Source organism: Jaculus jaculus, chromosome 15, assembly GCF_020740685.1.
Source record: "Jaculus jaculus isolate mJacJac1 chromosome 15, mJacJac1.mat.Y.cur, whole genome shotgun sequence".
In the NCBI taxonomy this organism is placed as follows: domain Eukaryota; kingdom Metazoa; phylum Chordata; class Mammalia; order Rodentia; family Dipodidae; genus Jaculus; species Jaculus jaculus.
In genome coordinates this window covers 34,555,133-34,678,134 of record NC_059116.1, presented here as the reverse complement: position 1 = coordinate 34,678,134, position 123,002 = coordinate 34,555,133, and the positions used below count along the sequence as shown (strand labels likewise).

Here is a 123,002-nt window from a genome sequence, read left to right as displayed (position 1 = left end):
TAGGCATTTGCCTATGGCCGCACAGCACATGAACTGCAGCTGGAAGGGTGATCCTCACTCACTGACCATGCTGTGCTGGCGCTGTGCTGGGGACCCAGTGATGTGCTGGGACTTCCCAGATGGGGAAGTGGAAGCTTCAGTTTCTCCTTGGCGTCCTTAGCCTTCCCTCAGGTGGGAAGAGCCAAGTATGGCCCTAGCCGTCTCTCCCATCTCCTCCCTATCTCTCAGGCTCCTTGCTGTCTACCCTGGCATGGTGTCTGAGACCCCAGGCTGTCTTTTTTTCTTCTTCTTCTTCCTGCCTTTGAGACAGGGCTTCCATCCAAGTCCCTGGCTGTGCCCAGGATTCAGCTCCCTGGACATCCCTTCCTCTGGGGCTGCTGGAGGGGATCACACCCATGGTGAGGAAGTGAAGCAGAAAGACCCCATCCTGCCTAGAAGTGTGTTTCTCATCTCCCGTGTCACACATCTTCCAGAAGCCCCTCCTCCATGATTTGTGGGGTTGGGGGTCTGAGTGAAGAGCAGTGTGAGCTGCCAAGTTCTTGGGGACAAGGCTCTGCGTACAGTTGCCCATCTGCAGCTGTCCCTTGATACCCTCTGGGCTGCATAATCTGTACCACCCCAATCCTGCAGTGGGGAACCTCCCAACTGCCCTGGTTGATCAGGAAATAAGCCCAGAGAAGGCAAGAAGTTCACGCAGGGTCACACAGCACAGACAACACTTAGGGAACCAGAGTCCTGGTATTCCTCTCTGAGAGCAAGAAGCACTGGGTCTCAGCACATCCATCAAAAAGCACTCAGAGGGCTGGAGAGATGGCTTAGCGGTTAAGCACTTCCCTGCGAAGCCTAAGAACCCTGGTTCGAGGCTCAATTCCCCAGGACCCATGTTAGCCAGATGCACAAGGGGGTGCACGCATCTGGAGTTTGTTTACAGTGGTTGGAGGCCCTGGCACACCCATTCTTTCTATCTGCCTCTTTCTCTCTCTGTCGGTCGCTCTCAAATAAATAAATAAAAATAAACCTGAAGCCGAGCATGGTGGCCATGCCTTTAATCCCAGCACTTGGGAGGCAGAGGTAGGAGGATCGCCATGAGTTCGAGGCCACCCTGAGACTACATAGTGAATTCCAGGTCAGCCTGGGCCAGAGTGAGACCCTATCTCAAAAAAACAATCAATCAATCAATCAATCAATAAATAAATAAATAAAAATAAATAAGCAAAAAAAAAAAAAAAAAAAGCACTCAGAGCCGGGTGTGGTGGTGCACGCCTTTAATCCCAGCACTCACTCAGGAGGCAGAGGTAGGAGTAGGAGGATCACCATGAGTTTGAAGCCACCCTAAGGACTACATAGTGAATCCAGGTCAGCCTGAGCTAGAGTGAGACCTTACTTTGAAAATTAAAAAAAAAAAAAAAAAAGATCCTGGTTTGATTCTGCAGGACCTATGTAAGCCAGATGCAAGGGGGTGCATGCATCTGGAATTTGCTTGCAGGATCTCGCTCTAGCCCAGGCTGACCTGGAATTCACTATGTAATCTCAGAGTCCTGGCGAACCCATTCTCTTTCTCTCTCTCTCAAAAATAAATAAATAGGGCTGGAGAGATGGCTTAGCAGTTAAGCGCTTGCCTGTGAAGCCTAAGGACCCCAGTTTGAGGCTCGGTTCCCCAGGACCCACGTTAGCCAGATGCACAAGGGGACACACATGTCTAGAGTTCGTTTGCAGTGGCTAGAAGCCTGGCGTGCCCATTCTCTCTCTCCCTGTCTCTGCATCTTTCTCTCTGTGTCACTCTCAAATAAATAAATAAAATTAAAAATTTTAAAAATAAATAAATAAATTAGTAAGATTCCCCACTACTCATGTAAGCCAAGTGGTGTAGTCCTCTGGAATTCACTTGCAGTAGATGATGCCCTGGCATGCCCATTCTCTGTCTTTGTGGCCCCCTTTCTCTCTTCTCTATCTCTCTGCCCCCTCACTTTCTATTACTTTCAAATTTAAAAAAAAATAAAGTTTTAAAAAATGTTTTAGGGCTGGAGAGATGGCTTAGCGGTTAAGCGCTTGCCTATGAAGCCTAAGGACCCCAGTTCGAGGCTTGATTCCCCAGGACCCATGTTAGCCAGATGCACAAGGGGGCGCATGCGTCTGGAGTTCATTTGCGGTGGCTGGAAGCCCTGGCGTGCATCATTCTCTCTATCTTTCTCTTTCTCTCCCTCTGTCACTCTCAAATAAATAAATAAAAATGAACAAAAAATCTTTTAAAAAATGTTTTAAAGCACTCAGGTCAAGCATGGTGGCTGACACCCAACTCTCAGTACTGGGCAGGTTAAGGTAGAAGGAGCATCATGAGCTTGTGACCAACTGGTCAACCTACTTGTGTGCTCCCCTACTTCCTGCAGTAGCTTGAGCAGCTCCAGCTATCTGCTTAGATTTCCTTGACACTGACAACAACACCTGGCAAGCTCAGGAACTGTGAGCAGAACTGGGATAGAGGTGGTTGGGTTCAGGGAAGGAAACAGCAAGACTGGGTACTCATTGTTCCAATGGGTATGGTCAGCAGTAGAGTGACAGACTAGAACCCACAGTGAAGGCTGGGGCATGGTCAGAAGTAGAGTGACAGCCTAGAACCCACAGTGAGGGCTGGGGGCGTGGTCAGAAGTAGAGTGGCAGCCTAGAACCCACAGTGAGGGCTGGGGGCGTGGTCAGAAGTAGAGTGGCAGCCTAGAACCCACAGTGAGGGCTGGGGGCGTGGTCAGAAGTAGAGTGGCAGCCTAGAACCCACAGTGAGGGCTGGGGGCGTGGTCAGTAGAGTGACAGCCTAGAACCCACAGTGCAGGCTGTGAGTGTGGTCAGAGGTAGAGTGGCAGCCTAGAACCCACAGTGAGGGCTGCGGGTGTGTAGAGCTCCTACTTAGAATCCCCTAAGGAAGAGTTTATCCTTCCCTGTGGTGGAGTAACAGATGTGGCCTGGTGTTTCTAGCAGCATCGCTGACACCAGTGGTTAGTAAAAAGTGCCCTTTTGTAAGCAAAGAACTGGATTCCTGACTCCCTACCCCTGGGCTTGGTTTACCTCCAAGTCCTCACAAGGTGTCCAACACCCCAGTTCACAGAGCCTTGCTTCCACAAGTAGATGATGTGGGCTGGGCAAGCAGGAAAGGTTGTACAGGTTGGGGACCTTCATGGTGGAGGATTTTACAGCACAAGCCCAAAACCACGTTCCCTCCCTCTGCCCGCCCTGGCCAAAAGCTCCTGCAGTATACGGCCCTGAAGCTCCTGGAAGCCCAGGTCACTAGTGCAGGTGGTGTTTTAGGGCCAAGATCCTTTAAATCTGCTACGTGCTGACATCTGCCAAGTACACCAGGGTCCCCTGTGGGCCATTTACTCTGCATTTCATTCTGCCCAGCTGCATGCTGGGCTGTGGACCTCAATCTCCTAAAGCCCCAGTAGCATGATGCATGGCATAAGTACTGCTTTGGGGGCCCAGGCTGTGCCATGAGGTACATGGCCCAGGTACCACTGGGGTACACTGCAGTTGCTGTGGACTGACCCCAAGTAAGAAAGGTGAGAGTGGGCAGTCCTCCCCAGCAGAGCACACAGGGATAGCTCCTCCCTGGTTAATCTGGGGGAGGCTCAAGGTGCCCCCAGGACTGGTGACTGAGCTGGCCAGTGCCTCCTGACAACACAAACCCCCTTGCCAAGCAAGTCTCCCCACTTCTAAAAGTAAGTCACTGGCTAGGTTGAGGCAAGAAGGTAGCAAGTTCAAGGCCAGAGGCTGGGGTTGGGTGGTCAGAGCATTCTCCTGGCATGCACAAGACCCTGGGTTCATGCCCAGAACTGTGCCAACTAGGACAGGTGGTGCTCAGCTGTCATCCCAGCACTCGGGAGAAAGATAGAAGGAGCATGATGTACAAGGCCATAGTCAGGTACAGAACAAGTTCAAGGCTAGCCTGGGTTACAAGAGACCTTACTTTTTTCTGATTTATTTTTCTTTCTTTCTTTCTTTCTTTCTTTCTTTCTTTCTTTCTTTCTTTCTTTCTTTCTTTTTGTTTGTTTTTGTTTGTTTGTTTTCTGAGGTAGGGTCTCACTCTAGCTCAGGCTGATCTGGAATTCACTATGTCATCTCAGGGTGGCCTCAAACTCTCGGCGATCCTCGTAACTCTGCCTCCCAGGTGCTAGGATTAAAGATGTACGCCACCACACCAGGCATTTTTTCTGATTTTCCAAGGTAGAGTCTCCCTCTAGCCCAGGCTGATCTGGAATTCACTCTGTAATCTCAGGGTGGCCTTGAACTAAGAGCAATCCTGCCTCCCGAGTGCTGGAACTAAAGGCATGCACCACCATACACAGCTAAATATTTTATTTTATTATTTTCAAGGTAGGATCTTGCTCTAGCCTAGGCTGACCTGGAATTCACTCGGTAGTCTCAGGGTGGCCTTGATCTAAGGGCAATCCTCCTACCTCTGCCTCCCGAGTACTGGAACTAAAGGCATGAGCTACCATGGTTGGATTGTTTGTTTATTTATTTATTTAAGAGACAGAAGAGGCAGCAGATAAACACAGAGAGAGAATGAGAATGGGCATGCCAGGGCCTCTAGCCACTGCAAACTTCAGACACGTGTGCCACCTTGTGCATCATCTGGGTTATGTGGGTACTGGGGAATCAAACCTGGGCCCTAGGCCCGTAGACTTCACAGGCAAGCACATTAATCACTAAGTCATTTCTCCAACCCAGACCTTTTTTTTTTTTGGTTTTTCAAAGTAGGGTTTCACGCTAGCCTAGGCTGACCTGGAATTCACTCTGTATTCCCAGGCTGGCCTCAAACTCACAGTGATCCTCCTACCTCTGCTTCCTGAGTGCTGGGATTAAAGGCATGTGCTACCATGCCCGGCTCCAGACGCTGTCATTAAGAAAGGGCCTTTAGATGGCTGGGCGTGGTGGCGCACGCCTTTAATCCCAGCACTCGGGAGGCAGAGGTAGGAGGATTGCCATGAGTTCAAGGCCACCCTGAGATGACAAAGTTAATTCCAGGTCAGCCTGGACCAGAGTGAGACCCTACCTCAAAAAACTAAAAAAAAAAAAAAAAAAAAAAGAAAGGGCCTTTAGAGACATAAAGGGAAGAGAAAGGAAGGGAGGATGATACTTAATAGGTTGATATTGTATATATGTAAGTACAATGATTGTAATGGGGTGGTAATGTGATGGAGAATGTAATTTCAAAGGGGAAAGTGTGGGGGTGGGGAGGGAGGGAATTACCATGGGATTTTTTTTATAATCATGGAAAATGTTAATAAAAATTTAAAAATTAAAAAAAAAGAGTAGCAAAAAAAAAAAAGAAAGAAAGAAAGGGCCTTTAGGGGCTGGAGAGATGGCTTTATGGTTGAGCGCTTGCTTGTGAAGTCTAAGGACCCCAGTTCGAGGCTTGATTCCCCAGGACCCACGTTAGCTAGATGCACCAGGGGGCGCACGCATCTGGAGTTCGTTTGCAGTGGCTGGAGGCCCTGCACGCCCATTCTCTCTCTCTCTCTCTCTGCCTGTCATTCTCAAATAAATAAACAAAAAATAATAAATCAATAAAATAAAAAGGGGAGACTGGAGAAATGGCTTAGTGGTGAAGGTGCTTGCCTGCAAAGCCATGTTTGACCCATGTTCAACTCTCCAGGTCCCACATAAGCTAGATGCACAAGGTGCACACATCTGGAGTTTGACTGCAGTTGCTGGAGGCCCTGGGTACTAATTTTCTCTCATAAAAAGAAAAAAGGGCTGGAGGGATCACTTAGCAGTTTAGGCATTTGCCTGCAAAGCCAAAGCACCCAGGTTCTATTCCCCAGGACCCACGTTAAACATAGCCATATGCACAAGGGGGCACATATGTCTGCAGTTCATTTACGGAGGCTGGAAACCCTGGTGTGCCCATTCTCTCTCCCCCTCTTTCTCTGTCAAATAAAAAAATAATTTATTTTTTTATTAACAACTTCCATAATTGGAAACAATATCCCATGGTAATGCATTCTTCCCTACCCCCACTTTCCCCTTTGAAACTCTATTCTCTATCATAACTCCTCCCCCTCACAATCAGTCTCTCTTTTATTTTGATGTCATCATCTTTTCCTATTATGATGGTCTTATGTAGACAATGTCAGGCACTGTGAGGTCATGGATATCCAGGCCACTTTGTGTCTGGAGGAGCACGTTGTAAGGAGGCCTACCCTTCCTTTGGCTCTTACATTCTTTTCACCAACTCTTCCACATTAGACCCTGAGCCTTGGAAGGTGTGATAGATATTGCAGCGCTGAGCACTCCTGTCACTTCTTTCCAGCACCATGGTGCCTTCTGAGTTATCCCAAGGTCACTGCCATCTGAGAAGAGAAGGTTCTCTACCAAAATTGAGTATCATTGATATAAGGGTATGAACACTAAGAGAAGTGCTTACTGGGCAGTTTGATAAGCATAGTATATATATTTAGCTAGACAGCATGAGACATTACACCTTTAAGGCTCATGACTACCACTATTATAGTTTTCAGTATCCAGGATGTATCTCTCCCATGGAGCAAGGCCCCAGTCAAATTAGAGGACAGTTGGTTTACACCATGACAGACCTGCCATTTTTGCACCCTTTGGCTCATTTGGCCTGGCTGGCCAAATATAAGACTTGCAGTGTCCACTGTTGAGTATCTTCAATGGTGATTTCTCTTTCTCCCACTGAACTCCATGCAGAATGGCTTCTTCCAGCTTTCTGTCAGCTGGTCTACATGGAGGAGGTTTTCAGCTCAGTTCCAGCAGGATTTCTCAGTGGCCTTGCAGCCCAAGAATGTGGAGTCTTCAGCAATGGGGTCTTACCATCTATTCCTGGTGGGAAACCAAGGGCCTCGGCAATGGCCTATAATGTTTTGGGGGCATCAGGGACCTCCCTGGCCAACAACTCACTGGAAGGTATCCCATCCCTGGCACTGAAAATTTTCTTGCAACAATCTGTGTTGCACTGTCCAAAAAAGTAGGATTCCATATGAGTTATTTATATCCTCTTAGATGTTGATTAGCCCTCCCTCCACCTTTCCTTTACTCAATCTCTTCCTCTGACTTCACTTGGGCTTTTTTACCCTCATTAATCTATTCTTCTACTTATATATATACAATACCATCCTATTGAGTCCCACTCCCCTTCCTTTCTATTCACTTTATATCTCCTTTCTAGTTTACTGGCCTTTGCTACTGAGTTTTCTTTGTACTCACACAGAAGTCCACTCATTTGTAGCTAGGATCCACATATGAGAGAGAACATGCAACCCATGGCTTTCTGGGCCTGGGTTACCTCACTTAGTATAATCCTTTCCACATCCATCCATTTTCCTGCAAATTTCATAACTTCATTTTTCTTTACTGCTGAATAGAGCTCCATTGTATAAATGTGCCATATCTTCATTATCCACTCATCAGTTGAGGAACATCTAGGCTGGTTCCATCTCCCAGCTATTGTGAATTGAGTGGCAGTAGACATGGTTGAGCAAGTATCTCTAAGGTAATTAGATGAGTCCTTAGGATATATGCCTAGGAGTGCTATAGCTGAGTCATATGGTAGATCTATTTTAAGCTGTCTTGGGAACCTCCACACTGATTCCCATAATGGCTGGACCAGATTACATTCCCACCAACAGTGTAGAAGGGTTCCTCTTTTTCCATTTTTCCACATCCTCGCCAGCATGTATGGTCATTTTTGTTTTTCATTATGGTAGCCAATCTGACAAGAAATGGAATCTCAGTGTAGTTATAATATGCATTTTGCTGATGACTAGGGATGTAGAACATTGTTTTAGATGCTTATGTGACATCTATATTTCTTCTTTTGAGAACTATTTAGTTCCATAGTCCATTTTTGAATTGGGTTGTTTGATTTTTTTATTATTTAATTTTTTGAGTTCTTTATATATCCTAGATATTAATCCTCTATCAGATGTATAGCTGGCAAAGATTTTTTTCCCTCTTTGCTTTATTCAGTGTCCTTTGCCGTACAAAATCTTTGTAATTTCATGAGGTCCCAGCGGTTAATCTGTGGTTTTATTGCCTGAGCAATTGGGGTTATATTCAGAGTCTTTGCCAAGACCATTATGTTAAAGGGTTTCCCCTACTTTTTCCTTTAGCAGTTTCAGAGTTTCAGGTCTGATGTTAAGGTCTTTAATCCATTTGGACTTAATTCTTGTGCATGGAGAGAGAGAGGAGTCTATTTTCATCCTCTCTCTCCCTCTTTTTCTGTCAAATAAATAATTTTTTTTAAAAAAAAGAAATTACAAAAAAAAAAAGGCCAGTTGTGATGTTGCACGCCTGTAATCCCAGCACTCAGGAGGAAAAGGTAGGAGGATTACTGTGAGTTCAAGGCCAGCTTGGGACAGAGTGAGTTCCAGGTTTAGGCTAGAGTGAGACCCTGGGGGGGGGGAGGGGGGAGAGCAGGAGGTAGGACACCTGCTTGTCTGGGGACTGCAGTGTCATGTAGTCCTTCCAGTGACAGGGCCTACAGTGCCCCCACGTGCCCATGATGTCACTCAGGAGTGTGCAAGGTCGTCCTGTTGAGAATGGCCTGGAGCTCTCACAAACAAGGGGCTGGCGGGTCCCCAGAGGCCTCAACCTAACCCTTCTTTGCAGCTCCCACCCAGCCACCTCTGCACAAGGAACCTTACTACATCTAGGTCTTAGGATCTAACGCCTGGGCTACGGCTTCCTCTTAGCAGAGGCCCCTGGTCCCTTCCTTGTCCCACCATGCTACTGATAGGGCAAGGACGCTGTTAGGACTGGACTGGGACCATGGCTCGGTGTGAATAGGTGATTGCCATACCTGCATGAGGACCAGAGTGGGGTCAGGAGATGGACAAGAGGAGGGAAAGGGTTAACCAAAATTAAAGCTGAGGTGGTATATATGCCTTTAATCCCAGCACTTAGGAGGCAGAGGTAGGAGGATTGCTGTGAGCTTGAGGCCAGCTTGAGACTCTTTTAGAGTGAATTCCAGGTCAACCTGGGCCAGAGCAAGACCCTTCCTCACAAAAAATAAATATAAAAAGTTGAACAGGGAATCATGGCACACACCTTTAATCCCAGCACTCAGAAGGCACAGGTAAATCACTGTGAGTTCAAGGCCAGCCTGGGAATACAGAATGAATTTCAGGTTAGCCTGGGCTACAGCAAGACCCTACCCCAAAAAGTAAAATGGTTTGGGCAGAAGTAACCTATAGGGTGGGTAATGATGTGCCCAGAAGCCACATTGTTACCAGGAAATTTTAGTGTGGATTTCAGGGTGGATCTTTCAGTGGCCAGGGCAGTCCCTGATGCCCCAAAACATTACAGGCTATTGTCAAGGCTCTAGGTTGCCCACCAAAAGAATATGGTAAGACCCTACTGCTAAAAACTCTACATGCCTGGGCTACATGTGACTGAGAAATCAAGCAGGAAGTGAGCTGAAAACCTCCATGTTGACTAGCTGTCAGGATTCTGAAGAAAGTTATGCAGCCTGATGGGGAGAAAAATCATTTTTTTAAATTGTATTTATTTATTTGAGAGTGACAGAAAGAGGCAGATAGAGAATGGGCACACCAGGGCCTCCAGCATGTGGCCCCTTGTGCATCTGGCTAACATGATACCTGGGGAGTCTAGCCTTGAACCGGGGTCCTTAAGCTTCACAGGCAAGCGCTTAACTGCTAAGCCATCTCTCCAGCCCTCATCAAAAGTTTTAAACCAATATACCCTACAAACTTTACTGCTGGGCAGCCAGGCCAAATGTGCCAACTGATGCAATGGTGACATGTCTGTATGGAGGAAACCATCTGCTCTTGGACTGGACTTAAAGTGTGTTCCAAGGGAGGAAATTCATGCCTGGTACTGAAAACCTAGTCAAAAACCTATGGTTGGGGGCTGGAGAGATGGCTTAGCGGTTAAGTGCTTGCCTGTGAAGCCTAAGGATCCTGGTTCAAGGCTCGATTCCCCAGGACCCACGTTAGCCAGATGCACAAGGGGGCGCACACGTCTGCAGTTCGTTTGCAGTGGCTGGAGGCCCTGACACGCCCACTCTCTTCTCTATCTCTCTGCCTTTTTCTCTGTCACTCTCAAGTAATAATAATAAAAACTATGGTTGGGGAGGTTGTAAATGGATATATTATGCTCCCCAAACTGCCCTCTAAATTCTGAGGTCTATACCCATGTATTAACAATACGCTCACTTTTGGTTAGAGAAGCTTCTCTTCACATGGTAATGACAACTGGAAGACTGAGAAGTGACAGTGAAGTGTTCAGCACTGAGGGACATCTCTATCACATCTCCAGGGCTCAAGGACCATTGCAAAAGAGGTGGCAGAAAGCCACAGGAGTGCTTTGCAATGCTGTCTACATCACAGAATGGCCATGGCACTCATGACTTCACAGTGGCTGACACTACCTACACAAAACCTGTGTAATGGGGGGGGGGGGAATGTGACATCAAACCAGAGGCAAGTTGAAAGGGGATTTAGTGGAAGGGGGACCAGGAAAGGATATAGGACAGTTTATGATCACAGTATATTGTATGTATACAGTAAAAAAGGTTATTTTTTATTTATTTATTATTATTATTTTTTTTTTTGCTTTTCAAGGGAGGGTCTTGATCTAGGCCAGGCTGACCTGGAATTCACAATGTAGTCTCAGGGTGGCCTTGAACTCACGGAGATCTTCCTACCTCTGCCTTCTGTGGGCTGGGATTAAATGCGTGCACCACCACGCCTGGTGACACACCCAGCTAATTTTGAGAAAGAGGCAGATAAAGAGAACAGCAAACATGCCACCTTGTACATTTGGCTTATGTGGGTTCTAAGGAATTGAGCCTAGGTTCTTTAGCACTGCTTTCAAGCACTTTAACCACTAAGCTATCCCTTCCAACTCTCAAAGTATTTAAGGTGGGGCTGGAGGAATGGCTTACTGGTTAAGGCGTTTGTCTGCAAAGCCGAAGGACCCAAGTTCGACTCCCCAGGACCCATGTTAGCCAGATGCACAAGGGGGCGCACACATCCGGAGTTCGTTTGCAGTGGCTGGAAACCCTGGCACACCCATTCTCTTCCTTTATCAAACAAAATAATATAATTTTTTAAAAAGAGGGGCTGGAGAGATGACTTGGTGGTTAAGGTGCATGCCTGCTAAACCAAAGGACCCAAGTTTGATTCTCCATGTCCCACGTAAGTCAGATGCACATGGCAGCACATGCATCTGGAGTTCATTTGCAGCGGCTAGAGGCCCTAGTGTGCCATTCTCAAAAAAAAAAAAAAAAGCTTTAAGGAGGCTGGAGAGATGGCTCAGTGGTTAAGGCACTTGCCTGCGATGCCTAAGGGCCTAGGTTAAATTCTCCAGTATACACATAAGCCAAATGCACAAGGTGGTGCATACATCTGGAGTTCCTTTGCAGTGGCTGCAGGCCCTGATGTGCCCAATCTCTAGATACTTTAGCGGTTAAGGCCTGTGAAGCCTAAGGACCCAGGTTCAATTCTACAGGTCCCACCTTAGACAGACGCACAGTGACATGTGGAGTTCATTTGCAGTGGCTAGAGGCCCTGCTAGCATGCCTATTATTTTTCTATTAAGTAAAAATATACCAAAAAGTTTTTAAGGAGCCAGCATTCCGGTAGCAGAGGTGAATTCAATGCCAGCCTGAGACTACATAGTAAATTTTAGGTCACCTAGGCTAACAAAGAAAAAAAAAAGTTCAAATCCTCAGCACATAGGTAACAATGCAGATACGGTAGTAAGCACCTGCAATGCTGCCTCTTCTTACTCTTACCAGTGTGCCTCTCAAACAAGGTGCAGTGACTGAGGACATCAGTGAACCTCCAGCATAAGGCAGGCAGGATTATGGAACCAGACTTTTTTCACTCTAGTCTCAGGGTGGCCTCGAACTCACAGTGTGATCCTCCTACCACCATGCCTGGCTAGAACCAAACTTCTCTGGAAAGTCACTTCTAGGTTCCATGACGCCCCTACCAGGCCACACCTCCAACCACCCTGTAACTGAGGATGCCACACCAGAGGTAAGATGGGTTCTCACTGGCTTTAACACCTCCCATGGCTTCCAGAGAACAAGGCTGTCCACACTATATTCCCCAACTTAAGAGGCCTTCTGAGGCTAGGCCTATATAGTTTCTTCCACGTGTCACATGCTCCAGCTGTCCAAATGGACTTCCACTTGCTTCCAACTGGCCAGGGTTCCCCAACAATGCTTTCCCCAAGTTCCCCATTTGAGTTCCTCTCCAGCCTGCCTCCTCCATGTGACCAACAGGGAACTCATAGTCCTATCAGACAAGAGGAAGTGGGCAGGGCAGGTCCCAAAATGGGGCTGCAAGGACAGCCCTACCACCCCATCTTCCCAGCTTGAGGGATTTGGGGATCAGGAGCCCAGTTGCACTGGAGTGAAAGTGTTATCAAGTCCTCCCTGGGACCCACAAAGAATCCCAGGCACCTGACCCATTGACAATACTGCAAAGTGACAGATGGATCCAGTCCCAGGGTGGCAGGGACACTGGACAGGAGACGCAGTGGAGGGAGCACTTTCATTGCCGGTTGAGACTAAGAGGGGGACTAAGAGAGGAGCTCCCCCCTCTCCAGGGAGAACTAGACTTGAGGCTCCTCTAGGTAGTCACCTGAACCACCGTAAACCAGCGGTAGAAAAGTAAAATAGAAACCTTTATTTAGAATTAAAGCAACACTTCCGTCTCTCAAACACAACATTAACTAACAGGAAATATACCGCGAATTTGGAGTGAGCGTTTATTTGCACAACTATGACATGCGGACAAACCCAGGAGAGGGGACGGGCGGTGACTAATGGCCTCTAGTCCTCCTGGCCCTCGCTCTCCCTCTCCAGCGTGTAGACCATGAAGCAAGCATCGGGTCTCTGGGGGACGAGGGGATGCCCGGGTCTCACAATCTCAAAGCCCAGAAAGCTGAAGGTCCGGAGCAGGGCGGCTGCAGGAAGAACTGTGTCAAGGGCCAGGCAGAGCCCGTCCTGTCCCCTCCCATCTTGTCCCCGTATGCAGCCCTACAAACCTCTGTCGTCGCGGCTCTTGTGGAAACAGATGAAGACGTGCTGGGCATGGAGCTGCTCCTCGGCGAACTCCAGCAGCGCCACCAGGCTGGGGAGAGGGGCAGGGTCAGCACCTTCTTGGTCTCTGCCCCCCCGGTGGCCGCACCCTATCTATCCAGGACCCCACTCACCTGTCCTTGCTGCCCTCAGGAAGGGCGCCGCCCGGGAGCTCCACATAGAGGCCACCACCGCTCCACACCGCCCTCCAGGTGACGCGCTTGGCCTCCGACAGCCGTGACTGGAGGACCAGGACTCGCGCCTTGTCGCTGGATGTGGGCTCTTCCGTCACCGTCAGCCGCTCATCCTGGATGGCAGACCCCAGTCAGATCGCAGAGCCCCCCACGACCACCCGCACGTCTGCGATGACCAGCAGCCCCCAGCCAGGTTCCTGACTGTACTCACGGAGTGGAGGACAGTGGCTGAAAGACTGCGATCCCGCTGACCATCCCCTCGCCCACCTGGGATCTTCAGGGGTGGGTGAGGGACATCAGGAGCACCACAGAGGCCCCGGACCCGGGTGACTACAGCAGCGGACGGCGAGCCTGGGGCTGCAAACGGGATCACGACAGGACCCCCATGACAGGGCCACCGAGAAGAGTCACCCAGCAGGCAACGCTTCCGCCTGACTCGGATGGCTGTGAACTGCCCAAACCCCTCGCCCGGCCCCAGCCGCGATCCTGACTCAAACCGAAGCCCTCCAGTAGCCTTCAGAGCCCACTCCCCCCTTCCCCAAGGAAATCCCCTCACATGCCCACGCATCCCCTCTACAGCCAGACACAACCCAAGCCCCCCTCCCACGCGGACCCTACAGTCCACTCTGGCATCGCAAATCCGACCACTGCCATCATCCACTTCTCACTCGACCTTGAACCTGACCCTCACCCCTCCCCCACCAGCCCGTCACCCCCTCAATCCGGACACCACCCCTTCCCCACCGGACCCAAATCCCAGTCCTCAACCCGCGAACCCCGAATCCATCATCCCAAGCCCTCCCTGGCCGCCCATCAAGTCCTGGGAGTGAGGCCCCGCCCCCTCCGCGAGGCTCCGCCCCCGGCGATTGTAGCCGCCACAAAGGGGCGGATCTCGCGCTCCCCGAGCCTCATCGGAAGCCAGGAAGCCGACCCTCGGCTCTTCTCCCTCGGCCCGCCGGCCCTTCTGGAAGCTTCGGGCGGAGGCGGGGCCTCACCTCTCGCTGCTGCGGCCGCCGCGGCTGTGCAGACTGAGGAGCGGCATGGTGCGGGTGTCGTGGACGGTGGCGCTGGGTTTATCCCCTTCCTTCTCTCTGGCGAAGCAGTGGCTGTTGAGGATCCGCTGCAGGGAGGATTTCACCATCCGGCCGCTGGGGTCCGAAACCAGGAAAACCTCCGCTGCGCCTCTCCGCGCCGCCGCCGCTGCTCGCCGTTCGCAAAATGGCGTCGCCGCTGACGCCCTCTTTTATAGACGCCCTGCTCAGGCCACGCCCACCCACGACGTCGTGTAGCTGCCGCATGAGGGGCGGGGCCATGACGGCCACCGGAAGAACGAGTAGGACCCCCGCCCCTCCAGGCCTCTGATTGGTAAATGGTGCATAACGGGAGAAAATTCCCTCCTTCGGATTGGCTAGCAGGACGCTGGCGTCACTCTACTGGTTGTGGGGCGTGGCCGCAGTGACGTAGAGTGCGCGCCACGCACGCTCCACCCCGCCCCGCCCCGCCCCCACAGGCAGGTCTTAGGGAAGGGCGCCACGCTGGGCCAGTTTTCAAGCCTCCTCATCTCTCCCATCCCCCATAGGACAAAATTATTTTCAGAAATGATCGTGTAATAATTATGGTGTTTTAGCCTTGGTCTCTCAGTTTAAAACAATTTACCATTTAAAAATTTGGGAGTAAGTGGCTCCACGCCTAAAACCCTGGAGAGTCAAAGGCAAAAAGATGGGCCCAGAGTTCAAGACCAGCATAAACGGGGCGTGGTGGTGCACACCTTTGATCCCAGCAGTGGGGAGCCCTAAATAGGAGGATTGCCGTGAGTTCGAGGTCAGCCTGAGACTACAGCAAGACCCTACCACAAAACACAAACAGGGAAAAGATGATGAAATCAAAATAAAAGAGAGACGGATTGATAGGGGGAAAGGGTATGATGGAGAGTGGAGTTTCAAAGGGGAAAGCGGCAGGAGGGAGGGAATTACGGATTATTGTCTACAATTATGGAAGTTGTCAATTAAAAAAAAATAATCTTTCACTAAAATCAAAACGAGAACGACAATGCACACAAGAACTGGGCAATGCAATGGCTTGGCTAACCTGCTTGCAGGGATCAACTCCCCAACCCTCACATAAAGCAAGACATATCCATCATCCCCCTAAATGCCCAAGGCAGTGGAGGGGGAAGGTGGAGCCAGGGGAATTCCGAAGCTGGCCAGCTGCAGCAGTATATTCTTTTCCAGGCTGGGTCTCACTCCAGCCCAGGCTGGTCTGGAACTCACCGTGATCCTCTTGCCTCAGCCTCCTCAAGCATGGATCACCAAACCAGGCCACCACAGCCTAGTTGGAGGCCACCCTGGGGCTACAGTGAGTTTCAGGATAACTAAGTGCTAAAGTGAGATCCTGCCTGAGGGAAACAAAACAAAACAAGATAGACTCCAGCAGTCCAGAAACACTGTTGGTATATGAACTAAAACTTGCATCTACTAATAACAAATACATTCTACCTTACAATTAAATTCAGGTTCATGGTTCATATCTATGTATGATTTTTTTTTTTTCAAGGCAGGGTCTCAATGTAGCCCAGGCTGACTTGGAACTCACTCTGTATCCTAGGTTGGACTCCAATTTAAGGCAATCCTCTCAACTCAGCCTCTTAAGTGTTGGGACCAAAGGCGAGCACCACACCCAGCTTTATGTATAAACTTAATTTTTTTTTTAAATTTAAATTTTATTTATTTAAGATAGAGCGAGAGGAAGAGGCACAGAGAAATGGAAGGGACATTCAAGAGCATCCAGCCACTGCAAATGAATTCCAGATGCATGCAGCTGGCTTACGTGCATCCTGGAGAATCGAACCTGGTCCTAAGGTTTTGAAGGCAAGTGCCTTAACCACTAAGCCCTCTCTCCAGCCAATTTTAAAAAACATTTTCATTTAACCCCCCCCCAAAAAAAATGTTGGGTGTGGTGACACATGCCTTTAATCCTACCGCTTGGGAGAGAGAGGTAGGAGGATCTCTGTGAGTTTAAGGCCACCCTAAGACTACATGGTGAATTCCAGGCCAGCCTGGACTAGACTGAGACTCTTACCTCGAAAAACCAAAAAAGAAAGAAAATTACATATATTTAAATTTATTTGCAAGCAGAGATAGAGAAAAAAAAAAGAGAGAGAGAGAGAGAGAAAGATTGGGTAAGAATGGGTGCACCAGGGCCTATAACTGCTGCAAAAAAGTGGGTAGTGGGAAATCAAACTGCAGTCATGCCAGGCCTAATGGTGCACATGTTTAATCCCAGCATTTGGGAAGCACAGGATTATTGTGAGTAGTTCAAGGCCACCCTGAGAGGACATTGTAAATTCCAGGTCAGCATGGCTAGAGTGAAACTCTACCTTGAAAAGCCAAACTAAACCAAACCAAACTCTGGTCATTAGGCTTTGTAGACAAACACCTTAGCTGCTGAGCCATCTCTCCAGCCCCTGAACTTCATTTGGAGTGTGACAAAAATAACTGTTGCAGGTCCCACCAGGTTGGGTTGCTTAGTTCCATTTATGTCACTTTGTTCTGGGCTTAAACACAGGTTCCCCTGAGCCACACCCTTACCATGATTGTAACAGGGCTTTCTTCAAATCTAGCTTTTGAAGGCTGCTATGGTGGTGCAAGCTCATCATATCAGCACTCAGGAGGCTGAGGCAGGGGGATTGAAAATTCAAGGGCAAAGCCTAGTTTTGTGGCTCACACCTTTAATCTCAGCACTTACACTTAGAAGGATGGGGGAGGAGGATCACTGATTGAAGTCTGGACTACAGGGGGAGTGTCAGGTCAGCCTGTGCTAGAGTGAGACCCTAGCCCCCCCCCCAAAAAAAATCACAAAAGAAAAAAAATTTAATGTTTTTTTTTTTTTTTTTTGGTTTGTTTTGTTTTGTTTTGTTTTTTCATGGTAGGGTCTCACTGTAGCTCTGGCTGATCTAGAATTCACTCTGTAGTCTCAGGATGGCCTCAAATTTACAGCAATCCTCCTACCTCTGCGTCGCGAGTGCTGGGATTAAAGGCATGTGCCACCATGCCCGGCTGAATTTTTTGTTTTGTTTTGTTTTGTTTTTTTGAGTTAGGGTTTCACTCTAGCTCAGGCTGTCCTGGAATTCACTCTGTAGTCTCAGGGTGGCCTCAAACTCACGGCAATTCTCCTACCTCTGCCTCCTGAGTGCTAAAAAAATTTTTTAAGAAGTTCAGGTACAAGCCAGGCATGGTTGGTGCCTTTAATTCCAGCACTCAGGACGCAGAGGTAGGAGAATTGCCGTGAGTTTGAGGCCACCCTGAGACTACAGAGTGAATTCCAGGACAGCCTGAGCTAGAGTGAAACCCTAACTCAAAAAAAAAAAAAAAAAAAAGTTCAGGGGTTGGAGAAATGGCTTAGCAGTTAAGGCACTTGCTTGCAAAGCCAAAGGACTCAGGTTTGATTTCCCAGGACCCATGTAAGCCAGATGCACAAGGTGGCACATACATTGGAGTTCATTTGCAGCGTCTGGAGGCCCTGGAGTGCCCATTCTATCATTAAAAAAAGAAAGGAAGGAAAGAAGGAAGGGAGGGAGAGAGGGAGGAAGGAAGAAATATGTATATATATTTTAAGATTTGTTTTTTATTTATTAGAGACAGAGGGAGAGAAAGGCAGATAGAAGGGAAGAGAGAATGGGCCTGCCAGGGCCTCTCGTAGGGTGGTCTCACTCTAGTCCAGGCTGACCTGGAATTCACTATGTAGTCTCAGGGTGGCCTTGAACTCATGGTGATCCTCCTACCTCTGCCTCCCAAGTGCTGGGATTAAAGGCATGCCTCACCATATACAGCTGTTTTTTGGGTTTTCAAGGTGGAGTCTTGCTTTAGCCCAGGTTAACCTGGAGTTCACTATGTAGTCTCAGGGTGGCCTCAAACTCACAGAGATTCTCATGCCTCTGCCTCCCAAGTACTGAGATTAAAGGCATGTGTTACTACGCCCAGGGAACTGGGGAAATGGCTTAGCGGTTAAGGCATTTGCCTGAGCAGCCTAAGGACCTGGGTTTGATTCCCCAGCACCCATGTAAACCAGATGCACAAGGGGGGCCATGTGTCTGGAGCTTCTATTCAGTGGCTAGAGGCCCTGGCGTGTCCTTTCTTTCTCTCTATCTCTCTCATAAATAAATAAAATATTTTAAATATATATATTTTAGAAGCCGGCCGTGGTGGTGCATGCCATTAATCCCAGCACTCGGAAGGCAGAGGTAGGATTGCTGTGACTTTGAGGCCACCCTGAGACTACATAGTGAATTCCAGGTCAGCTTGAGCTAGAGTAAGACCATGCCTTGGAAAAACAATTTTTTTTTTAGGGCTGGAGGGATTGCTTAGCGGTTAAGGCGTTTGCCTGCAAAGCCAAAGGACTCAGGTTCAATTCCCCAGGACCCATGTTAGCCAGATGCACAAGGTAGCGCATGTATCTGGGGTTTGTTTGCAGTGGTTGGAGGCCCTGGCATGCCTATTCTCTCCCCCTCTGTCCCTCTTTCTGTCAAATAAATAAAAAATTAAATATTTTAAGGGGCTAGAGAGATGGCTTAATGGTTATGGCACTTGCCTGCAAAGACTAGGACCCAAGTTTGATTCCCCAGCACCCATGTAAAGCCAGATGCACAAAGTGGTGCATGGAGCTCATTTGTAGTGGCGGGAGAGCCTGGAAAACCCATTCTCTCTCTCTCTCTCCCTTCCTCTCTTTCTCTCTCTTATAAATAAACAAATAACTTATATATACATATATTTTTTTAATTTTATGTTTAATTTATTTTTTTCTTTTGTTTTTTTCCAGTAGGGTCTCACTCTAGCTCAGGCTGACCTGGAATTCACTCTGTAGTCTCAGGGTGGCCTCGAACTCTTGATGATCCTCCTACCTCTGCCTCCCTTTAATCCCAGCACTTGGGAGGCAGAGGTAGGAGGATCGCCATGAGTTCGAGGTCAGCCTGGGGTAGAGTGAGATGCTATCTCAGGGAGAAAAAAAAAAAAAGCCAGGTGACACCTTTGGTCCCAAAACTCAGGAGACTGAGGTAAGAAGATCACAGTGAATTCGAGGTCAGCCTGGGCTAGAGTGAGACCCTACCTTGAAAAAAAACACACATCAAGATTCTGTCACTCAGCATAAGAAAGTATATATTTCATGAGGGTCTCTGCTAATATTGGGAACAGAAATACAAGAAAGGACGAAGCGCATGGGGAGAAATTCTCCGGCTCCATTTACTGTCTCGTGTGTGTGTGTGTGTGTGTGTGTGTGTGTGTGTGTGTGTGTGTCACAGTTTTTAGGGTTAGTCACATAGGACCTCATTCTGTAGTCCAGGCTGGCCTCAAATTCACAGCAATTCTCTGGCCTCAGCCTACCAAAAGCTGGAGTGATAGATGGGGAACCACCATGCTAAACTTCAAAACTTTGTTTTAATTTTTTTTTATTTATTTGAGAGAGATAGAGAGAGAGAGAGAGAGAGAGAGAGAGAGAGAATGGGTACACCAAGGCCTCCAGCTGCTGCAAACACCTTATAAATCTGGCTAACCTGGGTCCTAGGGAATCAAATCTTTGACTTTGCAAGCAAGTGCCTTAACCACTAAACCACTAACCCACTAAACTATCTCTCTAGCCCTTTTTTTTGTTTGTTTTGTTTTGTTTGTTTCTTCAAGGTAGGATCTTACTCCTGCTCAGGCTGACCTGGAATTCACTATGTAGTCTCAGGATGGCCTCAAACTCACAGCGATCCTCCTACCTCTGCCTCCCAAGTGCTGGGATTAAAGGCATGTACTACCATAGCTGGCCCCTAATTTTTTAAATTTAAAATATTTTTTATCCTGAAGCCACGGTGTCTTGTGATTATTTAATAAGATGGTACTGTGTATATGTAAGTAGAAGAATAGATTAATGGGGAAAAGGCCTAAGTGAGGTGAAGGGAAGAGATTGAGTAATGGAAAGGTGGAGGGACGGCTAATCAAAATCTAAGAGGAAGGCTGGTGGTATCACCATACCTGATTTTAACCTATACTACAGAGCCATAGTAACAAAAACAGTGTGGTACTGGCACAAAAACAGACATGTAGATCAGTGGAACAGAATAGAGGACCCAGATATAAGTCAAGGTAGCTATAGCCACCTGATATGCGATAAAAATGCCAAAAATACTCATTGGAGAAAAGACAGCCTCTTCAGCAAATGGTGTTGGGAAAACTGGATATATATCTGCAGAAGGATGAAAATAGATTCTTCTCTCTCGCCATACACAAGAATTAAGTCCAAATGGATTAAAGACCTTAACATCAGACCTGAAACTCTGAAACTGCTAGAGGAAAAAGTAGGGGAAACCCTCCAACATATTGGTCTTGGCAAAGACTTTCTGAATACAACCCCAATTGCTCAGGCAATAAAACCACAGATTAATCACTGGGACCTCATGAAATTACAAAGATTTTGCACTGCAAAGGACACAGTGAAAAAAGCAAAGAGGCAACCTACAGAATGGGAAAAAATCTTCGCCAGCTATATATCTGATCGAGGATTAATATCTGGGATATACAAAGAACTCAAAAAGTTAAATAATAAGGAATCAAACAAGCCAATCAAAAAATGGGCTATGGAGCTAAATAGAGCATTCTCAAGGAAGAAATACAAATGGCATATAAGCATCTAAAAAAATGTTCTACATCACTAGTCATCAGGGAAATGCAGATTAAAACTACATTGAGATTCCATCTCACTCCTGTCAGATTGGCCACCATCTTGAAAACAAATGATCATAAATGTTGGCAGGGATGTGGAAAAAGAGGAACCCTTCTACACTGCTGGTGGGAATGCAATCTGGTCCAGCCATTGTGGAAATCAGTGTGGCGGTTCCTAAAACAGCTAAAGATTGACCTACCATATGACCCAGCTATAGCACTCCTAGGCATATATCCGAAGGAATCATCTCATTTCCTTAGAAGTACATGCTCAACCATGTTTATTGCTGCTCAATTTATAAGAGCTGGGAAATGGAACCAGCCTAGATGTCCCTCAACTGATGATAATAACTGGATAATGAAGATGTGGCACATTTATACAATGGAGTTCTACTCAGCGGTAAAGAAAAATGAAGTTATGAAATTTGCAGAAAAATGGATGGACCTGGAAAGGATTATACTAAGTGAGGTAACCCAGGCCCAGAAAGCCAAGCGCCACATGTTCTCTCTCATATGTGGATCCTACCTAGATGATTGGGCTTCTGCGTGAGAAGGAAAATACTTAGTAGCAGAGGCCAGTAAGTTAAAAAGGAGATATAAAGGGAAGAGAAAGGAAGGGAGGAGGGTACTTAATAGGTTGATATTGTATATATGTAAGTACAATGATTGAGATGGGGAGGTAATACGATGGAGAATGGAATTTCAAAGGGGAAAGTGTGGGGGGGGGAGGGAATTACCATGGAATATTTTTTTATAATCATGGAAAATGTTAATAAAAATTAAAAACTAGGGCTGGAGAGATGGCTTAGTGGTTAAGTGCTTGCCTGTGAAGCCTAAGGACCCCGGTTTCACGGCTCAATTCTCCAGGACCCACGTTAGCCAGATGCAGAAGGGGGCACACGCATCTGGAGTTCGGTTTGCAGTGGCTGGAGGCCCTGGCGCGCCCATTCTCTCTATCTGCCTCTTTCTCTCTCTCTCTCTCTGTCGCTCTCAAATAAGTAAAAATAAACAAAAAAAAATTTTTTTTAATTAAAAAATAAATAAATAAAAAGAAAAAAAAAAGAACAGACAATTCTCATCTCTCAACAGATTCACATCAGCAAACATTAAGCAACTCACTGCCCTCAAGGAGACCCAACGCTAACGGAGGAGCTAAGACAAACCAACAAGTCACTGTGGTACAATGCAGAGCAAGTTGATGAGTGCTCGGAGAGTTTCCAAGCTCCATGGAAACCTGACAAAGAGACTACATACTTCCTGCAGGGGCAAGGGGAGCAAGATGGCAATTATGGGAATGCTTTTGGGCTGGGTATAAACAAAATGATCACAAATTAAGATTTATTTACTCGCCAGGCTGAAGTAATAAAACTATGTTTAATAAGAAAAAAAAATCTAAGAGGATATAAATAAATCATATGGAAGCCTACCTTTTTGGACAATGGAACACTCAGGAGCCATAGATTGTTAATAGAAAATTTTCAGTGCCAGGGACGGGATACCTTCCAGTGAGTTGTTGGCCAGGGAGGTCCCTGATGCTCCCAAAACATTACAGGCCATTGCCGAGGTCCTCGGTTTACCACCAGGAATAGATGGTAAGACCCTATTGCCGAAGACCCTACATACTTGGACTGCAAGTCCACTGAGAAATCCTGCTGGAGCTGAGCTCCTCCATGTAGACCAGCTGACAGAAAGCTGGAAAAAGCCACACCGCATGCAACTCAATGGGAGAGAGAGAAATCACCAGTGAAGATACTCAACAGTGGACAATGCAAACCTTATATTTGGACAAACAGGCCAAATGAACCAACAGGTGCAATAGTGACATGTCTGTCATGGTAGAAACCAGATGCCCTCTAATTGGGCTGGAGTCCTGCTCCATGGGAGGGAATACATCCCTGATACTGAAAATCTACAAAGGTAGTCATGAGCCCTAGGGGTGTAACATCTGCTACTGTCTGGCTAAATGTATATACTATGCTCATCAAACTGCCCAGTAAGCATTTCTCTTAACGTTCATACCCATATATTAATGCTACTTTCACTTTTTTATTAGAGAACTTTCTCTTTTCAGATGGTAGTGAACTTGGGATCACTCAGAAGCCACATGGTGCTGAGAAGAAGTGACAGAGGAGTGCTCAGCACTTCAATATCTTTATCACAACTTCCAAGGCTCAGAGTCTAACACGGAAGAGGTGGCGGAAAGAATATAAGAGCCAAAGGAAAGGTAGGACTCCTTACAACGTGCTCCCCCCAGACACAAAATGGCCTGGATATCCATGACCTCACAGTGCCTAACACTACCTACACAAGACCATCATAATAGGAGGAAAAGATGATGACATCAAAATAAAAAAGAGACTGGTTGAGAAAGGAAGCAGATATAATAGAGAGTGGAGTTTCAAAAGGGAAGGTGGGGGAGGGAGGAAATTACCATGGGATATTGTTTACAATCATGGAAGTTGTTAGTTATAAAAAATTTAAAAATTAAAAAGTTTTTTTTTGTTGGGCATGGTGATGCACACCTTTTCCCAGCACTTAGGAGGCGGAAGTAAAAAGGATCATGATCAGTTCCAGGCCACCATGAGACTCCATAGTGAATTCCAGGTCAGTCTGGGCTAGAGTGAGACCCTGCCTCAAAAAACTAAAAAATAAATGTAAATATAAATGTTATTTTGTTGTTGTTATTATTGTTTTTATTTTTTTGGTTTTTTGAGATAAGGTCTCACTGTAGCCCAGGCTGACCTGAAATTCACTATGGAGCCTCAGGGTGGCCTCAAACTCATAGCAATCCTCCTACCTCTGCCTCCCAAGGGCTGGGATTAAAGGCATGCACCACCTCACCCGGCTTTAAGTGTTATTTTTGTTTATTTATTTGAGAGCGAGAAAGAGGCAGAGAATGAGAGAAAGAGAATGGGCATGCCAGGACTTCCAGCTGCTGCAAACAAACTCCAGATACACATGCCACTTTGTGCATCTGCCTTACATGGGACCTGGGTCTTTTGGCTTTATAGGTAAGTACCTTAACCACTAAGCAATCTCTCCAGCTCCTAACTTTTTGTTTGTTTGTTTGTTTATTTCTTCAAGGTAGGGTCTTGCTCTAGCTCAGGCTGACCTGGAATTCACTATGGAGCTTGTGGCGATCCTCCTACCTTTGCCTCCGAGTGCTGAGATTAAAGGTGTACACCACCATGCCTAGCTACATTTTTTCTTTGTATGTTGCCCTAGCTAGCCTTGAACTTGTGATCCTTCTGCCTCAGCCTCCCAATGAGTGTCATTGCTGAGTGAATGCTTGTGTTATTCAAGGAGATCCAGGTCCACCCAGTCTCATGGCAACCTCAAAGATGGCCACCTTTGTGGCTGTGTAGGCCTTTACCATTCTTGGACACACCTGTGGATTTTATCTTTTTGTTTATTTATTTATTTGGTTTTTCTAGGTAAGGTCTCACTGTAGCTCAGGCTGATCTAGAATTCACTATGGAGTCTCAGGGTAGCCTCAAACTCATGGTGATCCTCCTACCTCTGCCTCCCAAGTGCTGGGATTAAAGGCATGCACCACCACACCCAGCTATTTTGTTTTATTTTATTTTGTTTTGTTTTGTTTTATTTCATTTTATTATTTTATTTTATTTTTTATTTTATTCTATTTTTGAGGTAGGATCTCACTCTAGCACAAGGTGACCTGGAATTCACTCTGTATTCTAAGGGTGGCCTTGAATTCACTGCGATCCTCCTACCTCTGCTTCCCAAGTGCTAGGATTAAAGGTATGCGTCACCATGCCCGGCTCTATCTTTTTGTTGTTGTTGTTGTTTGTTTGTTTGTTTTTTTTCAGGATGAACAATTTATTTATTTATTTATAAGACAGAGAGAGAGAGGACTAGAGAGATGGCCTAGTGGGATTAAGGTGCTTGCCTGCGAAGCCTAAGGACTCAAGTGCCTTTCCCCAGGACCCACATTAGCCAGATGCACAAGATGGCCCATGCATCTGGAGGCCCTGGTACACCCATTTCTCTATCTCTCTCTCTTTCATTTTTATTTATTTGAGAGAGAAAGAAAGAAAGTGGCAGAGAGAGAGAGAGAGAGAGAGAGAGAGAGAGGATGGCCACACCAAGGCCTCTAGCTGCTGCCAACAAACACCAGATGCTTTTGCATCTGGATTTACCTGGGTAATGGGGTATTCGAACCTGGACAGGCAGACTTTGAAAGCAGGTGCTTTTATTAGTCTTTTTAAAAAAATATATTTCATTTATTTATTTATTTGAGACAGAAAAAGATGAGAGAGAGAGAATAGGCATGTCAGAGCCTCCAGCCACGGCAAACAAGCTCCAGACACATGCACCCCCTTGTGCATCTGGCTTATGTGGGTCCTGGAGAATCGAACCAGGATCCCTTGGCTTTGCAGGCAAAGGCCTTAACTGCTAAACCATCTCTCCAGCCCTGGAAGCAAGTGCTTTTAATCTGAACTATCTCAGCACCTAGAATGCATGATTTTTAAAAAATTTATTTGCAAGCCGAGAGAAAGACAGGAGAAAATGGGCATGCCAGAGCCTCTTGCCACTGCAAAGAAACTCCAGATGCTTGTGCCACTTTGTGTATTTGACTTTATATGGGTACTGGGGAATCAAACCCGAGACATTAAACTTTGCAGGCAAGTGTTTTATGGGCTGAGCCGTCACTCCAGTCATTCATTCATTTATTTATTTAGTTATTTTTGAGGTAAGGTCTCACTCTAGCCCAGGTTGACCTGGAATTCACTATGTAATCTCAGGGTGGCCTTGAACTCACTGCAGTCCTCCTACCTAGGCCTCCAGGGAGCTGGGATTAAAGGAGTACACCAACACATATGATCTTTAATATACTAAACTGTCATTCTACCATTGACTACACTCCCAGACTTCACTGTGGGTTCTAAGCTGTCATTCTAATTCTGACCACGCCCCCAGCCCTCACTGTGAGTTTCAATATTTTTTGGAAAAAAATTTTATTTTTATTTATTTATTTATTTATTTTTATTTATTTTATTTTATTTTTTTGGTTTTTCAAGGTATGGTCTCACTCTGGTCCAGGCTGACCTGGAATTAACTATGTAGTCTCAGGGTGGCCTCAAACTCACAGAGATTCTCCCTACCTCAGCTTCCCAGGTGCTGGGATTAAAGGCCACCATGCCCGGCTATTTACTTTATTTGACAGAAAGAAAGAGAGAGGGAGGGAGGGAGAGAGACCGGTTAGGGCCTACAACCACTGCAAATGAACTCCAGACACATATGCCACCTTGTGCATCTGGCTAACATGGGTCCTGGGGAATTGAACTTGGTCCTTTGGCTTCGTAGGCAAACACCTTAACTGTTAAACCATCCCTCTAGTCCATCAATATTTTTTTTAAATATTTTATTTATTTATTTGAGAACGACAGACAGAGAAAGAGACAGAAAGAGAATAGACACACCAGGGCCTCTAGCCACTGCAAATGAACTCCAGATGCATGCAACCCCTTGTGCATCTGGCTTACATGGGTCCTGGGGAATCTAACTGGGGTCCTTAGGCTTTGCAGACAAACGCCTTAAACTGCTAAGCCATTTCCCCAGCCCTAAAATATTTTTTTAAGTATTTATTTCAGAGAGAGAGAAAGAGGCGGATATAAAGAGAGAATGGGCACACCAGGGCCTCCAGCCATTGCAAACGAAGTTCACGCATGTGCTACCTTGTTCACCAGGCTCATGCGGGTACTGGGGATTAGAACCTGGGTCCTTAGGCTTCGCAGGTAAATGCCTTAACTGCTAAAGAATCCTTCCAGCCCCTCTAAAATATTAAAAAATAAAAAGGTTGGGGAGAGTTTGAGTTGCCGCTGCCAGGCCAAGCAAGACACCAACGGCAGGGACTTGGCCTCAGTTCCCCACCCACGGCTGCTGCTTTGTGATAAAACGCAGGGCCTCAAATCCTGCCCACAGCCTGGCGACAAAGCTATGACAACAGGATACAGGCCAGACAAGGTGGACTGAAAACTGAGTGAACTCAGACCAGGATGAGTGGATTTTCCACCTTATACTATTTATTCTTTTTTTAAGTGCAAAACCATTTATTTTATGGAAAAGGTATTTGTTTGTGAAATTTAGAGAGATTTAATTAACTTAAGAGAAGGAAGCCGGGCATGGTGGTGCACACCTTTAATCCCAGCACTTGGGAAACAGAGGTATGAGGATCATTGTGTGTTCAAGGCCAGCCTGGAACTATATAGTGAATTCTAGGTCAGGCTGGGCTAGAATAAGACCTTTACCTCAAAAAAAAAAAAAAAAGTGTATCTGACTAATGTGGGTCCTGGGGAATCGAACCTGGGTCCTTTGGCTTTGCAGGCAAACACCTTATCCTTTAAGCCATCCCTCCAGCCCGTTTTCCTTTTTTTTAAAAAAACAAAAACAAAAACTTTTTATTGACAGCTTCCGTAACTATAGACAATAAACCATAATAACTCTCCCAGTCAATCCCCCTCTTTTTTTTTTTTTTTTTTTTTTTGGTTTTTCGAGGTAGGGTTTCACTCTAGCCCAGCCCAGGCTGACCTGGAATTCACTATGTAGTCTCAGGGTGGCCTCGAACTCATGGCAATCCTCCTACCTCTGCCTCAGACCCAGCTCCCCCTCTTTCTCTTTTGTATTTATTCATTTGACAGAGAAAGAGGGAGAGAGAGAGAGAATGAGCGCACCAGGGCCTCCAGCCACTGCAAACGAACTCCAGATGCATGGCTTACGTGTGTACTGGGGAATCGAGCCTCGAACCAAGGTCCTTAGGCAAGCACTTAACCACTAAGCCATCTCTCCAGCCCCTAAAAAAGTATTTTTATTTATTATTAATTTATGAGCAGAGAGAGAGAGAGATACTGAGAGTGCTAGGACCTCCTGCCTGGGCAAATGAACTTTAGACTCATGTGCCACTTTGCACTTAGCTTTACATGGGTACCAGGGAATCAAACCCTGGCTGGAAAGCTTTGCAAGCAAGCACCTTAACTGCTGAGACATCTCTCTAGCCTTTTTTTCTTTCTCAAGGTAGGGTCTTACTCTAGCCCAGGCTGACCTGGAACTCACTCTATAGTCCCAATCTCAAACTCACAGCAATCTTCCTACCTCTGCCTCCAGAGTGCTGGGATTAAACGTGTGTGCTGTCATGCCCGGTATGCCTGGGTTTTCTACCAGTGCATCCACCTGGGTCACCCACATTTCCATATGGAGCCCCAATATACTCACTGGTTTACTAGCTGGTTGAATGGAATTATTTGTTTGTCCTTGTCCTCCAACTCAGGGGTGAATATATTAATGTCCCCAACACCTGGCTTCCCAGCATGGGACGTTTTGTCACCTCTGCTTATAGGATCCTCAGAGTCCTGCCAAGGATCCTTGCTGAGAACATAGGAAGAGCTTGGTGTCCATTAAGGGGCCATCATAGTTATTGGTGCGGAGACCTGGGGGTGTCCCAGGAGAGGGGCTTCTTGCAGCTGTGTGGAGGAGGGGACAGGGCACCCCTGGGAAGAAACTGGGGGTAAAAAGCACTTTTCCCAGGGGTTACCACCTGCTGGATTCTGCCCTCGGATGCTTTGGGGACATGTTTGGCTGTCCTGATGGGGAAGCTTCTGACCTGGAGTAGACACTGCTCAGCACCCTGCAGCCCAGGAGCCAGGGACACTGCTCAGGACCCTGCAGGGCCTGGGACAGGATGCCACAGCGAGAAACCTGGTCCTGTGTCACAGCATCTGGGAGGAGATCCTGACCCAACACAGATAAAGACTGGTGCTATGTCCACAGCATCCAGGGGACACGCCCTGATACAATCAGTTGGCAGAAAGGACACCCTCACTTGGCACAGGTATGTGTCTGCATGGAACGGCCTGGCTGAGAGGAGGTGGGTCTTGGGTGCCATGCGTGTCGGGCTTGAAGTGTAGGGCAGATTCATGAAGCTCATGGCTGAGGGTGACAGCAGGTGGGTGAGAAGCCTCAGTTTCCCCCTCTGTAAAGTGGAGTTGCCAGTTGCACCCGTGGGAGGACTCAAATTATGGTCATGATTCTTTTGATTGTGGTTTTCTTTCTTTTGTTCTTTCTTTCTTTCATTCTTTCTTCCTTTCTTTCTTTCCTTCTTCCTTCCTTTCTTTATTGCTTTTCTTTGGTTTGTTTTTGATTTTTCTTTTTTTTTAATGTTAAATAAAAGGTTTATTTGTAAATATAATTTGTTATAATAGTGGTGAAGCTCAACATGGAGAATAAATGTCAAAGTCATACACTTAACAATTTTTTAGTAATCTTTTTTTGGAGCATGCTGTTTTTGATTTTTCAAGGTAGGGTCTCACTCTAGCCCAGACTGACCTGGAATTCACTCTGTAGTCCCAGGCTGGCCTGGAACTCACAGTGATCTTCCTACCTCTGCCTCCTGAGTGCTGAGATTAAAGAAGTATGCGGACTGGAGAGATGGCTTAGTAGTTAAGGGTTTTGCCTGCAAAGCCAAAGTACCCAGGTTCCATTCTCCAGGACCCACATAAGCCAGATGCACAAGGGGCACATGTCTGGAGTGCATTTGCAGTGGCTAGAGGCCCTGGCATGCCCATTCTCTCTCTGTCTGTCTCTCTTCTCTCTTGCTCTGCTTGCAAATAAATAAATAAGAATAGGCTGAGCATGGTGGCTCATGCCTTTAATCTCAGCATTCGGGAGGCAGAGGTAGGAGTATCGCCATGAGTTCGAGGCCACCCTGAGACTACATAGTGAATTCCAGGTCAGCCTGGACCAGAGTGAGACCCTACTTTGAAAAACCAAAATAATAATAATTTTTCAGTTTGCCACCATGTCTGGCTTTTTTTCAAATTATTTTTTATTTTTTTATTATTTTGGTTTTTCAAGGTAGGGTTTCACTCTAGCCCAGGCTGAACTGGAACTCACTCTGTACTCTCAGGGTGGCCTCGAACTCTTGGCAATCCTCCTACCTCTGCCTCCCGAGTGCTGGGATTAAAGACATTTGCCACCATGCCCAGCTTTGGCTTTTTTTTTTTAAATATATATATGAACTACATTAAAAAAATGATTTTTGTTTTTGTTTTTTCGAGGTAGAGTCTCACTTTAGCTCAGGCTAACCTGGAATCCACTGTGTAGTCTCAGGGTGGCCTCAAACTCACTGTGATCCTCCTACCTCTACCTCTCAAGTGCTGGGATTAAAGGTGTGTGCCACCATGCCTGGTTTAAGATTTATTTTTTATTTATAAGAGAAAGAGAGAGAGGATGAATGGGTGCTCCAGGGCCTCTAGCCACTGCAAAAGAACTCCAGATGCATGTGCCACCATGTGCATCTGGCTTACATGGGACCTGGAGAATCAAGCTTGGATCCTTAGTATTCACAGTCAAGTGCCTTAACCTCTAAGCTATCTCTCCAGCCCTGGATCTTATTTTTAATAGTTTTATTTATTTACTTGACTGAAAGAGAAAGGGAGAGAGTGTGGCCATTGCAAATGAACTCCAGACACATATGCCACTTTGTGTGTCCAGCTTTACGTGGGTACTGGGAAATAGAATCCAGGCCATCAGGCTTTTCTAGCATCTTTAACCATTGAGCCATGTCTCCATCCCCAACCTCAAACTCCTGATCCTCCTGCCTCCATCTCCTAGTGCAAGGATGACAGGTGTGTGCTGTCATACCTGATTTATGCAGTGCTGGGATTTGAACTTTTTTGGGGTTAGGGTTGAGATAGTATCTAACTCTAGCCCAGACCTAAAATTCACTGTGTGTTTTGGTTAGAGAACCTTCTCTTTTCAGATGGCAGTGACCTTGGGATGACTCAGAAGGCACCATGGAGCTGAGAAGTGTCAGGAGTGCTCAGCACTGAAATATCTCAACAATCACAACTTCCGTGGCTCAGGGTCCATTGCAGAAGAGGTGGTGGAAAGAATGTAAGAGCCAAAGGAAGGGTAAGACTCCTTACAACGTGCTCCTCCAGACACAAAATGGCCTGGATATCCATGACCTCACAGTACCTGACACTACCTACACAAGACCATCATAAGAGGAAGAAAGTCCATGACATCAAAATAAAAGAGAGACTGATTGTGGGGGGGATATGATGGAAAGTGGGGTTTCAAAAGGGAGGGAATTGCCATGGGGTATTGTTTACAATTATGGAAGCTGTCAATAAAAAAAATTAAAAGAAAGAAAAAAGAAAAACAAATAAAAATAATAACAATAATTCACTGTGGTCTCAGTCTGACCTCAGAGCGATCCTTCTATCTCTGCCTCCTGAATGCTGAGATTAAAAATGTGCATCACAATGCCAGGCAATCAGTGCTGGGATTTGAATTTATTAGGTAGGCCCTGTACCCTCTGAGCCACATACCTATCTCAGGCTGGCCTAGAACTCATAGTGATTTTCCTGCCTCAACCTCCAGAGGGCAGGAATGACAAGCATACCCCATCATCTGGAGGTAGAACCCAGACAAGGTCCAATTCCTGCCAGTGTCTGTGGGCAGGATGCCATGTGCAGTGCTGGCCACAGGGGGGCAAGAGAGCACTGTTGCTCTGGTTCAGGTGATTGACAGGTCCGGAATACAGTTTGGGCTGGAGAGATGGCTCAGCCTTTAAGGCACTTGCCTGCAGAGCCTAAAGGCCCTGGTTCAATTCCCTAGTACCCACATAAAACCAGATGCACAAAGTGGAACATGCATCTGGAGTTCGTTTGCAGCGAACAGGAGGCCCTGGCATGTCTATTATTTCTAAATAAACAGTGGAGGTCAGGCATTATGCGCGTGCCTTTAATCCCAGCACTCTGAGACTACATAGTGAATTCCAGGTCAGCCTGGGCTAGAGTGAAACCCTACCTCAAAAAATAAATAAATAAATAAATAAATAAATAAAAGAGAGGGCTGGAGAAATGGCTTAGCAATTAAGGGGCTTGCCTGTGAAGCTTAAGGACCCATGTTCCACTCCTTAGATCCCACATAAGCCAGACGCACAAGGTGAAGCATATGCAAAGTTGTACATGCGCACAAGGTGGCACACGTGTCTGAGGTTCCATTACAGTGGCTGGAGGCCCTGGCGTGCCACTTTTCCCTCTCTCTCCCTCTCTCTCCCTTGCCCTCGCCGTCACTCTCTCATTTAAAAAAGAAGAAGAAAAAAGGCCACCTGGGAGTGGTAGCACATGTCTTTAATCCCAGCACTTGGGAGGCAGAGGTAGGAAGACCACTGAGTTCGAGGCCAACCTGAGACTACATAGTGAATTCCAGGTCAGCCTGGGCTAGAGGAAGACCCTACCTCAAACAGAACAACAACAAAAGGGAGGGCAGTCTGTTGGGCTCGCCTCAAAAAAAAAAAAAAAAAAAAAAAAAAGATGAAAGATAAAAGAGGGGGCTAGAGAGATGGCTTAGCGGTTAAGCGCTTGCCTGTGAAGCCTAAGGACCCCGGTTCGAGGCTCAGTTCCCCAGGCCCCACGTTAGCCAGATGTACAAGGGGGCACACGCATCTGGAGTTCGTTTGCAGAGGCTGGAAGCCCTGGTGCGCCCATTCTCTCTCTCTCCCTCCATCTGTCTTTCTCTCTATGTCTGTCACTCTCAAATAAATAAATAAAAAATGAACAAAAAAAATTTTTTTTAAAAAAGATAAAAGAGGGCTGGAAGCATGGCCAGTGGTAGCGTGACAGCCTAGAACCCACAGTGAGGGGCCGGGGGTGATCAGTGGTAGGGTACCCAGCTTTCAATCCACTAGAGTACTATAAAGAATTTAAAAAAAAAAGAATAACTCCCCCCCCCCCAAAAAAGTCAGTCTTGGTGCTGCATACCTTTAATTCCAGCACTTGGGAGGCAGAGGTAGGAGGATTGCCATGAGTTCGAGGCCACCGTGAGACTACGTAGTGAATTCGAGGTCACCCTGAGCTAGAGTGAAACCCTATCACAAAACAAACAAACAAACAACAGCAACAACAACAACAAAAAGAATAACCAAAAACAAAAAAATACAGAGACCATAACCATGAAGGACACTTCAGATTTGAACCCTGGCCAGTGGGTGCCACACACAGTTAGTTCCACAGGGCTGGCTGGTCACATGATCTGAGCCTGCATCCAAGAGATTTTTTGTTTGTTTGTTTTAGCCCAGGCTGACCTGGAATTCACTAGTCTCAAATTAGTCTTGAACTCACAGCGATCCACCTGCCTCCTGAGGGCTACGATTAAAGGCGTGTGCCACCACACACAACTCATCCAGCCCTTTTTCAAAAAAATATTTTTTAATTTTTTTTTTTATTTATTTGAGAGAGACAGAGAGGGACAGAAAGAGGCAAATAGAGAGAGGGGGAGAGAATGGGCACGCCAGGGCCTCCAGCCACTGCAAACGAACTCCAGACACATGAGCCCCCTTGTGCATCTGGCTAACGTGGGTCCTGGGGAGTCGAGCCTCGAACCGGGGTCCTTAGGCTTCACAGGCAAGCGCTTAACCGCTAAGCTATCTCTCCAGCCCTTTTTCACATATTTTAAATTTTTATTTGCAAGCAGAAAGATAGAGAGAGAGAGAGAGAGAATGGGCACGGTAGGGCCTCTAGCCACAAATGAACTCTAGATGCATGCACCACTTTGTGCATCTGGCTTTATGCGGGTACTGGGGAATTGAAACTAAGTTGTTAGGATTTGCAGGCAAGAGCCTTAAGTGCATTTCTCCATCCCCCTTAATAAATATTTGCTGGAACAAGACCTTAGACTCAGAGTAGCCCATGCAACCCCAGTGACTCTTGTTCAGTGCTTGAGGGGGCTGTGGCTAAGGTAGGAGTGGGTCATCTCTGAGCTAGCTCCTAGCTCCCTCCTGCCTTGTGCCAGTGTTGGGGGTGGGTGCCAGTGACCTCCTGCAGGCACATCCCTATGGCTCCTGGCTATCTCTGATTGGTCCCCCCAGCTGTCCACTGACCACCTGTCACTGTCTGTCTCTGGCCACTCTCTGATACTCCATCCTGTTTTCCAGTCCTAACTCGGAGATTGTAGGGTAAGAGGGGCTGGGGGGAGACCTGGGCAGAAGTGTGGGACTTTGATACCTCAGGATGGGTGTTTCTGAGGACCACAGGGGTCCGCAGTTCCTGTGGCCACCACCGACACCCCACTAGGGGCCTGCATGTCCCATCTTCCCCGCTCTTGTGCCCCTCCCCCTCTAGCCCTGTGTGGCTTCAGAGGTCTCCTGGATAGTCCTTCTGTCTGAGGACTGGGGTGCACCAATTCTGGAAAGTGAAGGTAGAGGAGGCCCCCAAAAGCCAGGCTCTGGGTCTTCAAGCTCTGTTCTATTTTCATCTCTTATATGGGAGCAGGAGTGCGCAAGAGAAGGCAAGATCTTCACCTGATCAAAACACTTCTAGGGTCTTCTTCCTGTCTTCAATTGTCATAGCGAAGACCCAGCAGGCTTTGGCTACTGGCGTTTGAGCCCCTAGAATCCTGGGGTTACATGGGAGAATTCTTGGGGGAATGTGTCCCCTTGGGAACAAAGGCCTGGGAGGGGCTGTGCCCGCCAGACTGACTTGTCCTGCTGGCCTCGGACACTAGATAAAAATAGTTTATGAACTCAGAGAACTTGATCTGGCCCTACTGTGCAGGATTCTGGTGTGGACTCTGACTCGTTATTGCTCTGTGACTTTTGGTGGGCTCAAGGCACTGAGCCCCAGTAGATTCCACAGATGCACACAAGCGGCCTGGAGTGGCTGACCTAAGGGGAGGTGATCACTCACAGGAGAGTTCAGAGGCAGAGAGGGGGATAAGATATAGAAGTGGGGGGAAAGTGTCAGTAAAGGCCACACCCCCTTTCCATCCATCCTCTTTCAGCCTGACTATAGACCCCTGCTGTTCTGGTCTCCATGACAACCAGAGCCTTGGAGGACCTAGATGGGGGCCTGGGCAGCTGCTTGCCCAGCGATGACCTCTCACTGCTGGAGGAGCCTTGCCCAGGCCGGCGGCCAGAGAACAAGGCACGAGGTAGCCTGATCATTCTGTCCCATGCAGCCTGTCTGCTCCCCTTCAAGAGACTGGAGCTTGTGGACTGGATCAAACTGGGTTAAACACTCCCACTCCCTGTGCCTGGCCCCTGGTTCCCATTTCTCCCATTTCCAGGGTCTGTTCTGGAAATCCCAGAACACAATGGCCATAGCTACACAGATCTGGGTTTGAATCCCAGGTCCCCCTCCCCATGGAAGTACTGTGAGGGCATGGGAAATGGAAATCTTGGCTACCTGTTGCCCAGCAAAGTGGGGGTGGAGGGTTGGGTGGAACTGGTGTCCCAATGGTTTGATGCTTCCTATGTTCCCACAACAGGGACACCCAGGATGGTGGAGTCCAGCAGCTGGCCCCTCGTGAGTAGCTGGGTCCCTCTGGTCAGTGATAGGCTGTATGTTTGTGTCTCCTGCAGCCTGTCTGTGTAGCAAGAGGGTATCCTCCAACTCCTCATCTCCTCTTGAGATGACAAGCAGGCCCTGTTCTTGAGGGTTTTGTTGTTGATACATTTATTTATTTATTTGAGAGAGGGAAGGGGCAGATGCATAGAGCACATAAGTGCTGGGATTAAAGGCGTGCACCACCATGCCTGGCTCTGTTGTTTATTGGACAGAGAGAGAGAGAGCATGAATACACCAGGGCCTCTAGCCACTAAAAATGAACTCCAGATGCATGTGCCATCTTGTTCATCTGGATTTACATGGATACTGGGGAATAGAACCTGGGTCCTTAGGTTTCACAGGCAAGCACTTTAACTCCTAAGTCATCTCTCCTGTCCTGTGGTGGATGTTTTGTTTTTCGAGGTAGTGTCTCACTCTAGTCCAGGCTGACCTGAAATTCACTATGCAGTCTCAGGGTGGCCTTGAACTCATGGCAATCCTCCTACCTCTGCCTCCCAAATTCTGGGATTAAAGGTGTGCACTACCGCGACCTTTTTTTTTTTTTTTTTTTTTGAGGTAAGGTCTCTAGGCTGACCTGAACTTACTCTATAGCCCAGGCTGGCCTTGAACTCACAGGGATCCTCCTATCTCAGCCTCCTGAGTGCTGGGATTAAAGGTGTGCACCACCATGCCTGGCTTATTGCTTTTACTTTTTGGAGACCGTCTCACTATGGAGCCCCAGGTTGGTCTCAAACTCCATCTGTGGTCCAGGCTGGCTTTGAATTTAGAGCCATTCTCTGCCTCCGCCTCCTGAGTGCTGCGATGGCTGGCCTGTGCATGGTTTATACATTTCTGGGGATGGAACACAGGACTTCGTGCATGCTAGCCATATCCCCAGAGCACAGCGCAGGCTGGCCTCCAACTCTCCACAATCCTCCTGCCTCAACCTCCTGAGAACTGGGATTACAAGAGCGCATCACGACCAGCTATGCTATAGCTCACGGAGATGTCTCCTGATCCCACAGGACTCAGTGACAGCTGCTGCAGCAGATGCTAGACCCAGTAAGATGGAAAAGGATCCTGTAGCCAAAGGGGCCCCAGGACCAGGCAAGGAGAAGCTGAAAGCTGGAGCGAGTGAGTTTGAAGCAGGCGTGGGAGGGTGGGGGACTCTGGGAGGATAGGGTAGAGCGTGGATCTGAGTGGCCCCAGGTGTGATTGGCATGGGCTGATAGCCTCAGCTCAGCTCATGGTGACTTATACCAGTGAAGGCGGCATGAACAGTGACAACACTATCTGGGCGCCGCTCCTAGCACCCTACCCTTGCCGGGTCTGCGCTGTTTGCATGGCAGTGAATGAATGTGCGGTCCACACTTGCCCGCAGGTCCCCGGAGCGCCCCGGTGCGCAAGAAGTCTCAGGCCATGCCTCCCATGCAGCCGCCACCACCTCCGCCCCAGGCTCTGAACGAGGACCTGCCCTGGGGAGACGTGACCCTTAATAAGTGCCTGGTGCTGGCCTCTCTGGTGGCGCTGCTGGGCTCTGCTTTTCAACTGTGCCGCGGTGAGTCCCCCCCCTCCCCCATATCCCAACCCCCCCCCAGCCCCGGCCCAATAATCACGCATGCGCAAAGGATGGGAGCTGGGCAGGTTCTGTCCAAAGGGGTAGGTCTTGGGGGCCTCCAATCATGGCCAGGTCTGCTCAGTCCACTGACCCTTGAGAGGCCCTGTCTTCTTTTAATCTCTGTGCGCAAACCGTCACTTCCCCACTCCGTGAGCAGGCTTGGGCGTGTGGCCCCGCCAGGGTCCGGCTTTTTTTTTTTTTTTTCTGACCCGGAATCACTATGTAGTCTCAGGGTGGCCTCGAACTCGCGGCGATCCTTCTACCTCTGCCTCCCGAGTGCTGGGATTAAAGACATGCGCCACTACGCCCGGCTCAGGGTCCGGCCCTTTAGGAAACGATCTCATGTAGTCCAAGTTAGATTCGAACCTACTGTGATCCTCCAGCCTCCTGGAGATGAGCTACCACGCCCGGCGTTGGAGACAAGAGTTTCACCCTGTGACCCAAAGTGGTCTTTAACTCTTGGCAATCCCCCTGCCTCAGCCACCCTGCGTGCTGGGGTGACAGGCCTACACTGCACCCTGGGCATCCTTGGGAATCAGCCTTTGAAAACCACCGTCAGCGGCCCTCAGAGAAACAATAACCACTCCTTTCAGGGCATCAAAAAGGGAGGTCCCAGGGAAGGGGATGTCCCGATCCTCTGAGGGACCCCAAGCGAATCCCCCTGTCTCAGGAAAGGGGAGCTCTAGGGACTGAAGGGGGCAGAGGAGGTGGCATGTACCCAGGCTCAGTTTGACCCACCTTTCCACCCTGTCCTCCAGACGTGGTGGCTGGGGAGGCACCCGTCTCTGCCCCTGCCCCTCAGCCGTGGGTCCCACCCAAGAGGCCAGTATCGCCCCCGGTAAGCTTTTTCTTTCAGTCACTTCTGGCAGTGGGCTGTGTAGAGTGGAAGGCTGGGCCGATGGGGAGGTGGGTGCTGATCCCAGAATCCCACCCCGTTGTCACTCTGCAGACTAAGCCGGTGGGCTTGGCGCCCCCACCAGGGCCACCTGTGCCCCCAGCCAAGACAGAGGACAGACCTGAGCCTCCCCAGACGTCAGCAACAGAAAACTTGCCGGAGGCAGCAGAGGAGAAGTCTCCCCCAAAGGGTTCTGGAGAGGAGGAGACTGTGCCTCGAGGGGACCGAGGTTCTCCGGAGAGGCCGCGGAAGAAAGAGAAGCTGAGAAAAGAGAGGTCACGGAAGGAGGAGAAGCCGAGAAAGGAGAGGCCATGGGCCACCAAGGAGCCCCGGGAGGCCCTGCCCCGCTCCCCGCGCTCGGAGGCACGCGAAGGGAGGCATCGGCCGGGTGCGCGGGACCCCGAGCACAGGAAGCACCAAGTCTGGGCCTCCCCTGGGCGCCGCGACGAGGATGCCTGGCCTCCTGGGCGACGGAAGCACCGCGGAGTCAAAGGACGCGACTAACCCCGGCTTCTGGCAGGTGGATCCCTGATCGCGCCTTCAAGGCCTGTGGCTCCAGCAAAATAAAGGGATAGCTGCAGCCGCTGTGTTATCGTCTGGTCCTTCTGTACCACAAGGTCAAAATGATAGGGTGGATGGAGAGCTTGCAGCGAGCCACTCACTGGTCGGGCTCCCGGGAAGCCTCCACAAACACCCATGCACCCACCCACGGACAGCCAAACTGGGTGTTTTGTTGTTTTTCATATTATTTCTTTATTTGTAAGCAGAGAGGGGGGGGGATGAGAATGGGTTCAGTAGGGCCCCGAACCCCTGCAAAAGAACTCCAGATGCATGCGCCACTTTGTGCATCTGGCATCATGTGGGTACTGGGGAACTGAACTCGGGTCCTTAGGTTTTGCAAGCAAGCGCCTTTACCGCTGGGCCATCTCATCTCTCCAGCCCTTGCTGGTCTTTATTGAAGGGTCTGAATAAATATGAGAAGGGGCGCTGGCTGGGGACGGGGAGGAATGGTTGGCTTTGGGTGGCACGCGTGGGTCACCTGCAGCCGCATTCAGTGGCCACCATGTTGGGCACGTGGTGCGCGCTGATGCGCTCCTCGGACAAGCTGATGAGCAGCTTGCCGGTGTAGGCGGTGGGCACGCAGCAGGGCGGGCGCGCCAGGGCGGCCCCACGCGCCTGCATCTTCAGTAGCAGCACCACGTGGTTTCCGTAGCGCGGGTTGCGGTCAGACTGCGGCCACCCGCACGAGCCCTGGCAGTTGTTGGCCTGGTAGGTCTCGGGGATGAGCACAGAGCGCTCGGCGCGCAGATCCACGCTCAGCTCGCGCAGCGAGCACGGGCCGTCCGCGGTGCTCCGCTGCGCGCGCGGCGCCGGCCCGCGCTCCTCCCGCGCGCGCCACTCGGTGCGCAGAGCCTGCAGCGCTTTCAGCAGCAGCAGCGCGCGCAGTGGGTCCCCAGGGCTGCGCGAGTCACCCGGGCACAGCGACAGCAGGCGCACCAACAGTGGGTGCGCAGCGGGTGGCAGGCCCGGGAGCCCACGCAACTCAGTGGCCGCCGCTTGAAGCTCTACGGCCACCCTGTGTGCCAGGCCCGAGACCCAAGACGCCGCCGGGGAGGGTTCCTGCAGCAGTACAGGGTCACCCGCGGTGGCAATGGCCGAAGCAGGAGACAGCAGCAGCAGTGGCTCCTCCCCGTGGAGCAGGTTCTCCAGCGCCGAGGGGTCTGACAGATTGACAAGGCCCTGCGGGAAGCTGTGTAGCGCGCCCGGGTCCAGGGCCAGGCGCGTGGAAGAGGCCCGAGCCCTGGGGTCTCGTAGCGCACGCGCCAAGCGCGTGAGGGTCTCCAGGAAGGGGTCAGCACTGTGTGGCATTCCTTCGGGCTCTGGGGACAGCCTGGAATGCAAGCGCAGCGGTCTAGGAGTGAGCGTGAGAGACTGCGCCGTCCCCAAGTCCCTGCTTCCCCGACCGGTGCGCACCTGGACGGAGGAAAGGGCACTGTGTCCAGCCGGCCATGCGAGGGCTGCGGTGCAGGTCCCTTTGGTGGCAGCAACAGCAAGGCTGGGGTCATCCGCGTGAAGCAGCGGGGGTCCGAGCCGAACAGCAAAGTCTGCAGCTGGGCGGTGCTCAGGGCAGCACCTGTGGGACATGTGTTGGGCTGAGAGGCCGGCTGCGACCCCGTCCCCCTTCCCCTCCAATTCCTCCAGGTCTTACGGTCTTCCAGGGACTGTAGAGTTAGGGTGAGCCCGGGTCTGCTCCAGGCTTCCTCGGGGTGGTCCACAACCATTGCCAGAAAGCGGGTGTCCCGGATGGGGCAGAGGCTCTGAGGAGATGAGGAACTCAATAGGGCTGGAGGAGGTGAGGCACACTTCCCTCCTCAGTTGCCCTTTCCCAGTTCTGGGGTCTCAGGCGCCTTTCCCTCGGGCACACCTTGAAAATTTTCCTCCCCTGCGACTAGCGGGGCTTTTGGCTGCGCAGGGGCCTCCCCATGCAACCTCCAGGTACCTGGACACCCCGCAGCCCAGCCCCAGTGACAGCGACCGCCGGACCTGGCCCTGGGTACACCACCAGCAGCGCCTGGGCCCCAGGGCTGGCTCCTCCAGGCGAGGGCTCCTGGAACCTCAGCAAGAGTGTGGGCTCCCATGTCACTGTGGTTAAGACAAGGGGGACACCTGAGCTTTTGGGGTCTATTCTGTAGAAAGCCCCGCCCCACCCCAACTGAAACCTCCATAACTCTCCTGGGGTCAGGCAGGCCTGAAAGAACCCTGAGTCAGGTGTAGTCTTTGCCTGGAGGGACATAGTGACCCCTCTTGACTAATTCCCTGTGGCCAGGAAGCAATGACCACTGGGGTGGGCAGTGGGGATATCTGAATGTGGGTGGGGGCTGCCTGGTCCAGTCCTACCTGCTTCAGCTTCCCTTTGGGTAGGGAGGTGTGGGAGGAGCCCCCCCTGGAGCTGGTCATAGGGATTGCTAACTTCCAAAAGTGCCATTGCCACCTCACAGGGGGACCCACAACCTCCTCCATGGCCTGGGGGACGAGGAGAGAGACCTGTAGCATCAGCTGAGGTGGGAGTTGTGCATCACCTCATTTTATCTGGCAAGACCTGGGCACCCACCAATGGTAACAGAATTGTGCACAGCCCCCACCCCTCACAGACGTACATACCTTCATCCAGGGGCAGGACCAGCAGTCCCTGCCCCCCAGGTTCCCTCAGCCATGCCCCCAGGTGTCGCAAAATGGGAAGGGCAGACTGTGAGTCAGGACTGCAAATCCCAAAGGTGGCCAGGTCTTGGGGACCCCAGTGGGATTCCCGCAGGGCTTCCAGGAAGGCATGCTCATAGTTGCCCAGACCTCCCACCACCCGCAGAGTGGCTGTGCTCCTGTTGCTTGCCCCTCTCAATGTCACCAAGCAAAAGGGTTCTGGGGGGCTGCCTGAAGGCCAGGCCCAATCTTCAAGGAAGACGAGGCCAGTGTTGTTGGCTGGCTCTTCTGTGGGTGTCTTGGTCCCCAACACAGCCCCTGTGGTCACCAGTAGCAGAGCCAGGCGAGTGAGAGATGGCCCCTGCATGTTGTTTTAAGGGGCTGGGTGGGTGGCCTGCTTTATATGTGTGGCCAAGGATGAATGCTCGGGAGGGAGGCCCCCATCAACTCGGTGGAGGCGACCTTGGGGGACAGTGCTTAGCAAGTGGGAGGTGGCCTTCTCAAAGGGCTTTCTGTCCCAGGCCACCTGCCTGGCCTTAGCAGCAGAAGCTAAGCAGGGACCAAGCTGTCCTTGAACACCACCGTCTTGTCTGTCCTCCAGGTGGGGCGCACTGCCCTGCTGAAGGAGCCTGTTGCCCAACTCATGTTTGCTCACCCACCTCTGGGCACCCCAGGAGAGAACAGGTCTATAAGTTATTAACTACCCACCAGAACCCCACAATGCCCAGGTGGGCCACAGCACCCTTCCTCCATAATTACAATGCTCCAGGAAGAACTGTGGGGCCCCACCCATGGCCACAACAGCAGCACACTGCAGACATGGGGGAGGCTGTTTAATGGACTCTGGACAGGACAAAATACAAAACCTTCCAAGGACTCCCAGTGGGAAAAGACAGACCAGACGAAAGGGCAGTGGCTTCAATTGGTGGGGGGAGGGGGTGGAATGTTTCCTGGCCCTTCGGAGGGGAGTGGAGGTCTCAGCATGGGAGGCATGGGAGTTGGGTGCACCCCTGGAGGCTGAGGGTGGACTCCAGGAGGCTGGGGGTGGACCCCAGGAGCAGGATGGACCCCAGGAGGCTGGGGATGTACCCCTGGAGCCTGTGGGTGGATCCCGGGGGCTGGTGGGTGCACCCCTGGGGCTGGTGGGTGCACCCCCGGGGCCTGGGGGTGGACTGCAGGAGCAGGTGGGTGCACTCCTGGGGCCTGAGGGTGAACCCCAGCTGCTGGGGGAGGGTGTACACCTGGGGCTGGTGGGTGCACCCCAGGAGCAGGTGGATGTACCCCAGGAGCAGGTGGGTGTACCCCAGGGGCTGGTGGGTGTACCCCTGGAGCAGGTGGGTGGACCCCAGAAGTTGGTGGGTGGACTACTGGTGTCGGAGGGTGGACTCCAGGAGCTGGGGGATGGACCCCAGGAGCTGGAGGATGGACTCCAGATGTAGGTGGGTGGACCACTGGGGCTGGGGGATGGACCCCAGGAGCTGGTGGGGGTAGCTGGGGAGGCCCAGGGGGGCCAGAGGGAGCAGGCCCAGTGGGGGGCATGGGAGGTAGAGGCAGGCCACCAGGTGGGGGTGGGGGCAAGGCCTCAGGCAGAGGTGGTCTAGGGGGCAGGCCATTCATCAGTGGGGGAGGGGGCCGCTTCACACCGGGAGGTCCTGCAGGGAGGGTGGGTGGGGCTGGGGGTTTCTCCATCTTAAAGTGGAACTGGAGGAAAAACTGCAAAGGAAAAGAGGGACAGAGAGAGGGCAAAATTAGCTGGCATGGCTCACAGAGGAAAATGAGACTCACAGCGCCCCCTACCACAACCCAGGCCCTGGCCCACCTGCTTAGTCTCCCGGTTCCAGTGGGTCCAGAACTTGCCCTCAGCCTTGTCAATCTCTCGGCTGGGCACCTGGGAGAACGAGAGAGACATTGGGGCCCCAGGGCTGGTGCTTGGGCAAGGAGTTTAGAGGAGACCCCAGGCTGGGGTAACAGGCAGGCCCAGTTGTTACTCTGACCTTGAAGGCAATGGTCTCATAGGGCTCCGCTGCCATGAGGAGGTATTGCCAGCGACGGTCTGGGGGTTCGATCCTCTGCTCATAGGCCGACATGAAGCGGTGGCGGGGCATGATACCCTCAGCGATCTCAGGGTAGTCGATCTGGGGACATGTACATGGCAGCACTGTCTTCATAGGTTCCTGGGACTATTCTGCACCCCCAAGGCCCAAACCCCAACCTCACCTGGAACAAGAGGCTCTGCTGACCCATCTCTGTGTCCCTCTGCTTGGTTACTGCAACACAGAAGGGGTGCTCAGGAGGCCTGTTCACACAGCTGGGGTCACTAAGGAGGGTGGTCCTGATGAAGCCTCTGTGTGGCTAGGGAGACCACTAGGATCTGCCAGGACTTGTGGAGAGCAACAGCACATGGGCCAAGTGTCTGAATGTATCACTCACATGGGTGTCAGGTGTACATCTCAAAGCTAGGGTATTATTGGTATACCAGTGAGGCCAGCCCTCAGGACTGTGTCTGGGACAGTGAGAGGAAGGCCTCTGGCCATAACTGTTGGAGGCAGTGGGTGAATCCAATCCACCATAAACTTTAACAGCAGAGCCACCCAGTGGTAGCCTTCCCTTATAGATCTGGCCACTGCAGATGGCTGCAGGCTGTTCGAAGGTCACCTGCTAGGCATGCTGTAGTGAATCAGAGAAGCGGTTTCCTACAGGTATGGGTAACTAACCAGGCCACGCCACTCCTCTGCTAAGGGAACCAGCAAATGCTGCTTCCAGGACAACCTGTCTCCTTTCCTTCCTTCTTTTACCAAGGTCTCCAGGACTCAGCACCCATGGGGGAGGCCAGTGCTTATCGGCTACCTGATGACTCTCAACAGCAGGGGCTGTGTGTGAGAGGTGGGGGCTGCTGTGTAAAGGCCAGATGACAGTGACAGGCTGTGTGTGGCCTAGAACAGGTGTCTCCTGCATCCATTCATGCTGCCTCCAACCTACAGCCCCACCTTTGTAGCCAGGACGGCCAATCTTCACAAATTTCTTCACCTCCACCTTGACCTTTTCAGGAGCTGGCTGGGCGGGAGCTTCCTTGGCCTCCTTGGCTGCTCGCCGGGCTCTGTGGGCAGTAAGCACTAGAGTGGTGGCCCCTCCACCCAGGCCAAGGCCACAAACCCAGAGGGCTCCAGAGCAGCAGCAGTGGGGACAGCAAAGGATGCCACACTCCCAATGTCCCTTGTTCTCTCTCTCTCTCTTTTTTTTTCCCAGCCATTTTTATTTCCCCTTGTTCTCTTTAGAGAACCACCCCCATATGGATTCTTCTACCTCAACCTCCTGAGTGCTGGGATGAATCAGTTGGTCACAAGCCCCAAAACCAGGGCAGTCTTGCCCCCCCCCCCCAAAAAAAAGTGACCTCCCAACCCCAAGTCATAACCTGGGCCACTGGGACTCACAAGTTGGTCTGGTGTTTCTTCCCTTGGGTGTGAGCCAGGTAACTCCCCTGCAGAGGAAAGAGGACCATTCAAGGACTGGGGAACTGGGTCATCTCGCCCAGGCTAGGCAGACATCTGCCTGAGGGGAAGAAAACAGCTCTGGTTGGGTGACCCTGCTCCAAGTCCCAGACCTGGGAACTGCATAGCCTGCAGGACTGTGCACATGTGGATGTGGCTGAGTTTGAGACAGCTGTGTGACACTTTTCCTCATGACAACCTGGGAAGCCTCCTCCATTGCTGAGACCAACATGCCAACCAATAGTCTCTAGTGACAATCATGCCCCAGGGTATACTGGACAGTGTGTGGGCACATATCTGACACTGGGGAGCTCCTGGCATGGAATGGGTGGAGGTCAAGGACACAGCTCAGCACCACAGGCAACAAGCTGCTCCACGAGCAACAGCCTGTTGAGGGTCCACAAGTCACACACGCTGGTGAACAGAGGGGGACAGACCAATGGGACCTCTCCTCAGGAAGCACTGGCAGGCAAATGTTACTGTGGCAACATTTATGAATCCTGCTGATGCCCACACATCCTGTGCTGGGACACCAACAGCCAAAGGAAAAAGAAGAGAAGGGCCCAGGAGAGCCACAGCTCCGTGGCCAGGGCCTGTGATCCCTGAGGTTCTCGGCCAGTAGGGCTGCAGAGAGCCTGTCTCCAAGAGAAGGAACAAAGTGGGTGGTGTGAAGTGAGGGTGAGCATGTACATCCTGGGTTCCATCCCCAGCACCGAAAGAGAAGAAAAATAAAAAACAAACTGACTCTGGATCAGTGAGCATGACTGTTACTCTGAGCAACAGTTCTCTTGTCACAATGAACAGGGCAACAGCCCCAGAGGCAACAGTGGAGGCAGCGGAGGCCAGGGCATACCTCATTGTTGTGCAGTGTCAGGCAGAGCTTGCATTCATAGGATCCCAGATGATTTTTCATGAAATAGGGGTCCTGAAAGAGAACAAATCGCTGGGGTTAGATGGCAAAGACCATGGCCTTCTGGGACCCCAGGGAATGCTCTTGGTAGGGTAAGTACAGCTTTGCCCAATGGTGCTGGGGGCAGGTGGCCTCTGTGAGTATAGGGACACTGTTTGGTGTGAGGGAAGAAGGGACCCATGATGCCCCTGGATGTAGGCAGCCCACCTTGTTGATGTCAATTGTTTCAAGGGCCAGCTGTCGCAGGCGCTCACGGCGGTCTCGGTTGCTCTCTGAAGAGGATGCAACGCCCCCGCTCCCAGTCTTGCCGCCAGGTCGATGCTGGAAGTCCATGATGAAGGTCTTGGAGTGTTAGGAGACAGGAAGAAACCTGGGGACACAAAGGAGAGACTGTTGCCCAGATAGCCATGGGCATCCAGGTCAACCTGGCCTTCAGTCACAGCCCAGAAGCTACCCAGTCACCAGAGCCACTGGCCTGGTCCTAAAGAACTACTAGGACACCACCACCAAGTGACTGGGGGAGGCGGGGCACTTCAGCCATAGTGCACCCAGGCAAGGCATATCCAGGAAGCTTTCCCCAGACTGAACAAACCTTTAGACCTCTCAGTTTTGTTCTGGTTGAGGCAAGGTCTCATAGCCAAAGGTGACACCTTGAACTCCTGATCTTCCTACCTTCACCTGTGAAAAGCCAGAATGACCCATGTATATCCCGTGGCCAGTTCAGTTCCCCCTGCCTCGAGGTAGGGTCTTTATCTAAAATTAACCTAGAACTCTGTACCCCATGCTGGCCCTGAACTCCAAATGTGTGTGCCTTCTTGTGCACATGTGCGACATTGCAGGCTTGCATCACTATGCATTTGGCTATGTGGGACTTGGAGATTGGAACATGAGTTCTTAGGGTTCACAGGAAAGCGCCTTAACCACTAAGCCATCTCTCCAGCCCCCAGCTTCTTTCTTTCTTTATTATTATTTTTGTTTTTCAAGGGAGGTTCTCATACTAGCCCATGCTCTGGCTTCTTCTTTTCTTTTCTTTTTTTTGGTTTTTTGAGGTAGGGTCTCGCTCTAGCTCAGGCTGACCTGGAATTCACTATGTAGTCTCAGGGTGGCCTCAAAAATCACAGCACTCCTTCTACCTCTACCTCCTGAGTGCTGGGATTAAAGGTGTATGCCACCACACCTGGCTTTTTTAAACTTTTTATTAACAGCTTTAATTATTTTTATGCAAGTAGAGATAGAATGGGTGCACCAGGACCTCCAGCCACTGCAAATGAATTCCAGATGCATGAGCCACTTTGGACCTTGAGTTCTATGTGGATACTGGAAAACAGAAGCAAGGTTGTTAGGCTTTGCAGGCAAGTGCTTTAACTGCCAGCCATCTCTCCAGCACCATGCCTGACTTTGTGCCTCTCCATGCCTGACTTAAAAAAAAAAAAATTATTATTTGGGCTGGAGAGGTGGCTTAGAGGTTAAGGCATTTGCCTGCAAAGCTTAAGGGCCCATGTTCTACTTTCCAGTTCCCATACAAGGCAGATGCACAAGGTGACACAAGGGCAAGGTCACGCATATGCACAAGGTGGTGCATGAGTCTGGAGATCAACCTCAGTGGCTGGAAGCCCTGGCACACCAATTCTCTCTCTCATAAAAAAAAGTAAAATTATTTTCCTTATTAGCAAGCAGAGTGTGGTGGTAGGGAACAGGCATGCCAGAGTTTTTGCCACTGTAACTGAATTCCAGATACATTTGCCACTTCTTAAAAAAATAAATATTTGGGCTGGGCGTGGTGGCGCACGCCTTTGCCTTTAATCCCAGCACTCGGGAGGCAGAGGTAGGAGGATCGCTGAGAGTTTGAGGCCACCCTGAGACTACATAGTGAATTCCAGGTCAGCCTGAGCCAGAGTGAGACCCTAACTCGAAAAACCAAAAAAATAAAATAAAATAAATAAATAAATATTTGGGCTGGAGAGGTGGCTTAGCGGTTAAGTGCTTGTGAAACCTAAGGACCCCAGTTTGAGGCTCGATTCCCCAGGACTCACGTTAGCCAGATGCACAAGGGGTGCACGCGTCTGGAGTTTGTTTGCAGTGGCTGGAGGTTCTGGCCAGCCCATTCTCTCTCTCTCCCTCTTTCTTTCTGTCACTCTCAAATAAAATAATAAACAAAAAAATTAAAAGAAAAAAATAAATATTTTTAAATTTTTGATTTTTAAAAATTTATAGTGAGGGAGGGAGAGAGAGTGGGCTTGGCAGGGCCTCTAGCCTCTGCAAATGAACTCCAGACACATATGCCATCATGTGAATCTGGTTTATGTGGGACCTAAAGAATCTAAACTGGGTCTTTAGGCTTCGCAGGCAAGAGCTTTAACCACTAAGCCATCTCTCAAGCCCTATTTTATACTATTTTTTATTTGCAAGCAGAGAGAGGGAAGGGGATAGGAGGAAGGAAGGAAGGGAGGGAGGGGACAGAGAGAATGGGCGTGCCAGGGCCCCTAGCCACTGCAAACTCCAGATGCATGTGCCCCCTAGTGCATTTGGCTTATGTGGGTACTGGGGAACCGAACCTGGGTCTTTTGGCTTTGCAAGCAAACACCTTAACTGTTAAGCCATCTCTCCAGCCCAACATTTGCATCTGGCTTTATATGGGTACTAGGAATGGAACCCAGACCATCAGGCTTTGCAAGCAAGTGCCTTTAACCACTGAACTATCTCTCCAGCAATCCCAACGCAGATCATTTTTTCCAGACAGGATTCCATGTAGCTCAGGCTGGCCTTGAGCCTATGTATTCAAGGATGATCTTAAACTCCTGATCCTTCTGCCTCAACCTTGAGTGCTGAGATGACAGCTATCCAGCCAAACTTCTATGTTGTGTGTGTAAGTGCCACAGCACATATGTAGAGGCCAAAGGACAACTTTGGGTGTCAGTCCTCACTGTCCACCTTGTTTAAGGTAGGGTCTCTCATTGTTCCCTGTGCTGAGGGTGACAGTCTGGCTGGTGAGCTACTAGGAGATTGTCTCTACCCTTTCTGGTCCTAGCTAGGCTCCAGAGGATCACAGACCCTAGTGCTACAGCACCTGGCTTGACGTGGGTGCTGGGGATCTGAACTCAGGTCCTCATGCTTGTGGAGGAAGCCTCTATCCAAGGAGATGTCTCCCCAGGCAAACTACTAACATTGAGGGTAACCGCAGGTAGCTCCACACTCAACCAGGAGCCAGACCTAGAGAGCATGCTGGAACAGGTGGGAGGGGCAGCAATATCTGAGCATAACACAAAAGAATATAAGAGATGGAGGCTGGATGCAACTCAGTGGGGGACCCTTGTCTAGTCCATCTTTTGCACCAAAACAATTAATGTAATCAGCTTATGAGAAAAAAAAAAAAAACGGGACAAAAGAAGCCAGGATGAACACATACTTTCAATAAGGAACGCTCTTTTCGTTTTCCAGGCAATGTCTCTCTGTAGGCCAGGCTGACCTGGATCTCAAGGAAATCCTTCTGCCTCAGCTTCACGGGTGGTGGAACTAAAGGCAGCGCCAACTCACTCTGGACGTTTTCTTTCTCTTTTAGTGGGGATGAGGTGGAAGCCAAAGTCATGTCGGGATATTTTAGAAAACAAAAAGCGCAGGGCGTAGCAGCTGGCGCCTGTCATCCCAGCAAGCACCTGGGAGGCCAAGAGTTCGAGGCCAGCCTGGGGTACAGTGAGTGGATGGGAGAGATGAATCCCATGGGGCATTGACAGGAAATCCACAAAGTATGCCCAAGAATAGGTAAGCGCACAGAGAGATGTGATTTGTGAAAGGAGTGGTTAAGAAGCGGGGGGGGGGGGGGTCGTCCCCAAGGACAGACAAACAGTTCTGGGTGGAGACACCGCTATTCTTGATCCCAGGATTCCAGGCGGCTCTATAGCAAGGCGCGCACTACTCGCGCCCTGGATTTGCCCAGATCCTCGATTTACAAGGAGAGAAAATGAGGCAGTCACCGGGATCAGAGAGCCCGCCACAACCCCAGGCAAACAACCCCCACACAGCGGCCCATGAAGGCTCTACGATTCCCGCTCAGAGAACACAAGTATCGCGAGAACGCGCTCCCGTTGGCGTCTCGCCCGGGCACGTGTCCCCAGCCGCGTAACTCGCCGCCGGCCCCGCGTCCCCGCATACCCAGGCCCTCCCAGCGTGCCCCCGAGCAGCGGCCGGCGCCACGCTCAGTCCACGCAGCTCCTCACCAGCGCCAGAGGCCGGACCGTCCGGGCCCGTCTCCTCAAAGGCCACGACTTCACTTTGCGCACGCGCACGGCGGACTAAGCAACCACTTCCGGTTGCAAACGGGGCGGAATTTCCCCTACGCGCATGCTCCAACCATCCGGGAACCCCTGGCAGCCGCTCAAAGGACGTGAAGAAAAAGAGGCGGGGTTGAAAAAAATGTAGGCTGGACACTTAGGTGAACGTGGACGTAACGTTTTCAACAAGCTCTCGGCCCGCTCCAAGTCTCGCGATACTAACTTTCGCGAGAGAGGGTTTTCTCCGTTATGGTGGGCTCACCTTTTAGGGCTGTTGGCCCCAGAGTGAGCTTCGCTTGTGGGGACGTGCTGAGAATCTAACGACACCCGGTGTTTAGTGTATTTCACGGTTACGTAAGGACAGCCGGTCTCCCTCACGAGCGCGGGGGTAGTTCCCACTCGAAACTCGCACGCCAGCGCCACGCACAGGCGGGTGATGGGATGGCCGACCCTGCGGTGCGCAGGCGCACTAGCCCAGGTGGTTCCCTGAGACATTTGTGGCGCCAGCCGGGGCTCGCGGGAGACAGAGGGCCGCCGTAAAGGCGGACGGGCCCGGCCCTGGCTCCGGTCCTAGTTCGGGATGCGGTACAACGAGAAGGAGCTGCGGGCGCTGTCCAGGCAGCCGGCTGAGATGGCAGCCGAGCTGAGCATGCGGGGTCCTAAGAAGGGGAGCGGTGAGCGGGGTCACTGCCGGGTCCCGGGTTTGGGAATCCGGGTAGGCGGGGATCCCGAGGCCGTGCTGAGCCCGCCCTCTGCCTGCCCGCAGTGCCCAAGCGGCGGCTGGTGAAGTTGGTGGTCAACTTCCTGTTCTACTTCCGCACGGACGAGGCCGAGGTAGGATGGAGGGGTGGGGGCTCAAAAGGGTCCGCGCGGGCCGAGGCTCACGGCAGTGTCTCGCGCAGCCCCTTGGAGCCCTGTTGCTGGAGCGGTGCAAAGTGGTCCAAGAAGAGCTCTGCGTCTTCTCCATCAGTAAGTGGACGGACCCCGGTCCCCAGAGCCCCTTGATTGTCCTCTGTTGTTCTCTGCGCCCCCAGCCCTGCACCAGCTGTCACCAAAAACGACACTGGGACCTGGTCTAGCTGGGTGCGTCGTTTGCTCCACCCTTCAGTCATGTCGAGAGAACGCTGTCCTTCAGGGTACCACGGACTTGGTGCTTTTGGACAGCACAAAGTGTCGGTTACCAAGGTCGTGTGGGGAAGACCTCTCCTGGAGAATTTTAGGGTTCTCTGGCTTACCTGTGTCTGCCCAAGTTTCTTACAAGATCCTCCTCCTTTTGAGGCGGGGGTCTCACTGTTGCCCAAGCTGACCTCAAACTCCCAGCGATCGTCCCAAATCCTGGGACTAAAAGTGTCAGCCACCATACTTGACTTTGCTCCCCTTTATGACACCAGCCCTTGAATTTAGGATTCATTGACTCCCTCAACCGTTCACATCTGCAAAGACTTCATTTCCCAATAGGTTCCCATTCACAGATTCAGGGTTAGGACTAATCCGGGACAGGCAGATGGACTGGGACAGAGGACAGGCAGTCTGAAACCCTAGTGAGAGGAAGCTGGGCTTGAGTCCAGGTGGGGACCCACGGCTGGTGGCTCCCTTCTCCCTCCCCCAGGCTTCCTGGAGGACCCTGAGAGGAAGTATCACTTCGAGTGCTGGAGCCAAGAGCAGTGCCAGGAGTGGACGGAGGCTTTGCGCAGGGCCAGGTGGGGTCTTGGGGACCACCGGGAGGCAAGGGACAGCTGGGAGCTAGGTAGAAATGGGGAATATGACCAACGACTTGGCCTCTTCCTTAGCTATGAGTACATGCGAAGGAGCCTCATCTTCTACCGGCATGAGATCCAGAAGATGACAGGCAAGGTGTGTGGGCCTGGAGGGGCGGGGTAGCCCTCCCTGGCCCCCTCCCCTCACAGCCACTGTGCACTTTACAGGACCCGCTGGAGCAGTTTGGGATCTCCGAGGAGGCCAGATTCCAGCTGAAGAGCCTTCCTAGGGATGGGTGGACAGCTTGCCTAGACTCCCAGCCAGACACGCTGAACTGACCCTTACCTGGTCTCCAAGCCACCCTGGGTTTTCCTATGGGGAGTTGTTCAGGCTTAGACACCCCGAACCCAAGTCCTGGAATACACAGGTCTGCCATCTCCGTGCTACTGCCCACACCCTGGGACTGAACCTGGTGCGGCTCTTCAGTACCAGCTGAATGTACAAAGCTAGGCGAAGCTGTGAATGATGAGGGGTCCCCCTCAGCCAGCCATGAACCCCACTGATGGGGCAGGCTACTGCACCAAGCCTGCCCTGTAATAAAGGTACCTCTTTTCCAAAGCATTTGGTTTACTGAGTCGGGAGAGGGAACCAGGTAGCCAGACATCTCTTAGGGAGGGGAAGAGGCTGGGCAGTTACATTATGGGGGTGCTGTCACCCAGAACAGACACTGGGAGTTCTGGAAGACAAGACCAGGAGTCTCCCACTGTGGTGGGGACTGAAACATTGTCCTTAGCTCAGTCTAAAGTCTTAAGCATGGCCATCCCCAGGAAGGGGTCCTCTCTGCCACTGTCAACACTTACAGGCCTGCTGACAGGAGGCTGTTAAACCCAGGAGGCAAGCCCACCCCTCAGTGACAATGCATATAAAGACCATTCAGTCCAAGTGAAAACAGCTTTTATTATAGTGCCTGGAGGTGCAACAATGCAGCGGGTTGCTATGGAAGGGGCAGGACAGGGCAAGGGATGAAACAGAACAGTGCATCCATTAAGAACAGACCATTGGGAGATGGGAGACAAGTAAGGTGGCACAGGGTTTCAGATGAAGGTGGGGCTGGGTGGGAAGCTGCGCTAGGTGAGGTTGGGAACTGGTGGATATTCCTATGGCTGGATATTGGGTGTCAGGTGAAGCTTAAATAGTTCCCTTGTGTGGATGAGCATGAAGGATGAGGGAGAGTTTGGGGAGCGGGTCCGAGTCCGCAGAGCTTCCTGTCATTCCTGAGCTAGAACCTGGCTACAGCAGTGCAGCCTGCAGTCTGTTCAGTGTGGGGATCTGGGAGTGCAGGGAACAGAGCCACTAGTGTCTCATCTCCTAACACTCAAGTACGGTGGATGTGGTGGCAGAGCAGGCAGGCGTCCACACATTACCAAGGCCTGTCCTGTGCTGCCTGAGCAGCGGCTGCCTGGGGAGGCAGGTGGCATACAGTGTTTGCTTAGGAGTGTTTGTTCCAGGCCAGCGTCTACTGTGCATGCCCTACATCCCTGTGGTGCCCTAGGGGGCTGTGTAATGCGCAGTGGCCCCCAGCCCCAGGGGTCCACAGGAATGAGGCAGGGCACTTACAAGGCCCAGCCAAGAGCACCAACAAGGAGGGAAGGGGAGGGTCACCAGCACCATCTTCAGGACTAGTGGCTGGGGTGGGGCAGGGTCCAACAAGTCCTACTTTCCAGCCCAGCCACATCCCCAACCTAAGTCAGGCTCAGCAAGCCCAAAGGGCCCTGCCCCAGCCCTGGCTCCTCTGCTGCCACACCCAGAGCAGTGGTCCCCAGCAGCTTTGGGAACCTGCGTGGATGTAGTGATGCAGGTCTGGGCTGTGCTTCTGCAGGGTCCCTGGGGCCTGAGTCATTTTTGTGCATTTGAATAAATAAAAGGATTTTTCCTCCTCACTTTTCTTTTTTTTTTTTTTTAAAGTTCACTGTGCATTATACAATCTAAAAATAAATGCGGTCAAGTCTATGAAATTTATAAACTTTCCTCACATCTCTATAAAATACTGTCACTCCTTAGTGTGACTCTCTTATACACAGATGCCAGGGGACCCGCAGTGGCCAGCCCCACGTCACCTGGCTAGCAAAGGGATACAAGAGTAAATGCACTTGTCACACGAGCCAACTGAACCCTGGAGTCACAGACCAAGCCTGTCAGCACCACTCAGAGCCAGACCGGGGTCCGTCCTGCCAGCCCAGCCTGTGCCCGCCGCACTCCCATGCCAAGGCAGGGCAGAGCCGCAGGGCCAACTACTGGCCGTTCACAGTGACGGCCGGAGCCCCGAGTCGGGCGCACCTTTGGTACAGGAGCAAGCGGCGGGCACTTCTGAGAATCTTTTGGCGTTGGTCAACATCCGGGACAGCACCGAAGCGCAGGTGGAGGCAGGCGCAGGCCTGGAGGCGAGATAGCACCGGGATGAAGGTGGCGTCCTCGTGGCGGCCAGCCCATGCGTGGGCTAAGTCTTTATAGATTCTCTCAGACACAGACGTCTCAAGAGGTTGCCTTGGACGACTTTGATGGAATAAAGTAAGTCAGAATTGCTTATACTTTTTTTTAAAAAAAGATAAATACTTTATCTAAACTATCGACAGTACGAACTGGACCAGCCCAGCACCTCCTGTGGTGCCGCTGATTCACAGTGGGGCTCCCGGCATCTCCCTTCTGCCACGAGCAGGAGCCCATCAGGCTGCGGGCACTGGTAGCGGGCGTTGGTCCACACCGTCCTTGCATAGGTCGCGGTTGAGGTAGAAGTCCTAATTACCTGTGGGCACGTCGGAGGAAGAGCAGCCACATTAGTCCAGAGAAGGTCGGCACTTACCCAGGTAGGCAAAAGTTGCCTCGGCGCACACCCACCATGGGCTGAGCCACCCCACAGGGCATAAGAAGTCCTCCCATTGGCAAATGGAGTGTGGCAGGCCTAACCAGCACTGTGCCTGGGCTGGCTGCCATATGCCCACAGGAGGCCAGACAGCTGGTCACTGCGTCAGCCCTGGCTGCCGCCTGACTCCTCACTCAGCAGGCTCGTCCGTCCTCACAGTCAGGAGTGCAGCCCAGCAAGGTTCCACACCACCCAGGGACGTGCAGATGGTTAAGGCTAGGGGCCACCATGGACCATGAAAGCCCTTTTCTGAGCTGAGGAATGACCATGGTGCCTCAGGCAGCCCTTCCTAGCCATGGCCCAAAGCCTCACCCACCCTTATCTCTTGGCAGGTGGGCTAGAGCCTGCTGTAGGCCAGAGGCCTCATGTGGGGCTGCGCTGCCCTGGCCAACCACAGAGGTTTGTCCTCTCAGCTGCTTGCTGGGGCCATGCAGAGCCCGTGCGCACAGGGATGGAGCAGCCCTGCCTCTTCGCCTCCCCACTCCACAGCTCATGACCCTGGGCCTCTGCTGAGCCTGCTGGCTGTCTTCTGGATAAAAGGAGGGGCTCGTTTTCCCGAGTGAACCACCTCATCTGCTCTAGCCTTACCTTACAGCATAGGAACTGCTAGCTAAGCAAGGTCTTTAGCGAGGCTTAACCCCCGAAAGGTGCGCGGCATAAGGAGGCGGCATGCCAAGGGAAACCCACACAGCAGACGGCCCTGTGGAGCTGGCCTGTGGGGCGGCGGGCGCAGCTTGTGCCAGGGCCAGCCGGGGCAGGGGCTGGTGGTGCACCGTGAAGGAGGGACGGGAGACCTTGTGTGGAAGGGAGGCGAGCTTGACAGACAGAGAGGCGTTAGCAGGCTGCAGAGAGGCGGCAGAGGAGGGGGGTAAGAAAGCTTTGTTAGGCGGGAGGGAGGCAAGGCTCTGTAGAAGCACAGGCTCGGAGTTAGAGGCCAGCAGCGCAGGTGGAGGAGGCAAGGTGACGTTAGGTGGAGGTGCGTGGAGGATGGGTGGCCCCACAGGGTGCCGGCCCAGGTGCTGAGGAGGAAGCAGGGGAGGTGGAGGGGGCGGCCGAGTCTCAGCTGAGGCCGCGGCCTGCAAGGAAGAGGCAGGGGTGCTGCTAGCTGCCGCCTGCAGCGAGCTCAGGCCCAGCGTAGCGCTGCTACACACAGCCCCGCCGCCGACACCAGCTCCAAACGCGTGAGCAGAGGCGGAGGGCACCGCGTGGTTAAACACACCTGCAAACAGGAGAGAGAAGGCAGCTTTAACAGGCACGTCCAGCCGAAGCGAAGAGAAGCAGTCACCAAACAGGGAGAAGCAGAGCGTCAGTGAGCAAGTGAGCATAAGCACAAGCAGCGGGCAGCAGGCTCCACAGGGACACTTACCTGCAGGCCGAGGCCCGCCCCTCGGGCCCACCTGCCCGCCCCTGCCCAGCCAGGACTCTGCAAGCCCGCCCGGCCAGGGCTGCGTTCCACCCTGAGTCTGCACAGGTGCTTTAGGGCTCATTCTTGCCCAAGGCCAGCTTCCATGAACTGGCCACAGGGCACATGGGTGGTCACCTCAAATAGGGACACCCTGGCAGAGGAATGCCCTAGCTGCGTACACGACGGTCTTCTGGAAACAAGAGGTGCATATTATGAGGCTTGGGCCCACAGACACACTACAACAATGGCCAGCTTGAGAAAGGACAATGAGGCTGTGCATCCCTAGAGTACTTGAGAAGGAATGTGTGAAGACCTCCATTCCTGGGAGGTGGAGGAGTCTTGCCTGCAACTGGAATCCTGCCCTGGGAGGCTGGCCCACCTTTGCCTACCTCCAACAGTTCCGCCGGCCACCCCAGAGGAGAAGCTGCCCATAGTGTGTGAGTTGGTCAGTCGGGTTGCAGTGGATGACACATGCACCAGGCCCGCAGCAGCTGGCACGGAGCTGAACAAGGACTGCAGCACAGAAGAACCAGCCACGGAGCCAAGGTTGGCCTGCAGGGACATGGGGCCCAGGGTGAACTGGGGCGCAGGTGTGAAGGTTCCCAGGAATGGCCGGTGCGCCTGTGTGGCAGGTGTCGTGCTGCCTGTGGAGGATGCTGCAGTGGCAAGGCCGGGGCCACCCAGGAGGCCACCAGGAGGGACAGCTGTAGCAGAGATGAAGAGGTTGTGGCCGCCCTTGCCAGCCCTGCTGTGCTGCAGCGTGGCTTTGTCCGTGGGCCCACATAAGGGAGGGCCAAGCTCGCCTGGCTCCTTGCCTGTGCCACCCTCGCCCTTCAGGCTGCCCAGGCCTTCCAGCTGCCGCTTGCTGAGGAAGGGATTGGCCTCTGAGGCCTCCTTGCCACGCTGCGAGGGGAAGTTAAGTGGGTTGCTCAGGCCAGCCACTTCGGGGCCCTTGTGGGGAAGGGAAGCACCATCGTTGAAGCTATGTAAACTGAGGTCTGTGGATGGGCCCCCACTGAAGGCCAGGCCATTGGGAGGATTGGCACCCGGGCTAGGTCCCTCAGTAGACAGGGAGCCAGCAAAGCCTTTTCTTGGGTGAGCAGTAAGCTTGGCCTCAGTGGTGGGCTCCTCCAGGGCTGGCCGGAAGGAGAACAGGGAATTTTGGCTCAAGGCAGAGCCAGCCTGCAGTGGGCTGTCCACAGATTTAGCCAGGCCAAGGTCAGAGATAGGTGAGAAGGTGGATTTCCACTTGCTGCTGTTCACAGGCTCACTTGTGGACATCGGCTTCCTCCCCACCAATCCACCACCTAGAGGGAAGAAGGTAGGGCCTCTGAGGCTACCCTCCAAGCTGAGCAAGGAACCAGCACTAGGTGTTTTACATGCATGCAAGATATTGAGACTAGGCTGAGACAGGAGACACAGGGCTATGCAACTTGCAGCCACCATGGCACATCACACCACTGGGCTCCCTGGATTGAAGGCCACAGGTCCCAACTTTCCCAAGGAAGTGGGCAGGACGCAGCAGTCACACAGGTACCAGTACGACATCAGCCCAGCAGTCTGCCCCACACAACACTCACTCAGTGCCCGAGACAATCTTGTAGGCAAGGTTGCCTGAGCATTAAGACCTCCCAGCACCCAGTTCCAGGAGCTGTACTTGTCACTCACCATTTTCCAAGGCTTTGGGAGGAGACTTGCTTTCCAAGGAGATTGTGGCAATCCTCCTCTCAATTCTATTAAGGGAGAAAACATTAACTGAATGCAAGCACTTCCAACAGGCCATAGGACCCAGCAGTACACAGCTAAGGACGGGAAGGTGTAAAGGAGCCTGGGGCACCACGTAGAAGCCCTTTGCACAGAGCCAGGGCAAGGCTGTGTGTGTGTGTGGTAGAGGGAGAGGTGCATGAAGAAAATGGTGTGCATGTTGGGAAGTGGCCTGTGTGAACTTCCTATCCTACTCTCAGAGCATGATGGTCATAGCATGGCTCATAGGTGGCACTGTATCTAACAGTGACCCAGTCTGTGGGTCAAGGTAGCCAGGACCATGACATATTCCAGAGACAACACAGAATCCTCTGGGTGGGCATTTCCAACTGCAGTGCCAACCTCAGGGCAACACGTTAACAGAGCTCCCACGCCCTGAGGACACACAGCAAGGAAAAAGTGGGTGAGTGCTGAATGCCCCCACCCACTAAGGTTGAGGAAGAGGGTACAGGGCACCTATCTCACAAATGAAGACCATGGTGACCCAGGCAAGCAGTGAGGATACCCACACACAAACACAGGCTTGGCACCACTGTCCACCAAGGACAGCCCCAGCAAGAGCCTGTGATGGCACAGGTCCATCACTGCCCTGTAGAGGCTGAGGCGGGTAGACGGAGCTACAGCCCCCACTCCACTGGCTGCATGCACACTCACCGGGCACTGCTGGGCTCGTCCTCGGAGCCTGGTTCCTCATCTGAGGTAAGGGGAGAGTAGTGTGCCCCATTGGCCTGGCTCAGGGGCCGTTCTTTCCTGAGCACAGGAGGCTGGTCATGGTCCTGGTAAGGGAGGGGCGAGCTCTTCAGGGAGCTCTCGGGGGATGAGATGGCTGTGATCTCCAGGGGTTGGTTGATGTTGCTCACCTGCAAGATTGGGATGACAGCAGATGCACATGGACCATGGGGACTCCCATACTGAGGCTTCTACTCCCAGCCAGGGTCTCAAGACACCAGGGCATGTCTGTCCAAACCAGCAAGGCCCTCAGCCAATTCCTGTCCCCACACCACATCCCACACAGTTCATTCCTGGCTATGTCCTCTGAGCCCCAGCCCATGAGACAAGCCGCCCTGAAATCCCCAACAGCTGGTGCATGGGCAGAAGCAGCCAGACACCCACCAGCCTTGAACAAATGAGGTGTGCTCCCACCCTGTACTGAGGCAGCCTGCTCTCACCATGGAGTTAAGATTGAGGGGGGATCCAGAGGACTGTGTGAAAAGGCCGGCAACTGTTGGCAGGGCCCGGCGCTTGGGGGATACTCCTGCATTCACGTTAGGAGTTGTGGCTGATGAACGCTTCCTCCTGCTACGCTTGCGGCTGTCCTGTCCATGGCTCTGCCCACTGTCTCCACGGGTGCCAGTGGTCAGGGGACTGTGCTTGGTGGAAGGAGACTGCTTGGTGCTGCCAGCACCAGCTGCAATGGTGAAGACGATTCTCCTCTTAGCTTCGCCCTCTGGGTCTGAAAAGGCTAAATCAGAGGGCAGCTCCCCTTTGTTGGCGTCAGGCAGTGGGCCCTGGGTGACTCCACCCAGGCGGGGACTAGCAGAGAGCTGGTGAGTGGGAGAGGCAGGGCCAGAATTACGGGTCTGAGGCAGCAGAGGTGGGTGCTGAGGAGTGGTGCTGCGCGGTCCCACAGTGGCAAAGAGGCTTCCAGTGCTGGGGGACTCATCAAGTGAAGTCAACTCGGCTCCAGAGGTCAGAGGTGCTGGGCTGCTGGCCAGAGCCCCACTGATGGCCACAGAGCCAGCGTAGGAAAAACCTGCCATCAAGAAGGAGGGTTTCAGGCTTGAGAGATGGTTAGCAGGTTAAGATGCTTGCCTGCAAAGCCAAAGGACCCAGGTTCAATTCCCCAGGACCCACATAAGCCAGATGCACAGGGTGGCACATGCATCTGGAGTTCCTTTGCAGTGGTTGGAGGCCCTGGCATGTCTACTCTCTCTCTGTCAAAAAAATATGTAAAAAAAAATTTTTTTTTAAAGGGGACTGGTATTGGGTGTTGTGGCACACGCCTTTAATCCCAGCCCTGGGAAGGCAGAGGTAGGAGACTCACTATAAATTTAAGGCCACCCAGAGACTACATAGCGAATTCCAGGTCATCCTTGGCTAGAGTGAAACCCTACCTCAAAAAAAAAAAAAAAAAAAAGAGCCAGGCATGGTGGTGCACACCCTTAATCCCAGCACTTGGGAGGCAGAGGTAGGAGGACTGCCTTGAGTTCAAGGCCACCCTGAGACTACATAGGGAATTCCAGGTCAGCCTGGGCTACAGTGAGACCCTACCTCGAAAAAACAAACAAAAAAAAAAAAAGGGAGGGGGAGCCTGGATAGATGGTTTCACATTTAAGGCATTTGCCTGCAAAGCCAAAGGATCCCCATAGATTCTCCAGGACCCACATAAACCAGATACACAAGGGACACATGCATCTGGAATTCGTTTGCAGTGGCTGGAGACACTGGTGTACCCATTCTCTTCCTTTCTCTCTCTCTGCCTCTCTCTCTCTCAAATAAATAAAATATATTTTAAAAAAAAGGATGGACATGGTGGCGTACACCTTGAATCCTAGCACTCAGGAGAGGCAGAGGTAGGAGAATCACCATGAGTCTGAGGCCACCCTGAGACTCCATAGTGAATTCCAGGTCAGCCTGGTCTAGAGTGAGACCCTACCTCAGAAACCAGCACCCCCCCCCAAAAAAAAAATTTAAAAATAAAAAGTCTGAAGATCCAGGTTCAATTTCCCAGTAACCATGTAAAGGCAGATGCACAATGTGGTGCATGTGTCTGGAGTTATGTCAGCAGCAGAAGGCCCTGGCGTGCCCATTTTCTCTCTCTCTCATGAAAGCCAGGTAAGCTTGGGAAGTGGGATGGACCTGGCAGTTCCAGAGCAGCCTCATAGCAGGGGGAGGTGTGAGTGGGCTGGAGCTACAGGCAGGGTGAGGGTCTGCTCCCACTAACTACTGTTCCCAATGACTACTGTTCCCTCCTGTCCACCTCACCTGAAGATCCCAGAATGTCAGCCACAAATGCTTTGGCCCCATCTCTGATCCATCCACCCTAGGGCCATGTGCTTTTGGAATTTCTTGGAACAAGAGCCTGGAGACTAGTTTCGCGTGTGTTGGGGCAGGATACGTGAGGTAGCATGTGCAGTGAACCACCACTGGCATGCATGGTAAGGCTCAGTGGCCAGCAGTGACAGAGTCCTGTCCCTCCATTTCCCTTCACACTTGACGCCTGGGATAATACACGGTGGTGGTTTGATTCAGGTGTCCCCCATAAACTTAGGTGTTCTGAATGCTAGGTTCCTAGCTGATAGGGATTTGGCAATTAACACCTCCTGGAGGCAGTGTATTATTGGGGCAGGATTATGGGTGTTATAGCCAGTGTCCCCTTGCCAATGATTGGCACACTCTCCTGTTGTCCACCTTATGTTGGCCAGGGGGTGATGTCCACTTTCTGCTCATGCCTTTGTTTCCCCTGTCATTGTGGAGCTTCCCTTTGAGTCTGTAAGCCAAAATAAACCTTTTTTTTTTTCTCACAAGCTGCTCTTGGTCAGGTGATTTCTGCCAACAGTGCAAACCTGACTGCAACATACACCATCAGAAGACATTCCCAATCCTACTGCTACATATCCTACTGCTCACTTAGCCGCGGGGCAACTGTGTGGTGTGGATCAAAGACCTCCAGAGGCCTGCAGTGCCCCAGATATTGGGTCAGGACATCTCTAGAGGCTTTAGCCTGGCAGGAACTCCTGATAGCAGTGTCCCACACAGAGCTAGACCAGACCAAAGATGATAGCTGGGCAGATGGAGAGGCCATCTCCAGCAGCAACATGCTATCAATTATAGAGCCCCTTTCCCAGAGCCAGAAATGAAGGTGTTGGCAATGTTGTGTTGTGTCCCTGTCTATACCAGGGACATGCCACCTCTTTCTCCTCAAACAGTAACTGCCAATTTCACCTGTGTCAGCACAGGTTGGCAGACTCCAGCCATAGGGTGGCAAATACATAGCAGAAGTCCAGTCCTCACTGAGACCCACCCCACCCTCTTTAAAAAGTAGCAGGAAGAGGCTGAGTTGGGCTGGGCCAGTCACCTGTGGGCACTGGGGCGAGGCTCCTGCTCCCCACTGTGCCCCCTACACCGTGGGCAACTGCACCAGTCTGCTTTTCAAGCGTGGACGAGGAGTCTCGGGTCTGCGGCCCAGGGCTGGGAGTGCTTCTCTGTAAGAGAAAACCCACCACATCAGGGTCAGCGGGACAAGGAAGAACAGCAGGTGTCCAACAGAGATGGCGGCCAGGCATGCTGCAGACAAGGAAGGACAAGAGCAGGATTGCACTGCATTACAAGAAAAGTGCTAGGGAGGGCTGGAGAGATGGCTTAGTGGTTAAGGGCTTGCCTGTGAAGCCTAAGGACCCCGGTTCGAGGCTCGGTTCCCCAGGTCCCACGTTAGCCAGATGCACAAGGGGGTGCACACGTCTGGAGTTCGTTTGCAGAGGCTGGAAGCCCTGGCGCGCCCATTCTCTCTCCCTCTATCTGTCTTTCTCTCTGTGTCTGTCACTCTCAAATAAATAAATAAAAAGTTAAAAAAAAAAAGTGCTAGGGAGGCAGCTTGTTGAGAAAGCATTTGGGGGCTGGAGAGATGGCTTAGCGGTCAAGTGCTTGCCTGTGAAGCCTAAGGACCACAGTTCAAGACTCAATTCCCCAGGACCCACGTTAGCCAGATGCACCAGGGGGCGCACGTGTCTGGAGTTTGTTTGCAGTGGCTGGCAAGCCCTGGTGCGCCCATTCTCTCTCTATCTGCCTCTTTCTCTCTGTCATTCTCAAATACATAAATAAAAATGAGAAAGCATTCGGACCTAGAATGCCAGGCAGGCGTGGTGGCCTTCCTGCAATCCCAGCACTCAAGAGGCACAGGCGAGGTCCTCAGATCAGACCAATCAACAAGCTCTGGGTCAGGTGAAAGCACTCTTCTCAGTAAAGAAGGCAGAGGACTAGAGAAATCGGCTTTGCAGTTAGGAGTACTTCCTGTGTAAGCAAGAGGGCCTGAGAGACCAATCAAATTCAGTCTCCAAGACCCACATAAGCGGCTGTGCGTAACCACGCCCATAAGTAACCCCAGTACTGTGGTAGACAGACAGGACAATTGCTTGGGCTCACTGGTCATTTGTTCTAACCAAAACTATCATCTCCAGGTTCAGTGAGAGAGTGTACACAGAGTGACAGAGGGCATCTGACAGTCACCTCTGGGGTACACAGTACAAACATGTCTGCAAACCTGTGCACACACTATACAAACATATACCACACACACTACACATGCCAAGAAAAAGGATCTTGGAACAAGCTTGGATGATTGAGGAACAGCTGCCCAGGGCAGTTTATCTGAACATGTCAGAGGATCCCTCTCATTCATCTACAGGGCACGCCTTTAATCCCAGCACTTGGCAGGAAGAGGTAAGAGGATCACTAAGAATTTGAGGCCAGTATGAAACTACAGAGTGAATTCCAGGTCAGCCTGGGCTACAGTGAGACCCATGGGCTAGCATGGTAGTACACACCTGCCATCCAAGCACTCAGGAGGTAGAGGCAGGAGGACCAGGCCTTCAAGGTGACCCTTAAGAAAATAGAGAGTTGAGGCCAGCATGAGCTACTTAAACACTTATCTCAAAGCCAAACAGAGGGCTGGAAAGACAGCTTAGCAATTAAGGCACATGTCTGCAAAGCCTAAGGACCCAGGTTCGATTTTCCAGGTCCCATGTAAGCCCAATGCACATGGTGGCGCATACATCTAGAGTTTGTTTGCAGTGGGTAGAGGGCCTGGCACACCCATTCTCTCTCTTTTTCTCTCTCTCCCTCTCTCTGTCTCTAATAAATAAATAAAAATAAATCTTAAAAAAAGAAAAAAGAAAGCCATGGTGCCACTGGCCACTAGAAGCCACTTCTGGCACATGCCAGTCAGAACTTAAGGGGTTCTCTATACCCTGCCACCTCCTTTGACCCCCACGCACACCGGCGATCCACTCTCAGTTAGCTAGGATTAGTGTGGCTCCATTCCCGTCAGCCCTGGACCAGCAGCAATATTTAACAGGGTACCACAGAATCAAGATCAAGGTACGAGGAAAGATGGCTCAGCAGTTAAGCACACTACCTATACCAGCGGAAGGTCTGAGGGAGCCTCCAGAACTCCCAGAAATAGCAGGGAATAGCCACACAATCTGTAATTCAAGTCCTGTAGGGAGCAGACTAGAGAAATGCTGGAGCTTGCTAAAGAACAGCAAGCTCCAGAATCCATGAGACACTTGATAAGGAAAAGCAGGCAGGTGAGAGATGGAGGAGGATGGCTGATGTTTTCTTCTGGTTGCTGCAGACTAGTGATAGGCCACTGCATCAATACATACATCACTGCATATACCGCCCCCACACACAGCATCAAACAAAACTTATTAAGACCAAGGGTGCACCCAACCACTACTCTCACCCCCCCACAGTCCACGGGCACCACTCACCGCCCGCTCGGCACGGCTGGGTAGCACCACGCTGGCTAGAGGGATGCTGACGGGCAGCTTGTTGGGCTGCACGGTGCTGAGTGGGATGCTGACGGGCAGGCTGGTGATGGTCTCCCCGTGACTGCTGTAGGTACGCTCCTTCACCACCTGCCAATATACACATGTCCACCCAGGCCCAATCATGACCCAGGCCAGAAGCCATCTTCAGGGCCTCTAAGGCTGACAGTCCATATGAGGTTCTTGGTCCTACAGTGGTAGCAGCTCTCAGGCAATGGGCATTGTTAGACCCCATGCTGAGCACCCTCTGGACATTTCCCAACTCTCTTCCCCCTGCTTCCAAGGCCTGTTACCTGGGGGCAGCCAGGCCTCACAGACCTCCCCCACCCCCCCCGCCACTTTCCTCTCTATCCATGCACACCCAGAGCAGAACACACTAGACCCCTGGACAACGCTCATAGCCACCCCCAGCACCATATGTGCATCCCAGTTCATCCAGGACACAGAGCTGCCCAAGGGACTCTAACACACCTGCCTCTGCAACCACACCACACACCACAGGGCCTGCTAGTGCCTGTCCCTGGTCTCCCCAGGCTGCTCCTTCCCAGCTCCCTAGCCTCAGGTTGCTCACAAGTAAGACTGCCTATGGAGCCCCAGCCTTCAGGGCAGCTTTTCCTAACTGATGCCCTCAGTCCACCTCTGCCAGGCACCCTCACCTTCTCGCTGCTCTTCTCTGTGGCTAGAGGCAAGGCCCCAGGGGAGGCAGGCCGAGGATCCTGTGGACTCAACTTCATGCTGCTGGCCAGACCAGGGCTGTGGTACGGAAGGCTGTTCTCCTTGCTGTGCTCTGCTCTGCACCAGAAGTGCATGTGTCATTTGAGCCATGTCCATGGACCAGTAGGCATGCAATGGTGGAGGCCCAGGATCAGTATTCCCTCCACCCCTTCCAAAGGGATGTGCTTCAGCAGACAGAGGGAACCCCCAGTTGGCTTGGGAAGTGGGCAAGCATGATGCCAAGCCTCTATCTACCTGGGCACTCACCGAGGGTGTGGTGGCTCGCTGGCAGCAGCCTTGGTGGCTGTAGCATGGTCCTGACTCAGATGGCGCCTCAGCACAATTTTGGCAGGCGACAGCCGGGTATAGTCTGGCAAGGCCAGGCCAGATAGCTTTTCCAGCCGTGGTCGGCTACTGTGGTTAGGGGTGCAGGGAACTACTTCCTGGTCCAAGGGGGAGGCTAGGTACTGGGGCGTGTTCTGCTTGGACGAGGGCCGGCTGGGACCGCTGCAGAGCTCAGAGCCAGCAGCATGACCATTCATGGAGAGCTCAGGGCTCATGCTGCTGAGATGCGGCAGAGACAGCTTGGCGCAGTCCAGCTCCAGGTGCAGGCGGCCCACATCAGCCTCTGGCTCACGGCTCAGAGTGTTCTTGCCACGCAGGTGCAAGGACAGGGCATCATCAGGCGGCACACAGGACTTGAGCTGCAGGAGCTCCTGCTGCCGCTGGCTCTTCTCCAGCTCCACAATACTAATCTGAGGGGTGAGGGCACATCACAGGCCAGTCCAGGCAAGCCCAAATGCTTGGACCCAGAAGAACACCCAGGAAGACACAGGGACAGACAATGCAGGAGATGGCAGTGTGTCTGCCATAGGACAGTGGGCCTCAGGGCTCATTAGGAAGCCCATGTCCAGTGTGACCAGTTGGGTCCAAGAAAGAATTTAACTAACACAACCCCTTAGTGTCAAGGATGGACAGGACAATACACTCCAACAGGAAGAAGGCACAGAGCTCCCAGAAAATATAATGAGGGGTCACGACACTCTAATGCTTCTGTGCTCTCTTCTAGAAGGTGAGCCATCTGACTTAACGACCATCCATCCCCAATGCTATCTGCTGGCAAGTGCCCACAAAGCTAAAAATTAAAATCCAGCACTAAGGTCTCGAGGCCATGCGAGGGGTGAGTGCCAGCCAGAACCTTTCACCTGCTGGCCTGTGGACTTCAGTAACCAGGCAGGCAGTTCCTGCATAGATGCAGACTCACCTGAAGCTCCAGGCAGTGCCGCTGTTTCTCGGAGATTTGGCTCCGCAGGGCCTGTTTCTCTTTCCGTAGGTTCTCCAGGGACAGTGTAGACCAGTCCAGCTTCAGCTCCTCACACCGGGCCCTGAGCTGTGGGTACACGGGCAGGTGTCTCAGTGGTACTCAGCATAGGTGACATCAGGGAAGGCTGGGAAATGAGAGCTGTGCTCTCAGTGCACTATGCCCATGGGCCAACTCAACCTCCCATCCTAGTACCAGGAGCCAGGGCTCCACACTAAATGCTAGCTGAGAAAAGCTCCTATGACCCAGCAAGAGACACAAAGTGGTGAATGAGTAGTCCCTCTCTTAGCACCCAGCTCTGAGACAGGAATGACCTGAGGAGCCTCTGAACTTACAAGTGCAAAAGAGCTCCAGAGCCCTAAAGCAAACCAGGGGTAGGACAAGCACAACCCTAGAACCTCCTGCTGCAGGGTAAGTTGGGCCATCCCCTTCCCCCAGAAGGGACCTCCTGGTCACCCCCAGAGTCATGGAACTGAGCTGACAGGCCTGAGCCTACAGAATCCCACTCAACCCGCGCACCAGCTGCAGGCTCTGGCTCCGAAGCTCGCGGTTGTCCCTCTCCAGCTGCTCCGACTGCTCGCGCAGCTGCTGGTTGTGAGCAGAAATCTCCTTCTGGGCCTGGATCAGGTCGTTGTAGGTCAGTGCCTTCACACCCAGCTGGGGATGCAGGGGACATGGCAGAGTGAGGGGGACCCCAGTGCATAGGAGCACAGGGGTGAGCTTGCAGCTGGATAGAAGGGGCCTTTTGTTTCCCCAGAGATACAAGGCAGTGGGGGCCCACATATGGCTGAGAGGAGGAGTCAGGGGGATGATGGCACCCTGTAACCCTACCCTAAGATATAGCAGGGCCACACCCACTTCCCAGGTTCAAGGCCATTCCATCAGGACACTTTCACAAGCTGGGCAGAGATTGTGCCCTGGCCTTGGCCCACCCCAAACTCTGGTCAGACATGGTGAGGTCCTCAGGTTCTACCCCAGGGTGGCCATGGTGGCCCCAGCTCTACCTCGTCCAGCTTCTGCTGAAACAGCCTCCGGATCTCCTCCTTCTGAGCCTGGCAGTGACCAAAGAGCTGCTGTGCTGTGCCCAGTAACTGCGTATTCCTCTCCTGTGGGTAGGGCCAGGCCACACTAACTCCAGGGCCCACTGGGAAGCCCATTCCCCAAAGGCTACACTGAGCTAGGAGCCAACACTCACAGCACAGACAGACAGCACAATGTACCTTTTCCTGGTCCAGCAGCTGCTGCAGGTTTGCCTTATACTGTGGGGTCTTTGTGTATGCCAGAAACTGCAGGTACTGAATCTTGAAGGACTCTGAAGGGTCACAGAGCATGTAAGTAGGGATGACACACCAGTCTGCAGGGGCAGGAGCAACAACCAGGCATCCCAGGAGCCAAGTGGGGCTTATTATCTGGACAGCATGGGTAGCTGTAGGGTCACACCCACCTGACAGCATGGGTGGCTGAGGGATACACCCATTCTGACTATACCACCTCTCTCCTCAGCCCCATACCACAGAGCTTTCTTATTCAGCAGTGGACAATCCTACACTTCCCATCAGAGACCACCCAAGGGGGGAAGTCCTTACTGGGTCATCTTCTACACAGTGGGTCATTTTCTATGGGGTGTACTGGGCTCTGCAGGATGCTAAGCACTGTCCTAGGCCTTCACCTACTCCATTCCAAGAACTGCCCTTCCCCCATTGGGATGGCCACACAAGTCCACAGACATTGCCTAGGGTCCCTGAGGTAAGTTGGCCTTGATCACTTGCAGGGGCCAATACAAGCCACTATGGAGCCATGCAGAGAGTCTGACCCAAGCATGTCACATCCTCAGTGGCTGCTGTGAGGGCAGAGCCATGACCCACCTAGCAGCTTCTGCAGTGCAGGCGGGGTGGGTGCCACCAGCAGTGAGTTGGGGGAATGCAGCTGCGAGCTCGGAGGTAGCTGGTAGAATGGGCTGTGAGGTGCCCTATAGGAATCTGCAGGAGAAAGAGGCCCCTCGTCAACCACCACCATGCTCCCACTCCCTCTACTGCAGGCAACATCCCAGCTTGGCAAATCATAGGCCCAATTTGTCGAGACCACAGAAGCCGTTCCACAGCTCCTCTTAACACGACCAATCTTGAGAACAACCTGCCCAGGCTCCCTGTGCTGTGGCCTCAGGCTCTTATGTGAGTGGCAGGGGCTTCAGACGCCAAGGGAGAGGAGGACCAGGGCTCACCCTGGGGCGAGGAGGCCTCGGTCGGGGCAGCAGTTGGGGTGTGCAGCAGTTCCAGTGTAGTCTGGCCCTTCTTGGCCTTACGCTCGGGGTTCGCAGCACTCATCTTCTTGGGACGCCCACGCTTACGACCAGCCATTTTCCTCCCTTTTTTGTTTAGCTTCTTTTTCCGTGCTTTTGATGGAGATGGCTTCTTCATGGCAGTCACACCAGCTTTTTCTTCCTCAGCACCAGAATCCTGGCAGACAGAGGGTGGGCAGTCAAGGTGGATCATGATGGGGCTTGGGTGTGTCCATAGAACAGCATCATGCAGAGTGGGTCCCACACCCGCAGACAGCCATGCGCAGCAGGGCACCTCACCATGGGGGCCTCAGCAGCTGCCACTTTGTTCTCAGGAACCTTGGTGGGGGTGGTGGCATTACTCTTGTTCTCTCGCTGCTGCCGGCGCCTGGCTGCCTCTTGCTCCTCCTGAAAAAAAGAGGTCAATGAGTGTGCAGAAGGTGCTGGAACCCGGCACTGCCACATCACAAAGCCACCAAAGTTCACAGTTGCATGCCCAGTCAGTCAGGTCCAGACCCTCTGGGGTCTCAGCCCAGCTTTTCACCCCAGAGTCTGTTGCTTGAACGAGATCACAAGGAGCCACTAAACTAGACAAAAATGTGGGACTCGCTGCCAGCATGGCTGATTCCCACACTTCATAAGTCCTGTGTCCCCTTTGTGCCACAGCATGGACACAGTACCAGAGGGCAGAGCAGGTGAGGCCAAGGCACAGCCTACCCAATGGCAATGTTGCACATCTATGTCCTCTGGGCAGACACACCATGGCTGACAAAGTCAACATAACTGTCTGCACAAGGCCCTCATAAGTTTGGGCTAATAACCCAGTGCTACCAGAATGAGGTGGCTCACAAGGACCCCTCTTCAAAGACAGACAAGCTGCTCATGACTGCTAGGGTGAGAGAGATTCTCACAGTGGAGCAGGTACCCCACACGTTATTTAGACTCATTAGGTCACCAAGCGTAGTGAAATTATTTCTTTGATCTGTTGTTAGTGTCCTAACTGCAGTGAAGTTCAGAAAGTTCATCCCACATCCCAGCCCACCTGCCAACCTCCAATTCTCCATAAAGGTCACTAGGATAGACATGCTCACACTTCAATGGCAAGTAACCAGGCCAATGGGCTTAAGAAGTGCTTGTGACACAGCAGACTATGGCCCAGCACTCTAAAGTTGTAGGGACAGGGACTTCCCCACCTTCTCCAAAGGGGAATTTCAGGGTCTTTCTGATTATATCAGCACCCAGGCATGTGTGGGGACCACAGGGCAGTGTTATTCATCAGTGCACTCAGGAAGACACCAGGTGCTGCCACAGACTGTCACCCATGGGAGCACAGTAACCTGACTACCACCAATCAAGGGCAGCAGGGAGCCCAGCAGGACAGGATTAGGGACCACCCACCACACTTATACCCAGCTGCCGCAAACCTGAATCATAGCACATGACCAAGCAGAACATAAACACACACTTACCCTGAGTTTGGGATTTTTCAAACTAGAAAAGTAGTTTTCAAGCTAAAAAAGAGAGAGAGAAAAACTTGTTAAGCTGGGTGTGGTGGTGCATGCCTTCAATCCTAGCACTTGAGAGACAAAGGTAGGAGGATCACTGTGAGTTCAAGGCCACCCGGAGACTACCGAACAAATTCCAGGTCAGCCTGGGCTAGAGCGAGTCCCCATCTCGAAAAAAATAAAAATAAAAAACTTGTTAAGAGTGAGTCCTGGGCACAGCTGGAACGAAGCCTGATCCACAAATGACTTTAGATAGTACGTGTTGGGATGCAGAGGCAGAGCCCTGTGGGGAATACCAAGAGTGTCACCAGATCCTGAAGGAGGCACTCCATGAGTGAGGTGACAACCTGAAACTACTGTCCTCATCTTCCCAAGAGACAACCAAACACACGTCCTGGCCAGGGAGGTAATGGCCACCTTAGTCAGTTCTGGGCCAATCTGCAAAACTGAGGCCACATGTAGGAGACCCACACCTCAGCTCAGGAGTCCCATCTCATGGCCCCAGGCTGCTCCCTAATGAAGGAGCTAGATTTGGCTCTGAATGCGGGCAGGACACACTGATGAGAAGCACCAGGACCCAGAAGACCCTCTTAGGAGCCCAGAGGCCATCAGGACAGGGAGAAAGTGGAGCCCACTAAGATGGGTAGGAGCAGGGCCCTGAGCATACATGAAGGTGGGAAAGGAAGGCCGATCAATCACATGCCAGTCCAAGATACATCAGAGGACCATAGGGAAGACTCACCTCACGTAGAAGGAGCTGGGAATAGGGGCAGACATTACAGGCCATGGGGTAAGTAGGCCAGTATACTATCAGCCTATACCAGACAGAATATACCAACCAACCAGGGACTGAGAACCAGAAACTGCATGTGGTATGGCATGTGGTGTGGCCTGTGGTTTCAGCGCCTGCTGCAGGAAGGAAGGACAGGGGTACTCACTATGGTGCGGTCGATGGTGTGTAGGTAGTAAGAGACTGGCTTCCCCGTCCACGACACAGAGCCCTTCAGGGGCGATAGCTCCACAACACGCATGATGGTGCCTATGTCTGCCAGGGAAAGTGACAGTTAGGGTGCAGCTCACTCGTGGCCACCTGGACTAAGCCCCAGAAGAAATGCTGCCAGAGGCATGTTAGCATGACTACTTCAAGGCCCTGGCGGCCAAAGAGGGGTAGAACCCTATCTACTGCCATCCTCCTCCTTCCTAGGTCAGTCCCTGGGGCACTCCTCCTCATCACTCCTCAAGTCTGTGCCCCTAAAACCCAACACAACAACCAAAGAGAGCTAGGAGAGCAGCACCTGACCAGCTGGTAACTGGGACCAGTTAGGAACAAGATGGTACATCCAGCCGAGGGGAATCAGAAGGGGCAGGGCATCTAGGGAATGATTAACACAGGAACAACATAGTCTGGGGCCATGAGGTCAACAGCTGAAGGAACAGGCATCTCCTAAGCCGAGGAGCTGAGAGCTTGACCTGAGATAGTCCACACCAGGTAACACCTCCTCTCAAACTTATACGTATTACCTACTGTAGATCTATCCCCCGCCCCACAGACAATGATCTAGCCCAGAGATCCAGTGCCATCCAACTGCATACTGGCAGTATGCAGTGACCCACATGAGCATGGCTAAGAGCTTACCACTCAAGTTTCTACTGTTGATTCTGAAGTTCAGAGGTGCAAAGGGTTTTGAAGACACAATTCGGCCGCCTGAAACATAGAAGCCCATTACTGCCAGGAAGAAATTAAACCTGCATCAGGCATGGTGGTGCACGCTTTTAATCCCAGCATTTGGGAGGCAGAGGTAGGAGATCACCGTTGAGTTTGAAGACAGCCTGAGTCTATATAGTGAGTTCCAGGTCAGCCTGGGTTACAGTGAGAAAAAAGAAAAAGAAGAAATACCACATGCACAGACATAACTGGAGACCATGGAAATGTTGGGGGAAAAGGGGTATAAAGGGCTCAGTTCATGTCCTATGAGTTACCTTTCTGCAAAAAGCACTCTGAGTCCTCTCAAAACCCCACTGGTAGGCTGGCAAGATCGCTCAGCAGTCAAAAGCACTTCCTTAGGGCTGGGCATGGTGGCGCATGCCTTTAATCCCAACAAAGTCTGACAGCTGGGATGCAGCTGATTCTCAGCACCCAAGTAAACCAGAGGCAAAAAGTGGCACATTGACATGGATTTCGTTGCAGCAGCAGGAAGTTTTGATGCACTCATCCACACACTCTCTCACAATAAATGAACAAACAGTTTTTAAAAACCCGCTGATGGGACTGGAAAGATGGCTTAGCAGTTAAGGTTGTTTGCCTACAAAGCCTAAGGACCTAAGTTCAATTCCCTAGTAGCCATGTAAGACAGATGGACAGCTAGAGGCTGTGGTGCACCCATTCTCTCTCTTAAATAGATAAATAAAAACCACTAGTGCTAACTCCTGACCCTGAAGAGCAATCACCAGGCAGTGGCAACCCTGTACTCTTATTGTCTGCAAAAAGGGGTCATGGTGCAAGTAGTTAAGTTTCCCAGAACGTTTTGTTTCCAATTCCTAAAATTATTTTATGAAGAGTGATGTGGTCATGTAAAAGTCATGCAAAGTCATTTGAAAAGAAATACAGACTGTGTAAACCATAGCAAAAGAGTATCGAATTTTCAGACTCAGGTCTTTGCATCGTTTGAGGGTGGAGTGGGAAAACCTGCCAATAAATTGCTAGTAGTTCTATAAACTTGTCATTTTTGCTGATTTTTTTTTTTTTGGCTTTTTCTCCCCTAGGCTGCTTTGGTGTGGTTCCTTCCTATGCTGCCATCTTAACTGGAAGTCTCAAACTTGTCATTTTTGATGTAAATTTTATTTAACTTTCTTCCAAATAAAAAATGTTTTGAGATTTAAAAGGGGGGGGGTCATGGAGGGATCTGGGACCACCTCAGGGTATAGGAGCAAGATTGCTCTGACCAACATGTATAGAGGGCTTATGATCAAGAAGGAGCTGGGGACTGGAAAGAAGGCTCAACAGTTAAGACGTTGTCCACAAAGTCTAAGGACCACGGTTCTATTCCTCAGTACCCAAGTAAAGCCAGATGCAAAAGGTGGCACATGCATTTGGAGTTCATCTGCACAGCTGGAGGCCTGGCACACCTCCCCCACCCCTCACCTCTGCAAATACATTAATTAATAAATAGCTGGGCATGGTGGCACACGCCTTTTAAAAAAAGAAAATAAAAAATAAATTTCAGGATGAAGAGATGGCGTAGTGGTTAAGGTGCTTGCCTGCAAAGCCTAAGGACCCATGTTCAATTCTCCAGATCCCAAGTAAGCCAGATGTACAAAAGTGAGCAAGTGGCTGAGGTTCTATTGCAGTGGCTAAGGCCCTGGCATGCCACTTCTCTCTCTCTCTCCCCCCTTCCCCTCTCTCCCTTCTTCTTTCTCTTTCATTCTCTTTAAAATTAAAAGGAAAAAAAAAAAAAAAAAGACAGCCAGGTGTGGTGGCACACACCTTTAATCCCAGCACTGGGGAAGCAGAGGTGGGAGGATAGCTGTGAGTTCAAGGCCACCCTAAGACTACATAGTGAATTCCAGGTCAGCCTGGGCTAGAGAGCAAGACCCTACCTCAAAAAAAAAAAAAAAAAAAAAAGTAAATAAATACATAAGTGAATAAAAACCAGGAGGAGGACACAGGCATGGGGGCTCACAACTGTCATTTCAGAACCTGGGAAGCTAAGGCAGGAGAATTTCCATGAGTCTGAGGTCAGCCTAGGGTACATCACAAGTACCAGACCAATGACAGCTACACAAAGCAAGTCCCTGGCTCAAAAAACCCAGGGGGCTGAGGATCCACCAACCAGCTAGAGTCCTCCAGTTTGAAGAGGCAATGGCAAAGCTCAAAGCTAAGTTCTAAAAGGGGAAAAAAGCAGTCCCTAAACCACACAGACAATAGAACCTAATTCCACTCAAATGGTTATGGCCTCACAGGAAAGAAAAATACTTCAACAATTGTAAGACCTTGTATTTGGAACAACCTCTGTTAATTTCACAATTTTTGAGATTCATTCTGAGGAGGTGGGGATTGAGACATGGTCTTATGTAGCCTGAGCTAGCCTTGAATTCCTGATCGTCCTGCCTCAGCCTCTTAAGTGCTGGGATGACAAACCTACACACCCATGACTAGTGAAATTTAAACTAGGAGATTCAAAATGAGATCACAGAGCCTGGAGAGATGGTTCAGTGGTTAAAGGCGCTTGCTTGCAGAGCATACACTCTGGATTCAATGCCCCAATATCTATGTAAAGTCAGATACACTAAGTGTAGCATGCATCTGGCATTTGTTTACAGTGGTAAGAGGACCTAACACAATTATTCTCTAAAATAAAAAGAAAATATCTGGGCTGGAGACATGGCTTAGCTGTTAAGACACTTGCCTAAAGACCCAGGTTCAATTCCCTACTACCCATATAAACCAGATACACATGATGGAGCATGTGTCTAGAATTTGTTTGCAATGGCTATAGGCCCTGGCATGCCCATTCTATCTGGCTCCCCCCTCTTAAACAAATAAATAAAATAAAAAATATTTTTTAAAATCTGCTGGAAGAGCTGGAAGGCTAGCAGTTACAGGCATTTTCTCGCAAAGCCTGATGGCGTGGATTCAATTCGCCAGTACCTATGTAAAGCCAGATACGTAAGGTGGTACATGTCTGGAGTTTGTTTACCAAGGCAGAAAGCCCTGGTACACCTATACTCTTGTCTTTCCTTTTCTCTCTCTCAAATAAATATTTGTACACTGTAATCGCAGTACACATGGAGCTCTGGCACTGGAGGCAGGCAGCAGGAGGCATTGGTCCTCGAGCTCCTCTGTGTACCACAGAGCCTAGGGGAGCCCATCACTTCTAGCTCTTGGCTTGGGGCTGAAGTAACAGGAGAGGACAAGAAGATACCAGATCAGCACAGGACATGGCTCTGTACCTCACAAGGAACTTCTCCTGCCTCATCTGGGATCAGAAGTGCCTCACAGTCCAGCCATAAGGCAGGCCCCAGGAGGTGGTGTAAGGTAGCTCCTCTGCCTGTCACATTGAGGGCCTGGGAAAAGTGCCACAATGCTGTCAGGGAAGATCCCAATATGCCCAATGACCCTGGAGGGGATGCATTACCTTCCTTCATGTTTGCAAATCGCTCCTTCAGCTGGTGATCCACCTCAGGACCAAAGGCAAAATTATTCACAAATATAACACTGCAAAACAATGCTCCAATTCAGTGAAGCCGAGGCTCTGCGCACGCGCAAGAGTCCCGGTGTGGACACGGCCCATTGCCGGCCATCGCGGGGTGCCACCATGCCCACCCACCCCAGGTGTGTGCAGGATGAGCAGGAAAGCAGGACCCAGAAGAGCAGAAAGGAGACAGTAGCTGCCCCTTGGAAGAGGCCAGAAACACTGGTCTAATGGCCACAGATAGTAGCTGTGACTAGGCCAGTGAAAGGGTTCAAGGTTTGGCCTTGAAGGATAGGGCAAGCAAGGGAAGATGCCGGCAGCCAGGAGCAAGGGGCCACTGTGACAAGCTAATGAAACAGCACCATCCCCAGACCAAAGCACAGGGGGTGGGGCTAGATGGCAGCATGAAGGCACCTCCATGATTAAGACAGCAAAGGCAGTGCTCACAGGGTACCCACAGGACTGGGGTTTCAGGGTTGCCCTGCCTTATCCCAGGACTAAGCCCAGACATTCCTGGGATGTGTCCCACAAGTATATAACTTGTGCTCTCAGAAGTGCACACTCCACCCCTCTCTTCACAGGCACTGCCATCCATGTCACTGAGATCATGACATGCTGCACATAACAGACAACCCAGGTCCTGGAGGGCCACGGCCAGACAGACCAGCACAGCAAGCAGTGCAGCCACATGGCCGTACCTCGTGTTGGCAATCCGTTCTCTCCACTCCTCTGAGAGGAAGTCACCTCGTTCCAGCTGAGAAAGAAAACACAGACATGTTTATTCCTGTGGCTCTCACATGGGCTCCACAGCCCTGTACCTGCAACCATGTGTGAGAAACATGAAATGAACTGAATCACTGGGGAGGGGAGGGCTCAGAAGACAGAGAGGCATTGCCAGTCAATGGCTCTTCAGGGAGTAGGCTTGAGCCTTGGCACAGCAGTCAGCATCCTCTCTAAGACAGGTGACAGAACAGATCCAGGAGGGGAGAAATACACCAGAAGCCACAGTATTGTGCCTATGGTTGGGTGATTTATTTCCTGGGGGGAGGAGTGTGTGTGTGTGTGTGTGTGTGTGTATGTGTGTCTGTCTGTCTGTCTGTCTGTCTTTCTGTCTCTCTCTCTCAGAAGTCCATCCTTACCATCCACCTCATTGAGGCAGGGTCTCTCACTGTCCACTGAATTGTGTTCGTTCACCAGAGAGGCTGCCCTACAAGCTTCTGAGGGATTCATTCTCCTATCTCTGCCTCCTTTCCTATTATAGGCACGGCACACTGGGATTACAGATGTTCACACCACAGCATCAGGCTTTACACGGGGATAGGGGCTGGAACTCGGGTCCTCATATTTGCACAGCAGGGACTCTATCCACTGATTCTTCCAGTCTGCCCAGTTTCCTACAGCAGCTCCACGGGGCTCACCCTCGACAGGTGAGCTGTGGTGGAGCCTGCAGCACAATGAGCCTGGCCATCCCATCTGTACACTGCCTGTTCCCAAAGGAAAGCAGCATACAAGCTACCTGCAAATGTCACAGAGCTGTGACATGTGACCAAGTGGCTGGGAAACTTTTAGGCAACCCTCTTTGCTCCATGTCCTTGCCCACAAAAGGAAAGCTGCCTCTGTGCACTTGGGTTTATGCATCTGGTACACATCTGGCTAAGGGCCTGCGGCCATCAGAGTGGCACTGCTGTCACCCCCTCCTGCCTCTCTGGCAAGAGAAACAACTCTTTCCACCTAACTGCACAGAACAACATTCAGAAGTCCAAGAAATCAGGTGTGTGCCTCGGACAACCATGGCAATGTCAGGCACGAACCCCATACAAAAAAACATACCCTTTACACAGTGACCACAGCAGACAGCAAGGCACATAAAGCCCAAAAGCAGGGACCACCCAGGACCCATGGATGGAAGAACGACACACCTAACACAGTCCTCCCACATTCCAGCGATCACTCAGCCCTGTTCTCCTTTGAGGTCAGTCCACATGGTGTGGGACTTCATGACAAGAGATAATGGGTGGTGGATTGTGAGTGTAACAGCTGGGGAGGGACAAGGATGCCAACTGGATGTGTGTATGGCAGATGTTTGCAGAGCTGTGGGGCAGCAGACCCAAGGTGCTGGGATCTAACATCCTGGGCACATGGCACCCCCAGGCTCGGACCGACCCATCATGTAGTGATAGCACCAAGGTGAATGGGTATAGTCCAACTTACTCCCCAACAAGCTGGCTCCAGGGCCCTGGAGAATGGAGACTGAGGAGCAGGGTGGAGCACAGGCTAGGAAGAGTGGGACTCAAGAGTGGCCACAGGAGGGAGCTGGAGGTTGGCAGCTACAGCAAGGAACCAGGCCAGGCAGCTCTGGGCCTGGAAAAGTACACTGGGCTATTTTTAGCCTCCTCCTGGCTTTACTCTAGAGGGAGCACCACAGCCTGCCAACCAGACCACATCAAAGCCACAGAGCTGTTTGGAGGCCTATGCAAGTATCAGGGTCCAAGTTCACACCAAGACCAGCCAGGTAGGTGCTAACTCTGGAGAAGGCAAGCTGTCACTCAAGGTACTGGGGTAAGCCAGAAGAGACACCACATACTGTCCTGCAATCCTGTTCCCAGCAACAAGCCAGGAGCTACCAGTGTGAATGCTGAGCCCTTGTCAGCCTCATTGACTAAGCGAGCCCCACAGGTCAGCCACCCACTGAGGAGGGTAGTGCTCAGGACCCACTCCCTCATTCCCTCCTCCCCTCAATGCAAGTCAGCTGCATTCAACCCCATGAGGGTCTGGGGGACTCAGTGGGGTCTTCTTAGGAGTTGTGCCTCTGAGGATATGGAGCTGTCCAGTTCCTATGGAAACATGGAAGCATGAGGAATCTTTAGTTAATAATGCACACTTTAGGGGAGTTGGGGAGCCTGGACTCATTTGGGAATTTCTGTACAAGATGCAGGATCAGGGCTGGAGAGATGGCTTAGCAGTTGAGGCACTTGCCTGCAAAGTCTTATGAACTGGGTTCAATTCCCCAGGACCCATGTAAGCCAGCCAGATGCAAAAGGTGGCACATGTGTCTGAAGTTTGTTTGCAAAGGTTGGAGGACCTGAAGTGGCCATTCTCTCTCTCTCATAAATAAGTATTGTTTTAAAAAAGAAGCAGGATCATGGACATGGAAGTCAAGTGGGCCTGCTGCCATGTCAGTCCTGCTAACAAATATGCAAAGCCCTCAGATATGGAAGGGATAGGATTCCAGAAGAGACATCTCTGAGAAAGTCAAGATGGGGAGAGAAAGGTAGGTATTACCCAAGTGGATCCAGGACCCTGCTCCAGGGAATTAGAGACCAAAGTAGAAAGATTTCCCCCCCACAGAGCTGCAGGCAGCACTGCCAACACACACTACTGCCAAGCAGACAGACATGTGCAAGCACCACCACTCACAACAACAGGGCTTATCCTAACTAAATGGATGTCAGCAGCAACAGCCCTAGCCTGCTGCAAGGGTCCTGATCACTCTAACCACAAGTTAAGAGCTAGATATTCAGCTCAGTGGTAGAGTGCTTGCCTGGTATGTGAGGTTTTAGATTTCAACTCCAGCAACCACCAACCCCCCAACACACACAATACAGAATGAAAACCAGATGACCCTATGCACTCAATATCTACCGAGTGTCCACTAGGCAGGGGGCCTCATCCATCCACACAGCAGCACTCTTATAGGCAGTGTGCAACAGTCTTAAGGGGCCTCAGGTGCCTGAGTGGTGTGGTCAACCTTGACAGCTAAGAGTAGGAAAAGACCACCACCCGAGATCAACTGGCTCCTTCTCAACCAAGAGCACAAAGCCTCACAACAGGAGGATGGAAGGGCAACTGTGAGGATTTCCAGGCGATGCTGGGCTGCCCAGAGACATGCCTACTCCTCTGAACTAGGAGTCTCCTGCCAGGGCACAGTCAGCACACAATGACTGAAAGGCCAGTCCGGGAAGGCTGGGCAGGACCAAGGTGGGCCAAGATCTGCAGCCAAGCCGTGGGAAACATCATCTAGTCACACAGCAGAAAAGGACTGGGGACCAGAAGACAAGGAATGGGGACCAAGAGACAAGGAATGGACTGGGTGGGGACCGTAGGCGCGGGCATGGAGCGATGGCACTCACTGTGTATTCTGCATGCTTTTTTCCATACCATTTCATCCACTTCCTGAACTCTCGGTCCATGGTCTGAGGAAGGAGAGCACATAGCCCATTAGCAACCAGCGGCCAGGAGGGTGGAGCAGGAACCCACCACACTCAACACCTACAGCTCCCGTGGTCCCTTGGGCTCTGCACAGCTGGGACACTGGTGTCCACACACAACACAGCCCTGCAGAGGCAGAGGGGACCTTGGTGATGCCCAAAGTTTCCAATCCTCCAGCAACAGGGCACTGGCCACACTCTTTCCGGCTGGCCCCAACACCCCCCACACACAGCAAAAGCACAACCCCTCATGGGGGGACAGCCAAGGGACAGTCAAACTCCAGGCTCAGCGGAAGGGGTGGCACCAGAACTGTGGGATGTGCTCCAGTCCACAGCTCTACAAGCACCCAGCAGGGATGTAGGTAATCTGGTAAGAGGATGCTGGGTGTCAACCTTGGTTCAGCTAAACCCCAAGGGCCTACACGAGTTCTGCCAGACAGGGAAGGCCTGATGTAGCAGGTGAAAGGCATTATGCAGGCCTACTAAAGGGTTTCTGTGCTGAAAGGCGTATACACATAGCCTGCACCCAAGACCACTCACCTCTGCGTACTTGGCCGGGATATCCGCTTTCTCCACTCCATAGTGATGTTTGCAGTTGGTGGCCGCAGCAACCTGCAGGACTACCTGTCCCACACCTTCAGCCAGAGAGAGAGGTGTCAAGAACCTGGGTGGTAATATTCTACTCCAGAGAAACCCAGCAGCCACAGGACACCATCCAGGCAAGGCCACACCAGGTGGGAGTATGGCCACAATTCAATGTCCTTTAAAGTCAATGAGTGACCATATGACTCAACAGCCCACAGTACACGATGCTGAGATCACACAAGACCCAGAGCATGGCTCCCACCAGGCAGGATGTCCCTGCCACAACCTAAGACTCACAAGGCCACCTGTGGGCCCAGAAGCAGTCTGCTCCACAGGTGCCTGGGCACCCTCACAGAAGCATCAGCAGTGTCTAACAGGGCTGGAGGAAAAGATGGTTTCCCCTTGCCTCCACCTTCCACCATGTGAGAGTGCAAAAGAGGCTGATGTCCCAAGGATAGCTGGGTACAGATGGAGCCTTGGAGAGCCACATAGGCAACCCAACAGTCAAGGTGGGGCCCCTGTGGGGATCAGTGTCTGTGGGAAGGTAGGGCAAACAGAGCTGTGTGTAGCCCACAGCTACCAGACCATGGAGTGCCTCACCTGAGGAGGAGCACCACAAACCAAGGACCTGATAAGGTGGTCTCAGAGCATGAGCCAGTGGGGTTGCAGATCCCTAGGGGAGACCTAGTCGGAGAGCAGGAGCCTCACACAAAATGCCTTCAGCCAAGGCCATCCCCAGCAAACCCACCCAATAATGTGCATGCAGGTGTGGGCGGAGAAAGGAATAATGACCTGCAGGCCACTGTCCACTACTCACCACTGCCTAGGTCCACAAACAAGTCGTCTTCAGTCATCTTGATTTCATCAATCATCTGGGCCACGAGGTCGAAGGAGGTCTCCCCGTACACCTCGGGAGAGAAGGGCTCATAGTTGTTGAGCTTCTCCGGGTCTGTCACCGAATGGTTGTACACCTGCTGCAGGATGTGCCTCAAGAGCCCATTGGACGGTCGTGTGTTCAGCTTCATGGGCTGTGTGGTGCCCTTCCACTGGGACAAGAGGCAGAGCAACATGTCACTGCCCTGTCAGGTTTCTTTTCTCAATTAATAAGTAGCTGGGTACTGGAGAGACGGCTTAGCAATTAAGGCGCTTGCCTGCGAAGCCTAAGAACCCATGTTGGACTCTCCAGATCCCACATAAGCCAGATGCACATAAGTAAGGCAAGTGCAAGGTTGCATAAGCCCACTAAGTAATACAAGTGTCTACAGTTCAATTTCAGTGGCTGAGGCCATGGTGTGCCAATTTTCTCTCTCTCTCTCTCTCTAAAACATAAAAATAAAAAGTGGCTGGGCTAGTGCAAGACCATACCTCAACAACCCCCCCCAAAAAAACAAAAAAGGAATGGGCCAGGGGTAGTGGTGTGTGCCTTTAACCTTGGCACTCTGGAGGCAGAGATAGGAGGAAGAGACTGGTACTGCAGAGTGAGTTCTAATCAGCCTGGGCTACAGTGACCCTACCTCGAAAAAAAAAAAAAGAAAGAAAGAAAGAAAGGAGGGCTGGAGAGATGGCTCAGCAGTTAAAGGCAATTGCTTGCAAAGCCTGATGACCCAAGTTTGATTCCTCAGTACACATGTAAAACCAGATGCACTAAAAAGCACATGTGTTTAGAGTTCATTTGCAGTGACAGGGGGGACCCTGGAGGACCCATGTGCCCAATTCTCTCTCCTCTCTCCTTTTCTCAAGAAAATAAACATTAAGAACCAGGTATGGTGGAGCATACCTTTAATCCCAACACTTGGGAGGCTGAGATAGAAGATCGCCATGAGTTCAAGGCTAGCCTGGGACTACAGAGTGAGTTCCAAGCCAAGTGTGGTGACACATGCCTTTAATCCCAGCATTCGGGAGGCAGAAGTAGGAGGATCACTGTGAGTTTGAGATCAACCTGAGACTAGATATTCCAAGTCAGCCTGGACTAGAGTAAAACCTTACCTCGAAAAACCAAAAAAGAAAAACAAAAAACAGAGGGTTGGAGGGATGGCTTAGCGGTTAAGGCATTTGCCTGCAAAGCCAAAGAACCCAGGTTCAATTCCCCAGAACCCATGGTAGCCAGATGCACAAGGGAGCACATGCGTCTGGAGTTCATATGCAGCAGCTGAAGGCCCTCATGTGCCCATTCACTCTCTCTCTCCCTCTCTCTGTCTCTCCCTCTTACTCTGTCAAATAAGTAAATAATATTTAAACAAAAAAAAAGAGGGAGGGCTAGGTGTGGTGGCGCAAGGAAGAAGTAGGAGGGAGGATCCTGTGAATTTGAGGCCACCCTGAGGCTACATAGCAAATTCCAAGCTAGAGTGAGATTCTACCTTGAAAAACCAATAAATAAATAAATAAATAAATAAATAAATAAATAAATAAATGGGGGGCTGGAGAGATGGCTTGGTGATTAAGGCACTTGTCTGCAAAGCTAAAACCAAAGGTTCAATTCCCTAGGACCCAGCCAGATGCACAAGGTGATGCATGTAACTGGAGTTTGTTTTCAGCAGCCAAAGGTCCTGGCGTGCCCATTCCCCCTCTCTCTCTTCAAAGAGATAAATAAATATTTTTTAAAAAGAGGTATGGCTGGGCACAGTGGTGCAGGCCTGTTATCCCAGCACTAGGTAGTCTGAAGCAGGAAGATCAGTCAGTTCAAGGCCATCCTGAGATACAATAATGAGTTCCAGGCCAGCTTGAGCTAACCAGTGAGACCTTGTCTCAAAAAACCAGCAAGTGGGGCTAGAAAGATAACTTAGCAGTTAAGGTGCTTGCCTGAAAAGCCTAATAAGCAGTGTTTGATTCCCCAGTACCAACATAAAGCCAGATGCAATGGCTGGAAGCCCTGGCACACCCATATTCAAATTCTCTCTCTCTCCCCCTCTCCCTCCCTCCCTTTCTCTCTCCTATCTTTGCTTGCAAATAAATAAACAAAAATAAAAGCTGGAGCAGAGCATGGTGGCACACATCCTTTAATACCAGCACTCAGGAGACAGAGGCAGGAGGATCGCCCAGAGTTCAAGAACACCCTGAGACTACGTTGTGAATTCCAGGTCAGCCTGAGCTAAAGTGAGATCCTACCTTGGAAAGCCAAAACCATATATAAAAACAATAAGAAGAAGATAGGGCTGGGGAGCCCGGCGTGGTGGCACATGCCTTTAATCCCAGCACTCGGGAGGATCGCCGTGAGTTCAAGGCCACCCTGAGACTACAGAGTTAATTCCAGGTCAGCCTGGACCAGAGTGAGACCCTACCTCAAAAAAAAAAAAAAACAGGGCTGGGGAAACGGTTTAGCGGTTAAGATGTTTGCCTGCAAAGCCTAAGGACTCCGGTTCAATTCCCCAGGACCCTTGTAAACCAGATGCACAAGGGGGCACATGTATCTGGTGTTTGTTTGCAATGGCTAGAGGCCTTGGCATGCCCATTCTCTCTTTCTCTCTATCGGCCCCCCTCAAATAAATAAGTCATAATAAATACATAAATAATAAAAAGAGACAGGTCTGGTGGCACAGGCCTTTAATCCCAGCACTTGGGAGGCAGAGGTAAGAGGATCACTGTGAGTTCGAGGATACCCTGAGACTACATAGTGAATTCCCGGTCAGCCTCGATTAGAATGAGACCCTACCTCGAAAAACCTAAATAAATAAATAAACAAAAAGCCAGGGTGGCACATTCCTTTAATCCTAGCACCTGGGATGCAGAGGTAGGAGGATCAGCATGAGTTCAGGGCCACCCTGACACTACAAAGTAAATTCCAGGTCTGTGTGAACTACAGTGAAACCTCAAAAAAAACATAAATGAAAAATAAAAATAAAACCAACAAGTGGGTTGGAGCATGGCTCAATGGTGAGTACTTTCCTAGCATGGCTGAGGTCCATCCCCAGCACCACAAAAAAAAATACCAACAAGTATATGTCTGCATGTGTAAGTGCACACCCAGCCTTGCTAGGCTCCACTGGAGCTGGAGGCGGGTGTGCCAGAGGCTTCTTGCTGCTAGCTTCAGTACAGGGACCCAGGTAGGCCAGTTTCTGACCCTTAACTTCCTGGCATAAACTCAGGCAACATGGCCCTAGAATCCTGCCCTACCAGTGGGGCCCATGCCTGTGTGTCCGATCTGGGACCTGCCTTTTTGAAGGATACACCCACAGGCTTTCTAGCCGCAAGGCGGTGTCTTCAACCAAAGTCCACAGGGAGATGAAAGAAGCCAGAAGCCACTGCTGCTTCTGAGCCTCACTGGCAGACTGCCCGCTACAGCATACCATGGCAGACCCGTGGAGCTTGATCGGCTGCCCATGACCCCTTGAACTCATGGCCATGAATCAGGCAGTACGAGGTCATTGGGCTTAGCTGATCTGGAAGGCCCACGAGCCAGCATTGTGAACCCACCAAAGCAAATACAGGCTCCCACGATGTGAGCCACCTACCAGTTGGTGGATGCTGTCAATGGCCCGGTTGTACTTGTCACACAGCCTCTGCATGCTCTCAAAGCTGAAAGTGAAGGAGAGGGGCTGTCACTGAGCTGGGATGTGCCTGCCTCACAGACACATGGAGCTGGGCAAATTGCTGCCCCACTGGAAGCCTCCAGGCAGGGAAAGGACTACAGCACAGCTGCACCCACTAGCCACCATTCACACAAGGAACTTCATACACAGTATTAAGAAAGAGTAGGCAGGGCATGGAGAGATGGCTCAGCAGTTAAAGGTACCTGCTTGCAAAGCCTGCAGGCCTGGGTTCAAGTACCCAGAACCTACATAAAGCCAGATGCACAAAATGATGTATGCATCTGGAATTCATTTGCAAAGGCAAGAGACCTTGCTGCACCTATACATACTCTGCCTCTTTTTCTCTCCCTCTCTCTCAAATAAATAAATAAAGGGTAGAACAAGGTCTTGCTCCAAATCTGACAGAAGCCCACTCAGGACTTCCTGCATGGGAGCTCTAGGAGCTACCCCCCTTTCCACCTCAGAACTGTATGGCAGCTGTCAATTTTCAGCCCATCTGGGGTACAGAACCTGTAACTTCCAGAGAGCCCACAGAAATGGGGCCAGGCAGCCGGGCGTGGTGGCACACATCTTTAATCCCAGCACTTAGGAGGCAGAGGTAAGAGGATGGCTATGAGTTCAAAGCTACCCTGAGGCAAAAAGCAAAACAAACAAACAAAAAAAGAAATGGGGCCAGGTCCACTAGGGTGGCTTCCCAAAAGATCAGGCAATGGGCAGTTTCAGCAACAGCTGGCAGAGGCAGAAGTTCCATGGGCATGGGTGTTGCTCCATACTCTACATGCCCAAGATGGCCCCAAAAGTCCACAGTACCTAGAGGGAACCCTATGCCTATGGAAGGTGGGATGCTGGAGCTCTCCCCAACCCTGCCCTACCTACACACAGGGTATGTGAGGGTGGGAACCAGATGAAGACTTCCTCACACACTAACAGGGCATCCCAAGCAGTCCACAAACTCCACCCATATTGCTTCCTATTCTGGCCCATGTCTAGGTGCACCTGACACCTTCCACATCCAGCAGCCACAGGACAGAAACCTGGCTTACTTCAATAGCAGGCATCACAGAGTCACAGAACATCACTTGGGCCTGGAGGCCCACTTAACAGCAGTCTCAGCTACTTGGGTGGCTAATCATGTCAGCCCAGGAAATGTAGCAAGACCTACCCCCTCAAAAAATGGAGAACTTAGCCATTGCCTAGCACGTGCAAGACCCTGGGCTCCTCGGCACTGCAAAAGTAAACTCCTTTATCGTTGGGGAGCTTCTGGGCTATGAGTACATGGGGTGCTGGCAAGGTGGCCACCCCACTCCATAGGGATACCTTGGACTTTCCCCAGATCATGTCCTCAGGCCCTGATCACCTGACTGTCCATCTGAGTCCCTATCACTTTATCATATACCAGGAAGGTGTGTTTTCCTTGGCAGATCCTGGGAGATGAGTTCACCTGGCCCCCACCACTGTGTACCTAGGAGCTTACAGAACAGGATAGCACCACCCAACCCTGTGTACCTCCTTGTCCCAGGACCATGGCTCTGTCAGAAATGCGCACCTCTCCATTCCCCTTGCTCACACTCCAAGTGCTGGTTATGGGTAGAAGGGACTGAAGCTGGGTACAAGCCCATGTCACTGAGGTTGACCAATGTCATAGTCTAACAGGGAGGTCAGAGATCAGGAAAACACAGCAGTCACCAAGTCTTGAGGCACCTCAGTGCCACTCTATGCCTGATTGTAGTGAGCTGCCAAGCTGTAGCTTCAGCGGCAACCCCAGACCTGTGTGTGTCTACTACAGGCCAGAGCTGAAGTATGCAGGGAGGGCCTGGGCCAGCCTTTCTTAAAGAAAAACTAAGTCCCAGCAGACATTCCTGAGATACCATCCGTCTTTCACCCACCATCCCAGAGCAAAAGCATGGGACCCAGGATCCAATGGCCATGATTAGAGCCCAGCCAAGGTACACAGAGCAGACTTGGGGCAAACTGACTATGGTAGGCAGTGGCCGCTATAAAAAGACCACTGGCGAGGCATGGTGGCGCACACCTTTAGTCCCAGCACTAGGAAGGTAGAGATAGGAGAATCACTGTGAGTTCTAGGGTACCCTGAGACTACATAGTGAATTCCAGGTCAGTATGGGCTAAAGTGAGACCTTGACTGGGGGTTGAGGGGCCTGGAGAGATGGCTTAGCAGATAAGGCATTTGCCTGCAAAGCCAAAGGACCCAGGTTCTATTCCCCAGGACCCATGTTAGCCAGATGCACAGTGTTGCATGCATCTGGAGTTTGTCTGCAGAGGCTGGAGACCCTGGTACACCATTTTCTTTCTCTCTCCCCCCCCCACGCTTTCTGTCAAATAAATAAATAAATATTTTTTTTAAAAAACTGGGCTGGAGAGATGGCTTAGCATTTAAGCACTTGCCTGTGAAGCCTAAGGACCCTGGTTCAAGGCTCGATTCCCCAGGATCCACATAAGCCAGACACACAAGGGGGGGGATACATACATCTGGAGTTCGTTTGTAGTGGCTGGAGGCCCTGGCCCACCCATTTCCTATCTATCTGCCTCTTTCTCTGTCTGTCACTCTCAAATAAATAAAACACTACTGCTCCCTTACCCCTCATTAACTACACACACACACACACACACACACACACACACACACACACACACACACACACTGATTCAAATCTCGCCAATGTAGAGTTCTCAATGACATCATCCCAGATAGCCAGCTCTATGAACACTTCCTGCCAAGACAGCTTTACAAAGGTCACAGCCAGCTCCACAAGGAGGGGTGCTGCCAGCATGAGCCACTCAAGGAATTGGTCCTATACTGCACGTAGATCTGCTTACCTTTTGGTATCATAGTCAATCAGGACATAATTCTCCATGGCCAGCTTAAGATCCGGGATCTCCTCGCAGACCCACCTGTAAGGGAACAAGACTGCTAGTGACATTGGCTATTCGGGCCCTATCACTCTGAGTGCTCAAGTACAAACTCAATTCCAAATGTGGGTGAGCAGGCGGCCATGAATGTGAACATCCCTGCTGAGTCCAAGAGGAGGTTGCTGAAAACGAGATTTATTTACTTTTTATTTCTGAAACATATCTTATTTATTTACAGAGAGAAAGGGAGGAAGGAAAACTAGGCATACCAGGGCCTCTAGGTGCTGCTAGATACATGAACTATTTTGTGCAACTGGCTTTCTAGCTTTATGTGAGTATTAGAGATTTGAACCTGGGCCAAACCCAGGCTAGCAGATATTACAAGCAAGTGCCTTTAATGGCAGAGCCATTTCCTCACCCCTCAGATTTATTAATATATTTATTTTTGTTTTCTCGAGGTAGGATCTCACTCTATCCCAGGCTGACCTAGAATTTACTATGTGGTATTAGGGTGGCCTCAAACTTACAGCAATCTTCCTACCTCTGTCTCCCAAGTGCTGGGATTAAAGGCGTGGTGGCACATGCTTTGCTCTAGACCAGGCTGACCTAGAATTCACCATGTAGTCTCAGGGTGGCCTCAAACTCTCGGTGATCCTCCTCCCTCTACCTCCCGAGTGCAGGGATTAAAGGCGTGTGCTAACGTGTCTGGCTCAGATTTATTTATTTATTTTTTATTTTTTTTTGTTTATTTTTATTTATTTGAGAGTGACAGAGAGAGAAAGAGGCAGATAGATAGAGAGAATGGGCGTGCCAGGGCCTCCAGCCACTGCAAACGAACTCCAGACACATGCACCCCCTTGTGCATCTAGCTAATGTGGGTCCTGGAGAATCGAGCTTCGAACCAGGGTCCTTAGGCTTCACAGGCAAGCGCTTAACCGCTAAGCCATCTCTCAAACCCAGATTTTTTTTTTTAATTAATTTATTTATTTGAGAGCGACAGACATAGAGAGAAAGACAGATAGAGGGAGAGAGAGAGAATGGGCGCACCAGGGCTTCCAGACTCTGCAAACGAACTCCAGACACATGCACCCCCTTGTGCATCTGGCTAATGTGGGACCTGGGGAACCGAGCCTCGAACCGGGGTCCTTAGGCTTCTCAGGCAAGCACTTAACCGCTAAGCCATCTCTCCAGCCTTATTTATTTTTTAATATTTTATTTCTTTATTTGAGAAAGAGGCAGACACAGAGCGAATGGGCACGCCAGGGCCTCCAGCCACTGCAGACAAACTTCAGATACATGCAGCACCACCTTGTGCATTTGGCTTACATGGGTACTGGAGGATCAAACCTGGGTCCTTAGGTTTCACAGGCAAACCCCTTAACTACTAAGCCATCTCTCCAGCCCCCTCCCAACAGATTGATTGATTGGTTTTATGCAACAGAGTGAGAGATAGAGAGAATTGGCACACCAGGGCCTCAGGCCACCATAATTGCACTCCAGACGGTGGCGCACTTGCAACCTTGCATCATCTTGTGCATCTTACGTAGGACCTGGAAAGTCAAACATGGGTTCTTAGGCTTCACAAGCAAGCACCTTAACCGCTAAGCCATCTCTCCAGCCCCCAATTTCTTTTATTATTATTATTTTATTATTTTTTTGGTTATTCGAGGTAGGGTCTCACTTTAGATCAGGCTAACCTGGAACTCATTATGTATGTAGTCTCAGAGTGGCCTGCCTCCTGAATGCTGGAATTAAAGGCATGTGCCACTATACCCAGCTCCCTTGAAACTTTTTTCTTCTGGTTTTTTAGAGGTAGGGTCTCACTCTAGCCCAGGCTGACCTGGAATTCACTATGTAGTCTCAGGGTGGCCTTGAACTCATAGCAATCCTCCTAACTCTGCCTCCTAAACGCTGGAATTAAAGGCATGTGCCAGCACGCCCAACCCCCGATTTATTTTTGATTAGCTGATTTATTCATTTCCTTGTATTTGTGTGTGTGCATGTGTGTGTGTATATGTGTGCACGCATGTGCGTCTGCATGCACACTTATTCAGGCCCTCCTCAAGCCCGGTCGCCTCACTGTATAACCCTCTCTGTTTCACAGCAATGCTCTTTAATTTACCCACCAGCAGTGGCCAAACCATGCTTGTTGAGGTTCTAGAACACAGGCTCTGGCCCTGAAAACTCTGGTGATATGATTATGTCAATGCTGTGGCAACAACTGGTTCCCACCCCAGAGGGGCATTGTGACTGGGCTGAGGCCATCTGGCTCAGCATCAAGGTCATGCCATCCTTGCCTACCCTGCCCAGCACAGGGTGGAATTCTCTCAGCTGCCAGGGGTACAAAGTACAAGAGGCCTAAGGCAGAGAAGAAGGCAGAAATATCCCCATAGCCATCCCTGAGGCTAACTCCATCCTTAATCAATCAGTCTCCAAGGCCTATTCATTCTCTCCCTAGCCATCTGCAGTCCTCCCCTCCTCTCCCCTGGGAAAGGGGTGAAGGGGGTTCAGCTAAGGCCATCTGGCTCTTCTTTGCAGAAAGGGTCTCACTATGGAGCCACGGCTGGCTTGGGATTCTGCCTCCGCCTCAAGTGATGGAGTGAGAATCTGGTTCTAAGTTCTAGATTCCTGTGTAGTAGCTCTGCTCTAATCTGGCCAGAGCTTTTCTCCTGCTAGTCTATTCATGCCACTCATTTCCAGCAGCCTCAGAGATACAGGCACATGCTGCTGTGCAGCAGGGTTTTGCTACAGGTAAAGGTTCATCCCATAGGCAGATAGATGCCCTAGTGTTCTGTGCCTTGATGGGCAGCATGGCGGGGGTGGAGAAAGGGCAGGCCTCTGTACATCAGAGTCTCACAGTCCATACCAATGGGAAATCGGCAGCCTTTCTCCTGGTTCACATCTCCACCACGACTCCTCTCTGCACACCGTTCTCTGCCTAAACCCACATGGCTGCCAGGGACACCCTAGGCTGGGATGAGGCTAAAATCCAAAGAGTGGGAATAGATGGAAATGGGGGAGGAGGGGAACACTCAAGACCTCACAACTTGTGATGGAGAGATGCCTTAGCAGTTAAGGTGCTTGCCTGCGAAGCCTAAGGACCCATGTTTGACTCTCCAGATCCCATGTAAGTCAGATGCACAAGGTGACACAAGCATGCAAGTTCGCACAGGCATATAAGATGGTGTACTAGTCTGGAGTTCAACTGCTATGGATTGAGGCCCTGGCTCACTAATTCTTTCTCTCATTAAAAAAAATAAAAATAAAAACAACCTAGTCAGGTTTAAGGCATGGTGTGAGACCCCTACCTCAAAAAATAAAAAAATAGCCGGGCGTGGTGGCACACGCCTTTAATCCCAGCACTCAGGAGGCAGAGGTAGGAGGATCGCCATGAGTTTGAGGCCACCCTAAGACTACGTAGTGAATTCCAGGTCAGCCTGGGCCAGAGTGAGACCCTACCTCGAAAAACCAAAAATAAAATAAAATAAAAATAAAAATAAAACAATAAAAAAAGCTGGGCATGGTGGTACACACCTTTAATCCCAGCACTTGGGAGGCAGAGGTAGGATCACCATGAGTTTGAAGCCACCCTAAAACTATAGAGTGAATTCCAGGTCAGCATGGGCTAAAGTGAGACCCTACCTCGAAAAAGCAAAACAAATGAACAAACATGGTAGTGTACACCTTTAGTCCCAGCACTCAGGAGGAAGAGGAAGGACTGCAGAGAGTTCAAGGCCAGCGACTACATAGTGAATTCCAGGTCAGCCTGGGCTACAGCAAGACAAACAAAAAAAATGGGCTGGAGAGATGGCTTGCCTGCAAAGCCAAAGGACCCAGGACCCACATAAACCAGAAGAACAAGGTGGTGCATGTGTCTGGAGTTCATCTACAGTGGCTGGATGCCCTGGTGCACCCATTCTCTCTCTTCCTCTCTCCCAAATTAACAAATAAAATATTTTAATTTAAAAAATACCCCCCCAAAAAGAAGAAAAAGATCTCACAACTCGAGGTCTCCAACTCATAGAAAGGTGGAGCTGAGAAGCAGACACTGAGTAAAAGGCTGGGTACAGTTCAGTAGAAAGCCCATGCCTAGCAAAAGCCAGACCTGGGATTCCATCCCTGGCACAGCAGTGGACAAGAAAGAAAATAAAAACTGGGGTTTTCTCTAACAAGTCCTATAAATAGTGCATGCACAGTGGAAGGCAGAACCATTAATGAGGGATGAGCCAGTGCTTACTATACACTGTGTTTCCATCCTGTCCTGCTACCTCTTCTGTGGGCTCCCTGGGCCACAACCAAAGAGGAGCCTACACTCACACATCACTCACCGAATGGTCTCGATGATCTCATGAGCAGCATCATGATGTTTGTCCTGAAAAAGAAAGAACATCAAGTGAGTCCAGGGACCTCAGTGACATCTCCCTCTCTCATTCTGTGATGCAGTATAGACACCCACCAACAGCACCTGCTACCTCCTTGGACCCTAAAGGGGCACTGACCCAACACCTTCCTAGAAGTGGTGGTGACCCAGAGCTATAGCCTGGCTACAGCTCTGCTTCCAGCAAACAACCATCATAGCCACTGGTGAACACATGAGCATGGCCATGTATGCGACTAAACCCTGCCCCCAAATGACCACTCATACCCAGATCTCAAGTCATGAAACATAAACAGAAAATGGGCTGGACAGATGGCTTAGCTGTTAAGAAACTTTCCTGTGAACCCTAAGGACCTAAGTTCAATTCCCCAGAAACCACGTAAGCTAGATGCACAAGGTGGTGCATGCATCTGCAGTTCATTTGCAGTGGCTAGAGGCCCTGGTGCACCCATTCTCTTTCTTTCTAATAAATAAAGAAAAGGGGCTGGAGAGGGGCTAGAGAGATGGCTTAGTAGTTAAGGTACTTGCCTGTGAAGCCTAAGAACCCAAATTCACTCCCCAGTACCCACTTAAACCAGATGCACAAGGTGGCACATTCATCTAGAGTTCATTTGCAGTGGCTAGAGGTCCTGACACACCCACTCTCTATCTGGATTTCTCTCTCTCAAATAAATAAAATATTTTATTTTGAGAAAGAGAGAAAGAGGCAGAGAGAAAAAAATGGAAGCACCAGGACCTTCAGCCTGCTATGAACCAACTCCAGATGCATGCACCCCCTTGTGGTACATGTGTGACATTGCGTGCTTGCATCACTGCATCTGGCTATGTGGGACCTGGAGATTTGAACATGAATATTCAGGCTTCACAGGCAAGTACCGTAATTGCTAAGCTGTCTCTCCAGCCCTAAATAGAATAATTTTTAAAAAATAAAACACGCTCTCCCCTTTGTGAGTCCATACATAGTGCAACTATGTTTTTCTATTGTGTGTATTTGCTAATTTTTATTCTAGTTTTTCGTTAAATAAATTTGATTTTCTTTTCTGTAATTCAGGGTTTTCTCACTTTTTTGTACCTTTTAAGTTAGTGTCTTTTTGATATGCATAATTGTTTATATCAAAATTTGTGTTCGGTGCATACGTTTCCCCTTATTAATCAGTTAGAATTATTTGAATATCAGCCTTATTGTGAAGATAAGAATTCCAGAAAAGAAAGGTAACATCAGGGTAATTTGAAGCAGCTCTAAGATAGTCTTGTTCTCACTCCCTCATTTGCTTACTCTTCCATGTAAGTCATACCTTCAGGCTTGTTCTTTGAAAGGTTAGGTTAGGGAGTAAACTGATTTATATAAATACTGAACAAAAATCAACACCCCCCCTTCCTTTTAAATGTCTTGGACAAATCACATGCTTAAAATTTGTTCTTATATTTATTGGTTTTGCAAAGAAAGCATCCTTATATACAGTATTTGTAATTAAAGCAAATAATTTGTTTAAAAAGGCAGTTTGCAAAAAAAATGTTTTTGGTCTTTTATAATTCTCATTAAAAGATTATCTGGCAAATTAAAAATAAAATAAAATAAAACAAATGAGCCGGGTTTGGTGGCGAATACCTTTAATCCCAGAGCTTGGGAGGCAGAGGTAGGAGGACCACCATGAGTTTGAGGCCACCCTGAGACTATATAGTGAATTCCAGGTCAGCCTGAGCTAAAGTGAGACCCTATCTCAAAACAACAACAAAAAAAAAAAAAAAGAAAAAGAAAAAAAAAAAGAAAAGAAAAGAAAAAGGGCTGGGGAGCTGGCTCAGTAGTTAAAGCATTTGCTTACAGGGCCTAACAGCCTAGGTTTGATTTGCCAGTACCCACACAAAGCCAAATGTACACAGTGGCATATACATCTAGGACTGATCTGTAGCAGCTAGAGGCCCTGGCACACTCATTCATATATTCTCATATTCTCTCTCTCTCTCTCCCCCTCTCCCTGGCTCTTGGTATATCTCTTTGCTTGCAACTAAGAGAATTTTTTTTTAAAGAAAAAAAAAAAAAAAAAAACGGCCAGGTGTGGTGGTGCATGTCTTTAACCCTTGCAGTGAGTTTGAGGTCAGCCTGAGACTATAGTGAATTCCAGGTTCTGCCTGGGCTAGAACAAGACCCTACCTCCAAACACCAACCCCCAAATGGAAAAAATGAATAGCATGGTTAAGACTTGGCATGGGATGAGAGAGATGGCTCAATGGTCAAGGTGCTTGCCTACAAAGCCTAAAGGACGTGGGTTCAATTTCCCAGTACCCACATAAAGCCAGATGCACAAGGTAACATGCATCTGGAGTTCATTTGCAGTAGCTAGAGGCCCTGGTGTGCCTATTTTCTTTCTCTTTGTCTCTCTCAAATAAATAAACAAATAAAATAAAAGATTTGGCATGTACATACACATATAACTGTTACAACCCAACACCAGTCACATGCAGCACTTTTTTGCACCTGGCTTTATGTGGGTACTGAGGAACTGAACCCAATCAGCGGGCTTTACAAGCAAACACTTTTGACCATTGAGCCATCTCCCAGCTCTCCTGTTGTTTCTATGTTGAGGTTTCACTATGTTGTCTTCCTACCCCCTTGAAAGTTGCTGAGACTACAAGTATGTGCCTCCATGCCCAGCTAAGAGTGCAATCTATTTTTTTTTTTCCAAGTAGGGTCTTACTCTAGCCCAGGCTGACCTGGAATTCACTATGCAGTCTCAAATCAGGGTAGTCTCGAACTCACAGCAATGCTCCTACCTCTGCCTCCCTAGTGCTGGGATTAAAGGCGTGCACCACCACACGCCAGGTCAAGAGCACATTTTTAACTTGACCCTGGACTCAAAGTCTACGCAGGGCCCTGGGACCTGGCCCAGCTCCAGGTAGCTAGTTTACAGCACAGCACATACCAGATGCCCTGCTTACTGGTAGTGACCTTCCTCAGGAAGGAGTTGGATATGGAGTAGCTAGAGAGACAGGGGCAGAAAGCTGGGCAGGTTGGTCTCTAAGGTCTTCAGGAAGGAACTGTTGCTACTATCAAAGTGACACATATGACACAGTGACCCCAGGCTCACCACCAGAGCACTTCCTTACTGCCAGCCACTCCACCCTGCAGGTGTGAGCAAAGAAAGGCAAGATCAAAACACAGGTTCACACTGCCCAAGGTTCTCACACCAGGCAGTAGCATACTCCACCCTGAGTTCTGTAACACCTGGGCATACAAGGGGGCATCCACAACTCCTACCCACTTCCTACCTAAGCCACATGCTTGTCCTTAATAACTTAAGTGTTCCCCCAGTTTACTTCATGTCATCCCATCCCAGGATGAACAACAAATGCCTCAGCAGGGTCCTGAGACCCATGATCTGGTCCCACCCACATGCAAACATCACCCATCATAAACAGGAGCTAGGCTCTGACACATACACCCAGCATGGAGGAACCTGGGCGGGGGGACATTATGCTCAGTGAGAGAACCAGGCACAAAAAAGCCATACAGGCTGGGTTTGGTGGTGTATGCCTTTAATCCCAGAGGCCAAGGTGGAGGACTGCTGTGAGTTCAAGGCCAGCCTAAGATATATAGTCAATTCCCGGTCAGCCTGGGCTCATGTGAGACCCTACCTTGAAAAACAACAACAAAATACACACACACACACACACACACACACACACACACACACATATATTTCATCACTTTTATTTGAGAGAGAGAAAGAGGCAGTTAAGAAAGAATTAGAGAATGGGTGTGCCAGGGACTGTAGCCACTGCAAATGAATTCTAGGTGCATGTACCACCTTGTATGATGCACACCTTTTATTATATTTTTACTTATTTTGGTTTTTCGAGGTAGGTTCTCACTGTAGCCCAGGCTGACCTGGAATTCACTATGTAGTCTCAGGGTGGCCTCTAACTCACAGTGCTCCTACCTCTGCTTCCTGAGTGCTGGGATTAAAGGTGTGTGCCACCATGCTTGGCATTTTGTTTGTTTGTTTGTTTGTGATGTACACCTTTAATGCCAGCACTCAGGAGGCAGAAGTTAAGAGAATCATTGTGAGTTTGAGGCCACCCTGAAACTACACAGTGAATTCCAGGTCAGCCTGGGCTATACAGTGAGAACCTACCTCAAAAACAAAATTTGGGCTGGAGAGATGGCTTAGTGGTTAAGCGCTTGCCTGTGAAACCTAAGGACCCCGGTTTGAGGCTCGGTTTACCAGGACCCACGTTAGCCAGATGCACAAGGGGGGTGCACGTGTCTGGAGTTTGTTTGCAGTGGCTGGCAGCCCTGGTGCGCCCATTTTCTCTCTCTCTCTCTCTCTCTCTCTCTCTCTCTACCTCTTTCTCTGTTACTCTCAAATAAATAAAAATGAACAAAAAAATTAAAAAGGCTACATAGTGGGGGACACTATGACAGGATATGTCCAGAACAGATAATCTAGAGACAGGAAGTACGTTCATGTGTGCTGGTGAGGGAAGAGGTTATTAAGTCATTGAATCAGGACTTTCTTTGGGAAGATGAATGTTCTGAAATCAAACAGTATGTGACTTTTATCTCAAGAAAACTTTCTGGTGGTAGTGGTGGGTTTTGTGGTGCGGGAGATAAAGTCAGGCCCTTCCACATGCTAGGTAGGTGCTCACTACAGCCTAGTTCAAGTCGAAGCTATTTGAGAAAGGTAAATAAGAAGGGAAGGAAAAAGAAAGGAAGGCAGAGAGAGATTGAGAGGGAAGGGAGGCCAGCCAGCTGACTGCTGCCAGATCCTGACTCTACCCAACCTACCACCCCTTGCTCACACTGCACTGGCTGGGACTCCCACTCCCAGTCTCCTGCTGTAAGAGACCATACACCCCTGCACAGATCATCAGGACCAACAGGATGGCCCTGTGGTCACTAACTTGCCCTTCATGCCTGCAGGTTAAACCTGATGGCAGAACACAAATGTGCTCATACTTCAGCCCCACAGCTCCAACACTCTCACTGCACAACTGTCCCATGTTTGAATCAGGGGCCACAACACACCTAGCAAATGGCTCCTGCTCAGGCAGGAATCAGCACACAGAACTAGCCAAGTTTTTGACCAAGTGCTACCTGGTGGTGCCTATGGGGTTGCTCCAAAAACCAGGACAACAATCTCAAATCACAATACAAGGCAGCTACTTGTACCTCTGAATTACAAACAACAGCCCAAGGCATCTTTCTTGGCCTCCACAGCACTGACACCCAAGGTACAGTGCACTCTGTATGGGGGCAGGCAGTGCCAAACAGGTGTGTCTAGCAGCATCACTGATCTGCCCTCTCCCCAGTCATGACACCACAAAGGTCCCCAGATATCACGTATCCCCTAAGAGAACTACTGGCTACCTTTTCCAGAGAGGCAGAACAGACTGATTGATGTTTCCTGTGCACCAAGGTGCCTGTTTGAAAAGTCTGAGGGCCAGAGTTCAATTCTCCAACCACCCAGCAGTGCATACATCTGGTGTCATTTTCAATGGCAAGAGACCCTGACACACTCATACACATACATACAAATAAATAATTTTAAACTTTTTTATTTTTTGCAAGAAAGAGATTGGGAAATGGCTCAGTGGCTAAAGTGCTTGCCTGCAAAGCCTAAGGGCCCTAGTCCGATTCCCCAGTACCCATGTAAAGCCAGTAGCACATGCAACTGAAGTTCATTTGCAGAAGCCCTGGCACATGTCCATTCATTCTTTATCTGCCTCTTTCTCACTCTCTCAAATAAATAAATAAATAAATGGTATTTAAAAATCTACTTAGGGAGCATAGCGTGGTGGCACACATCTTTAATCCCAGCATTTAGGAGGCTGAAGCAGAAGGATCACTGTGAGTTCAAAGCCAGCCTGAGACTAATTCCACTTCAGCTTGGGCTAGAGCAAGATCCTACCTTGAAAAACCAAAAAAAAAAAAAAACAAAAAAACAAAACCCTACTTAGGGGTTGGAGAAATGGCTCAACGGTTAAAGGTGTTGGCTTGCAAAGCCTGATGGCCTGGGCTCAATTCCCCAGTACCCAAGAAAAGCCAGATGTACAAAGTAGCACATGCATCTGGAGTTCGTGTGTAGAGGCAGGAAGCCCTGGTATACCATACTTACTCTGTCTGTCCCTTCCTCTCTCTCAAATAAAAATTTGCTTGGTTTTTTCATGGTAGGATCTCACTCTAGCCCAGGCTAACCTGGAATTCATTATGTAGTCTCAGGTTGGCCTCGAACTCACGAAGATCCTCCTACCTCAGCCTCCTAAGTGCTGGGATTAAAGGTATGTACCACCATGCCCAGCTTAAATTGATTATGCCGGGAAAGGTAGCACATGTTTTTTTTTTAATTTTTATTAGCATTTTCCATGATTATAAAAAAATATCCCATGGAAATTCCCTCCCTCCCCCCACACACACTTTCCCCTTTGAAATTCCATTCTCCATCATATTACCTTCCCATCTCAATCATTGTACTTACATATATACAATATCAACCTATTAAGTACCCTCCTCCCTTCCTGCTCTTCCCTTTATGTCTCCTTTTTAACTTACTGGCCTCTGCTACTAAGTATTTTCCTTCTCATGCAGAAGCCCAATCATCTGTAGCTAGGATCCACATATGAGAGAGAACATATGGCGCTTGGCTTTCTGGGCCTGGGTTACCTCACTTAGTATAATCCTTTCCAGGTCCATCCATTTTTCTGCAAATTTCATAACTTCATTTTTCTTTACTGCTGAGTAGAACTCCATTGTATAAATGTGCCACATCTTCATTATCCACTCATTAGTTGAGGGACATCTAGGCTGGTTCCATTTCCCAGCTCTTATAAATTGAGCAGCAATAAACATGGTTGAGCACATACTTCTAAGGAAATGAGATGATTCCTTTGGATATATGCCTAGGAGTGCTATAGCTGGGTCATATGGTAGATCAATCTTTAGCTGTTTTAGGAACCGCCACACTGATTTCCACAATGGCTGGACCAGATTGCATTCCCCACCAGCAGTATAGAAGGGTTCCTCTTTTTCCACATCCCCACCAACATTTATGATCATTTGTTTTCATGATGGTGGCCAATCTGACGGGAGTGAGATGGAATCTCAATGTAGTTTTAATCTGCATTTCCCTGATGACTAGTGATGTAGAACATTTTTTTAGATGCTTATATGCCATTCATATTTCTTCCTTTGAGACTGCTCTATTTAGCTCCATAGCCCATTTTTTGATTGGCTTGTTTGATTCCTTATTATTTAACTTTTTGAGTTCTTTGTATATCCTAGATATTAATCCTCTATCAGATATATAGCTGGCGAAGATTTTTTCCCATTCTGTAGGTTGCCTCTTTGCTTTTTTCACTGTGTCCTTTGCAGGGTAGCACATGTCTTTAATGATGGCACTTGAGAGGCAGAGGTAGGTGGATCACCATGAGTTCAAGGGCACCCTGAGACTACATAGTGAATTCCAGGTCAGCATGGAATAAAGAAACCATACCTTGAAAAACCAAACTGGGTATGGTGACACACGCCTTTAATCCCAAGCACTTGGCAGGCAGAGGTAGGATCATTGTGAGTTTAAGGCCAGCCTGAGACTACATAGTGAATTCCATGTCAGCCTGGGCTACAGCAAGACCCTACTTTGAAAAACCAAAAAGAGGGGGAAAAAAAGAAGAGAGAGAGAGAAAAAGAGAGGTTGAAAGAGAGGGAGTATAGGTGTACCAGGGCTTCTTGCCCTTGCAAACAAACTCCAGACACATACACCACTTTGTCAATTTGGGCCAGGAAGCTTTGCAAGCAAGTGTTTTTAACCAGTAAACCATCTCCTCAGCCCCTAAATTTAAAAAAAAAAAAAAAAACACCTCTAACTTGGAGCCAGGCATGGATGGTGGCATGCACCTTTAATACCAGCACTCAGGAGGCTGAGCACTTCAGTGCTAACATTGACCCACCAGGTGTCACCCACTCCTTTCACAGAGAGCAGGTCTTCTGCCTATACAGGCAAACTAAAGGTTAATCTCCTCCTGCCCACTAGCCCTTGTGAATTCAGATTAATTGGGACACTCATGCAGAGGTCAGCAGCAGAAAATACCTCTGAATCATGCTTGGGATGGCTCACTCTGCTCCCACCACGACTCACCCGACTGCCCACAGGGCTCCCACACACACACTCATCAGAGGGTACTCAGCTGGAGGAGGCTGACTCGCCACCTCCCACAGCCAACTGAGTCACCAAGAAGGCCACACTGGCCCTCCTCAGGTCTGTTCTCCAAGCTGCCTGCCAGGCAGGAAACAAAAAATAAGCTGGGCATAATGGCAAACACCTTTAATTCCAGTACATGGGAAGCTAAGGTCAGAGGGAAAATGTGTGTGTGAGGCCAGCCTGGAGATAGAGTGAGGTCCAGATCAGCAAAAAATGGAGTTTGGGCTGGGCATGGTGGCGCATGCCTTTAATCCCAGCACTCAGGAAGCAGAGGTATGAAAATCAGAGTTTGAGGCCACCCTGAAACTACATTGTGAGTTCCAGGTCAGCCTGAGCTACAGTCAGACTCTACCTAGAAAAACCGAAGGGGTGGGGGGGAGCTTGTACCCTTCCTGCCAAAGGGGCAATTCTGCATTGGAAAGCCAGCGTGCATCCACTGCTGATAATGTGATGAAAGGTCCCAAAACCCTAACGGTGGTGCCTTCTTCCCGCTATCTGTTAGCTACACAAACCTGAGTGTGGACAGCAATGACTGTACTTCACTTTTTACAGAGGCCCCTTCTAAGACACCACCATACCTACCCCAGGGCCACACGCTGACCCTACCCATGTAGCAGTGACTTGCTGTGTGCTCAGTTCATAACCATCTGTACAAGTCTTCACAGGTATTCTAGAAGTGTTTTCCAAATGTTTTGTGAAGATAGGAATAATGGCACCCACCTGTCATCCAACACTGAAAGGAGGCAAGAGGATCCCTGAATGAAAGCTAGCAGAATACAGGCATGTCACCTATGTGGCTCCCAGGGATCCGACCCTCTGGGCAAGAAGCTTCTGGAATTGGGTCTTTTCTCAGCCCATCAAGGTGAGATAATGGGGTCACTGGGGAATCTGACTTTTCTGTTTGTTTACATATTTTTGAGATAGGGTCTCACTCTAGCTCAGGCTAACCTGGAATTCACTATGTAGTCTCAAGGTGGTCTTGAACTTACAGTGATCCTCCTACCACTGACTCCTGAGTGCTGAGATTAGAGGAGAGGCATTTGAGACAGGGTCTCCTGGAACCCAGGCTGGCCTTGAATACTGGGTCCTCCTGCCTTCATCTCTAGAGTGCTGGGATGGCATGTGTGCATGCCCAGGGGAAGGCAAGGTCTCATGAGGCACTGGACCTGGTCTCCTAAGGAAAATGATGGGCTAGAGTAGAGTAGGTGACTGCGGAGCTGTGGGGAGCTGCTGGCCAAACTCAAGCTCCCAGGGAATTTCCATGCCCTTACCTACTGGGTAGCAGTGTACCTACTGTAGCTGGGAAGTTTGCAGACTTGGGGGCAGTGCCTGGGGAGCAAGACCACCCCTGTCAATGAGGTCATGGCCAGCAAGGAAAAAGGCACTGTGGGGGGTTGGGGGGGATTCCCACCTGCTACTAGAAAGCCAGTTTCTGCCAGGCTCAACTAAAGGCCTAATTCAGAACAGGACTGGGCCACTGTAACTGGGTGAACTTTCACCTTAGTCCCAGGGGAGCAGAGCAGAACAGAAACAAACAGCACCATTCCACCAGGTCATGACACCAGGTGGCTAGGGACTGCCTAACTTTTGGGGGAAGGGGTGCATGCTACAGTGCAATGTGGGGATCACGGGTATCCTCTCTCCTCTTCCACCATGTGAGACAGGGTCTCTAGGGTTCTCCTGCTTCTCATTGTCTGGCACGCTGGGATTACAGACATATGAGCTACTTGTGTCTAGGCTTTATGTGGGCTCTGGAGAGTCGAACTCTAGTTCTCACGCTTGCATAGTGAGTCCCTTAACCACTCAGCTATCTCCCAGCCTTCATCTGTTTTCTTGAGACAGGGTCTTATGTAGCTCAGTGGGATGACAGATGTGTACCAGCACACCATTTAAAAAATAAATAAAGCCAGGCGTGGTAGCACACGCCTTTAATCCCAGCACTGGGGAGGCACAGGCAGGAGAATAGCCATGAGTTCAAGGCCACCCTGAGACTACACAGTGAATTCCAGGTCAGCCTGTGCTAGTGAGTGAGAGACCCAACCTCGAAAGACCAAAAAGAAAAAAAAAGAAAGAAAAAACAACTAAAAAGGCTCAGGGATCTGGTGAGCTACAAACTGTGACCCACAGGACACCCTCAGCAAACATGAAAACCAGAAGCCACTGTGAAACTTCAAACAAAGGACTGAGCCTTGGATGCATTATGCCCAGTGAAGGTGACAGAACCAAAGGACTACTCACTGCTGATTCATTCATCTGATTTTCTAGAAAAAGATTGCTGGCCTAACACAGAGTGGTGGTGGGGGGGCAGTACTAGGGAGCCTGGGGGTGTCTGGATGCATGCTGTACATCAACCATGATGGTGGTTATGAGACCCAACACAGTGGTCCAGGCTCACAGGCTGCTCTGTGCCAACAGGAACGGGAAGACATAAAGACCACAGGAGAAAAAAAGTCTAGGGCCTGGTGAGGGTGCAGGTAGAAGTGATAGGTGTTCCCAAGGACTCACTCAGAGCTGCCCAACAGGAAAAGCAGCTGCATACCAGCCAGCCACCTTGCTGGCACCACATTCCTATAAACTGACAGGACAGGCCAAGAAGCATGGGAGTCTGAGGGTGCTTGGACACTCCACAAGACCCCTACAGGCGGGTCCCCACTGACGGCAACACTTACCAATGCTGCCTGCTTTGACTCTACTCAAACACACATAGGGTCACCACTAACCACAATGCTGACCTCCCAGGACCCCACACACACTTGGAGAACTCTGTATATTGCTTGCTACTGCCCCTGTCATTTTCCAAAGGTCAACAGGATGGGGGACAGTATCCTGATTTCCTAGCATCCCTCTAACCTGGCCACCAACATGAGGGATGACCTCTCCAACTTCCCCGGGTCCGTACATGGAGCCATGCCCACCAACTTCAGGGACAACTTCAAGATATCTCCAAGTCTCTCTAGCCATGTCCTCAAACATGAGGATATGAGATGGGACAAAAAAAGAAATTCCCTGGCTCCCAGGGTCCCTCCAGCCCTGATGTTCAACATGAGGAGACAACCGCCCAGACTTCACCAGGATCCTTCCAACCATGTCCACCAACGGGGGGGGGGGAGGGGGGGGGCCATGAAAGGAAAACCTCCACAACTTCCAGAGTATTTCCAGACATATCCACCAACAGGAGGGGACAACTTCCCAGGATCTCCCCATGGAGCCATGCCCATGTTCATGAGAAGACACCCTGAGACACAACCTCCACTTTCCAGGGTCCCTCCATGGAGCCATGCCCACGGTCATGAGGGGACACTCTGAAACACAACTTCCCTGGGTCCCTCCACGGAGCCATGCCCACGGTCATGAGGGGACGCTCTGAAACACAACTTCCCTGGGTCCCTCCACGGAGCCATGCCCACGGTCACGAGTGACACCGAGGCACAACTTCCCAGGGTCCCCCAACCCTGCCCACTAGTCGCTACCGCACGAAGCCCGCAATTCCCAGCCAGCGTGGGCGGGGAGGCCTTGAGGCCCTTACGCGGGTGACAGCGCCGGCGCCAGGTCGGGGTCGCGTCCGTCCACCCGCCGGGACGCCGCGAGCAACGGCAGCCGCGGGCGCGGGCCACGAACGGCCGGAGGTCACCCGCGGAGCCGGGGCCACCCGTGTCCCCCACGCCACCGGAGCCCCACGGCGACACTCACGTAGACCGGCAGCGGCCACGGGTAGACGGCGGGCTCGGCGCCCACGGGCGACTTGAGCCTCAGCTCCAGCTTCTCGCCCATGTCGGCGCGCGCGGCCGCCGCAGCATGCTAGGCGGGCGGTTGGGGGAAGGGCGGCGCCGTCGGCGGGGCGGGGCGGACAACCAGGGGAGCGGACGCCGGGACGGGAGACGAGCGAGACCGTCCGGCCCGCGCCTCGGCCGCCGCCGCGCTCCCGGGAGGCCCCGGCTCCCTCTTTGTAGCTCACGGGCCCGCGGCCTTCAGCGCGGCCGCCATCTTGGCCCGGCGTGAGGCGAGCACAATGAGCCGGGGATCGGGCGGAACCACTGTTCGCGCGCGCGCGGGGGAGGCCGAGAGCTGAGAGGCGGTGCACGGACGCAGCCCCGCCCGCCGCGGCGCGGGTGCCACCCCTGCACGACCCCGCCCACGTAGGCTCGCCCGACTCCCGCGGATCCACGCACGTACACACGCAATCTGCGCACGCACGTCCTCGGATGCCCTCCTTTCGCCCCAGTAGGCCGGAAGTGGGGACCCGGGGAAACCCTGGGGATGACAGAAGCTATGTGAGTTCCTGGTTGCAATCCCACCTCCACAGTGGAAAAAGAAAAATGATGACGGGCGTTGTGTCCCACGCCTTTAATCCCTGCACTCGGGAGGCAGAGGTAGGAGGATCGCCATGAGTTCGAGGTCACCCTGAGATTACAGCGTGAATTCCATGTCATCCTAGACTAGAATGAAGCCCTACCTTGAAAAACAAACAAACAAACACAAAAAAAGCAGCCAGGTGTCATGGCACACAACATTAATCCTGGTTTTAGGGAGGCTGAGCTAGGCGGATCACTGTGAGCTCAAGACCAACCTGGGCTACAGCGAGATCCTACTTAAACAAGAAACAAATCCATGGCTTGGAGTAGTGGTAAATTAAAAGGAAAGGGTTAACTCAACAGTAGGGACAAACTATTCAGGGACAGCAGGAGAGCACCTTCTCTTATAGTAGTGGGACTTCTGGGGACAGTGGGGTCCTTGGAACTTTTTTGCTGCAGGGCATTCTGCCTCACCTCTGGAGCAATAATTAATTTGGGCCCTTTCAGGGAAATGTCTATTCATATATTGTTTTGCAGCTGAGATAGGTGGTCTGGGCCACTTCACTCTTTGTTTAAATGAGGATCCACAGTTCAAAAAATGAACCTGGGGGCCGGAGAGGTGGCCTAGTAGTTGAGGCACTTGTCTGCAAAGCCAAAGAACAATGCCCAAGGTAGTGTAAGCTCTGGAGTTCATTTGCAGTGGCTGGAGATCCTAGCACACCCATTTCTCTCCCTCTCTTTCCTCTCTCTCTCTCTCTCTCTCTCTCTCTGCCTTGTTCTCTTTCTCATAAACTCCAGCTCTTGGAAGGCTGAGGCAGGAGGGTCACCTTGACTTTGAGGTCAGCCTGGGCTACAGAACGAATTACAAATTAGGGTTAAAGTGAAACAAGGTTGCCTCAGGGGGGAAAAAAAAAAGAGCACTTACACTCAGAGGCTGGGGAGATGGCTCAGTAAATAAAGAGTATGCAGTTCCAAGTGTGAGGACTTGAATTTGGATCCCCATTACCCAGGAAAATGCCAGTGGGCATGGTGACCTGCTATAATCCCAGTGCTTGGGAGGCAGAGAGGGACCTAGAGTAAGCTACCTTCCTAGAAAAGCCCAGTTGAGTCAGGCAAGGTGACTGGGCCCTGAAAGTAAACAGCAGAAATGTCTTTGGGGCTGCCCTTGAAGTCTCCATTTTGAGAAGAATTTGGCCTCTCCTTATCTCTTGCCTAATCTGTTTTTCCATAAACAACCTGAGTCTTTTTGGGAAGAAGCTCCCCTTTCCTAAAATTAAGGTTTAAATCTGATCCTGCCTTCACCTCCTAATGGGTCCTTAGGCTTCACAGGCAAGCACATTAACCACCCTATATATACATATATATATTTTGTTGTTATTTTTGGCTTTTTGTTTTTTGAGGTAGGGTCTCAGTCTAGCCCAACTGACCTGGAATTCACTATGTAGTCTCAGGATGGCCTTGAACTCATGGCAGTCCTCCTACCTGTGCCTCCTGAGTGCTGCCTGTATATACATATATATAAATTTTTAATATTTTAGGACAGGTGGAGTGGTACACACCTTTAATCCCAGCACTTGGGAGGTAGAGGGGAATGTAAGGTTCAGGAGTGACCAAAAACCACTCTGAGGCAGATGGAAGTTTTTATGGGGACTGGTGGCGGGGAGATGAACTGTCAGGACTGACCTTCAAGAGTCAGTCAATTTGGGATTACAGATTAGTGGGTTATATCAGTTGGGGGAAGTTAAGGAAGGGGGAAGTAAAAAAAAAAAAAGTTGCTTTAGGGGAGATCTAAAATAGCCAGGGTGTGACACCAAACCAGTAACCAGGTGGCCTGGGAGATAAGGGGGGAGGAAACCTAGACCTGGGGGCATTGTTAAGCAAGAAAAGGGATAATGGTGGGTGGTTCCTTGAAGAATGTGGAATGTGAACACTCTCTGGTATGTCTTTAGTGACTCCATTTTGGGGAAGCCCATCTTGACCTAATAGTGAACTCCTTCCCAAGGAGGGACTCTGGTTGTTTATGAAAAAAACAGATCTAGGGAACTTTTTTTGGTTTTCCAAGGTAGGGTTTTGCTGACCTGGGATTCTCAGGTCATTCTCATTAACTGCCCTATATATACTTGTTGGTGTGCGCCCCCCCCCCCACACACACACGTAGGGTCTTGCTCTGGCCCAAGCTGATCTGGAATTCATTATGTACTCTCAGGGTGGCCTTGAACTCAATCCTCCTACCTCTGCCTCCCGAGTGCTGAACTAAAGGTGTGTGCCACCAAGCCTGGCCAGATATTTTATTTATTTACTTGAGAGAGAGCAAGAAAGAGGAAGCAGAGAGCCTTTAGCCACTACAAACTCCAGATGCATGCACCACCTTGTGCATCTGTCTTTACATGGGTACTGGAGAATAGAACCTTGGCGTCCCAGGCCAGCGCTATAACTACTAACCCATCTCTCCAGCCCAGCCATCTAGGAACTTCTTTAAGAAAGAGATAGGGCTGGAGAGATGGCTTAGCGGTTAAGCGCTCACCTGTGAAGCCTAAGTACCCTAGTTCGAAGCTTGATTCCCCAGGACCCACGTTAGCCAGATGCACCAGGGGTTGCATGCATCTGGAGTTCATTTGCAGTGGCTGGAAGCCCTGGCGGGCCCATTCTCTCTCTCACTCTTTCTCTCTCTGTCACTCTCAAGTAAATAAAAATAAACAAAAAAAATTTTAAAAAAAAGTAAGATAAGCAGAAGCCAGATCCTTCCCTGCCTTCCAGCAAAGTGAAGACTTCAAGGGCAGTCTTAAGCACACTCTCTGCTTTTACTGTCAGGGACCCAGTCACCCTAAGCTGCCTCATTACTTTGTAGCCCAGGATGGCTTCTAACATGTATGTGATCCTCCTACCTCAGTCTCCCAAGTGCTGGAATGAGAGGTATGAGCCACCATGCCCAGCTCAGTCATCTCCTTTATCATTTTATTTATGGATTTATTACTTTTTTCAAGACAGGTTATTGCTCTAGTCCAGGCTGACCTGGAATTCACTCTATAGTCTCAGACTGATCTGGAACACATGGTGATCCTCCTCAGCCTCCTGAGTACTAGATTAAAAAGCAAGCCTGGGGGCTCAGTGGTTAAGGCACTTGCCTACAAAGCCTAACCCGGGTTCAGTTCCCCAGTATCCATGTAAAGCTAGATGCAGAGTGGTGCATGCATCTGGAATTTATTTGTAGCGGCTAGAGGCCCTGGAGTGCCCATTCTTTCTCTCTCTTAACTTGCAAAAAAATAAATAAATAAATAAAAGAGAAAGAAAAGGAAAAAAGCAGAGCCTGGTGTTGCACACCTTAGGCAGAAGTAGGAGGATCTCTATGAGTTTCAATTTTTTTGAATTCATGAGAAGAATCCAGAGATACCCCAAATTTGCTGGTGCATTGTCATATATTGGTGCATTGGTAGAGGAACCAAGAAAGAAAATTCTGTATCACTGTGACCCTTTCTCAAAAAAAAATTAACTAAAGAGCTATGGGTATAGGACTCAGAAATTGTTTTGCCAATGTGGTGACACATGCTTTTAATCTTAGCACTCTGGAGGTATAGGTCAAAGGTTCACTGCGAATTGGAGGCCAGTCTCGGGCTAATGTGAGTGCCAGTTCAGCCTGTGCTAGAGTGAGACGCTACCTAGAAAACATAAATAAATAAACTGCTTTTGCTGGTCTGGCCATGGTGGCCCAAACTCAGCAGGCAAGATGCTGAAACAGAAGAGTCCCAAGTTAGAATCCAGTCTGGGTTACTGACTGAATCAATGCCACCCACACAACTAAGTGAAACTATGTCTCAAAATGAAAAGTGAATAGAGGGTTGGGGCATGGCTCAGTGGAAGAATTGCCTAAATACCCCAGTGAGGGCCTGGGGGCGTGGTCAGTGGTAGAGTAACAGCTTAGACTCCACAGTGAGGGCTGGGGGTGTGGTCACTGGTAGAGTGACAGCCTAGGACCCACGGTAAGGGCTGAGTTTTTGGCAGGAGCTCTGCCTCTGACCATGTTTCTAGTCCCTCACTAAGGATTCTAAGTATACACTCTCCCTCCTGTGTCATATACCCAGCCTTGAGTTTTAGAGATACGATATCACTATATATAGTCTCAGCCTCCTGGGTTCTGGAAAGACAGGCAGGGCCTTCATGCCCAGCTGCAGTTTCACCATTTTTTTCTCCTTATTTTATCTCATTGATGAGATGTTATACATGAAGACAATGTATTTTGATCACACTCATCCCCACCCATGGATTACCTTGTCTTCCTCTCATTCCTGCTCAAATCCTAACTAAACCCACCTCAAAGTTGATCAGGTTTTTGTTTTGTTTTGTTTGTTTTGTTTTCAATTTTTATTTTTTATTGACAACTTCCATAATTGTAAACAATATCCCCTGGTAATTCCCTCCCTTCTCCCACTTTCCCCTTTGAAACTCCACTCTCCATCAGTTTTGTTTTTGACTCACTGAGTTTATTTGGAGTTGCTTGCTTGATTACGGGTAGGGTTATTTACAAGATGTGGGCAACTTGGCAGTGGCTACACCACTGGAGAACATGACCTCCCTCCCCCTAGCAACCATTAACAGCCTTGTGAAACCTCCCAGCTTTTCATTTTCTTAACAGCCTCAGTCCATCAGTGGAAAGACATAAGAGAATAAACACAAACACAATCCCTTCGAAGAGGGAAGTCTACCCCCACACCATCTTTGCACTTGAGCTGCAGCCCTGACTCTTCCGTTGCGTCTCCAGGCTGCTAATTTTGGGCTTGCTGCCCACACAAAGGCATGAGTCATTTTCCTAAAATAGGCCCTCTCTATATCTGTGGCCTCTGAGCTCTATTTCTGGAACCCTGAGTAATAGCTGAGGAGCCCAGGGTTTACTCTCTCAGGGTCTCTGTGCCAACTGCACATGGTGACTCACACTTAACACTCCAAGCACTCGGAGCCTGAGAAGGAGGAGAAGGATGGAGAGTTCCACGCCAGCCTGGGCTGTGCAGGGAGAACCTGTTTCTAAAATAAAAATAGAACAAGAGGGCTAAGGAGACAACTCATTCTGTAAAAGTGCTTGCCTCACAAGCATGAGGACCTGAACTTAATGTGCAAAACCCACATTAAAAAGACATCCTCATCCCTTAGTCACCAGGGAAGTGGTGACTCAGCCTGTAGTCCCATGCTAGCCACAAACTCACTGGTAACTAAGGGATGATAGTGTCTCCTTTCCATCTGTGGTATCCCTTGGGACATGATTGGTACAGCAGGACACAAGGGACAGGTGGGGAGGCTGAGATTTGGGACCAGATGGCACTGGCACTATAGTGGCAGAGCTTAGGCACTGCCAGACCCTGTGGTTATGCCCTTCTGCTACAAGGATGCCTTTCTGGCACCCAGAATCGATATGTCCCTTCTTGTCTATTTCCACAGCTACCCACCAAGCCAGGACCAGCTCAGAGCCTAGAGGATGGACACGTGAGCAAGGTCCACATCTCAGTAGTGAAATATGTAGAGTCAGGGCAGGGGAGTCCATGATCCATCGGGGTTTCAAGCAAGACACAGCTTTTTGGGAAGAAGCAGGAGAATAGAGAGTCTTCACCCTGATTTCCCAACAAAACCAAAATTGTTTCCTGAGTATGATGGTCCCACCATGCTTGCTTGTCATCTAGTACATAGAAGGCTGAGGCAGGAGGATTGTGATGAGTTGGAGGCCCTCCCAGGACTATGACTTGATACAGGGTAAGTGAGGTAGTTTAGTTGTTAGAGCACTTGCTTAGCATGCAGGAGGCCCCTGCGCCATGTACCCTAGGTATGGTGGTCCATGCCTGTCATCTCACCGCTCTGAAGTGGAGGCAGGAAGATCAAGAGTTCAAGGTTGCTGGGCATAGTGGTGCACACCTTTAATCTCAGCACTCAGGAGACAGAGGTTGGAGGATTGCCAAGAGTTTGGAGCCACCCTGAGACTATATAGTGAATTCCAGTTTAGCTTAGGCTAGAAGGAGACCCTACCTTGGGTGAAAAAAAGAAAAGAGTTCAAGGTCTTCTTGGCTAAATAGTGCATTTGAGGCCAGCCTGGATGATAAAAGGCTTTCCCACTACCCCCAGTCTCAAAAAAATAACAATATCAGGGAAGGGCTGGAGAGATGGCTTAGTGGTTAAGGCACTTGCCTACAAAGCCATCCCCAGTACTCATGTAAGCCAGATGCACAAGGTGGCACATGCATCTGGAGTTGGTTGCAGTGGATGGAAGCCCTGGTGCACCCATTCTCTCTCTCTCCCTCTCTCTCTGAAATAATGAAATAAATAAACAGTATCAGGCTGGAGAGATAGCTTATCGGTTAAGGCACTTGCCAGCAAACCCAAAGGACCCAAGTTCAGTTCCCCAGGAATCACATAAGCCAGCTGCACAAGGTGGCTCATGCTTCTGGAGTTCATACGCAGTGGCTAGACACCCTGGCATGCCCATTCTCTCTCTCTTTCTCTGTCTGCCTTTCTCTCTCAAATAAATAAATAAAATAGGGCTGGAGAGATGGCTTAGCGGGTAAGGCACTTGCTTGTAAAGACAGAGGACCCAGGTTCGATTCCCCAGGACCCATGTAAAGCTAGATGCACAAGGCAGCACATATGTCTGGAGTTTGTTTGCAGTGGCTGGAGGCCCTGGCACACCAGTTCTCTCTATCTGCCTCTCTCTCTCCTAAATAATTAACTAATTAATTAAAAAACACAAATTAAGACAAAAAATAACAGTATGGGTAGAGAAGGTGATTGAGTGCATAAGACACATGACAAGCTTGAGAAGTACTCAAGTTTGAATCCCCAACACCCATGGAAAAAGACAGATGCTGTAGCAGGTGTCTGTAATCCCAGCATACCTAAGGGCAAGAAGGGAGGCAAAGACAAGAATCCAAAGGAGGCTGAGGATGGGGGAGGCAGCTCAACTCCTGGAAAAATAATGTTAAACAAAATGAGACCCTGCCTCAAAAGAGGTGGAAAATGAGGACTGACACCTGACAATTGTCCTCTGACCTCCACAAACACGCTGTGATACTTGTACACCCATGTTCACACACGACCACACACACACATTTCAAAAAATAATAAATATAAATTATTTATGCCAGGCATGGTGGCACATGCCTTTAATCCCAGCACTTGAGAGTCTGAGGTAGGATTGCCATGAATTGAAGGCCACCCTGAGACTGGGCTAGAGTAAAACCCTACCTCAGAAACAAACAAACAAACAAAAACATACTGATTAAGGCCAAAGTAAGCTCCTCTGACATTTTTGTTTATTGTTGTTGAGATGGGGTCTTGCTCTAACCCAGGCTAATCTGGAATTCACTGTGTTGTCTCAGGCTGGCCTTGAACTCAAGACAATCCTCCTACATTTGCTCCTGACTGCTGGGATTAAAGGTGTGCACCACCATGCCCGGCTTGCTGTTTTGTTTTTGTTTCTGCTTTTTTTTTTTTTCCTTTGGTTTTACCTGGGCAGAGTCTTGCTCTATCCCAGGCTGACCTGTCATTCACTCTGTAGTCCCAGGCTAGCCTTGAACTCATAGTGATCCTGCTACCTCTGCCTCCCAAGGGTTGGGATTAAAGGCGTGAGCCACCACTACTGGCAAGTTTATTTTTTAAAATATTTATTAAAGAGAGAAAAAATGAGTGCGGGCACACCAGGGCCTCCTGTCACTACAGACAAACTCCACACACATGCTCCACTTTGTGTATAGGAGGGTCATTGTGAGTTTGAGACCAGCCTGAGCTACAGAGTGAATTCCAGGTCACCAGGGCTGGAACTAGACCCTGCTTCAGCCCCCTGCCCCCAAAATATACCCAGTTATAGATGCATGTGTAGGAGAGTCTAGGTTAAATTCCAGTACTAGAAGCACCCCCACCACCACATACACACACCCATGCACTTGAACTATACCTGTCTCTCAGGCCCTCATGCTGTTGGAAAAAATTGACTTAGTGAAGAGACTGAGAGATTGTGAGCATCAAAAGTAAGGCAATTTCTGGGCTGGAAGGATGACTTAGCACTTAAGGTGTTTGCCTGCAAAGCCAAAGGACTCAGGTTCTATTCCCCAGGACCCACGTTAGCCAGATGCACAAGGTGGCACATGCATCTCGAGTTCATTTGTAGTGGCTGGAGGCCCTGGCATGCCCATTCTCTCTCTGTCTCTCTCTTCCTCTTTCTCTCTGTCTAATAAATAAATTAAAATTAATTTCTTTAATTTTGTTTTTTATCTTATTTTATTTTTTCTCAATTTTTAAAACATTTTCCATGATTATAAAAAATATCCCATGGTAATACCCTCCCTCCCCCCACTTTCCCCTTTGAAATTCCATCCTCCATCATATCCCCTCCCCATCTCAATAAGTCTCTCTTTTATTTTGATGTCGTGATATTTCCCTCCTCTTATGATGGTCTTGTGTAGGTAGTGTCAGGCACTATGAGGCCATGGATATCGAGGCCATTTTATTTCTGGAGGGAGCACGTTGTAAGGAGTCCAACCCTTCCTTTGGCTCTTACATTCTTTTCTAAAATTAATTTATTCTTCTTTTTGTTGTTTTTTTTTTCTTTTTGTTATTTTTTTTTTCAACGTAGGGTCTCACTCTAGCCCAGGCTGACCTGGAATTCAGTATGGAGTCTCAGGGTGGCCTCGAACTCTCGGTGATCCACCTACCTCTGCCTCCCAAGTACTGGGATTAGAGGCGTGCACCACCATGCCCAGCTTAAAATTAATTTTTATTTATTTATTTATTTGAGAGCGACAGACACAGAGAGAAAGACAGATAGAGGGAGACAGAGAGAATGGGCGCGCCAGGGCTTCCAGCCTCCGCAAACAAACTCCAGACGCATGCGCCCCCTTGTGCATCTGGCTAACGTGGGACCTAGGGAACCGAGCCTCGAACCAGGGTCCTTAGGCTTCACAGGCAAGCGCTTAACCGCTAAGCCATCTCTCCAGCCCTAAAATTAATTTTTTAAGGTGAGGCAATTTCCTTTCTACCTGCAGGACCAAGGGCATCCCAGACCAAGACATGGCAGAGTGCCCTGTGAGTACTGGAAGCAGTATTATAGTCTCTGATAATGGTGGGGGAGCAGTCTCTTTTCTCTCGTTCCCACTGCCTGGGTACTCAGGAACTTAAACAGTTGTTCCCAGACATTGTGTCAGGTCTACATTAGCAAAGCCCATCTTGTGAGTTGATCTCTCCCTAACAGAGAACACAGGTTATCTGACTGGTCAGTTAGTGGTCCTCTACTCCAAACCTTTAGTTTGGGTGAGCGAAGGAGTTCAGAGGCCCTGACAAGGCAAAAGCCAGCTTGTCTAACTGAGATTAAGCAAATTTTAAAGCAGTTTTTGTTATTTATTTATTTTGGTTTTACGAGGTAGGGTTTCATTCTACCCCAGTCTGACCTGGAATTCAATACGTAGTTGTAGGCTGGTCTTGAACTCACAACGATCCTCTTACCTCTGCCTCCCGAGTGCTGAGTGCTGGGATTAAGAGCATGCACCACCTCACCTACTAGAGCATCATATTTTTCTTTCCTCCAATGCTTACCAAGGGGTAAAAGCCCTCCATCCAATCCTTGGGTCCATTCAGCACCACGGAGAGCGCAACACAGGTCGGTACTCTGGGAAGGGCATGTAGTCTAGTTGAAGGGGAGGCCAGAGGCCCTTAAAATCCATGAACATTTCCCAGCAGGAGGGTTGTGTTCTATCCCATTATATTTCCCACCTACTTTGCATATAGACAGACTTGAGAGAAGAGTGCTCTGTCTTCTAAACAGTGCTTCCATGCCTCCTGGCCTTGGTCCTGTCTGCAGACACTGTGGGCCCTCCTGTCACCGCCCAGGTAATTGTACTGAAACCTAGGGGAGGACTCAAGTATATAGCCTAACTCAGACATTGAGCAGCTGCTTGTCACTCAGGCAAGTCACTGAAACAACTTTGGTTGTTTATTGAATGATTGAGACATTCAGGATGGATCCCCAGATCTAGCATGTGCAAGGCAAGGGTTCACCTATGACCCGCACCCCAGTTCTTCATTGGTGAATTCTAGACATCTGCCATTGACCACGTGTTTAGTCCTAACTATGGGCTCTAGGCTGTCACTCTACCGCTGACCACGGCTTCAGCCCACTAGGCAGTTATTCTTTTTTTTTTTTTTTTTTTTGTTTTTTTGAGGTAGGGTCTCACTCTGGTTCAGGCTGACCTGGAATTAACTCTGTCATCTCAGGGTGGCCTTGAACTCATGGCGATCCTCCTACCTCTGCCTCCCGAGTGCTGGGATTAAAGGCATGCGCCACCACGCCCGGCTAGGCAGTTACTCTTTTGCTCACCACACTCCCAGTCCTCACTGTGGGTTCTAGGCTGTCACACTACTGCTGACCACGCCCCCAGCCTCACTGTGGATTCCAGGCTGTCACTCTACCTCTGACCACGCCCCCAGCCTCACTGTGGATTCCAGGCTGTCACTCTACCTCTGACCACGCCCCCAGCCTCACTGTGGATTCCAGGCTGTCACTCTACCTCTGACCACGCCCCCAGCCCGCACTGTGGATTCCAGGCTGTCACTCTACCTCTGACCACACCCCCAGCCCTCACTGTGGAGTCTAGGCTGTCACTCTACCGCTGACCACGCCCCCAGCCTCACTGTGGATTCCAGGCTGTCACTCTACCGCTGACCACGCCCCCAGCCCTCTCTGTGGAGTCTAGGCTGTCACTCTACCTCTGACCACGCCCCCAGCCCTCACTGTGGAGTCTAGGCTGTCACTCTACCACTTGCCACGCCCCCAGCCCTCACTGTGGAGTCTAGCTTGTTACTGTTGGCCACACCCCAGCCCTCATTGTGCATTTGTGGATTTTCCGCAAGAAATCCCCACGGGATTTCATCCACAGTCCTCAAAAAGTTTTTTTAATTTTTTTAAGTCAGGCGTGGTGGCACATGCTTTTTTTTTTTTTTTTTTTTTTTTTGGTTTTTCAAGGCAGGATCTCCCTCTAGCACTAGCACATGCTGATCTTGAAATCACTATGTATTCTCAGAATGGCCTCAAATTTAGCAATCCTCCTACCTCTGCCTCCCAGGTCAGCATGGGGTAAAGGGAGGTCCTACCTCAGGAAAAAAATTGATGCTGAGTGTGGTGGTGCACGCCTTTAATCCCAGCCCTTGGGAGGCAGAAGTAGGAGCATTGCCATGAGTTCAAGGCCACCCTGAAAGTACATAGTGAATTCCAGGTCAGCCTGGGCTAGTGTGAGATCCTAACTTGAAAAACACACACACAAAAAGACAGAAACACCAGGTTGATGGGTTAACAGCAAAGTAAGGCCATCTTTGCTATAGGTTTCAGATGCTATCTGGTGACATTCTTAGAGAACTGTAATGGAGCTGGTATTCTTTTTATTTATTTTATTTTAAAAATTTTACCAACTAGAGTCTCATTCCAGCCCAGGCTGCACAGGAATTCACTATGTCCTCTCACTCAAGCCTCCAAGGTGCTTGGGATTAAAGCCATGTGTCACCAGGTCTGTTGTCTTTTCTTGTACCGTTTCCTTTATCCTTTTCTTCTCTTTCTCTCTCTATCTTTTTCTTTCTTTCTTTCTCTCTTTCTCTTTCTGTCTCTCTCTCTCTCTCTCTTTCTTTCTGGACCAAGTCTCATGTAGTCCAGGCTGGTGTCAAACTCACTATGTAGCTGGGGATGACCTTGAACTCCTGACTGTCTTGCGTTCACTGCCCAACTGGTACAATGACAAGCCAGTCCCAGCATGTCTGGCATGTAGGGTTGGTTTTGATATTATGTATGGAGCAAAGGGCATGCCAGGCTAGCACCTGACCACTGGGTCATGCCCCTATCTTTTGCATATGTATGGAAAACAAGATCTGTAATGGATTCAACCCAACTCAATACATTGTCATATGTCAATGGGGGAGTTTGAGTGCAGTGGCTGGAGGTCATGGAGTGCCTATTCTCTCTCTCATAAAAAATATTTTGGGGCTGGAGGGATGGCTTAGCGGTTAAGGTGTTTGCCTGCAGAAAGCCAAAGGACCCAGATTTGATTCCCCAGGACCCACATTAGCCAGATGCACAAGGGTGGAGGGGGTTGCATGCATCTGGAGTTTGTTTGCAGTGGTTGAAGGCCCGGGCACACCCATTCTCTCTTTCCCTCTTTCTCTGTCGAATAAATAAATTAATTAATTAAATCTTTTTATTTATTTTTATTTTTTGGTTTGCTTTTTAGGTAGGGTCTCACTATAGCTCAGGCTGCCCTGGAATTCATTATGTAGTCTCAGGGTGGCCTCAAACTCACAGTGATCCTCCTACCTGTGTCTCCCAAGTGCTGGGATTAAAAGCATGTGCCACCACACCCAGCTCATAAAAAATATTTAGGCTGGAGAGATTGCTTAGTGGTTAAAGCATTTGCCTATGAAGCCTAAGGACCCATGTTGGGATCTCCAGATCCCAGGTAAGCCAGATGTAGAAGGTGACAGAAGCGCATAAGGTTGCACATGCACACAAGGTGGTGCATGAGTCTGGAGTTTGAGTGCAGTGCCTAGAGGTCCTGGAATGCCATTCTCTCTCTCATATAAAATCTTTCATTTGGGATGGAGAGATGGCTTAGTGATTAAGGTGTTTGCCTGCAAAGCCAAAGGACTCCAGTTCAATGCCCCAGGATGTAAGCCAGATGGACAAGGGGGTGCATGCAATTGGAATTCGTTTGCAGTAGCTTGAGGTCCTGGCACGTACATTCTCCCTCCCCTCACCCTACCTCTTTCTCTCTCTCACACAAATAAATGAATAAAAAGTAAAATATTTTATTTGAGAGACAATGAGACAGAGAAAGAGGCAGAGAGAGGGGGGCGGGCAGGAATGGGGTGCCAGGGCCTCCAGACACTGCAAATGAACTCCAGATGCACGTGCCACTGTGCATCTATCTTACACTTTCCTTTTGTTTTGATCTCTGCTAATGGCCAAGGTTGACATCTAGGAGATATTCACTATGTTGTCCAATGGATAGTTGGGTGGATAGATGGATGGATAAGTGGGTGAATGGATGGGTGGTTCAATGGATGAGTAGATGTGTTGATGACTGTGAGAGTGGATGGATGAATAGGTGGGTGGATGAGTGGATGAATGTGTAGAAATGAGTGAATGTATATATGGATGGATGAATGGGTGGGTGAATGAATAGATAGATGGGTGGGTAGGTGGATGGACGTGTGGATGGATGGATAACTATTTTGAATGAGGAACTGGTTCAGGACTTGACCTGGGATGGGAGACAGGTATCTGAATCTCTGATTTTGTCTCAAGGTCTAGCAGCTCAGAGTCCCCTTGTAAAATCATTCCTAGGAGGTGCTATCTACGTGAGTCGGGCTTGCCCTGCCCCCTGCTGGCCACTCCAAGATGTCAAATTTGGTTGTCAAAATAGTTGTTCAGTCTTCATTAAGTCAAATGTTTTACTTTTTTTTTTTTTTTTGAAGCAAGGTCTCACTTTAACCCAGACTAATATAGAACTCACACAATAGTCTCAGGCTGGCCTCCATCTCAGAAAGCCATCCTCTTAACCTCTGTCTCCTGAATGCTGGGTTTAAAGGCATGTGCCACCACGCCTGGTTGTTTTGTTTTGTTTTGTTTTGTTTTGTTTTTTGAGGTAAGGACTCACTCTAGCTCAAATTCACTCTGTAGTTTAAGGATGCTGGCCTCAAACTCACAGTGATCCTAACACTGCCTCCTGAGTGGTGGGATTAAAGGCATGCAGCACCATGCTTATTTATTTATTCACTTACTTATAACAGTGAGAGTATGGGTGCACCAGAGCCTCTTGGCGATACAGAAGAACTCCAGATGGCCCGGCACACACCTTTTTTCGAGGTAGGATCTCACTCTAGCTCGGGTTGACCTGGAATTCACTTTGTGGTCTCAGGGTGGTCTGGAACTAATAGTGATCCCCCTACTTCTACCTCCCAAGTGCTGGGATTAAACGTATTCGCCACCTTGCCCGACTGTGTCATGTGTACTTTTGAGACTGTCTTACTCTGTAGTCTCAGCTGTCAGTCTGGAGTCAGTCTGGCTGCAAATCATACTGACTGGGCCTCAGCCTCCTCAGTGCTGGAATTACAGAATCCTGATATTTAAGCGTTGTTGAGAGTCTCACTCTGGGTCAGGCACACCAGGAGCTCACTCTCTAGCCCAGGATAGCTTCAAACCTGTGTGCCACCAGACCGAGATTATGTAGTTTTGGGGATGAATTTAGGGCCTTGTGCTCTGTGAATGGAGCATTCACCTCAGCCTGAGGATCAGTTTATTTATTTATTTTGGTTTTTGATTTTTTGACATAGGGGTCTCACTCTCTACTCTCTAGCCCAGGCTGGAATTCACTATGTAGTTCTAGGCTGACCTTGAACTCTGAACAACACATATATGTATCACCTTATTCATCTGATTTATTTAGTCTGGAGGAATCAAACCTGGGTCCTTTGGCTTTGCAGGCAAGCACCTTAACCACTAAGCGATCTCTCCAGCCCTACCTATAATTTTTTTTTGTTTGTGTTTTTCAAGGTAGAGTGTCACTCTAGCCCAGGCTGACCTGGAATTCATTATGTCATCTCAGGATGGCCTTGAATTCATGGTGATCCTCCTACCTCTGCCTTCCAAGTGCTGGGATTAAACATATGTGCCACCATGCCCAGCTCCTACCTATAATTTTTTTTTCTTTTTTTCGAGGTAGAGTCTCACTCTGGTCCAGGCTGACCTGGAATTAACTCTGTCATCTCAGGGTGGCCTTGAACTCATGGCAATCCTCCTACCTCTGCCTCCCGAGTGCTGGGATTAAAGGCATGCGCCACCACGCCCGGCTATAATTTTTTTTTTGAGGTAGGGTCTTACACTACCTATTCTCCTACCCCTACCTCCCAAGTACTGAAATTAAAGGTGTGCATCAACACTCCTGGATTTAAAAATATTATTATTCATTTATTTGCAAGCAGAGAGAGATAGAAGAGAGGCAGGGAGAATGGACACGCGAGGACCTCTAACCACTGCAGATGAGCTCCAGATGTGTGTGCCACTTTGTGCATCTGGCTTTACCTGATATTGGGGGAATTAAACCCAGGTCAGTTGTATGCTCTACAGGCAAGTGCCTTAACCACTGAACCATCTCTCCAGCCCCTGATATAATCTAAAAATCTCCCCATCACACAAAATCCATATGTAATGCTTTCTGGTTAGCTGTCAGTGCTGGAAGATGCTAATGCAAGCTCCTTGGAGAAAGAAGCCATTAACAATCTTGGTGGATCCAGGATGGATCCACCCAGACTACACAATGGACCAACCAGGCAAGATGTGTGCACTGGAGCAGTAGTTGCATAAATGTGGGGGGCCAGGCGTGGTAGTGCACGCCTTTAATCCCAGCACTGGGGAGGCAGAGGTAGAAGGATCGCCATGAGTTCAAGGCCACCCTGAGACTACATTGTGAATACCAGGTCAGCCTAAGCTAGAGTGAGGCCCTACCTCAAAAAAATAAAAATTAAAAAAAAAAAAAGCAGGCTGGAGAGTTTCCTTAGTGGATAAGGCACTTGCCTGTGAAACCCAAGGATCCAGGTTCAATTTCCCAGGACCCATGGAAGCTAGATGCTCAAGGTGGTACATGTATTTGGAGTTCATTTATAGTAGCTAGAGGCCCTGGTGTGCCCATTTTTTCTATCTGCCTCTTTGTTTCTCTCTCTCAAATAAATAAAAATATTTTAAAAATTTTTTATTTTTATTTATTTATTTTAGAACAACAGAGAGAGAGAGAGAGAGAGAGAGAGAGAGAGAGAGAGAATGGGTGTGCCAGGGCCTCCAGTCACTGTAAAGGAACTCCAGATGCATGCATCCCTTCGTGCATATGGCTTACGTGGGTCCTGGGGTATCAAGCCTCAAACGGAGGTCCTTAGGTCACAGGAAAGCTCTTAACTGCAAAGCCATCTCCCCAGCCCCAAATAAAATATTTTTAAGCCTGACATGGTGCAAGCCACCATGGGACGTAGAAGTAGTAGGATCGCCAAGAGTTCAAGACCAGCCTGAGACAACTACTGAATTCCAGGCCAACCTGGGCTAGAGCGAGACCCTGGCTTGAAATAGAAAATAAAATTAAAAAAATTTCAGGGCTGTGCACTTTGCCCCACCATTCATCCATTCATCTCTAAAACTTTACATTTCCCCACACTGAAGCTCTGCTCCCATTCAGCTTTGTTGTTGCTCTGAGGACTCTGGGGAACTTGTAAGGGTGGGATCCTGTGCTGTGTATTGTGTATCTTTCTGAGTATCATGTCATCGTGTCTTCCAGGATGGTCTATGGTTGGAGCATTTATCACAGGTGCATTCATTTTCATCACTGACTGCTACTACTGCAGGGGACCACACTGTGTGTGTCCCTCCATTGATTGGCATGTTGGCCCTATTCCTCTGGAGCTGATGTGGTGGCACACACCTGTAATTCCCATATTCAGCAGGTTAAGGCTGGAGGATTGCTGGAAGTTTGAGGCCAGCCTGCTTTACATAGCAAGTTCCAGGATAGTTAGGGTTACACAGTGAGGCTCTGTCTCAAAAAGAATTCCTAAACCCTGGGTGTGGCTGAGGAAGGTGGACTGCTGTGGGTTTGAAGTCATTCTGGGCTACACCACGAGTTCAAGGCCAGTCTGGGCTAAAAGAGCCACATCAGCTTGGGCTGGAGTGAGACTCTGCCTCAAAAACAAAAAACAAAGGGGGGGGCTGGAGTGATTGCTTAGTGGTTAAAGCGTTTGCCTGCAAAGCCAAAGGACCCAGGTTCAATTCCCCAGGATCCACGTTAGTCAGATACACAAGGAGGTGTACACATCTGGAGTTTGTTTGCAGTGGCTGGAGGTCCTGGTACTCCCATTCTATCTCTCTCACTCTCTCCCTCTTTCTCTGTTAAATAAATGAATGAATGAATGAATGAATGAATAAATAAACAAATAGGGCTGGGCGTGGTGGCACACATGTTTAATCCCAGCACTGGAGAGGTAGAGGTAGGAGGATTGTCATGAGTTTGTGGCCAGCCTGAAACTACATAGTGAATTTCAGGTCAGCCTGACCTAGAGTGAGACCCTGCCTCAAGAAATTAAAAAAAAAAAAAAAAAAAAAAAAAAAGCAGGCTGGAGAGTTTGCTTAGTGGTTAAGGTGCTTGCCTTTGAAACCAAAGGATCCCAGATCTCATGTAAGGCAGATACACAAGTAGCACATGTGTCTGGAGTTTGTTTGCAGTGGTTAGAGGCCCTGGTGTGCTCATTCTCTCTCTTCATCTGCCTTTTCTCCAATAAATAAACATTTTTTTCCCCTGGGGCTGGTGAGATGACTTAGTTGTTAAGATGCTTGCCTGCAAAGCCAAAGGAACTCGGTTCAATTCCCCAGGTCCCATGTAAACCAGCTGCACAAAGGGGCGCATGCATTTGGAGTTCCTTTGCAGTGGCTGGAGGCCCTGGTGCACCCATATTCTCTCTCTCTCTCTCCCTCCCTCTTTCTCTCTCAAATAAATGAATAAAAAATACTTAATTTTTTTCTGATTTATTTTTATTTATTTTTTAGAGACAGAGAGAGGGAGAGAGAGACTGAGAATGGGTGCTCCAGGGCCTCTAGCCACTGCAAACGAATTCCAGACACATGCTCCATCATGTGCATCTGGCTTACATGGGACCTGGAGAATTGAACCTGGGTCCTTAGGCTTCACAGGCAAGTGCCCAAGTGCTAAGACATCTCTCCAGCCTGAATTTTTTTTAATTTAAATTTAATTTTCTTTATTTGCAAGTGGGGGTGGGGGAGATATAGAGAGAATGGGTGTGCCAGGGCCTCTAGCAACTGCAAACAAACTCTAGACACATGCGCCACCTTGTGCCTCTGGCTTACGTGGGTACTGGGGAATGAACCTGGGTCCTTTGGCTTTGCAGGCTAGCGCCTTAACCCACTAAGCCATCTCTCCAGCCCCCGAGTTAATTTTTTAAGTATTTTATTATTTTTTCTTTTTGTTTTTCGAGGTAGTGTCTCACTCTAGCTCTAGCTCAGGCTGACCTACACTTTACTACGTAGTCTCAGGCTGGCCTCAAACCTGTAATGATCTTCCTACCTCTGACTCCCGACTGCTGGAATTAAAGGCGTGCGCCACCATGCCTGGCTTTTTAAAATATATATTTTATTTATTTGCAAGAGAGAGAGAGAGAGACAAGGACAGAGAAAAATCATGGGAGGGCACATCAGGGCCTCCTGCCACTGCAAATGGACTCCATTGGATGCATGTGCCACTTTGTACACCTGGCTTTTTGTGGGTACTAGGGATTCCAACCTGGGTTACTGGGCTTTGCAGTCAAGCGTCTTTAGTGCTGAGCCATCTCTCCAGCCCCAATTTCTTTCTTTCTTTCTTTCTTTTTCCCCCTTCGAGGTAGGGTCTCACTCTAGGCCAGGCTGACCTGGAATTCGCTATGTAGTCTCAGGCTGGTCTCGAACTCACGACAATCCTCCTACCTCTGCATCAACACTTGGGATTAAAGGCGTGTGCCACCCCACACGACGCGTTTTTCTGTTTTGAGACAGGGTTTCAAGTAACCTAGGCTGGCCTTGAACAGAGTCCCCTGCCTCCGCCTGGGATGAACGGCGAGCCCCGCTACCTCAGGCCGCGTCACCTCTCAGCTTCAGAAGAGGAGGAGCCGATCTAGGAACCCGCCAAGGAGCTCCACGTGGGAGCTCCACCCACTCCCAGCCCCGCCCACGCCAGGCCACGCCCCCACCTGTCAGTGTCTAGGAGAAAGGGCTGGCGTTTCCTTTCGGAGGCGTGGTTAGCATGTGGTCCGGGCGGTCTAGAGCCTCTGACCAATGAGGTCGCAGATCCGTGGCCGGAACACGCGGACCGCCCAGGTCGGAC

At 50.1% G+C, this 123,002-nt stretch overlaps 6 protein-coding genes across 10 annotated transcripts; 2 read left to right on the top strand and 4 right to left on the bottom strand.

Annotated features, from left to right (window-relative positions):
• Nucleotides 1-12,609: 12,609 nt before the first annotated feature.
• Oaz1 (ornithine decarboxylase antizyme 1) lies at nucleotides 12,610-14,483 on the bottom strand. Its single transcript, NM_001289829.1, is given in 5 exon segments — nucleotides 12,610-12,954; nucleotides 13,036-13,121; nucleotides 13,204-13,376; nucleotides 13,475-13,620; nucleotides 14,259-14,483. Coding segments are annotated over 5 exon segments (684 nt in total). The 5' UTR covers nucleotides 14,405-14,483; the 3' UTR covers nucleotides 12,610-12,820.
• Nucleotides 14,484-34,798: 20,315 nt separating this feature from the next.
• On the top strand, nucleotides 34,799-38,328 carry Jsrp1 (junctional sarcoplasmic reticulum protein 1). Its single transcript, XM_012947983.2, has 6 exons — nucleotides 34,799-34,916; nucleotides 35,253-35,290; nucleotides 36,337-36,445; nucleotides 36,693-36,869; nucleotides 37,688-37,767; nucleotides 37,879-38,328. The coding sequence occupies exons 1-6, from the start codon at nucleotides 34,799-34,801 to the stop codon at nucleotides 38,326-38,328; spliced, it is 972 nt and encodes a 323-aa protein (XP_012803437.2).
• A 531-nt stretch (nucleotides 38,329-38,859) lies between these two features.
• On the bottom strand, nucleotides 38,860-41,389 carry Amh (anti-Mullerian hormone). The gene is made up of 5 exons (XM_004654914.2): nucleotides 40,987-41,389; nucleotides 40,325-40,467; nucleotides 40,034-40,142; nucleotides 39,799-39,958; nucleotides 38,860-39,715 (listed from the first exon to the last, which is right to left on the bottom strand). The coding sequence occupies exons 1-5, from the start codon at nucleotides 41,387-41,389 to the stop codon at nucleotides 38,860-38,862; spliced, it is 1,671 nt and encodes a 556-aa protein (XP_004654971.1).
• A 451-nt stretch (nucleotides 41,390-41,840) lies between these two features.
• Nucleotides 41,841-49,771, bottom strand: Sf3a2 (splicing factor 3a subunit 2). 2 transcript variants are annotated; one of them, XM_045134893.1, is made up of 10 exons: nucleotides 49,635-49,704; nucleotides 46,013-46,098; nucleotides 45,628-45,790; nucleotides 45,364-45,435; nucleotides 44,454-44,500; nucleotides 44,010-44,119; nucleotides 43,240-43,289; nucleotides 43,017-43,157; nucleotides 42,842-42,910; nucleotides 41,841-42,735 (listed from the first exon to the last, which is right to left on the bottom strand). In XM_045134893.1, the coding sequence occupies exons 3-10, from the start codon at nucleotides 45,751-45,753 to the stop codon at nucleotides 41,941-41,943; spliced, it is 1,410 nt and encodes a 469-aa protein (XP_044990828.1). In that variant the 5' UTR covers nucleotides 45,754-45,790; nucleotides 46,013-46,098; nucleotides 49,635-49,704; the 3' UTR covers nucleotides 41,841-41,940. The 2 variants fall into 2 exon arrangements, with proteins under 2 accessions (XP_044990828.1, XP_004654970.1); XM_004654913.2 differs by lacking the exon at nucleotides 46,013-46,098 and having other exon boundaries at nucleotides 49,635-49,771.
• A 148-nt stretch (nucleotides 49,772-49,919) lies between these two features.
• Plekhj1 (pleckstrin homology domain containing J1) lies at nucleotides 49,920-52,004 on the top strand. Its single transcript, XM_004654912.2, has 6 exons — nucleotides 49,920-50,362; nucleotides 50,455-50,522; nucleotides 50,591-50,657; nucleotides 51,298-51,388; nucleotides 51,479-51,542; nucleotides 51,614-52,004. The coding sequence occupies exons 1-6, from the start codon at nucleotides 50,269-50,271 to the stop codon at nucleotides 51,722-51,724; spliced, it is 495 nt and encodes a 164-aa protein (XP_004654969.1). The 5' UTR covers nucleotides 49,920-50,268; the 3' UTR covers nucleotides 51,725-52,004.
• A 319-nt stretch (nucleotides 52,005-52,323) lies between these two features.
• Dot1l (DOT1 like histone lysine methyltransferase) lies at nucleotides 52,324-103,604 on the bottom strand. Of its 4 annotated transcripts, XM_045134890.1 has the most exons (30): nucleotides 103,487-103,604; nucleotides 91,552-91,595; nucleotides 87,191-87,265; nucleotides 84,275-84,338; nucleotides 80,644-80,872; nucleotides 79,782-79,876; nucleotides 79,164-79,226; nucleotides 75,732-75,787; nucleotides 74,977-75,056; nucleotides 71,478-71,546; nucleotides 70,780-70,886; nucleotides 69,806-69,847; nucleotides 68,637-68,744; nucleotides 68,280-68,514; nucleotides 67,924-68,037; nucleotides 67,279-67,370; nucleotides 67,063-67,164; nucleotides 66,578-66,715; nucleotides 66,002-66,127; nucleotides 65,005-65,492; nucleotides 64,680-64,815; nucleotides 63,967-64,113; nucleotides 61,554-61,680; nucleotides 59,052-59,228; nucleotides 58,645-58,928; nucleotides 58,130-58,335; nucleotides 57,380-57,444; nucleotides 56,101-57,018; nucleotides 54,895-55,525; nucleotides 52,324-54,189 (listed from the first exon to the last, which is right to left on the bottom strand). In XM_045134890.1, exons 1-29 carry the CDS (start codon nucleotides 103,565-103,567, stop codon nucleotides 54,930-54,932), a joined length of 5,064 nt encoding a protein of 1,687 aa, XP_044990825.1. In that variant the 5' UTR covers nucleotides 103,568-103,604; the 3' UTR covers nucleotides 52,324-54,189; nucleotides 54,895-54,929. The 4 variants fall into 4 exon arrangements, with proteins under 4 accessions (XP_044990825.1, XP_004654968.1, XP_044990827.1 ...); XM_004654911.3 differs by having other exon boundaries at nucleotides 58,645-59,228; XM_045134892.1 differs by lacking the exon at nucleotides 54,895-55,525 and having other exon boundaries at nucleotides 58,645-59,228.
• Between the last annotated feature and the right edge of the window lie 19,398 nt (nucleotides 103,605-123,002).

Excerpts from the sequence above, each read along its gene's own strand:
- Jsrp1 (XM_012947983.2), top strand. The coding sequence starts at position 34,799 with ATGACAACCAGAGCCTTGGAGGACCTAGATGGGGGCCTGGGCAGCTGC. Across the intron at positions 34,917-35,252 it reads GCCAGAGAACAAGGCACGAG|GGACACCCAGGATGGTGGAG; the intron begins GTAGCCTGATCA and ends TTCCCACAACAG. Across the intron at positions 36,870-37,687 it reads TGCTTTTCAACTGTGCCGCG|ACGTGGTGGCTGGGGAGGCA; the intron begins GTGAGTCCCCCC and ends CCTGTCCTCCAG.
- Amh (XM_004654914.2), bottom strand. The coding sequence starts at position 41,389 with ATGCAGGGGCCATCTCTCACTCGCCTGGCTCTGCTACTGGTGACCACA. Across the intron at positions 39,959-40,033 it reads TCTACAGTCCCTGGAAGACC|GTGCTGCCCTGAGCACCGCC; the intron begins GTAAGACCTGGA and ends CATGTCCCACAG. Across the intron at positions 39,716-39,798 it reads GTGCCCTTTCCTCCGTCCAG|GCTGTCCCCAGAGCCCGAAG; the intron begins GTGCGCACCGGT and ends CTTGCATTCCAG.
- Sf3a2 (XM_004654913.2), bottom strand. The coding sequence starts at position 45,753 with ATGGACTTCCAGCATCGACCTGGCGGCAAGACTGGGAGCGGGGGCGTT. Across the intron at positions 44,501-45,363 it reads TGACACTGCACAACAATGAG|GGGAGTTACCTGGCTCACAC; the intron begins GTATGCCCTGGC and ends TTTCCTCTGCAG. Across the intron at positions 44,120-44,453 it reads AAGAAACACCAGACCAACTT|AGCCCGGCGAGCAGCCAAGG; the intron begins GTGAGTCCCAGT and ends TACTGCCCACAG.
- Plekhj1 (XM_004654912.2), top strand. The coding sequence starts at position 50,269 with ATGCGGTACAACGAGAAGGAGCTGCGGGCGCTGTCCAGGCAGCCGGCT. Across the intron at positions 50,523-50,590 it reads TCCGCACGGACGAGGCCGAG|CCCCTTGGAGCCCTGTTGCT; the intron begins GTAGGATGGAGG and ends TGTCTCGCGCAG. Across the intron at positions 51,543-51,613 it reads TCCAGAAGATGACAGGCAAG|GACCCGCTGGAGCAGTTTGG; the intron begins GTGTGTGGGCCT and ends TGCACTTTACAG.
- Dot1l (XM_004654911.3), bottom strand. The coding sequence starts at position 103,567 with ATGGGCGAGAAGCTGGAGCTGAGGCTCAAGTCGCCCGTGGGCGCCGAG. Across the intron at positions 80,873-84,274 it reads TTGACAGCATCCACCAACTG|TGGAAGGGCACCACACAGCC; the intron begins GTAGGTGGCTCA and ends CTCTTGTCCCAG. Across the intron at positions 55,526-56,100 it reads GGCCGGCGGAACTGTTGGAG|GTGTGTTTAACCACGCGGTG; the intron begins GTAGGCAAAGGT and ends TCCTGTTTGCAG.